Source organism: Pristis pectinata, chromosome 3 (assembly GCF_009764475.1).
Source record: "Pristis pectinata isolate sPriPec2 chromosome 3, sPriPec2.1.pri, whole genome shotgun sequence".
In the NCBI taxonomy this organism is placed as follows: Eukaryota; Metazoa; Chordata; class Chondrichthyes; order Rhinopristiformes; family Pristidae; genus Pristis; species Pristis pectinata.
The window spans coordinates 18898622-19023268 of NC_067407.1; the positions used below are offsets into that span (position 1 = coordinate 18898622).

At 40.2% G+C, this 124647-nt stretch overlaps 3 protein-coding genes across 3 annotated transcripts; all 3 read left to right on the plus strand.

The window, feature by feature from the left end:
* The first annotated feature begins 534 nt into the window (after positions 1-534).
* Positions 535-38662, plus strand: zgc:163022 (putative ferric-chelate reductase 1). Its single transcript, XM_052013071.1, has 16 exons — positions 535-828; positions 6644-6842; positions 10174-10328; positions 13010-13098; positions 13623-13767; positions 14330-14515; positions 15067-15168; positions 18081-18222; positions 19643-19756; positions 21175-21290; positions 23478-23564; positions 25838-25935; positions 28770-28829; positions 29288-29425; positions 29539-29564; positions 30797-38662. The coding sequence occupies exons 1-14, from the start codon at positions 826-828 to the stop codon at positions 29334-29336; spliced, it is 1545 nt and encodes a 514-aa protein (XP_051869031.1). The 5' UTR covers positions 535-825; the 3' UTR covers positions 29337-29425; positions 29539-29564; positions 30797-38662.
* A 5830-nt stretch (positions 38663-44492) lies between these two features.
* cfap57 (cilia and flagella associated protein 57) lies at positions 44493-99091 on the plus strand. The gene is made up of 22 exons (XM_052011106.1): positions 44493-45210; positions 46900-47213; positions 48367-48608; positions 49642-49810; positions 54124-54276; positions 54559-54698; positions 55854-56019; positions 57251-57364; positions 62474-62686; positions 64926-65099; positions 67210-67371; positions 69365-69520; positions 71687-71780; positions 72609-72799; positions 72961-73134; positions 73487-73645; positions 75619-75762; positions 81168-81284; positions 83530-83664; positions 90814-90957; positions 92922-93057; positions 97072-99091. Exons 1-22 carry the CDS (start codon positions 45054-45056, stop codon positions 97236-97238), a joined length of 3621 nt encoding a protein of 1206 aa, XP_051867066.1. The 5' UTR covers positions 44493-45053; the 3' UTR covers positions 97239-99091.
* Positions 99092-119785: 20694 nt separating this feature from the next.
* Positions 119786-122814, plus strand: LOC127567916 (transmembrane protein 125). Its single transcript, XM_052011123.1, has one exon. It carries the CDS (start codon positions 121375-121377, stop codon positions 122035-122037), a length of 663 nt encoding a protein of 220 aa, XP_051867083.1. The 5' UTR covers positions 119786-121374; the 3' UTR covers positions 122038-122814.
* Positions 122815-124647: the final 1833 nt, after the last annotated feature.

Genomic DNA, 124647 nt, shown 5'->3' on the forward strand with positions numbered 1-124647 from the left:
AATATTAAAAAAACGATGTAAAAGTCTTTAACAATAAATGGTAACAGCACACTACAGGTACTTGAAATCTGAAATACACCAGAACATGTTGCAAATAATCAGCAGATTAGGGATCATCTGCGGAGAGAAAACCAAAGCGAATATCTATATTTCGATTATATTTTGTTCGACCCCTACCCTTAATTTTATCGCCATAGATGCTGCCTGAATAGCCCAGTCTTTGCACCCAAGTTTTGTCTTTATTAGAAAACATCCTAACTACGTACAAAACAAGCAAAAAAAAAATCACCCTACGTTGGACGTAGAAACAGCTCACGGTAAATCACAGGTGGACTTCATTCAATTTTAAATTTAAAATGAATTGACTTAAAAATGAATTTAAAATTGAACGCTGCACCCTCATGTTATTAGATGTATTCCAGCAGAGACTTTATGGGATTTGTCACCATCATTTCAGGGTTACGACCCGGAACATTAACTCTGTTTCTCTCCCCTAGGATTCTCCCTGAATATTCCTGTTTTACTTTGGATTAAGTGGCATGACACGCAATGGGACATAAAGGCACCATTCTGGGGAATTACCACGGACTCACGTACAGTTGCTCAACTAATTGTGCCGAGACGCAAGGAATGGTTGCGTTAACCCATCAAGAATCAGACAATTGCATTTTGTTCTTATCGCCGATTGCCAAATAGACGGGGTTACAATCGTGAGAAGAGTATTTGTTTATCAAAACATCTCTTTCATCAGCGGTGGGCGGGAGCTGGCGTTGCATAAATCTCACACACTTTGTAGTGTCGCTTTACACGGCACTTTTCATTGACATGGTAAGTATGGTGTTGGAAGGAAACTTGTAAAGTAGGGGACTTAACTACACTACGGGTGCGTTTCTTTCCAGGTCGCTACTTTCCCATTGTTAATCGTGTAACGACATTTTAATGTGAATTGACTTTCGGTAACGTTATCAGCTTTCCCAGCTACACGGTTCGTATTATTTATACTGTAGGTGAAATGGGACTTAAGGACTGGAGACGTTTGCGAGACTTTCTGTAGATTGTGTCGAGAGATTGTGTCGTTGTTTCCCATAGAGGGGCTTCTGTCCTGGTTATTCGTATAAAAACCTCGCCAACAACACCCCCTCCTGGCCCTTGCGGAAGTGAGTGCACTTCCAGTTTCCTCGCACCACCCACTCGGCAGAAAGGGTGGCTGGGTCTGTGATTGGTTACTGCAGTGTGCCTTACCATTTATTGTTAAATACTTTTACATCGTTTTATTTATATATAAATATATATCCTGCCAGTCTGGAAGGGTGCTTGTGGAGATAAGAGAGGGAAGGTAACTGTGGATGAATTGAAAGGGGGAAGCTTGGGGAAAGGTAAATCAGAATGAATGGGAGTTGAGATGAGGAATGAAAATTGGGATTTTTTTTTGAAATGGGATCTTTGGGAACAGAAGAAGGAAGTTCTTGGGGATTGGTCCTGGTAGGGAGGTTAAATGGGAGTCTTGGGATGATTCGCTGTGGATGGTAGTTTTCATGTGCAAAATCTAAGCACAGTTGACAGACTGAGGATCCCAATGGATGATAATCACCTTGACGTCTGATGTCAGAGCTGATCATCTGACACTTGGTGCTTGGCAGGGTTTTGCTGAGTTCCTGCTTTAGCTACCGGTGGAATTGGAAGTTTCTGATCTCTGTGGCCCCTCTCAAAACTCAACAACCCCTTCTGTTTTTGCTGTCTTTTCTTTGCTTGTTCTTGTTTCTTTGAACTTCAAGCACAGGTACTCCATTATAGAGTCTTAACGTTTCTAAGGTAGATCCAAAAATTCTTTTCAGCATTGCACAGAGGGAATGTACTGTGATCAAACTTCCAGTCAAATTAGAGCTGACATTTCTGGTTTCACAAGAAAGGCTGCAGGAAGTGGGGCTACAAATTAGAGGAACAACTCTTCCTCATGGGCAGTTGCCAACCTGATGACATAAGCATTGAATTCTCAAACTTCCAGTAACTTTCCCCTCTGGTTTCCTCCCCCGCCCTTTATCTTTTTTTCTCTCTTTCTGATTCAACTAACTCCCATCACCCCATTTTCCCTCTTCCTGCCCATCTCCCACACAGTCCTCCCACTGCTTTCCCCTCCCCACCTCTCTCCCTTTATTCTATGCACCACCATCCTCTCCTATCAGATTCCATCTTCTTCAGCCCTTTGTCACTTCCACCTATCACCTCCCAGCTTCTGCCATCATTTGCACTCTCCCCCCTCCCTCGCTCCTCTGCCTGTCACGCCCACCTCGTCTGGATCTGCCTATCACCTGCCAGCTCTTGCTCCCCTTCCCAAAACCTTTTTATACCAGCTATCTCCCCACTTTCTTTCCAGTCCTGATGAAGGGTCACGACCTGAAACATCAACTGTCCAGTTCCCTCCATAGATGCTGCCTGACCTGCTGAGTTCCTCCAGTGTTCTGTGTTGCTGCTGACAATTCTGGTTAGCATCAGTGGCCAAGACAGAAAATTCATTGGCGAAGCTCATTGTTGTCAACAATTTACAGACAACCTTTAAAGATCATCTTGTGAACAACAACTAAAAGTAATGGTAAATTGATAGCCATCCTACTGTTTTATAATTTAAGATGTAATTGTAATGGAAAGCTTTTGTGAAAAATGGGTGTGACCTTTTTAAAGCATTGAAATTATTGTAATTCAAGAGATCATTAGAGTGATAAGAATTCTGTCAGTCTTTTGTATGTTACACTCATAAACTGTAATTTATTTTGATGCAAGAAGCCTGATGGGTAAGGCAGAGGAGCTTGGAGCATATGGCATTGTGATTCTATTGCTATTATAGAAATGTGGATGAGAGATGGGCAGGACTGGCAGCTCAATGCTCCAGGGTACAGATGCTACAGGCATGATAGATGTAGAGGTGAAAGAGAAATGAGAGTTGCATTTTTGATTATTGGTTTATTATTGTCACTTGCACCGAGGTACAGTGAAAACTTGTCTTACAAACCGATCTTACAAGTCAATTCATTACATAGTGCAGTTACATCAAGTTAGTACAGAGTGCATTGATGTAGTACAGGTAAAAAAAAATAACGGTACAGAGTAAAATGTCACCGCTACAGAGAGTGCAATAAAGTGCAAGGTAACAACAAGGTAGATTGTGAGGTCATAGTCATATCTCATTGTATAAGGGAACTGTTCAATAGTCTTATCACAGTGGGGTAGAAGCTGTCCTGGTGGTACGTGCCCTCAGGCTCCTGTATCTTCTACCTGATGGAAGAGGAGAGAAGAGAGAATGTCCCAGGTGGGTGGGGTCTTTGATTATGCTGTCTGCTTCACCAAGACAACGAGAGACAGAGACAGTGTCCAAGGACGGGAGACTGGTGTCCGTAATGAGCTGGGCTGTGTCCACAACTCTCTGCAGCTTCTTGCGATCTTGGGCAGAGCAGTTGCCATACCAAGCAGTGATACATCCTGATAGGATGCTTTCTATGGTGCATCGGTAGAAGTTGGTGAGAGTCAAAGGGGATAAACCAAAGTTCTTTAGCCTCCTGAGGAACTAGAGGTGCTGGTGAGCTTTCTTGGCCATGGCATCATAACAGAGAACATATGGCAGTACTTGGAGCGGATATTGCTGGGGGAATATCCAGTGAGGCTATGTGGATAGAAGTAAGGAATAAAAGGGGGTCATCACTTTGATGGAATTGTACTATAGACCCCCCAGTAGATAGCAGGAATTAGAAGAGCAGATAAGATGCAGCTTTTGCGTAGTGTTCTGGGGGCAGCCCACAAGTGTCGCCATGCTTCTGGTGCCAACATAGCATGCCCACAACTTCCTAACCCGTACGTCTTTGGAATGTGGGAGGAAACCAGAGCACCTGGAGGAAACCCGCGCAGACACTGTGAGAACGTACAGACTCCTTACGGACAGTAGCCAGAATTGAACCTGGGTTGCTGGCGCTGTAATAGTGTTATGCTAACCACTACAGTACCATGCCTGCCCTACATAGGGAGATTGCAGATAGCAGATAGCTATCGGAATAATAGTGGGTGATCTTTAACTTCCTTAATATTGACTGGTACTGCACAGTGCTAAGGGATTAGATGGGACAGAATTTGTTAGGTTTGTCCAGGAAAGTTTTCTCAAGCAGTATGTAGAGGTACTAGAGAGGGGGCAACACTTGACCTCCTCTTGGGAAATGAGGCAGGACAAATAACTGAAGTGTCGGTGAGGAGCACTTTGGGATCAGTGATCATAATTCTATTGGTTTTAAAATAGTTTTGGAAACAGATAGGACTGATCCACAAGCTTAAAGTCCTAAATTGGGGCTTAGCTAATGTTGATGGCATCAGACAGGAACTTGCAAATGAACTGCCAGAGGCAGTGGGTATAATTACCAAATTTACAAGACATTTGTACAGGTACGTGGATAGTATTTGTTTAGAGGAATACAGACCAAACTCGGGCAAATGGGACGGGTTGGGCTGAAGGGCCTGTTTCCATGCTGTATAACTCTGACTCCTTTTAGTGCTGGGTACTCTATTAAAAATGGATGACTGCACAATGCCACAGAATTTCCTGGTGTTTCAATTATTATTCTTTTAAACTCTGAAAGACCCAGATCAAAGCTGTTCTGGGAGATTTCTCCTATTGTTTGCAATTGCATGACTATCTAAAACTCCTGTTTGATATCTGCACACCTTCTGTCCTTTCGTGTCTCGAATGTTAAACTTTATTAACATTGTGCTGACAATTTCCCACCCAGTACTGCCATTTGCAATCCACTCTCAGCTACATTAATCTGGGGCAGGTGCAAAGGGCCTGTCTCGCTGGCCCTTCACAGCCCAGAGACCAGCAATGTGATTGGGATTTTGCTGGGTTCTTGCCTCTCAAACTCTGACAACTGGCAAAGTTGGTAGTGGGGATTTGATAGTCATGAAGTTATAATTGATCTTAATCTGACATTGAGACCTTGATCTTTTAAAAAAAACATTTAGTTTTCAAATTTATTTTTCTGCTTTTAATTAACTTCAAAGAATTAAAAGTTGCTGGTTTTCCCTTTGCCATACAATCACCATTTGAAGTCAGTGGGTCTCAGAATCAGTTGTACATCATTGACACGGGTGCTTCAACCCAACTTGTCCATTCTGACCAGGGTGCCTACTGGAGCTAGTCCCATTTGCCTGCATGTGGCCCATATCCTTCTAAACCTTCTCAATCTATGTACCTGTCAAAATGTCTTCTAAATGTAATTGTACCCACCTCTACCACTCCCTCTTACAGCTCATTCCATATACCCACTGCACTCTGTGGGGAGGAAAAACTTGCCCCTCAGATCCCATTCAAATCTTTCCCCTCACCTTGAACCTATACCCTCTAGTTTTAGATTCCTCATACCTGGGGGGAAAGACTGTGACGTTTCACCTTGACTATGCCCCTCACAATTTTATAAATCTTTTAATAGGTCACACCTCAGCCTGCTGCACTTCGGGGGGTGGGGGTGGGGTGAGGGGTGGGGGTGGGGTGGGGGGTGGTTGTGGGGGGGTGAGGGGTGGGTGGGGTGAGGTGTGGATGGGGGGGTTGTTGTAAGGGGGTGAGGGGGGGGTGGTGTGAGGGGTGGGTGGTGGGGTGAGGGGTGTGTGGTGGTGGGGGGGTGAGGTGGGGTGGGGGAGGGAGTGGGTGGTGGTGGAAGGAAAAGTCCCAGTCTATCCAGTATCTCCATCTAACTCAAGCTGTCCATTCCCAGAAATGTCCTTGTGAATCTTTTTTGTACCCTCTATCTTAATGACATCCTTCCCTATAGCTAGGTGACCAGAACTGATTTGGTCATGATGCATTAGCATCATAGAAACCCAGGCAGTGTTTAACTCTGTTGTGAAACAACAGAACAGCTAATTAAATACAGAAAATCATCCTTTAGCCCATTACATCCTCGACTAACTCCCAAATTAATCTGGCTGTCCTAGTGTTTCCTGGTTCTGATACCTCCCAACTTTTAATGTTTATGCACTCTTCACTAAAATAAATTCTTTATCAAGTGGGAGCGCAGAATACATTTGCTATGGATCAATTGAAGAGGTGATCAAATTGTATGAAAATAATGGTTTTGCTTTTAGTTGCTATGTCACTTGTTGCATTTGATATGTAATGAACTGTTACCAGTTTTTGTGTAGTGTCAGCTCTTTATTTGGTGCCTTCTAAAAGAGGCAGTGGTTCTTCAAAACCTGTGGCCATTACTGCCTATTGGTTTGTTGTGCTGAAACTGCTGGTGGACATACTGCCAAAAAGACACAAGTAGACTGTCAAATGAAGTTGTGTGCATGCTATGTTGGCGCCGGAGGTGTGGCGACACTTGCGGGCTGCCCACAGAATGCTATGCAAAACGGTGTATTTCACTGTGTACATGTGACAAATAAAGATATTTTAGAAAGACTTCCAAACTGGGTTAAAGAGCTTTTGCAGCTTCTAATTTTGTCAAGTTTATTATTGGTCTCCTGAAGAAGTTTTTTGGTAGATAGTGTAAGGATTTCCATTGGCTACATTGCTGGACCCTATGATCCAATAATGGTTGAGGAAACAAACCTCTGGGCAGGTGTGTTCAACATTTCAGAATGGGCTAACTGGGTTTTGTTTTCTTTTCAGATGAGGGGCCATACTTGTTTCATGGTGGCCTTTATTACTTCCACTTTCCTGGTGGATGTTTCGGGATATTCAAGTGGACTAGTTGGTGATGCCTGTGAATCTATGGTTCCTAACCATGGGAAGAGTGCACAAACATCTGTTGCTCCATATGAAGTCACTGCAAACAGTGCCACCTTTAATCCAGGAGATACAATTCAAGGTACCCTATTCGTGAATGTATCCAAATCGCTGCCGAAACTTGTGCAATACACAGAATTTAATTGTAAATCTGATCACTTATACTATGATTGAATAAAATGGCAGTTTTTGCTGTCGTTGGGTATCAAAGGTTTCTCTTGGGACACTGTCACTTTTGATAAAGAGTACGGCCTGGAGGAATGTGTGGTAGAATTGTTTTTGATCCATCTGTAACCATGGGTAATAATCCTTCAGCCACATAGTCTCAAACAATAGTGCCTGACCCTCTTTTTGCTGATGACTACATATCCTCACCAAATGTTGGAGAGAAATAATAAATGCTGGAAACACTCAAGTCATGCAGCACCTGTAGAAAGAGGAACTTAACTTTTCAGGTCTCAGACCATCAGAACTGAGAAAAAGAGAAATGAGTTGGTCTAGATAGTAGGGAGGTTGGAGGAGGGCAATTAGTTAAACAAAGGGAACATCTTTGATAGGCTGAAATAATGTAGCAGTTAACACAGATAACTGCTCTTGTGTTTGACATCTGGCCTACTAAAATGTGCCCAGTAGGCCAGACAATACAAATGAAAGAAAATGAGTAAAGTGGGCAGGCAACAATGGCTGGTCCTGATGCAAACAGAAAGGAAGTGTTATTTAACATTGGAGGGTTCGATATTGAGTCTGGAAGGCTGCAACATGCCCAGGTGGAAGATGAGGTGTTCCCCAAGCTTGCATTGGGCCTTCTATCTGCATTGGAGACCACAGACAGAGGTCGGAATTGGAGTGGATGATGAATTAAAGTGGCAGCAACCCGAAGCTCGGTGTCAGCCTTGCAGACTATATGCAGATGCTCTGCAAAGCAGTTGCCAAATCTGTGTTTGGTTTTTCCAATGTAAAGGATGCCACATTGTGAACAGAGTGCAGGACACTAGACTATAAGAAGTGCAAGTGAATCGCTGCTTCAGATGGGGGGGGGGGGGGGGGGAGTGGTGCTGTTGGGGGAGTGGAAGGACTGTTTCCTTCCTTGGATAGTAGGAAAGGAAGTGGAAGCACAGGTATTGCAACTCCTGCAGCTGCATGGGAAAGTGCCATACAAAAGGACTAAAGTGGGAATGGAAGAGTGGATCAGGGAGCCACAAAAGTGTTCACTTTGTAGTGCTGAAAAGGAAGAGGAATGTATGGCTGGAGGTGGAATCTTGTTGGGAGCTGGCAGTAATTGCATAGGATGATCTGTTGATTGTGGAAGGTAAGGACCAGAGGAACTCTGCTCCTGCTGTCCAGGAGAAGGGGTGAAAGCTGAGATGCAGGCAATAAATGAGATGTGGAAAGATCTTTGTTCCTAGCTGCTTTCCCCCTACCTTCTTCCCCCCCCCCCCCCCCCAACTGTCCTTCTATTCTGAGGGGCTGTGCCCTCTGGTCCTAGACTCTCCCACTACTGGAAACATCCTCTCCACGTTCACTCTGTCCAGGCCTTTCAATATTTGGTAGGTTTCAATGAGATCACCTTTCATCCTTCTAAACTCCAGTGAGTACAGGCCCAGAACCATCAAATGCTCCTCATACATTAACCCTTTCATTCCAGGGGCCATTCTTGTAAACCTCCTGGGCCCTCTCCAGTGCCAGCACATCCTTCCTTGGATATGGGGCCCAAAACTGCTCACAATACTCCAAATGTGGTCTGACAAATGCCTTAAAAAGCACTCGCATTACATCCTTGCTTTTATATTCTAGTCCTCGAAATAAATGCTAACATTGCATTTGCCTTCCTTACTACCGACTCAACCTGCAAGTTAAACTTTAGGGAATCCTGCACTAGGATTCCCAAGTCCCTTTGCACCTCCAATTTCTGAATTCACTCCCTGTTTAGAAAATAGTCTATGCTTTTATTCCTTTTACCAAAGTGCATGATCATACACTTCCCTACACTGTATTCCATCTGCCACTTGTTTGCCCATTTTCCCAACCTGTTCAAGTCCTTCTGCAGACTCCCTGCTTCTTCAACCCTACCTGCCCCTCTATCTATCTTTGTGGCCAGGTTTGCAGATGATACAAAGCCATCAATTCCAGATCATTAACATATAACGTGAAAAGTAACAGACCCCTGCGGAACACCACTAGTCACTGGCAACCAACCAGAAAAGGCCCATTTATTCCCACTCTTTGCCTTCTGCCAGTGGGCCAATCTTCTATCCATGCTAGTACCTTTCCTGTGATACCATGGTCTCCTATCTTGTTTAGCAGCCTCGTGTGTGGCACCTTGTCAAAGGCCTTCTGAAAATCCAAGTAAACAACAGCCATTGACTCTCCTTTGTCTATCCTGCTTGTTACTTCCTCAAAGACTTCCAACAGATTTGTCAGGCAAGATCTCCCCTTAAGGAAACCATGCTGACTTTGGCTGATCATTTAGAGCACTGCCATTATATGAACTAAATGAAAAATGAGATCTTAACCCAAACTGAAACAATGGATCAATTCTATATTTGGATAAATGTGATTGAAACTAGATTTGTACTTCTGTTTGATCCATAAACTGTTATGCTTAGTACCTGATAGTGAATGTTGTCGGGTCTCTTCAAGGAGACTATATTCGTCCAGTGAAACCTGTAATTTAGTAGTGTCTTGATTAGCATTACCTGTCCACTTTCAGAAGGCCAATTTCAGATGCTAGAAATCCTGAAATGAAAAAGAATGCCCTCTCCAACCTATCACCATCCTTTTTGGTTTGCTTTCCTTTCTCCATGTTATAACTTATTTGCTTTCTTAGTTCTGAATGATGATTGACCTGAAACATTTTTTCCCCTCTCCACTGATGCTGCCTGACTTGAGTACTTCCAGAATAGTTTATATTCTGCCTATCTTTTTTGTTTTCAGCAAAGACTTATTTTGTAAAATGTCATTAAACTGCAGTAATTTTTTTTACCCAATATGTATGGTGGGACTGAAACTGCTCCATCTTTGTGATGGAACTGTGCAAGAATTCCATTCCAGAGAGAAGTGGAGTGGTTCTTGCTGTATGCATGTTTGATAAAGAATTTTCCTTTCCAGTGAAGCTGTTCCCTTGCTGGGGGTGTGTGTTGGGGGGGGGGGGGGGTGCAAGTGAAGGTGCTAGGGGATCTGCCACTGTGCACACAAGAATTTCAAGATTGAAAAGCTACAAGAGAAAGGCAGTGACTTTCAGATCACTGTACTTTGTTTCAGCCTTTTGTACATCTTATTTGGGACATTTTGCATATGTCAGTTGATACAGGTTTTGCTGTGCATAGCTTTTTCCATTGAAATCTAGTACCCCTCTTTAAATTGGTGCATATAACTTCAAATAATTAATGCTAAATTCTGCATATTTGTTTAAGTGACATTGAAAAACAAATCTAGTGACAACTTTGAAGGATTTTTGCTGGAAGCTCGAAATGCTGACTCCTCTTCCACAACACCACTTGGCAAATTCAGTACAACAAATCCTCAAGCTCAACTTCTTAACTGTAGTGTTGGTGGGATTCCCTACACTGTAAGTTATTGCAACTGTCATTCTCTGCTGACATATTCTGAATCCTTCTCCAACAGTAAATAAGTCTGATTTTTTTTCTCTTTGATGCATTACTGTGCCTAGGAATGTGAATTGTCCAGATAAAGCATAACCACACATTGTTGTCAATTGCTGTAATAGATGACACTTAAGTACATGTGGTCTATCTTGCATAATGCAGCTTGTTAAAATAATGAACTGAAGAATGTTGAATGCAAATTTAACTCCTTCATCTGCCATTGTGTCAGGTGCTGATTGACAGTGCTCACTGACCTAATCGCACTATTAGGCTCCTGGTCCAGTAGCAGTAGCAGCAATGCTTTAATGAATTCCACTTAGTACTGACCTCTGGGTGGAGGAGAAAATAAACTGCAAGGAAAAAAGTGACTCCTAATTACCCTCAATGTTTTTAATACCTCCCTTTTGGTATCCTTTAATCATTGTGTCATGTAATAAAGCCCTTCAGCTCACCAAGTCCATCAAGTATCTCTCTACTAATCCCATTTAACAGTACTTGGTCTGTAGCCTACTATGCCTTGGCAATTCAAGTGTTTATCTAGGTAATTAAATATTGTGAGAGTACCTGCCTCCTCCTCCACCACCCCCTTGGGCAGTGTGTTCCATATTCCAACCACTGAGAATGCTCTTCCTTGGGTCCTCTTAAACCTCTTGCCCCTTGCTTTTTAAAAAAAAATGATGATAGAGGTATCTGAAACTAGGTGCTGTGTGTCAACGTTTCCTACAATCTACTATGCATGGAGCTAGAGGGTGAGGGCAAGCTCTTAAATGAATATTTTTCATCTGCATACTTCAAGGAAAGTCATTTTGGTTGGGATAGTGAAATTCTGGAGTACATTAAGATTTAAAAAAGGAGGGTGTATTAGATGCCTTGGCAGGCATAAGGGTGGATAAACCTTTTGGGCCTGATGAGATGTATCCCAGGCTGCAGTGTGAGATTTCCTGGGTCCTGATGGAGATATTTAAATCTTCATCGGCTACAGGCGAGGTGCCAAGTGACTGGAATACTGCAACTATAGTGCCTTTTTGTTCAAGAAGGGCGGCAGGGATAAACCAGGTAATTACAGGCCAGTTAGACTAACAGGTGGTAGGGAAATTATTGGAAAATGTTCTAGGGGAGACAATTAATCTATACTTGGAAATCAAGGAATGATCAGCATGGATTTGTTAATGGGAGATCCCATCTGACTAGTTTTTGAAGAGTTAACTAAATATTTTGAGGGTAGAGCAGTTGATGTGGGTTTATATGGACTTCATTAAGACCTTTGACAAGGTCCCAAAGGGAAGGTTGATCCGGAAGGTTGATCCAAAAGGTTGGCCCCTATGAGATCCAAGGCAAATTGGATCCAAAATTGGCTTGGTAATAGGAGACAGAGGGTGATGGCAGAGGGTTGTTTTTGTGATTGGAAGCCTGTGTCCAGTAATATACCACTGGCTCTCTTGCTGTTTGTTGTGTACATTAATGACTTAAATGTGAATGCATGAGATGATTAGCAAGTTTGCAGATGATGTAAAAATTGGTGTTGATGATGAGGAAGATAGTTCTGGGCTACAAGGTGTTGATCAATTGGTAAATAGGGCAGAGCAATGGCAGATGAAATTTAATCCTCTGCAGTGTGAGGTGATGCATTTTGGAGCATCAAATAAGGGTAGGACATCATGAACAATAGGGTCTTTGAAATTATTGAGTAACAGATGGCCCTTGGTGTACAAGTCCAAAGATCTTTAAAGGTGACAGCACAGATTGGTAGGGTGGTATAGAAGGCATACAGGATGCTTTCTTTCATTAGCCAGGTCATAGAGAGCGGCAGGGAGGTCTTTATAAACATTAGTTAGACCACAGCTGGCAGATCTTGTGCACTTGTTTACCACACCATACGAAGAACATGAATGCACAGGAGAGGAAAACAGACTCAACCTACGCAGTCCCTCCTTGTAATTGAAATGCTACATCCCAAACAGCATCATAGTGAATGTCCTCTACAAATTCCAGTGCAAGTATCACCCTCCTATAGTGTGGTGATCAAAATAGTGCACAATATTCCTGATGCTAGGGTTTATTTTTGGGGGGGGGGGGGGGGGGTGGGATTGAAATGAGGATCTTGATTGGTCCCAGACCTCCGATTGTAGATCAATGTAAGATGGTCAGAGTGGTTTTGTTAAAGGGATGTGCTTATTCAGTCAATTTTGGATGACCTCCAGTTAATAGCAGTAGAATGATAAAAGCTACCTGGAGTTTCACTGGACTAGTTAAGTTTAGAGCCAAAAAAGGATACATGACCCAAGCTTGTGTAACACTGTAGCACAGGACATGTGAATGCAACACATGAAACTCACTCATGTGTTTCAGGACTTTTGCTACATCACGGTTGTAGGTGTTTGAGTCCAGCTGCTAAGTCAGTTTGTTGGTGATAAATTATGCGGCTCATCTAGAATTCTGCTTTAAAGTAGACCACCTCATCAATGTTTTGAAACTTTGAGTTGAAATGGATTCTTGTATTTTAATACTCATTTGAAAAATTCAAACCTTGAATTCTATTATCATTAAAGGTTATTTAATCAGACATAAACTAAGGTTTTCAGTATGTCATTATCGCTAATATTTTATTTGCATTTATGATTCACGAAAAAACTTCTTTCCAAAGGACTCTGCTGTTAGTCACACATCAAAAAGTCAAAAGTCTGAGATCATTGTCAACTGGACTGCACCAAATGCAAGCAACATTGTATTCAGGTAGTTTTATTTTGCAATTTTTTCATTTTGCTTACTTTCATTCTCTAAAGCTAATTTGGAAAGCTGGATTTCTTTTCCCAGCTTCCAACATGTTTTTCCCACTTTTGGATTTTTTTCCTATCCTCTTCTGATCTTTCTAATGAAAGACCATCTGAGGATTTGAGTTTTGGGGAAGGCTTAGATCTGTCTTTTTGCTAACATGGTTTGGTTGCATACCATGACTATCTTTTTACAAACTGTGTACAGGAAGAGTGTCTGCAAAATCAGCAATAGCAGATCTTGACAGTCCATGATATGTGGGTCTGTGAGCTGATCTCTTGGTGTTGAGCATCAGATTGACTCATACAGCCTTTATAAATGTTGGCTCTATGGAAGCCCAGCTATGGTTTCATTCTCCAAATGAGCAAAGATGCTGGCTATATTGATAGATTATTTATTTTCATGGTGAATATTTCTTTAACAAGCTATTTAAATATTTATAGCAGTTATAATATCAGTTTAACCATTTTTATTTGTCTATGTAGTGTTACTTTTGTGAAATCACAGCTAATATTCTGGACAGAAGTGAAATCCCCAGTCATTCAAAGATCTCTCTCTGGCTCCACTGTGCCTTCACAGCCCACCACCTCTCAGAATAAGGGGGGCACCACTGGTCCAATTTTGGATGCAGTAAGTTGACACCATTTTGCTACTCCATTTTGGTTGATCTTTGCAGGGTACATTGTTGAAATGACTTAATGACTCTCTAAAATGCGTAATAGCAAGACGATAAATGTTCTGTGCCGGTATTGACTCCTTGACCGTGATGTCTATTTCTGTGCCGTTTCCACATGCACTTTCACATGCTAGCTTTGTAAATCAAAACTTTATTTAAATAACCTTTGTTAGAATAGTAATTTATTCTATCAGTGCCTTGTGTTGGGGAACATATTTGAAGGATTTATTTTATTCTTGAGTCAGTCCCGAAGACACGCACTCTCCACCCTCTTGTTTTTTTACCACTGATTTTTGCTTGTTAATGAGACAATTAGCGTTATGTACCCTTTAAGACCTTGAAGAGATCACAAAACAGTTCCTGGCACTGCTTAAGAATATGAAACCCAAAAGCAGAATGAGCATCTAAATGCTAGTGCACTATAAATGGCTACTTTGAGATTGGGGAACAGAGAATGATGTACAAAGCTATTATAAGTACCAGAGTTTAGCCATTTTTCTTATTGTTTGGATCTAGCTCTCCAGTGATGGATGTGGGAATACTAAATTTTGCTTCAATAATCCTTCACAATGCAACCCAGCCACAGATGCAAACTGTTTCTTTATGTCATCCACGCCACTTAATAACCAAGGATTGCGATTTGAAATGAGTGGAAAGGCAAGCGGTTACATCTCGATTGGTTTCTCGGATGACAAAATAATGGTAAGAAAATGTATTGTAAAACTAGCAACTTCAGAAACTTGTCTAGTGTTACTCGTAATTCTTGAGCTGGCTCTTGCCAATGTACATTGCCGGGCATTACATTGCTAACTTACTGCATAGATAGTTCCCAGTGGTCATTCCAGATGGGGAAAATGTTGATTTAGGTGACATGGAAAGGAGACACTTTTTCATATCACACTTTTTGCATGATTAGCTACGTGTCATTCTGCTAATGGTCAAATGCAGAATAGCCTGTTTTCTGCAGTTACCAATGGAAGAACTAGTAATGTCCAACAAAGTTGGATTTTCTTCTGATACTTTAGGTGGAATTTTCATTTTTAACCTAATCTTCTATCCTGTAGAAAATTACATGGGTTTCAGCTTGAATGACCTATTTGCATAATTGTGCACTGCTTGGCTATTTTAAAGCAGCTTAAAATTCCCAGTGATTAGAAATACATTGGGTATGCTTGACTTAAATTGGTATAATTGACAACAAAATATTAAGTGTGAGGTATCCTATCAATGACTGTAGCACTACTTTTTTTTAGGGTGGTGATGATATATACATATGTGGTATGGATGCCTCTGGACAAATAAAAGTTCAACGTGCCTATTCCACAGGAAGATCGCCTCCTCGCATTGAGCAGCTGGTAACCAGTTTGTTTGTACATGAATAGTCACTATGAGAAGTACTACTGTAAAGTTATTGAAGCATTGTTAAATTGTTTAGCAATTGAACTTTTGTTCTAGGGTGAGAAGTCTGTAGATTTGATCTTCATTCCAGGAATATGCTCTCACTAAACTTGTACCATACAGTACTAAAATCTGGATTGATGTGCCAAATGGAGTGTAAATGCCAAAAGACTGTATTTTTCTCTTTTGCTGCATTGCTGTTCATGTCCTCTTGGAGTGTGTAGCAGCAGGTTTAAGATTCCCATCTTCAAAACCCTTCCTATATAATTTTTCCATTTTTTTTTTATTTATGGTCTTTTTGCAACATGTCTGTCCTGCAATAAGCTTTGGGCAGTTTTCATACAAGATCTGAAACTAAGGAGATGTTAGGGCAGATGACCAATGGCTGCATGACCTTTTGAGATGGAGGGAAGTTGGTGGGAAGGAGAAGTGACAGGTCACACCCTTAATTCTAATCAAAATCCTTTGGCAAATGGTCAGCTGAAAAACTTGCATTAGTAGTTCCAGTCATGTAGAATCATAGAATGATTACTGCATAGACAGAGACCATTTGGCCCATTATGTCCTTGCTAATTCTCTACCAGTGCAATTCTCCCTTTCTAGTCTTCTCCATAGCCTTGCAAATCTTTCACTATGTATTTATCCATGTATTTATCATGTAATAGCACTGGAGAGAGTGCAGAAGAGATTCACCAGAGTGTTGCCTGGGATGGAGTGTTTTGGTTATGAGGAGAGACTGGAGAGGCTAGCTTGGTTTTCCCCTGGGGTGGAGGAGGTTGAGGGAATCTGACTTGAGGTGTGTTACTTTAAAACAAAAAAAAAAGTGGAATAGTTTGGGTAGACTTTTCCCCTTGGGTGAGTAAAACTAGTGCGTAAGGGGCAAGAGATTTAGAAGGGATTTGAGGGGGACCTTACTCAGTGGTGAGTACTTGGGATGCGCTACCTCAGAGTGGAAGCAGAGTTGCTGATGGCATTTGAGAAGTGGCTAGACAATCACTTGAATTGAAGGCTATGGGCCAATTACTGGAAGAAGGGATTAATACAGAAGGGTGCCCACTGGTTGATGTGAACATAGTAGGCTGAATGGCCTGTTCCCATGCCGTATGACTCTATGATCCTCTTGAAAGCCACAATGGAACCTGCCTCCACCACAGCTGCCAGCAGTTCATTCCAAATTCTGATCACGTGCAGTGTTTAAAAATGCTTTTCCTCATGACACTCTTAAATTTTCTCCCCCTTCTTTGCCTACAACTTCTAGTACTGGACCCCTACTTCAAAAGGAACAGCTGCTCATTATCTGTTCTGTCCTAACCCCTCTCCCCTTGAGCCATCTCAACAGAAAACTGTCTTAACCCTCTGAGCTATCCTTGTAATTATAGTTCCTCATTGCAGGAAAGTTCGAAGTTATGATCAGAAAATGGAGGAGGGACTATGGGAGGGAATCCATACTTTATAGACCACCAACCCCTGGTGGACTAAAATTGATCAAGGTGACTTGGTGTGAAGCATCAAACAATGGTCTTAAGTTTGTGAATAGGAGTGATAGATGAGGGACCTCCAGAAGTCATTTGAAGGAAAGAACATTGAGGACCTACTAGGTGGTGTTTGCAATGGGATTGAAGATCATGCGGGATATGCAGAATTAGTTTTGGGGGTCAAGAGAAGCAAGACATTCTAGCAAAATTGGAGGTTCCTGTAAGACCCAGAAATGAGTTGGGTCTGAAGGACATGAAACTTGCTAGGAAGCAGAGAGATGATAAAATGGTGAATCCAGTAGAACCAGCAGAGCAGGAAGTGAGGGGGTAGAGTGGTGGACTGATGTTACTTAAAGTTGAGCAATTGGATAGCATTCTCTAAACCAGTCCAAAAATATTGATCATGAGCAGGTATGATAAGCAAGTGGGAGTAGAGCTTTAAAGCTGTTGGAATGAAAATACACCTGTAATTGCGACAGGGGGAAATTAAACCAATGGAAGGGAGGAGATTTTTGGAGGAAGGCTACTGGGTGAGATGATTTGGACGGGAAAGACATTAGCAAGCAGTAAGATAAGATTTTTTTTATTAGTCACATGTATATCAAAACACAGTGAAATGCATCTGCAGGCAGCCTGCAAGTGTCGCCATGCTTCCAGTGCCAACATAGCATGCCCAAAACCCTAATCTGTACATCTTTGGAATGTGGGAGGAAACCAGAAGAAACCCACACGGAGACGGGGAGAACGTACAAACTCCTTACAAACAGTGGCTGGAATTGAACCTGGGTCCCTGGCGCTGTAAGGCGTTACGCTAACTGCTACACTACCGTGCCTGCCCCAGTACAATGCATCTTTCAAAATCCTTACTTTTCTGCTGTCCACCCAAGTATCATGTAGTGCATATTCACATTAGTGTATTGGTTTATTATTGTCACATATACCAAGATGCAATGAAAAGCTTTTGTCTGTGTGCCATGCAGATGGATCATGCCACACATAATTACATCAAGGTAGTAAAAAGAAAACAATGTAGAATATAATGTTGCAGCTACAGAGAGTGTAATGTAGGTAAACAAAAAGTGCAAGGGCCACAACAAGGTAGATTGGGAGATCAAGAGTTCACCTTTAGCAGACGAGAGGTCTGTTCAGGAGTCTGATAACAGGGAGGTAGAAGCTGTCCTTGACTCTGGTTGTCCATGGTTTCAAGCCGTGTATCTTCTGCCTGATGGGATGGGGTAGAAGAAAAAGTGACTGTGATGGGAGGGATCCTTGATTATGTTGACCACCAATGGCATCTGTGCTTGAGGTTAATCCAACTATGGCCAAGGATGGAGCAGCTGAAACATAAACATTGTTGGTTCCATGTTGTGTAAAATACTGATTTTATTTTACAGGGTGAAGTAGATGGTATAGCTGTGGCTAATAAAAATGGAATCATTCAATGTTCATTTGTCACAAGAAACAACATTTCAACAGCTCAAAGAGCAGCCAATAATATGTACTACTTATTTTTTGCTTATGGGACTTCAGCTGGTGGTAAGTGCTGCAGTGACATTTGTAGTAAACTCTTGAGTTAGTGCATTGCCCAAATGCATTATATTCTGTATAAAGACATGAGAAATAGATTTAGTTGGAAACTCCTCTTCCAGCTTGGAAGCACGTGGCTATCTTGGGTGCACATAGTAAAATGTGTCTTGTGATGACGAGAAAATGAAACTTTTAATACTTCATTGATTTCTCTGCCCAGAAGTGTTTCTTTCTGTGTAAGATACAAGAAAATGTATTTGAAATTGTTGCATTGGAGGTTTGCTTGGGTATAAAATTTATAGCCCCAGTGCTTGTAATTTTCCGTTACTGACTGGCCATGCTTGTAACAATCTCAAACATGTTACTGCTCTGTTGGAAGATGATGCTCCAAATATTGAGAGCCCAAGGCATGTGTAACTACATTAAGTGGATCGTGCTGGAACCGGGCAGATTGTTTGTTGCTCCAGATTTTAGCATCTGCAGTCTCTTGTCTCCCTCTTGGTCTGAAGCTCAATAATTTTATCAGAAAATCCCACCAAGCTGAAAATGTGCAGTCAGAACTGGTTTTGCTCAGCTTGTATAGCCAGGCTCTGTTAATATGCATTATTTTAGTTGTGGGAAGTCAATTTTTCCTTTTGCAGAAGGATGAATTGAATGCACATTGAAATGTATTTTCAACCGAGTTTTAGAATTTGGTTTATAAGGAAGTTATCACTGGTACAAGATGAAAGTAGATTTCTCTACCGATGTACACAATGTGGCTCAGTTAGTAGCACAAACATTTAGATTAACTCAATTTATGCCACCCACAAGACCACTTTTGTACTTGGTGTTTTACAGTCCTATTATTTTTGAGCATCAACGATTAAAGACAATACAAATCAAAAGACTTCATATTTGACTGTAATATGCCTAAGGGCAATTATCACCATAATGTTATAGGAAACAACAGCTAATTTGTCCACAATAAAGATCCTTGCAGTATGTTGTTAATTACCTTTAATCTGAGCTGTTACAGAAGAATTTAGTAATAATGATGCTTAACAGAAGATTTTTGATTCATCCCCAGAATGATATTGAAGTTACCAGACAGCACCTGCAATGGGGGTACTGGGCAAATGGGATTTAACATGTAAACTTGCTTTTTGCTCATGGGCAATGCAAATGAGGGTAGAAACTGTTTTTGATTAACCAAAAACATCGGAGATTAGAGCCATTTGCATGGGAACAGAAAGGAATGAAATCAAGCCAATATAGTTACAAGATTGTGGGATGGAGGAAATGGAATAGTTCAGTACCTCAAATGGTGGAGAAATATTGTACTTGCAATGGCAAAACTGTTATTGATCATAAAAACTAATGCATACTTTAGGGTGTCATTATGTATTGTCTATTTCTACCATGCATTTAAACCTATTTCATATTTCAGGACAAATAAACAAGCATCAAGATCCTCCATTCATATCAACAGAGAAAGTAAATGTTGCAGTTGTACAGTTGGCCTCTGGGAACAATGACAAACCTGTCCTTATTAAGACTCATGGTAAGAGATGTGACAGCTACTCAGTTTCACCACTAAATATCAACACTTTACTAATCATTGTTTTCCCCAGATTGTCTAATGTTATATTCTTTTCAGTGCTACTTATGTTTTTTGCCATTTGGTATTTTGACATGCATCCAGTGTGGGTGAGAGGTGCAGTGGTTTAGTTACTGGACTAGCAGGTAGAGTTCTGCAACATTGAATTAGAGAAGCAAATTCAAACCCTAGTGTGGGATTTGGAGAATTTAAATCCAAATAACTTAATCTTTTAAATTTCTGGATTTTGTTTAAAAACTTCAGTGACATAGCCATGATACTTCTAGATTGTTGTAATATTCCATCTAATACTTCAGAGGAGAAAATCTGCTGTCCTTGCCTGGTCTGGCCTACATGTGACAACAGACCCAGTAATCTAGTTGACTGGGGACCCAATGGAGATGTACAATAAATGCTGGCCTTGCCAATAATGTTCACATCCTGTCAAGAAATAAATAAGGATTATTTATCTCTAATTCAGCATTTGTGTGGCTCTCTGAAAAGTAAATGTGCTACAGTTTACATTGCTTGATTCAGTTTATGGCCTGTACTGAAGCCCACTTGCTCCAGGCAGAAGATGCCTGTTCACCTTTGACTTAATGTGGTATTATTTTTGGTTGTGAAACCAGAGTGACAGTCTGTGGATCATCCTACTGGATACTAACCCTGGAGTAACATGTGAATTGGGGCACATGTGAATTTTGAGCTTCAGCTTTAAAAGCCTGAAGAACGTCGGATGAAGAATCCATTGCTGTCTGCCCAGAGCAAGATTTCACATCTGAAATGGATCCTAGCAGATGCTATATTTCTACTTGGTAGCAGCCCAGAGGTGTGTAGCCAATAGAGCTGCTGCCTGAAAACTCCTCCAACCCAGGTTCAATCCTGACCACCAGTGCTGTCTGTGTGGAGTTTGCTTGTTCTCCCTCTGACTGTATTGGTACTCCTGTTTCTTCCTGAATCCAAAAGATGTGTGGGTTGGTAAATTGCCCACTATTTAGTGTTGGATTGTGAATGGGTGCCTGGTTGTCTTCATGGACTTCATAGGGTGGAGGGCCTGCTTCCATGCTTTGATCCTATGAAGTTGTTGACATTGTTATTTTCAAGTTTATTTCACACTCAAGCCAAAAGTCAGAACAAATCACAAAATACTTTCAATCCTCTGCCAGAAGATCTAAATGATTACACTTTTGTAACTGACACCTGTCTTAGATGGTAACAACAGGAACTATTTTCTTGCCGCCATAATTTCTAGTCAAGGGAGCATACCAGCCTTCTCTCTTGGGTTGAATTGGGGAAACTGAACCCAGAAGTAGGAAGATCCAAAGTCTTGGTAATAAAATGAAAAGGCTTTCATTATCATTATATTCCATTTGTATTCAAAGGTGCACTGATGTTAATAGCCTGGATGACAACTGGAAGTATTGGTACAATGATTCCTCAATATTTTAAGTGTATTGGAAGTACAAGGAAGATTTTTGGCAAGGACTGTTGGTTTCAGGTATGATGTATAGGTTTTCTGACTTCAGAATAAAAGTATTATTTTACTCTGCTATATTTACCATGTTCCATTGCTAACATCTTTGCAATTAAGGCTTTTTAATAACTTCAGGATTTTTTTTTGAAAGGGTGCTTCTGTCTTTCTGAAGGATGGGTGTCTTTTTTTTGATTCTGAAATTGGTTGATCATTGATAGAGAAGTGGAATGCTGTGGATTCTGGACAAAAAATACAAAATGCTAGAAATGCGCAGCAAGTTGGACAGGATCTGTGGAAATTAATCTAAAGGTATACAGTAAAATGGAACATCTGTGCATAGTTCAAGAATGAAACAACCTGGAAATCTGCAATATTTGTGTACATATTAGATTTGGCACAAGGATGTACACTACACTGTTTTTCTCAAACCCCTGCAGAAAACCCTCCATAGCTCAGGGGGTCTAATTTTAAATTTTCCTCATTTGAAAATTGATTGATTTTTTTTTTGTTTTCCAGATCTATCTTTTTGAGGTACTAAATATCTTTTGTGCACCTGACCTAAGTACTTCAATCTACCTGAACCACAAAGAGAAACTAAATTTGTGTATGGAGTTCCAACTATGGTTTAAACCAGTTAGACAAATGTATCTGAGAGAAATAACCAGGTTTAGTGAGATACTAAAGAAATGTGTTGGATACTATTAGAGGCTGTTTACAATGAGCAAAGAATCATTTTATTGGTTGATTCTGGGGAACAGGAAAATCTTTCCTTAATCTACTATTGCCTAAAAGTTTGAAGACAAAACATGATTGCCCTGGCCTCTGCATGATCAGGGATTACTTCAACATTTGACAAGGGGCTAAATTGCACATTGGCTTCTAAACTCCCTTTAAATTTGACAAGTATGGAGACTCCATGTAACATTGGTTGGGGAATGGCAAAGGAAAAGATTGTAAACCTAATCTCAGGGATGAGTGTATAATGGCTCAAAGCAGCCATCAAGTCCCTTCATCTGGACTGAGAGTAGAGGAGTGATAGCCTGTATAAAGAGGTGAGGGGAAGTTGTGGGGCAAGAACTGGCAAGCGATTCATGTGATGCAAGCTGTTTTCCCCAATATACTGTCAGCATTCTTCAAATTACCAATCATTGCATGAAAGTAATTTTAGCACCATAAACAGTACAGACCATGAATAAAGATTTTCTTCCAAAGCTTCCTGGTCAACCTGTACAATATAAGTCTATTAACAGTGTGATAGACATCATGTTTTTCTGTTAAAGTTTAAAACTGCCACCATCTGATGTGCCATCACATAATCTTGAACAAAAAGAAGGAACTTCAATTATGTTACTTGGAATCTGGATCCACCATTCCTTTGCAATAGCACAAGATTATCAGTTCAAAAGTTACTGCAACAATGACTGGTAATGTTGTTTGGGGGTGGGGGGGGGGGCTGGTGGTGAAATGAATTATGCCCAGCTGATCTACCTTTTCAATTCAAAATGACTTCAGTTCTCTGTTCAACTTTGTTTCCTTATGAGCAAGGACAGTCATTAAAAGTTGCTGGCCTTAATCTCAAAGCTCAATTCCTCCCCCGCGTGCCCCCCCCCCCCCCCCCCCCCCCCATGGTACGTGTTGGTTGCTCTAGAGTAGGAGAAAATCTATATATATATTTTACACCAGATTCAAAAAGAAATGTACAGTATTTTCTGAAGCACTTCAACTTTGAAATCAAGTAAATTTGCATGTTGTGCATAGGTATATAAATACTTAGAACCATATTAAATGTAATTTTTTATACATTTATTTTCAGTGTGAATAATATAATTAGGGGGGTAAAATTCTGTTTAACTAAAGTTACTAATATTGTTTATCATGGAATAAGTTGGATTTTATTTCATTTGCATGGAGTGTTATAAAACCTGACTGCATGGAAATAATGCAAACATGATTGAGATCATAATAACCTGAGCAAGGCTGGGTATAGCAGTTAGTAATACATATTTTTAGTTGATTTGACTTTTGGTGCTGATGAAAGGTCAGCAACTTGATGTGTTTAACTTAGTTTCTCTCTGCAAATGCTTTCTGACCTGAGTTTCATTTTTTTAAAATTAGCAAATCAGTAATCTTGCATGCTTCTGTGAGATTTGGATTATAAGCATACCTTGCATGTAAAGGTAATGTAGCAATAAAGGTTTTCTTTTTAATTAGTTGCACTGGCCTCTGATGATGCTGACTGTTGTCCTGACAATAATTGGCTTTGTGCTGGCATTCGTCCAGGTGAAAGGTTGGAGTTATGTAAGTTTAAATCTTTTAAAAATGAGTGATCTAGTTGTTTCAAATGATTTAATCATTCTTGTGCATATAACATTCCCTCTTTGGGTAATTTTTCAGCCCTAAAATCAAATGTTCAGTTAAACTTTCAGAGTAATTTCCTCTAAATATTTTGCAATATGCACACTTCCTCAGTCATAATTTGTCTTATTTATTGTGACACAGTTCTTGAAATTTAATTTCAGCCTCATTTGTTATAATAAGGTCATAAGACATAAGAGCAGAATTAGGCCATTCTGCCCATCGAATTTGCTCTGCCATTCGATCATGTCTGATTTTTATTTTTCCCTCTCAACACCATTCTCTTGTCTTCACCCCATAACCTTTTGACATGCTTACTAATCAAGAACCTTCTCATTACTGGAAACATCCTCTCCATGTCCACACTATCCAGGCCTTTCAATATTCAGTAGGTCGCAATGAGAGACCCCCCCCCACCCCAAAAAAAACTATCCCTCTAAGCTCCCTTGGTCACAGGCCCCTAAGCCATCAAATGTTAAACCATACAGCACAAAACAGGCCCTTCGGTTCCTCATGTGTTAATCCTTTCATCCCAGGATGATTCTCATAAACTGGACCCTTCAAAGCCAGCACATCCATTCTTAGATATGGGGCCCAAAACTGCTCACGATACTCCAAATGTGGTCTGACCAATGCCTTGTAAATCCTTGGCATTATATCCTTGCTTTTATATTCTAGTCTTCTCTAAATGAATGCTAATATTGCATTTGCCTTCCTTAATACCAACTCCACCTGTAAGTTGACCTTTAGGGAATCTTGCACTAGGACTCCCAAGTCCTTTTGCAACTCCAATATCTGAATTCTCTCCCCATTTAGAAAATAGTCTACGCCTTTATTCCTTCTAACAAAGTGCATGACCATACACTTCCCTACGCTGTATTCCATCTGCCACTTTACCCATTCTTCCAACCTGTCCGAGTCCTCCTGCAGACTTCCTGCTTCCTCAGCACCACCTGCCCCTCCACCACCTCTTTGTCACCAGTTATGTATCTTGAATTGGCCATCTGTGTATTGTAATAGTTCAGTCCTCCCACAAGTGGTGGCCATTTCTGAGGAAATGGCTACAAAAGCTCAATGCATCAGGTGGCATCTGTAGAAACGGTTGATGTTTCAGGTCAAAGACATGTCATCCCCTGAAGGATCCATGACCTGAAATGTCAACTGTTTCTTTCCACGGATGCTGTTGATGCACAGAGTTTTGTTTTACAGCATTTTTATATCCTGGGATTGGGGTTTTTATTTTCCATTTCTAGTTCTGAGGAATTGGTTTACTGATTTTGTTTCCATTGGTCCCTTCCAATGCTTGCCACTTCTGTTTTGGAATATGGGTGTCAATAGCAGTACCAATATTTCTCCATGAGGGTGGTGGTGAACCACTGCCTTGAATCACTGTAACTCTTAGTAAAGGTATTCTCATTCTGCAATAGGAAGGGAGTTCCAGGATTTGGCCCCAGTGAACCAGGATGGTGTACATCAGGAAATTTTAAGTGATGTACACATTCTCCTGCTGCCCTTGACCTTGGCAGTAGAAGTTGCAAGTTTGGGTGCCATCAAAGTAAGCGAGATGAATAACTGCAGTGCCCAGTGTGATGGTGGAGCAATGAATGTTTAGGGTGGTGGACGGGGTGCTAGCCTAGTGGGCTGCATTGTCCTGAATGATGTCAGTGTTTTGTAACTGCATTCTTCAAGCAAGTGATAAGTATTCCATCATGTTTTTGCCTTATGACTTGTAAATGGCTGAATGGTGTTGGGGTGTTAGGATGCAAGTCTGCCTCTATAGTAATTTATTTCTGACTGGAGATGTGGCTCCATCTTGGTAATGGCCTTGTTCTTTTTAAGCCCTGCCTATTTATGTCTGGGACTCTCCTGGTGTTGATGTGTGGTGACCTCTGGAATGGCTTTAAAAGGGATCCACCTGGATTAACTGATGACCAGTGTTGAAGTACCTGGAGTTTGAGGTTGGGTAGCAGAATAGATAACAAACTAGTTACATACCAAAGGGGAGAAAGGATTGAGAGTAGTTAATCAGATAGGCAACTGACACTTCCAGCAAAATTCACTTCCATTTTGGTCTGTTTGGTAATAAGTGGAGAATATGGAACATGTTCTCATTTTTGAGCAATCAACTTAATCCTCCTTGGATTAAAATATCACCTTGCTTCATTAAATTTATTTTTCACTGCTTTTTTCTGCATGTTTTTTTTTCTCTTTTGTAGGGTGCTCAGTCTCACCCCATACTGGGATGTGTTGTAATGGGGCTTGCCCTGATCCAACCTACTGTTGCCATCTTTCGTCCTCCACCAGATCACAAGAGGTCAGTTCAACAGCATTTTTGGCAGCTCTTAATGTTGGGTGATGTTTTTGTTTGAATCCTGGGCTTGTTCTGACAATGATCATTCTCTAGGTATCTGTTAGGTATTTAAAGACCAGGCAGTCTAATTCTGGTAACATTTGAGAATCTTCAGTTGGTCTAAGAGGGTGTGCATTTCCACCAGTTTAAAAGGTGGTGCTCTGCATTGCATGGTCAGTAACCATAACATTAACTTGCTGAATTTCTGGAGGCCGTGAGCAGTATTTTGTTGATTTTACTATTTTAACTGCAGTTTCAGTATTTGGCCTCCAATTAGAGATATCAGTGTGGTTACTTTTCATGTTGATTTGACTCGTCTGATGCTTTGAGTTTTTGAAGGCCGAGAACCAATGCCTGAGCATCTGCTGTTTTTCTGAGCTTGTTGTGAGTCACCTCTGGGGTTACAATTCCCATTGGGGAAATGCGACAGTTCTGCTGATGCTCTTGGTTATAAACAGTCCTGTACTGAACAGGACTTCCCTTATTTTTAAGATATCTTTATAGTCACATGTACACAGAAAAACAGTGAAATGAGTCTTTGCGTGGAATGTTCTGGGGGCAGCCAGCAAGTGTCACCATACTTCCAGTGCCAACATAGCATGCCCACAACTTCCTAACCCGTACGTCTTTGGAATGTGGGAGGAAACCGGAGCACCCGGAGGAAACCCGTGCAGACACAGGGAGAACGTACAAACTCCTTGCAGACAGCGGCTGGAATCGAACCTGGGTCGCTGGCGCTGTAATAGCATCACACTAACCACTACCCCTATCATGATTTCAATGGGAAACCGGCCCTTCTTGCATAAGACCGGTCCAAGAAGTCTTAGTTCACAACCCAATCTGAGAACGAACCAATGTTCAGGTTCTTGCAGTCAGTGAAGAGCAGCACCATCCCTCTTAACTGTAAACAAAGTAGAAACGTGCCTCTTTCAGTCATTCTCCAAGTAGGGATTTCCAGATCCTGAATGGTGAGAGACAAGCACACCCTCTCTGTTGGCTATGACAAATAGCAAGCCCAGCCCTCAAGCTAGCCAGCTTTGATTGCTGTACAGATCAGAGCTGGGGTGAGAGATTTTATGGTGAACAGTTGCATGTTGGACTGATGCCCTTGCATTTAAAGGCAAATTGGCTGTCCATATATCATCAGTATTGCAGTCCATTTTCCAATATTTTTCCAGACCATTATGCTGATCTGTTTAAGGTTCTGACCTGGTGGGCCTTTTATCTGTCTCGGAACCACCTGACATGACAGCGGCTCAAGGTCTGGGAGTCCAAATCTAGCACTGCTGGCATGTCACTGACATCAGAAATTTAAATGTCTTGGAATGATGCTCTTGATACCTGTTTTTCTTTACCTCTGTATTCTAATGTTCAGGCACTAGCATTCTACCTCATCAAACTGTGTTGTGACACTTGGTCTCTTTGGGGGGGGGGGGGGGAAATTAAGAGTTTGAAGTCAACAAAAAATAACTTGATCCTCCAAATTCTGATATAACAGCTAAATGTGATTATGAACAAGAGCTAAGGCACATTATTGAGCACAATGATTACTTTCTTCTCTAGACTCTGAAGGAAGCAAAGGAGCTCTTCTAGTGTCCAATTTCAACTTCCCCTCTAATTTATATTGATGGTTCAAGATGCTGCTGTCCTGATTTAGTTTAAAACTAAATATTCATTTGTTTTTGCCTTATCATAACCTCTGGATATTTCCTGTAAATTGACCACAACTTTAACTACATTGCCATGAAGCCCAGCAACATGTGATAGATTAGGAATAAAAATCAATCATTTTCCAGTAGTTTGGCTAATTCTGAGCCCTGCCCAAATTTACTCCAAGTATTTGATTAAAATGCTCATCTATTGTCCTGACAATCAGTTAAGTTTTGAGGATCCCAGCACAGGCTGCAAGTGTTGGAGTCATTGAGAGAGGAGCATGGAAATGGGGCCTTCAGCCCACTGAAGCAACGCTGACCATTAACAACTTATTACACTAATCAGACATTCCCTTTTTTATTCTCCACATACTCTCATCAACTCCTACCCTCAGATTCTACCACTCCCTTGTACACTAGAGGCAATTTACAGTAGCCAATTAACCAACCAACTCCCATAATCTTTGAAATGAGAGGAAACCCACACAGTCAAGGGAGAATGTGCAAACTCCATGCAGACAGCACCCAAGGTCTGGATTGAAACTGGGTTTCTGGCACTGTGAGGCAGTAGTTCTATAATGTGTGCCATTGTGCTGCCCATAAATGATCTTTGAACATCTGAAAGGTTAGGGTTTTGAAAGAAAGATGTTTTCCCCAGCACCTTGAATACCATCCTGGTAACTTTCTTGGCTTCAGTTTGCCATGCCATAACCATAAAACTGGTGTACCTGGGGTACATTTCTAGATTTGGCTTTGAGCCCCAATGGAAACATGACATAAATGTAGGAATATCTGATTCCTTTGTAATGGAGATGCAGATGGCAGAAAAGAGCAACTGACCAAACAACTTTTCCTCAACTTATTGCAAGAGCAGAGAATGAGGAGGCTTGAATACCTTCTGTTTGTCAAATAGTGTGACTCAGTCATGGGCAGGAGAAATTGAATTTACCTTGTTGGACAATACCATTGGGGATAATGTGATGAGACAGATTCTTGAGGGGTTCTTCAGAAGTATTACATGAAATCAAAATGTATATGGAGTCCCTTTGAAGTAAAGATGCAGCTCTTTATTCCAGCTTTTTAATCCAAAAGTGTTCATCATGATGGAAGTAAGGTCAATCTCTAGTTTTCATTTTATTTTTACAGGCGATGGATTTTCAAATATTTTCACAGTGCATTGGCTTTTGCGATCAGGCCCGCTTGCAGGTATGTAACTGCTTAACATGTAAAATATGAGTAGTTGTAAATTTTAAGGATTGAAATGAGTATCTCTGTGTCTTCAAACTCTCAGCCTTTTAATTTTATCAGAGTTCTGTATGAATTCATGTTTAGACATGGTTGTGATAAATGGATTTGTGCTGCCTTTAACAGTATTTTTTGATGCCAGTGATTTAGTGCAAGAGGGAATATAACTCTCCCAATTGGCTACAATAATTCAGCAGAAGATTGGGTGGGGGGGAAAAGCTTGGATGAGTAGCAATGTTAAACTAGATTTCTGCTGGTGTTTTGTCAATGGATGGAGAAAAATCCTAGAAATTTTTTGTTCTGTCAAGGTTTAAATACCTAAGTTCAAGTGGGGTTTACTAAAATTTTAGCAATTGTTGTTGAAAAAGCTCAACTTCCATGAAATAGCAACAATCTAGTGTTTTTGTTCCTCCTTTTAGTGGCAACACTATTCCTAGGCCTTTACTAATAAATTGTAGCACCCAATAAGTGGCCAGTAAAGGTCTTAGGTGGATTTATTGGATGGGAAATGCTTGTCCATTTGCTGTTTATCCTGACTTGCTGTTTTAAAAGAGAAGGTAAGGAATAGTTTAGGATTTGTTTCTTTTTTCCTCAAATTATTAAATCTGATAATTGAATGCAGAGAAAATGTGATGCAAACTAACTTTGAATTTTTGTCTCTTGTTTTTAGCTATGTGCAATACCAAGAAGAAAGTGGTAATTTTTTTAACTACTTCTTACCTATATTTCATTAGGAATATTTCATTAGGAATTAAAATTCAAAACTGGCAATATGTAGGTTAGCAATCTTCACAGAAGAGATGCTTGGTTTTGGAGACCATAAACAAATTAAAACCTGCCCAAGGCCAATTTGCAGGTTGTAAAACATTTTGTGCAAAATATCCCGAAAAATGCTTTAGATAGAAGAGTTTTCTTGATTTGAACAGTTATCCAAACAATTGTTGATTTTTCTCAAATATTCAAGCACACTCTTTATGCATATTTTGGTAAGAATGAGTGGAAGCAACATAAACTAGAGGACACAATTAAAAAATGTTCACATCAGTATGTATACACTTGAAGGTATTATTCTTAAAGCATTTGGGATCTTGAGTTTCATAAAATATAAATGCATGGAAAAGTATCAAATCATTAGTGTAACCATTACTGGATTATTGTGTCCAATTCAGTGCACCACACTAGGAAAGAGTAAAGGTTTTGGAGAGGGTATAGATGAGATTTTTCAAAGATTCTTGAGGATGAGGGACTTGTGGATTAAACTGGGGTTGTTTATACTTGGAATACAAGAGGTTGAGGAGATATGAAGAGTTTTTTGTTTCCACTGTCAGTGGTCATGGAAGATTCATCTGTAACATTCAGCAGTGGAGTTGGTTCAGTATCTGAAAGAAATAACCTGTAGGAGTTTAGGAAAGGGAATGGAACCAGCTTGATTCCCTCTTCTGTGGAGCCCGTACATAACTGAACTTCCTCCTGTGCTGTAACCAGTCTCTGATTCTGCATCTTAAAATACATTGTTTTTTCTGATTTTAAAGGGGCTGGGAAGAAGAAAAGTTATTTAACAATGTGCATCACACAGGAGCTGAATCTGGCCATTTTCACAAATGTACACTTTCTGGGGTGTGGGGGGGGGGGTTGAACCTCTTTCTCCAGTTTTGCCCCCTTCCAGTCCAGAACTGCTGAGGCCAGTTGGTTGATATAATATTTGTCTAAATTGAGATTGGCCAACTCCATTGATAGCTTTGAATGTGGGGTTTTCCTGGCTGCATAACTGACTAATTTACCAGATGAGTGAGTAATTGGAAGTCTTTTGAAATTTAACATGGTAATTATTGAACCATAATTCCTGAGAATGCTCACCAATTCTTAATGTAAAAATACTGTTAACTATCTGCTTTTGGAAGAATTAATTTTTTTTTTGTTTTCAACAGGTGAACCCCATGTTGTTCATATTCATTATGTACCTGTGTGGAAACTTGGCATTTCTGATAGCTCTCCTTGTGGGGATTGGACAAACATAAGTCTCTATTGCAAATAATATGTTAGATCTGGATCAATCATTGGCTTGGTATCAAAGTATCACATGAAATAAGGACTTCATGAGTCGTGTCCCAACAAACAAAAACTTGAGCCAATTTAAAAACCTTATCCTTGTTTGCTTATGGATTGTTTATGGTTACAGAAAGATAACTAGCCTGCCAAGATTCTACAGTGAGCTGATGAATCCTGCCTTTTGAAGGTCAGGAAGGCATTTAGTTATCACCCATGATTTTGTATATCAGAATGTGCTGTAAAGAATTATAAGCAATTATTACATGTCCTTTTGATTTTAACTTTATGCTCAACTGATGGTAATGTCAGAGTTCCTGAAGCCAGGTTAAATAGCATGATCAGCTTAAATTGGCAGCTGTGAAGTAATGCCATAGCCCCTGGTGAAGTTATAGCTCTGTCCACTGAAGCTTAAACAATGAAGTGATTCAGAGTACTACTTTGCAATCTAAGTATTTACTGGTTTCTAATTGCTAATTTTCCTCCACCCTCTTCCCTAATTGCTTGCTGGAGAGTGACATTCCTTAGACCAACCCAATCAACGATTTGTACAGTGTATCTTGGCCTTGATTGCTAAGGTACTTGAACACTAGAGCAAGGCCCCGTCAAGTCTGTAGTTGAACATATCACTTTTTGCTCAGGGTAGATGGATTACAACAGACTGACAGCATGGCAGTTCATCTGCACTCTTGCATTTGATATTAATGATGGATACTCTTTATTATACACAATGTTGGCTTTCAGCAACACTTAACTGGATTGTGCACATTTTGGTCCAAAGTGACAGGGACTACTGTACCTGAAATTAAGTGATATATTAGATGCTATTTTTAAACTGTGTATATAAAACGTATCTAATGATTTTTTAAAAAATCATTTATAATTTTTAATATTCTCTTTACAGCTGGATGTCCCTTTCAGCTGTCTTCAACTTATGACTAGGTGACAGGCTGTACAGTAACAAGGATTAGATCAGAAAGCACTAAGAGGGAGATGTTTGAGAATGGAGATTGCATTGGCAAGGTGGAATAATCCAGGGGAGGGTGCTTCAGCAAAACAAAGGAAATAAGTGAGGGAGTTTGGAATAAATATGCCCATGAGAAATTCTGGTTTAACGGAGTTTATTTACAAAATAGTAATACAATAAATTGTCTGTCTCCTAAACAAAATTGGTATCCTCATGGACCAGCAAGTGTTTTTTAAATACTATTGCCTAGAAATTGAAGTTTGTGCTCTTTCAGTGCACATATGCAAGTTACATATGGTCCTAATATCCACTTATCTTCCTGAATTTGTGAAATTAGGTAAAATGCAATACAATGATATTTCACACAAAGAACAATGGTCTAAAACTGGCCCTTTACCATAACCTTGCACCTATTACTCAAGCTTGCAGTTGCCATATTGTTGTGGTTGGCTCTCCCTACAGCAGACATAAAACATGTCATTTGGCCTGTAATGTATGTGCTAACCATGATGCCAATCTGAATCACTCCCTTCTGCTTGCACATGGTCTAACTTCCTCCATTCCCTGTCTGTTCATGTACCTATCCAAATGCCTCAAATATTGCTATTGCATCTGCTTCCACCACTATCCCTGGTTGTGATTCCAGCCATTTACCACTTGTTAATTTTTTTAAAATGCCTCAAATCATCCTTTTGAGTATCTTTCTCCTCCCCCCCCCCACCCCCCCCCCTGCCTTTTTTTCCCCAATCTTAACACTATGCCATCTAGTATTTGAGACCATAAGACATATGAGCAGAATTAGGCTGTTTGGCCCATTGGGTCTGCTCTGCCAGTCAATCATGGCTGATTTATTTTTTTTTCCCCCCCTCAATGCCATTCTCCTGCTTTCTCCCTGTAACCTTCAGTGCCATTACTAATCTAGAACCTATCAACCTCCACAGCCATCTGTGGCAATGAATTCCAGAGATTCACCACCCTCCAGCTGAAGAAATTCCTCCTCATCTGTTGTAAACTTCTATGCTGAGTCTGTGCCTTCTGGTTCTAGACTCCCACTACTGGAAACATATCCAGGCCTTTCAATATTCAGTAGGTTCCAATGAGATCCCACTGCACCACCACCCCCCCCCCCCCCAAATTTCCAAAATCCATCTAAACTCCAGTGAGTGCAGGCCTGGAGCCATCAAATGCGCCTCATACATTAACCCTTTCATCCCAGGATCATCTGGTAAACAACCTTGGACCCTTTCCAATGCCAGCACATCCTTCCTGAGAGATGGGCCTAATACTGCTCACAATACTCCAAATGTGGTCTAACCAACATTATATAAAGCCTCAGCATTACATCCTTGCTTTTATATTCTGGTCCTCACAGAATGAATGTTAGCATTGCATTTGCCACCTTTGTTACTGACTCAACCTGCAAGTTCTCCTTTAGGGAATCCTGCACTAGGACTCCCAAGTCCCTTTGCACCTCCAATTTTTGAATTCACTCCCCGTTTAGAAAATAGTCTACATCGTTATTCCTTCTACCAAAGTGCATGACCGTACACTTCCCTATGCTGTATTCCATCTGCCACTTCTTTGCCCATTCTCCCAACCTGTCCAAGTCCTTCTGTAGACTCCCTGCTTCCTCAACACCACCTGCCCCTCCACCTATCTTTGTATCATCTGCAAACTTGGCCACAAAGCCATCAATTCCATCATCCAGATCATTAATGTATAACATGAAAAGTAGCGGACCCAACACAGACAGACCCCTGTGGAACACTACTAGTCATTGGCAGCCAACCAAAAAAAGGCCCCCTTTACTCCCACTCATTAATTTCTGCCAGTCAGCCAATCTTCTATCCATGCTAGTACCTTTCCTATAATACCATGGGCTCCTATCTTATTTAGCAGCCTCATGTGCAGCACCTCAAAGGCCATCTGAAAATCTAAGTGAACAACATCCACTGACTCTCCTTTGTCTATTCTGCCTGTTAGTTCCTCAAAGAATTCCAACAGATTTGTCAGGCAAGATTTCCCCTTAAGGAAACCATGCTGACTTTGGCCTATTTTATCATGTGCTTCCAAGTACCCCGAAACCTCATCCTTAATAATGGACTCTATATCTTACCAACCACTGAGGTCAGGCTAACTGGCCTATAATTTCCTGTATTTTGCCTCCCTACCTTCTTAAAGAGTGGAGTGAATGTGTGATTTTCCAGTCCTCTGGAACCATTCCTGAATCTAGTGATTCTTGAAAGATCATTAATGCCTCCGCAATCTCTTCAGCAACCTCTTTCAGAACCCTGGGGTAGAGTCCATCCAGTCCAGGTGACTTATCTACCTTCAGACCTTTCAGCTTCCCAAGCACCTCTCCTTAGTAATAGTCATGACACTCACTTCTGCCCCCTGACTCTCAAATTTCTGGCGTGTTGCTGGTATCTTCCACAGTGAAGTCTGACGCAAAATACTTATTCAGTTCATTCACCTGCTATTTCTTTCTTCCCCATTAATACCTCTCCAGGGTCATTTCCCAGCAGTCCAATATCCACTCTTTCCTCTCTTTTACTCTTTATATATCTGAAGAAACTTTTGGTATCCTCTTATATTATTGGCTAGCTTACCTTCATATTTCATCTTTTTCCCCTCTTATTGCTTTTTTTTAGCTGTCTTTTGTTGTTTTTTAAAAGCTTCCCAATCCTCTGGCTTCCCACTCATTTTTGCAATATTGGATGTCCCCTCTTTTGCTTTTATGCTGTCTTTGACTTCCCTTATCAGCCATGGTTGCCTCATCCATCTTTAGATACTGCTGCTTCTTTTGGGATGAACCGATCCTGCATCTTCCAAATTACTCCCAGAAACTCCTGTCATTGCTGCTCTACCATCATCCCTGCTCGGGTCCCCTCCCAATCAACTTTAGCCAGCTCCTCTCTCATGCCTCTAGTTACCTTTACTCAACTGTAATACAGATACATTCAATTTCAGCTTCTCCCTCTCAAGCTGCAGGGTGAATTCTATCATATTATGATCATTGCCTCCCAAGGGTTGCTTTACCTTAAGCTCCCTAATGAAATCTGGTTCATTGCACTAATACCAAATCCAGAATTGCCTTTTCCCTAGTGGGCTCAACCACAAGCTGCTCTCAAAAGCCATCTCGTAGACATTCTACAAATTCCTTCTCTAGGGATCCAGTACAACCTGATTTTCCCAATCTACTTGCATATTGAAATCCCCATGATCACCATAACATTGCCCCTTTTTACATGCCTTTCCTACCTCCTGTTGTAATTTGTACCCCACATCCTGGCTACTATTCAGAGGCTTGTATACAACTCCCATCAGGGTCTTTTTACCCTTGCAGTTTCTTAACTCTACCCACAAGGATTCTGCATCTTCTGATCCCATGTCACTTCTTGCTAAGGATTTAATTTCATTTTTTATCAACAGAGCCACCCCACCCCCTCTGCCCCCCTGCCTGTCTTTTCAATAGGATGTGTATCCTTGGATGTTTACCTCCCAGTTGTGATCTTCTTTCAACCACAGCTGATGCCCACACTGTCATACCTGCCAATTTCTAACTGCACTATAAGCTCATCTACCTTATTTTGTATACTGTGTGTATTCAAATATAACACCCTTGGTCCTGTATTCACCACCCTTCTTCTCAAATTTGTCTCCATGTTGCCTGAAGTTGAATTCTTGTCCCTTTTCTAAAATTTGTCTTATTCTTTATTCTGGAGACTTCAGTAACCTCTCCTGCACTCTCCTTCCCTTTTACTTTTATCCATAATTTTCCAATCTGTTGATCCCACCCCCCTACTATTTAGTTTAAAGCCCTATCTGCAGCCCAAGTTATGCGATTTGCCAGGACCCTGGTCCTAGCGTGGTTCAGGTGGAGCCGTCCCATTGGAACAGCTCCCTCCTTCCCAATACTGGTGCCAATGTGCCACAAATTCAAACCCACTTCTCCCACACTAGTCTTTGAGCCACGCATTTAACTCTCTGATGTTATTGACCCAGGGATTATTACCTTTTTGGTTCTGCTTTTTAATTTGGGCCCTAGCTGCTCAAATTCCCTCAGCAGAACCTCTTTCCTTGTTTTACTTACATCGTTGGTACCCACATGGACCACGACAACTGGATCTTTCCCCTCCCAGTCCAAATTCTTTTGCAGGTCAGATGAGATGTCCTGAACCCAGGCACCAGACAGGCAACACGGCCTTTGGGACTCTCAAGCCTTGAGACAGGGAATGTGTCTATTCCCCTGACTATACTATCCTGAATTACAACACTTCTCTTCCCCCCCCCCCCCCTTAAATGGCTCCCTGAACCACAGTGCCACGGTTCAGTTGCTCATCCTTTCTACAATGCCCACTCTCATCCCCACAGGGAGCAAGAATCTCAGACCTGTTGGACAAGCTCAAGGGTTGAGGCTCCTCCAGCACTACCTCTTCGATCCCCCTACACACCTCACTCACAGTCACACCTTCTTGTCCCTGACCACAGGCCAAATTTGAAGTAGTTAATCTAATGGGTGTGACTGCCTCCTGAAACACAGCGTCCAGGTAACTCTCCCTCTCCCTGATGCATCGCTGTGTTTGAAGCTCAGATTCCAGGTTGTCAGCTTTGAGCTTGAGTTCCTCAAGCAACCAACACTTGCTGCAGATGTGGTCACCAGGAACCACAGTTGGGTCCACCAACCCCACATCATGCAGCTACAACATGTCACCTGATCCTGCATCCCTACCTTAATTAGTCATAATTTGGTGTATTTTTATTTAACTACTATAAAAAAAACTTACCTGTTCTTACCTGCTACTCACCTGTGCCTCCTCATCAAAGCCTCAGATTCCCACTGGTCCACTCTCACAATGGCCTCTCCACTTACCCGACATTCCTTTTATTGGCTAAGTTGCTGTACACTTAGCCAATCACAACTTTAAATAAAATGCTGCTAGCTCCTCCCCTCTGCTGCTCTGGCTCCCGGCATTATTTGACACTTCCACCCTGGGGAAAAAGACTCTATATCCCTTGCCTATGCCTCTCATAATTTTATAGACTTCAGGTTGCCCCTCAGCCACCACTAACCAAAATTTTATACAGTTGCAACATGACTTGCTGATTTTTATACTCAACACCCTGACTGATGAAGTCAAGTACACTATATGTCTTCTTTACCAACCTATCTACTTGTGTTGCAACTTTCAGAGAGCTATGAACTTGCACCCCAAGATCTATCTGTACATAAGTGCTCTTAAGGGTCTTGCCATTTACTGTGTACTTTCCTCTTGCATTTGACCTCACAAAGTTCAACATCTCACACTTATCTGGATTAAACTTCATCCGCCATTCCTCCACCCACATTTATAACTGGTCTCTATCCAGCTGACTCCCTTAACAATGTTCTTCACTATCCAATCTTGTGTGTCATCTGCAAACTTATCAGCCCACCTACATTTTTATCCAAATCATTTATATATCACAAACAACAGAGGTCCCAGCACTGATCCTTGCGAGAACACTACAGGTCACAGACCTCCAATCAGAATAACATCCCTCCACCACTGCCTGGGGCCTTATCCATTTTAATAAGAGAACCAACACCTCCTCCTCCTTGGCATCAATGTCCCATATAATATAAGCATATTCCTCCCTGATCTCACTATCCTCCATGTCCTTGGTGAATACTGAAGCAAATTACTCACTTAATACCTCACTCACACTCTAGTTCCAGGTATAAATTCCCTCTGTTGTCCTTGGGTGGTCCTACCCTCTCCTTATTATCCTCTTGTTCTTAACATATATCTTAAAATGCCTTGGGATTCTCTTTAATCCTACTCATCAAAGAAATTTCATGACCCCTTTTGTGTCTCCTGATTTCCTTTTGTAAGTTTTCCTCCTTCCTTTATAATCCTCAAAGGCCCTGTCCAATTTCAACTTCCTCAACTTTACATATGCTTCCCTTCACATTTTGACTAAATTTGCAACATCTCTGTTTGTCCAAGGTTCCCAAACATTGCCATCCTTTTCTTTCCTCCTTACAGGAACATGTTGGTCCTGAATTTTGACCAGCTAGTCTTCAAACGATCCCACATGTTAGATGTGGCCTTAACCAATAATAGTTGCTCCCAGTCTATTCTCCCTAGCTCCTGCTTAGTGCTGTTGAAATGAGCCCTCCCTTGATTTAGCACTTTGCCCCAAGATCCAGTCTTATCCATAACTAGCTGAAAATTTATGGAGTTATCAATATTCCCAAAGTGCTGTATCATGAAGGTCTAGTATGGCTTGGTATGGCAACTGCTCTGCCCAGGACCGCAAGAAACCGCAGAGAGCTGTGGACACAGCCCAGCACATCATGGACACCAGCCTCCCCTCCTTGGACTCTGTCTTTACCTCTCGTTGTCTTGGTGAAGCAGCCATCATAATCAAAGACCCCACCCACCTGGGACATTCTCTCTTCTCCCCTCTTCCATCGGGTAGAAGATACAGCTGCCTGAGGGCACATACCACCAGACTTGACAGCTTCTGCCCCACTGTGATAAGACTATCTTTATACAATGAGATGGACTATGACTTCATGATCTACCTTGTTGTGACCTTGCACCTTATTGCACTGCACTTTCTCTGTAGCTGTGACACTTTATACTGTTATTGTTTTTACCCATACTACATCAATGCGCTTTGTACTAACTCAATGTAACTGCACGGTGTAATGAATTGACCTGTATGATCGGTTTGTAAGACAAGCTTTTCACTGTACCTCGGTAGAAGTGACAATAATAAACCAATACCAATACGCTTCCCTGGTTGGACTATCTACATACCGTGTCAAGAGACTGTCCTGGATGCACCTAACAAATTCTGCCCTATCTAAGCCTCTGGTACTAAGGGGTTCAAGTTCAAAAGAGCACAGAGAGTTTTCCATCAGGTCTGATTTTGCCCAGCAGTGATCACTATTGCAATCTAGCTCTGGTAAAACTAGTTTGAGTGGTTTGCGAGTTTTTCAAACTTTATTGGCCTTTCTCCAAATGGCCTTGAATCTATTTGATCTTGATAGCATTGGTGCTTGCGTCACAAGTTTAAAATAAAAGATCACAGGATGAAAATCAATAAGCCAGAATTGCCTGAGCCATGTTCATGCCTGTCAAACTCCTCCATGAACTTGTTGAATGAAGCAGGCTCTGATCTGAAAGGTCAGGCCCTAATCTGTGCAGGGTCTTCTGATTGTAAATCCCAAAAATATTCTGCCTGCAGCACAGATCATCATCCCATACCCCCCTCCCCAAATGCCTGGCTGAACTTATGGTCTATCTGAAAAATTTAACTTTATTACATATTACAATGGCTACAACAGAATATGAAAATTAAATATTTTTAATTTTATGAAATGTTAGCTGATGCCTGCTTCTGCCTTGCAGTTGTTGTTCTTCATTCAATTAGAGCTTTTGAGCTTGCATGTTTGGTCTATGTTCCATGGGAAAAATTGCTGGAAGTTGCTGGACTCCGTGAGCTCTATCTGAGTAACAATGGTGACCAACTATGAGGAAGTTTGGGATCTGTACTCAAATGCATGCTTCCAAAAGAATAATGAACCTGCAGGCAAGGAGGTAAATGGCTTATGACGTCCAGCAATGGAGCAGCAACTGTCTGCAATGTTGCCTGCTGAATATACGTATGCCAAGTTAGCTAGTTCAGTGATTTCATTTCAATGCAGAGCTGATAGACTTTTCTGGGAAATTTCAGGTCACAACTTGAAAATTGTTGCCGTCTATCACCTGAGGCTTAATGATATTTATCCATGTAATTATATTGTATTCAGTTCTTGGCACCATGCCTTTTAGAAAGAACATATTGCTTTTTGGAATGAATGCAGCACACACATACTCAAATGATACCTGGATTCAGAGGTTAAATTGCTACAAAGCAATGTATTTCCTGGAATTTAGAAGATACTCTGCGCGAATAAATCAGTTTTCAGTTTATTAAGAGAAACTTATGAGGAAATACAAACTGCAGTGGAAGTTTGGAACTCTTCTGCAAATTGTGGTTGATGCTGAGCCAACTGTTCATTTTAAAACTAAAATTTGATAGATTAATTAACGTCATTAAGGAATATGAAATAGTTATAAGTATATGGAGTTAAGCCACAAAGGGCTCGAAAGGCAAAATGGCACAGGGAAGGTTAAGAGATGATCTCATCTAAGTATTTACAGTAATGAGGGAAGTTAATAGAAATGATCATGAAAGATGTCTTAGGTAGCGCTTGAGGATGCATGTGGAGGTAGTTATAGAGTGATACAGGCCCTTCGGCCCAATGATGTGAGGTAGGAGACGAAATTTTGGGTACTGATGTGCATTTGAAAATGAAAGGTCTGAGGAAATAGTGAACAATCTGCCAAGAACACAACTCATCGATTATGGAAGTTGTGCAGAAAATTGCAGGTTTGTAAATGTACAATATGAGATATGAATCTGTAAGATATTAAATGAAAATTAAAACAAAGAAAACACAGCTCACCAACACACTAAAAGGGCACAACAGGCCCACACAGGGATAGAAAGCAGCAAAATAGGGGAAATGGAAAAAAAACCCTGCAGGACCATAAGTCTGAAAAAACTGTAAAATTAGAACACAGCGTCCCGTGAAGCCACTTCTCCATCCCTTACAGATCATTAACTTCCTTTACGAGACTGGTAATCTTGTTTGTCCCCTATGTCTTTTTTTTGTTCCTGATCTCACCAAATGACTCCTTATTGTTAATTTGCTATTTTGTTTTTGATGAAAGGTAAAACATTTCCTTTCTTCTTGCATTGCTTCTCCTCCTGCTGCCTCATGACAACTATCTACTCTTCCTTGGGTGTTTTCTCATTGTGTGTATTTTTTTTCTGTGCAACAAGCTAAACCTTAAATCTATATTCAGATGCAGACAGATTCATTTGATGACTACTAGGGAACTGTAATCCCTTCTTTTCTGAGGAGCTTCCACTGAGAGAGTGATGCTTCAGGAAACTTGCTTTCATTCCAAGGTTCCGAGAGCATAGGAAAAGGAGTAGAATTTTAGTTCCTTAAGCCTAGTCATTAATAGTACAGGCCATCCTGAGGTAACAAATGGGTTCCTTTTTATAGAAGTCCATAAGTCAATTTTGTCCATGAGTCAGAAAATACATAAAAATCACTTGATGTGGTAACTGTACCTCCACGGTATTGTAATGAATGGCATCAAAAGCAAATAAGACTGATAAGCAAGAACAATAAACCAGAAGTGGAGAGGGGAAACTAGTTCTGCCGTTTGTAGGAATGAACATATGTTGGACTTTTGAATTTAATAATATTATGGGAGCCTGTTTATATGCAGGGGTGACCATAAATCGGGATTCATAACCTAGGATCAGCCTGTAATTGGTAATATTTAAAATGCATACGCGAGCTAACCTTTCCTTACCTTGTCAGTCTTCCTGGATTTGGATGGAGTGTTAATAGATTCTTCATCATTCCCTAACCATCGCTCTTGTGTTCCTAGTGCTTATGTCTGTTGAGAAATTTTCTATTCTTGATTTAGTTATTGCTTTTGTAGCCATTTTGGTTCAGTGTTAAATTCTGCATTGTTTTTCTCAATGATTTTCTTGCACTGACTCCATCCACTCGCACCCCAATCATACAGTTTATAAAACAGCTACTGTAAACAAACTCGTGTCACAGAAAGGAATACACAGCTCGGTGGTGTTTCAGGTTACACAACTGCCTGCTCCTCTCCATGTCTAGATGTCCCTGGAGAAAGAGCACACGATGCCTGCTGGCTCTCTGGAGGCCTTCCAGCCCTGGTCGGTGCTGGAGGGACTGGTGTGAATCCCGGACAAGGATTGTTTTGTTTTAATTTAAATTTTGTACATATTCTGATGGAAATGTCCATATTGTAAATAGAGCTTTTTTGAAAAGAAATCTGCTTTTGATATTCCTGTCAGAAAGCAGCAGTACAAAATCAAAATATTCTTTTTGCCAGAAGCACCAAAAAAAAGTTGGACATATTCAGCAGGATTAGGAAGCATCTGAGGGGAGATGAAACATGTGGTAGTTCAAGTTTCAATGAGCTTTAATTGTTCTAGGTACTGGTCATGTTTCTAGAGCATTATTCCAGAGATTGGGACTGGTGATCTAGGAAAAGGGGTTCTAATCCCACCAGGGGTGATGGGGGTATTTAAATTCAGTTAATTCAATTAATTCAATAAATCTATTAGGAATTGCATTAACCAGGCTATCAATTTGGTTCTAACTTATTGGTTCATTAATGTCACTTAGGGAAGGATATCTGCTGTCCTTATCCAATATGCCAAATATATCACTTCAGACCCACTGCAATGTGGTTGACTCTGAATTAAGATGCAATTAATACAGATGGGTGCCCACTGGTGGACATGGATATGGTGGGATAATTGGTTTGTTTCAATATTGTATAACTCTATAACCTCAAACCACTTGGTTGAGCAGCAATATGGATGCAACATCAGGAAGTGAGTTATGCTCCACAGGACACCCAGCTTCTAACCTTCTCTTGTAACTATGTTCTTAATGTGGCTGTTGCAGTTGAGTTTCTGATCGATTATGACCTCAAGGATGTTAAAGGTAGGGAACTCAGCAGTGGTAATGCCATTCAATGTCAAGGGTAGGTGGTTAGACCCACATTTATACAAGGTGGTTATTGCCTGGCATTACCGTGTTACTGTGGCAGGTATAATATCTGCCATTTATCAGTCTGAGCTACTACAGTGCATTTTAGAGATGGGATGCTGTGTGGGTATGGTGCTCATACGGTGGAGGGTGTGAATGTTTAAGCTGGTGCTTGAGGTATCAGTAAAGAGTGCTGTTTCGTTCTAGATGGTGTCAAGTATTCTTGAAGTTTCACTCATCCAAGCAAATGGAAAGAATTCCATCACACCCTTGAATTGCGAGTGATGGATAAATTTTGGAGAGTCAGGGGGTGAGCGAGTCACTGCAGAATAGTTTGCCTCTAATGCACTTTTCTAATTACAATACTTATGTAATAAAAATAAAAAAATGTTGGAAATACTCAGTATATTAATGTCTGTGGAGAAAGAAACAGAATTGATATTACATGTTGACAACCTTTCACTGCAGTGAGAAAGATTGAGAAAAGTTTTGAGGGGATGACACAATTTTGCTTGACTTCGGTCTACATTGAGATTAGGTCTTGTTATGGACCATTGGTTAAGATCATGACTTGTATGCCATCATGTAGCTGATGAAGATGGAGATTAATTCCTGCAGACAGCCAAATTTGAGAAGAATTCACCACAGTCCCTCTTGATCTGCAGTCAATGTTTTTTTTAGGTGAAAACAGGCAACGTATAGTGGCTGTTGCTGTTCCCTGCATTTCTCTTGCAGGTGAAGGTTATGCCCATCGTGTATCTTGATGGATGGTACCCATCCTGCAATTCGGGGAATTAAATTCAAAAAATTGCAGATACTGGAAATCCCATGTAAACCGGAAATTGCTGGAAACAGTCAGCAGGTCATGCAACATCTGTGGAAAGAGAAACAGTTAACATGTCAGGTCCAGGATCCTTTGTCTGATCTGTGAAAGAGCAACTGTCATTCAGGGAGCAGCTCTTTGGCCCCTGGGTGGGGACAGTTGAGGAGGATCCAAGTGACAACTTTTCCTGTGGCAGGCAGCAGGGAGACCTTTCTGTAGTTATTGCAATTGGAGTTGTCTCCTTTCTTTAAGATTGTAGGATTATGGTGTTTCCGATGTCCTCTGGCATGCCCTTCTCTTGCCAGATATGGGAGATGAGATTATGAATTTCAGATTTAAATTACTCCTTGCTTTTGAACTTTAGCAGGGATCCAGTCTGCTTCAGAAGCATTTTTGTTTATCAGTTGGCATTTGGTCTTTCAGACTTCTCACCAGTCTGGAGCTGGCAGCAAGGCCTAACCTCTAACCAATACCATAAGAAGCAGCATGCAAACTGATGAAACTACAAGAGCTTTCCTGCCATCTGATGGTCACTAATGGAACAGTCAGCGCGTAGCAATGACTGGCTGAAATAAAAACGACGCGTCTTACACCATTGCACTTCCGCCACTTCGCAAACCATTCGCAAGCCGCAGCCTCAGACATCTGAATTACAATTCCCAGAGTTCCGGGCGAGCTGCGGCAGGCCGTTTCCGGTGGGGTTGCGACGGAGACAGGGCTTCCGGCCAGTGTCCATGGCAACGGCGTTATTTACAAGAGCAGGGAAGCAGCGTCCTATAGAAGGAAAGAGGGGGAACGGGGGAGTGTGGTAGAGAGATAGAGAGCTAAAGACAGATCGACAGTGACAGGTGGAGAGAGAGTGCCATAGAGGGAGAAAGTGAGTGTGATAGAAGTAGAGGAGAGTGAGACAGTCAGAGATATTGATGTAGAGAGAGATGTAGCAAAAAAAGCTTCATTGAGAGTGATAGTGTTAGAAATAGAAAGAGTGAAGGGACGAAGAGAGAGTAATAGCGATAAAGGAGTGGGAAAGTGTGATATAAGGATATTTAGAGAAAAGAGGTTGCTACATAAATAAAGCGAGAGGGAGGGCAAGAAGAAAGGTATTCAGAGAGGGAGAGAGAGGGGTGATAAAAAATATAACAGATTGGGATACAGGCAGGGGGTGTGATTGAATACAACAGGCAAGAAAGTAGCAAAGAAACAAGGAGAGTGTAAAAAAAACGACTGCTGGAGACGGGCAGAGGGAGTGTGATAGAATGCACTGAAGTTGCTGAGCACTAGAGATAAAGAGAGAGCGAGTTAGAGGGCATTGAGGGTGCACTCTTGTGGGCAAGGGTATTTGTGAGAGCACACTAAATTTTAGACATAGAGGTCATTAAAATGAGACAGATTTGCTAGAAAGAAGTGGAGATAATGTAGAGAGTTTATGACAGGTAGGAAATATATGAGAGGTTATGTGAAAAAGGAGTACAGCACAAGAGTGAATGATATTTGGTGAGGTAAAGAGTATGTAACTAAAAGTGACAGTTTATTGAGAAAGTTTGTGTAAAGAATGGAGGAAGCAAGAGTGTATGGCAGAGAGAAGAAGGACAAAGTGTGTTAGGGATGTGAATATGTAGTTTACTTGAATGATCAATGCCAAAAAGTATAACTAAAGAAAACAATATTTAAAGAGAAAGATCCATTTGACAGTCCACTATGACAACTCCACTGCTCCAGGCCCATCATATTTTTGGGTTTCAAGGCTCTGTTGTCAATAATGTTTTATATTTTGATGATCAAAGTATAATATTCCCTTCTGGGAGTGGCTGTGTGCGTTACAACATTGACCAAAAATGGCAGAAATTCATTACAGGTAAGAGGCATTTTTACAGTTGGGAACATTTGGATTTAGCTGACCCTGAAAAATTTAAAAACAAGTGTTCAATATTCAGCTACTTAAAGGAAAGCAGTGTTCAATCAAAAAGTCAGAATGTATTCATGTCTCACTTACCTTCAGTTAAAGATCATTTTGGTGAGTTCCAAAATGTATTCTAGTCTGTAATTTATTCTGAACCTCAGTGTAACATTCTGAATTTTTGGAAAAAGACTTTTGGTTTACAGTTCCCATGCACATAGTGAAAATTTCTATACATTAAACTGAACAGAACACTGTAGAAGTTAATGTTTGAGGAAAAATGCATGTTATTATCTAGAATATGTGTTTTCAGCATATTGTTTCAATTATCTTGAGGTAAACATCACCAGCCTAAAGACCCCAAAGGCCACCAGGTACCATATATATATGGTCAATAAGGTATGACATAGATGATATAGTTTGAACTTGCCACAGGAACAATTGTTGCCATTGAGTAAGAGCCACTGTTAAAAGTTGTAGCTGCAATAGCCATCTCTAGTTCAAAGGCAGTTGAAAAAAAATCCCTGTAACATGTTCAGTTAAAACAAAGAAAACAGAAAACACTGAAAAAACTCAGTAAGTCATGCAGCATCTGTGGTAAGGGAAACAGTTAACATCTTGAGTCTGTGCTCCTTGGTTAGAACTGGCGTGAGTTCTGACAAAGGGTCGCAGACCTGAATTGCTGACAGTTTCTTTTCCCACAGATGCTGCTTCACTTGTTGAGATTTTCCAGCATTTTCCATTTTTGTTTCAGATTTCCAGAAACTGCATTATTATTTTGATTTTCATGGCCAATTAAATCCTGGTTAATTGATCCTACATTTGACATTAATATACTTAATTCATTAATTGATATTGCAAACTAGATAGGAGTTTTACTGTATTTGCATAGATACTGTATGACTAGGGTTGCTTAATGTTGGCATTCATTAATATAGAATTACTAGCATTGGCAGAAATAACATCCAAAAATGACAGTGACACATTTTATGTAGAGCTTTGTAAGTTAAAAAAAATTATTAGGTATTTTTTTTCCTTTTCAGCTGTTTATCATGTTCATGTGAACTCCCAGTTGTAACTTGACTCTGTGCGTTTAAAACATGGGGTCAGGTGAAAGAATGTTATTTAAGGAAATTTTCTTCCTTTTTGTTTGTTCCTGCAGTTCCCTTAAGAGTGAATCTGTCACTTTGCTTCTGAACTCAGGGAGTCAACCATAGCAGCTGAGATGGCTCACTTTTACATTGGAAGAAGCTTACTTCAGTATATCCGAGTTTGGAATAAAAACGGAAAATGCATCTGACAAAAGGACCTTGGCCTGAAATGTTAACTCTTTTTCTCTTTCCACAGATGCTGCCTGATCTGTTGAGTGTTTCCAGCATTTATTGTTTTTGTTTCAGATTTCTAGCATCTGTATATTTTTTAATGTTCATTATCTAGGATGGATCTGGTGGGATTACATGCAACAATCTACATTTTGTTATCTAGCACACTCCTGTGCTTTCTGGCTTTTAGTTCTCCATCAACATATCTAATTTTCCTCCTTCAAGAAAGAAAATGTAAAATTTTACTTATGACATGGCCACATCATATTACAATTTTACAATGTGTCAAAGCACTAACCAATAATCTCTACTGCATTGAATACAGGTTCTGAGAAAAGCCGAGGGATGTTGGCTCTTGCCTTAAGTCCCAATCGGCGATATCTGGCCATTTCTGAAAAAGGTGAAAAGGCCACTGTGAGCATTTATGATGTACAGCATGATCAAAGTAGAAAGAGAAAGTCACTAAGTGTGAATGATCTTCAAGCCCAAGAGTTCATCAGTATTGCCTTCTCACCAGACTCCAAATACTTGATTGCACATTCTGGACAACCAGATTGGACACTGATCTACTGGTTATGGAAGAAGCAGAAAATCGTAGGTGTCATGAAAACTACTACCAATACAAACCCAATTTACCAGGTAACTTTTAGTAATTCCAAGCAGCAGCTTCAGCTACCATATTTTTATGAGGAACATTTTTTTGAGAAAGGTGACAATTAAGTTAAACCGAAATGTTTCTAACTTGCAAAGATACCCATCACAAAATAGAAGGGAAGGCAAAATATCACAATTATTAATATACTATAAATATGTGATACAAAATATTTATGATTATTTGGGTTTTTGTTAGATTTCCAACAATCTAAAACTTTCCATATTTGTACATCCTGAAGAATGCTCAAACTTCCAAACATGTATTTCTCTTTGAGGCATAGGTTAAACAAACAGTAAGAAATATGAATGTGGCCCAAGTGATTGAATTCTTTGATTTAATCAAACCTGGGAAAATTGGCCTAGGATTTCTGTTTGGTTGTTGCAATGTCATAATTGAGACAGCAGAATACATTTCATTTTTCCTGAGATATATCCCTCACCCAGACCCAGGACATGAGCTGGTCTGGGAAAAGAAGTGTGCAACTTGTAGTCCTGTAAGCAAAAAACAGAGAGGCTTTTCATTGATATTGCTTGCTAATAATGTTAGAAAAACAGAGTCTTCCATCTGCCATTGAGGGGCCATGTAGAGCCGTGCTCTAAGAATATTTGCACAGGCTACTCTTCTAACTAAACCTTGGTGCCTCTTCAATGGCAAATGCCCTAACAAGTGTGTCCAATGTTCTAACAGGGGCTGTGTTATCGCTATCAATGTGCTTCTGGGTGAGCACAGTTTGTAGTGTGCCAGCTGACCTGTGGTATGCAACTCGTAGGTGTGGCTGCAGCCCAGTTCCGTAGTTACTTTTCACGACTGTCTGACTTAGATCTGCTGAAAATTGAGCAGGGTGGTGATGTAAGGGTGCAACACTTTACTTTGTGGAGTATCGTATTACACTTTTTTGTACTGATTCCTATTCTGTTATTAGCACATATTCTTCATGTTTTGTCTTCAAGGATTGGATGTATTTCCATAAGAATTGAAAAGGCATAGTTGTGGTAGAAACCTGTAATTGGGTCTATTGCAGTGTTTTCCTTCTGTACCAACATTAAGTGTCATGCAGCCTATTAAATGTATTAAATTGTGATTCCAGTACTATACTGTACATTGTAAACATTAATTAGTACTTCTGTTTGGATTTAGGTCAGTTTTAACCCTCAAGATAATGCACAGATCTGTGTGGTTGGGGATGGTGTTTTAAAACTGTTGCGATTTGCTGATGGAAACCTCAAACAAACAAATTTCCAAAAGTTAGAGTTACAAAACTTTCTCACACATGCCTGGATGTCTGAAGACCGCATCATTGTTGGCACTGACAAGGGAAAACTTTATCTTTTTGAGTTGGCAGAACTGCGCTGGGAGTACAAAATCGTGCTAGAGCACAGGTACAGTTGGAATGGATAGCCCTCTAACTTGCTCTTTTTATTTTCTCAGTAATATTCTATATTGTTGATCCCTCTTAAAATACTTAGAAGTTTCTGGAAACCTCCTGTTCTAACACTTAAGATACTTAATGAAAGGAATGCCATTTTTGTAGGAAATATTATTAAAAATATTAGCATCTTAAATAAATCAATAAAGATAGAAAAAATAAGAAATATGTGTTCCTGAGCATTCTTGAACCAATACTCTGTAGTTTGCAAGCTTGCACTTTAAATTTAAGGGTTTAACCATGCTAATATCATCTTTGCTTTAAATACAATTCTATTTAAAGTCAATTAAGGTCAAATGAGTACATGCACCGTATTAATACTTGCCTGCTACTAACTATAGAAAATTGATCTTTCAGCAGAATGACAACTAGTTGGCATTTAGTATTGTCATTGAATACCGGGTGATAATGATTAGAAATTAGGTAGATGAGAACAAATAAAGCTAATATTGGGTGGAAATACTTCGTCCAACTTCAGATGCTGTTTTCGTTAGCCATCATTAGAAAATGTTACAGTTACTATTTTCCATTGAACATTAGACCCCATGGATGGAATTGACAGATACTGAGCTAAATCTAATATTTGCACACAGGTTATTAATTGTTGTAAAATGGTATTTTGTGCTCACAATAATCAAAGGAATAATGTATAATTAGAAATAGCAATTAATTCAATGTAGGTACAATGTGGCAGATGAGTTTGTAATTAAAATTAACTGAAGACTTACTGAGCTCTTGAAATTAACATGTGTTATGGATCATTTTCTTGTATCAAGAATTTTAAACAATTTGTGTCAAGCAACACATTTTTAACATTTCAGATTTTCTATAGTGTTTAGATTCTCTATAGGTTAAGGTATTGTTTGGAACTAGTATTGTGGAATAAAAAATGGCTTGAATGGTGGCGTAGGCTTGACGGGCCAGATGGCCTACTCCTGTTCTCATTTCTTATGTTCTTATGTACTAGTGTTCTTCATGCCCTGCAGACCATCTACCTCCATAAGCCAGATGCCTCTGCCTCCACCCGCTCTACCCAAGATTACAGCAATGACAATATATTCCAAAGGATTCATATGCTCTCCTGGACCTTCTGTAGTGTATATATTTGAAAAAGGAGAGGAGAAGGATACCTTCAAAAAAACTAGAGTGATTAGGGTAAGTTGTGACAGCAACAGATAAATAATGCATGCCACAAGTGAATAAAGCAGGAATTAACTCCGGTGCTGTATGCATTTTGAGGAAGTTAGAGCTGTTTATGCTAGTAGGGTCTCATTTTTGAAAGTCACAGTGTAACTTTGAAATGGAAATATAAGATGATGTTTTCAATAACCTTCATTCTTGCACCACAATCCTGCAGAAGTCTCAGACGTTAAAGGCACATTCCTTGTCATATACAGATAACAGCAACTCACATTATGTCCATAGGGAGGACAATGTGGCTTTCATGGTGAAGGTAGAGCTATCAGATTTATGCAATGGAACCCAAAGGTGCTCATGACAGTGATAGAGGCTTGGAGATAAGTTTTTAGTAGCAGGGGAGCAGATTAATTGCCACAGCCATTCCACAAGAAGCCTGGCAGGAGAAGACCTGGCCGAAGACTCACCTCCATGACTGAGAGTCCACAAACACTGGAGCAATGCCAGAAGAAATTACAAGACTCATTAGATTTGTCAAGGTGATGTCCTCATCCATTTCAATATTGCTCCTTGCACAAGCACTTCACTGATAGTCACACACTAAGTTATTCCATCTGTATCATACACACCTCTCCTTCCTACACCATTTTTCCATCTCACCTCACCATTTATACACTAACCCTCCATCATCCTTATATAACTTATCCTTCCAAAAAGCTCACAATAAAAACTGTACTAGTTTGGCAAAAGTAGTATGGAACAGACTTTCAAGTCCAGCTCCTCTTACACATGGAAATGACCACCTTAAGACTTAAGGGCTAAGGGACTTGTATGGTCACTAAAATAAGGAATCTGTCAGAAATGCTCACTAACAAGGTTTCTTTATGGTCATTATTCCACCTTGCATGTTATCAACTGCACTTACCCACATTATCATCTGTCTTGCTGCATCAACATAAAGCTGTTTCTACTACAGCTCAAAACAGCACCTACACTTGTTTTGTCTCTGCAGACCTGCTTACCTCTTCACTAAGGAGGATAAGGAAATGGAGCAGGAGGACTTTCATGGGATGCGTGAGAGAGGAGAGGGGCAAGAGGGGATACTGAAGGGAAGCAAATGGAAAGAAATGGCTACTAGAGAGAGGGCAGGAGGAGTGAAGAAAGAGATGTGTGATTATGCCTGTCACCCAACAGCATCATCTCAGTCAGCGTCATTATGGGGTTGTGTGGAATTTTGGTGCCGGTGACTCCACCAGTGGGTATAGGAGCTTCATGCATCCATATTGCCCCAGAGTACTTGGATGACGGCCATGACTAGGACTTTTTCATGACAACGCTGATGTGAACCCAGGATGCAAATGGAGCCTTCCAGACCAATTACAGGATATGACAGGGAACAAAGGGAATCCATCTCCATGTTCTTCCAGGAGCTTTTTCTCTGGAATCCATTAGCACTTCCTTGCAAAGGCTCAGCATCAATCCTATCCTTCAGTATATATTGGAAAAGTTGACAGCTACATGGAGGTACAGAGGGAGACTACTTGAAGTACGTAGATGTCTGATCTCTGTCACGTGTGCACAGTTTTGTACTGTAAGGGAATGCCAACTGCCATCAGGAAGCAACTTGATGTTCTTGTAGTGCAAAGGGATGCCATGCATAAGTTCTTCTTATTGAGGTTTTGTGAACACGTTGTTGCTGTCAGTGGACACAAGAATGACACCAATGAGCATCTCACTGTTCTCCAGTGGCAACAGGATTCTACAAGTCAGCAGTTTGCTCCTCGTCAATAAAAAGCAGATGCTGCACTATGGCAGATTTCTCTCACGATCGAGCAGAGGAATGCCGTATGAGAGCAGTTAGTTAATCTATAGTCACTAACCTGCAGCAGCTGATACCTGTCCCCCACCACAGCTTGCTTATTCCCCAACCCTTCAACTCACATACCTCTTCATTGTGAGTGGAGTCCCAAGGAATGATGACAGCATGGACTAGGATTCTGTATCATGGGGTTCACCAGCTGGCTCAGAAGAGGTTGAAACAATGGTGGAGTGGTCTGCGTGCCATTCAGTTGCACCAATGTCTACCAAGTCCTTGAGGGGTCACCTGGTGTGTATCTTCAGCACATTAATGACTACCTTCACACGGATATTTCATCATCTGCCAGTACTGCCTCTCAGGCACCACATTCACACGTCTCACAGCCAGCAATAAAGAACTACTCCTTCAGCCATCTCTGGCCAACATTGTGAAGCCAGCCCATCTAGAGCATGAACTTCTCACACAATATAAAGAACATTTGTTCAGGCTCAAAAGGAATGGGAGCAGTTGCCCTTCAGCCACACTGTGGCCACAGGGGAAGTGCTAGAACTTCTAAACCTAGACGAGTGAAACACAAGGTATACTGGGGTTTTTAACTTAAAAAAAATGTTACTTTCATTCATATTCAAAGTAACCTTGTAATGCTATAAAGCATTGTTATGATTCATTTTCATTCAAAGCACTCACTGATAGTCGCAGTGGATGGTAGAAGGTGTCTGAGTAGCTTGCAAATACTTTCAAAGTGCTCAGTCAGGTTTCCTCATGTCCGCAGGGCCCCCTAAATAGACATAAGTTTGATTAGAGCCATAGAACCATAGAACACTACAGCACAGAAAACAGGCCATTCGGCCCTTCTAGTCTGTGCAGAAACTTTATTCCGCTAGTCCCATTGACCTGCACTCGGTCCATAACCTTCCAGACCTCTCCCATCCATGTATCTATCCAACTTATTCTTAAAACTTAAGAGTGAGCCCTCACTTACCACGTCAGATGGCAGCTTGTTCCACACCCCCACCACTCTCTGAGTGAAGAAGTTCCCCCTGAGGTTCCCCCTAAACCTTTCCCCTTTCACCCTAAAGCCATGTCCTCTCGTACTTATCTCTCCTAATCTAGGTGGAAAGAGCCTGCTCGCATTTACTCTGTCTATACCCCTCATAATTTTGTAAACCTCTATCAAATCTCCCCTCATTCTTCTACGCTCCAAGGAATAAAGTCCTAACCTGTTCAATCTTTCCCTGTAACTCAACTCCTGAAGACCCGGCAACATTCTAGTAAATCTTCTCTGCACTCTTTCAATCTTATTGATATCCTTCCTATAGTTAGGTGACCAGAACTGCACACAATACTCCAAATTTGGCCTCACCAATGTCTTATACAACCTCACCATAACATCCCAACTCCTATACTCAATACTTTGATTTATGAATGCCAGGATGCCAAAAGCTTTCTTTACAACCCTGTCTACCTGTGACGCCACTTTCAGGGAATAATGTATCTGAACTCCCAGATCCCTTTGTTCCTCCACACTCCTCAGTGCCCTACCATTTACTGTGTATGTCCTACCTTGATTTGTCCTTCCAAAATGCAACACGCAATGTGCAGCTCGTACAATGTGCAGCTTGTTCAGCCGAGAATAAACCACAAAAGAGCTAAATTGTATGCAAAAGATCCTATTTATGCTGTTATTAGTATAAATGAGCATTGCATACATCGATGATATCATCCAGAATGTTAATCACATTGGGAAAATGATAGGTGTGTGAGAGTGAATCATGCCCGGAAATGCACGGTCCAATTTCCCAACCAATGGGCATTCAGAAGGAAATGCATGCAAACTCGTCAAAACGTGACCAAAATCATGCTATATATGTGATTTATGCATTTAAAAAATTACACTGTTTTGACCAATCCAATTTCTATGCTTTTATTTTGAAAACTAGTATTACTGAAAGTTGCCAGAAGTTGAGTATCAATCTTATAAAAGTAGTCATAGAATAACCAACCTTAATTAGGCATATCTTGGCAATCTAAGGTCTAATGACCCATGTGTGCAGTGAAATATTGCTGAAGTTTAACCAGTTAAATGTAGAATGTTTTCCAAGGTATTATGTTGTAAATTTCTGGCTACTTGTTCAGCTAGAACCAGGTTTTTGATTATGGCATTGGAGTGCAAGGTTTTTTTTGTAGTCAGATGTGGAGATACTCACTCACCAGAGGGGATCCACCATTCCAAATCCCATTAATGATATGGGTTAAATGGACAATCCTTATCCTTGCCATAGATCAGATTGGCAAGGGAGTTGCAGAACAATCCAGTTTTAATCATCCCTAGAATACGAAGGATGAAGATCCCTTTGCTGTTTACCTATGTCCCATGAGATACTTTTCTTATTAATATCTAATTATTAGTAAGAAAAGTATCTCATGGGACATAGGTAAACAGCGCCCCCCCACCCCCCATTCTTCAACAATGATGTCAACTTGTTGACTAAAATCTCTATATTTCTTTCAGATTCCACAGGATCCATTCAGCACAGATCCAACCCAGGCAGAACAACAGGAAATTTTAACTCTGTGTCTTAGCCCTTCAGAAGAGACTCTAATTGCCAGCACCAATAAGAATCAACTGTATAGTATCACATTATCTTCTGCAGAAATGAGTAAGGTAAGCTGCTCAGGAATAACAAGGTTGATTAGTTTAACGTGAGCACTCAGCAATCAGAAATACGCAGTACAGAATTAAGTTTAAATATAATATGAACAAGGTGCCAATAGTTTTGAAATAGTTCAGAATTGAAAAGTAGTAATTTAATGAAGTTATAAATTCTTGTCTGACAATGGTATTTTGCTGCAAAATTCACATCCTGTCCATTTGAAAGCTGTAGTGATGTTTCTGTATCCTACTTAACAGCATATTTTAAGATATATTTTGTGGCACTTTCAACAGGGAGAAGTGGCACAGTTTGAAATTCTCTCACAATCCTTCCACTCCAACATAATCACAGGTCTGGATATCTGCGTTCGAAAACCTTTCGTTGTCACCAGTTCTACAGATCGATCTATTCGCTTGTGGAACTATGAAACTAAGTATGAAGTTTAAAATATGAATATTTAGGGAATAATGCTATAGAACTTTAATTTTTTTCCAGGAATAGAATGGATATGGGTAAACTATTTGTGACAATCCTATGTTAAAATTTTTTTCTAGACCATTCAATTAAGTAAGTTAAGACTTTTCCTTTGAGCAGTTTATGGGCCACTCAACCCTCTGGTTTCTGTTTCTTTCAACCTTTCTGAAGATCTTCACACTAAACATGCATGGCATGTTTAGTGTGAAAGGCAAAACATACATGGATGATTTGCTTTGTGTGAGTTTTGATGTGCAATTGTTGAGAAAGTCAATTGGGTAACAGTTTGACAGAAAATTGTAGGTGTGGGGTGGTTTGACAAAGAAGCTTAGAGAGAAGACATCTACAAGGGGACGGAGAGTAGCACAAGAAGTAGAGAGAATCATAAGGGAAATGTTGGTCAGGGGAATGATTGGTATATGAAAAATGATTATTCTGGGGGTTTGGTCAAGCAGGTGATATTATAGGGAGTGCCTTTTAGGGAAATGATAAGGGTTACACAGAAGCCTTTTAGGTAATGTGGCATGCTGTGGGACTGAAAGCTGGGAAAAACACATAAAAAAGAACCTAGCAGGAAGAAGTTGGATGTCTCATACTCCCCTTCAATATTATGGGCTTCCCCTGGTTAGGGGCTGGTTTAGTGTGTGAGACCTGTGCCTGCATATGTCTCATTTTGTGCAAATGATATTGAGATTAAGAATTACTTGCTGTCTGACATCTCTTTGCATGACTAGCAGCATATATCTGACATTCACCTGGAAATTTCACATGGTAATTGCCGTTATAAAAACCTGCCTTTAAGCTATGAGCTGCACCTGCTCCTATTTCTTATGTGTTTATGCTAAAATATGGAACTAAAATCCATAAGTGTGGTATTGGAATACTAAGTACACCACTGCTTTTAGCATTTGGGTATTTGACAAAATTCTCTTTGGTAGTGTACAAAACCTTTGAGCTATGCAATAGAACTTCTAGACCTGGATTTGAATAAAACAATGCATCTGTTTAACATACTATCAAGTTAAATACTAATACCACTTGATTAGGTCTGGCTGAACTCCTTTCCAATTTTTTTTAAAGAGTTACTTTTATTGGTGATTCTTCTCTCTTCCAGTGTTTTGGAACTTTATAAGGAGTTCCAGGAAGAGGCATACAGTGTTGCTTTGCACCCATCTGGCCTATATATTCTTGTTGGATTCTTTGACAAACTACGGCTTATGAACCTTCTAATCGATGATATCCGATCTTTCAAAGAATTCACAATTCGAAGCTGTCGAGAGGTCTGTATCTTATTGATGATGTTGTTAGAATAAAGTATGATATTAAAGGTGAATTCTAACCAACTATCTGTTTCCAACTTGTCTCAAAGGGTCAATTCAATACAACAAATGAAATGGCTGAAAGATACTGATAAAGCTTTTTGCTTTTATGATAGGAGTTGAACTTCTTTGGCCTTTGTGAATAATAAAGTTAAAATTTGTGACCATTGTAATCTGCGTTTTTAATATATCATCATTTACTCCCCTCAAAAAGGCAACAATGCTAAGAACAATCTTTTCCTAAGTTCTAGAATCACAAAACTCAAACAATATACTGTCAACTAACTAACAAGAGAGATTTTAAGTAGCTTTTTATATTCTTATTGAATTTTAATTAAGACCAGAATTGTAACAACACTCTTAACTGCGTTCTAACCAATGTTTTGCATTGCTGCAACATGACATCCCAGTCAAATCAATTGCATTGATATTTCATTATTGAAGAACAGATTTATTTTAATTTTTTTTATTTTGAAACACAGACATTTGTTTGAATGATGTCTAGGTGTCTATTTTTTTCCAGTATTGTTGGCTTCCCATAAGTACAGGCTGACATTGACTGCACTTGTATACCCAAAGGGGATCCCCTTAAAAACCTGGACTCTTTAGTGGAAAGGAAACATTTCCACTTCCTCAATTTGCAGGTGGTTATGGATCATGTGAAGATTTCCGTCATGGTGAACATTACATTTCCAGGAAGTATATGTGACACCTTTGTTCTGAGAGAATTCACATTGCCAGACAATTTTAGTAGCCAGTACTAAAGTGATGGATTCCAGGAGTCCAGGGTTATTCACTGCTTCCCTGGATCCTCACATTAATTTGCTCTCTAATGACAGCAGTTGGACATCGAGTCAACAAGAACCTTCAAGGTAGCAGGATAGTAGTGGAAAAAGTCATTGGTCTCCTCACAATAATATCGTACTGCCTGAAGTGATTCAGGGCGCCCTACAGTGCACACGTAACAGATGCTGTGGTTCAGGATGACTGCTAACCAAATTCTTAAGGGCATTTAGTGATGGGTAGTAAATGCTGACCTTTTTTTGCAATTGCCAGGTCCTAACAAATAAATAAAATTAATAACTAGAACCATTTTATAATTTGCAATCTACTGTTATTGTCATATTGACAAATACAGATTTTCCCTCTGCAATAATGGTATGGCACTTAAATTTATCTGCATTTCTTTTAGTGTTCCTTCAGCCATGGTGGACATCTATTTGCTGTTGTGAATGGAAATGTTATTCATATTCACTCCACAATCACATTTGAAAACCAGATTAATCTTAAAGGCCACAATGGGAAGGTGAGAAATGGGGCAATTATAAAATCTAGTAGTTGTGTTTATCTATGATTTTCTTGCATCTTATCATTTGTCTGCTACCATGGTGATTTATGGACCTTTATAAACATAAATGGTACCATATCCCTCTAAACTTTTCCTATCCATACACCTGTCCAAATGTCTCTTAAATGTTGTAATTGTACTTGCCTCTACCACTTCCTCTGGCAGCTCATTCCACATACCTACCACCCTCTGTGTGAAAAAGTTCTCCCTCACCTTCCTTTTAAACTTCACTCCTCTCACCTTAAATCTATGCCTTCTAGTCTTAGACTATCTTACCCTGGGAAAAAGACTGTGACCATTCACCTTTTTTACTCCCCTCATGATTTTATAAACATCTATAAGGTCAACCCACAGCTTCCTAAAGTCCAGGGAAAAAAACAGCCTATCCAGTCTCTTTTTATAACTCATGGCCTTCAGACCCGGTGACATCCCTGTGAATCTTCTCTGCACCCTTTCCAGCTTAATGACATCCTTCCTAGAGTTAGGTGACCAGAAATGCAGACAACACTCTTCTATAGTTGTAACATGACATCCCAATTCTTATATTCAATGCCCTGATGTGCCAAGTGCCTTCTTCACCACCCTGTCTACCTGTGTTGCCACTTTCAGGGAACTATGTACTTTTACTCCTAGGTCCCTCTGTTCTACAGTGCTCTGCAGGACCCTGTCATTTACTAAGTCCTGCCAAGGTTTAACTTATCAAAATGCAGCACTTAGCACTGTCCAAGTTTAATTCCATCTGCCATTCCTTGCCCCACTTGACATCGCAGGGATTCCCTCTGTTCTCTCCACTTCTCTTCCTCTTTGCATCTTTTTTTCCCACTTTACCTGTTCTGAAGATTGGTCTTTGATCTGAAACGTTTACTCCATGCATGTTTGAATTCTCCCAGACCTGGGCTTCTGAAAATACTCTTATCAAAGTCAAAAATTACATCTTGTGTAACAATGGCTGTCTTGATTTATTGTTGCTCGTACATTTTGACCAACTTCTAGATACAGTTGGTGACACCATCTTTCTCCAATGTTGTCCACCTAGGTGGAACCACACTAGCCTGATTCCAATTATCAGTCCAGTCATAGAGAATTACCTGTGGTGACTTCTTTCTCCATTCCCTTTGCTATCTCTGGACTGCAGGAATTAATCCTTGCTAATGTCCCACTTATCATCTACATGAAGCTCCTCAGTAATATCATTCAAAAATACCATTTATATATGACAACATCCAGCTCCATCTCACCAATTCAGCAGCTCCACTATCTCTAAATTACCAGACTACTTGTTAAATATTCAGTACTGGAAAACAGAAATTTGCTGCAATTAAATATTATAGTGACAGCAGTTCTTGCCTTTGATTCCCACTAGAAACTCTATTCTCTTACCACTGATGCCATCATTTTCTCTGGCAACTGTTTGAGACTGAGGGGTCACTTTCATGTGATAATTAATTTTGATAGGAACTTACAACCATATATGCAGTCCACTTATTGTCCAATTCTGCCCCTGCCACATTTCATGTGCAATTATTATCCTCATCAATGCCTTTTTTACTTCTAGACTTGGCAATGCAATTCTGGCGGGTCTCCCATGTTCTACTCTCCATAAACTTAAGGTCATCCAAAATCTTGTAGCTTGTTCCTGTGCTTGCGGGACTGTGATGGCTTCACCTTATGGCTTCACCTGTAATGGCGGGATGCAGGGCTTGGATAAGTACGTGGGACTACGATATTGTGGCTATCGTGGCTGACATCAGGGCAGGAATGGATATTGAATATTCCTGGTTTTCAGTGTTTTAAAAGGGATAGGGAAGGGGGCAGAAGAGGAGGAGGGGTGGCAATACTGGTCAGGGACAATATTACAGCTGCAGAAAGGGTGGATAACGTAGAAGGATCCTCACTAGAGTCAATATGGGTGGAAGTTAGGAATGAGAAAGGAGCAGTTACTCTACTGGGAGTGTACTATAGGCCCCCCAGTAGCAGTAGGGATACTGAGGAGCAGGTTGGAAGGCAGATTTTGGAAAGATGCAAAAATAACAGGGTTATTATAGTGGGAGACTTCAACTTCCCAAATATTGATTGGCACCTGCTTAGTGGCAAAGGTTTAGACGGGACAGAGTTTGTTAAGTGTGTCCAGGATGGATTCCTGTCACAGTATGTTGACAGGCCAACTAGAGGGGATGCCATATTAGATCTAGTTTTAGGTAATGAGCCGGGTCAGGTGATAGATCTATTGGTGGGTGAGCATTTGGGGGACAGCGACCACTGCTCAATAACCTTTAGAATTGTCATGGACAGGGATAGGAGCAAAGAGGACGGGAAGATATTTAATTGGGGAAAGGCAAATTATGAGGCAATAAGGCGAGAACTTGAGTGTGTAAATTGGGATGACATTTTTGAAGGGAAATATACAATAGAGATATGGTCGATGGTCAGGGATCTCTTGCAGGATGTTAGGGATAAATTTGTCCTGGTGAGGCAGAGAAGGAATGGCAGGGTGAAGGAACCATGGGTGATAAGAGAGGTGGAAAAACTAGTTAGGAAGAAGAAGGCAGCATACATAAGGTGTAAACAGCAAGGATCAGACAGGGCTCGTGAGGAATATAGAGTAGCAAGGAGGGAACTTAAGAAAGTGCTGAGGAGTGTGAGAAGGTGATATGAAAAGGCTTTGGCAAGTAGGGTTAAGGAGAATCCCGAGGCTTTTTTACTCGTACGTGAAGAACAGAAGAATGGCTAGAGTAAAGGTAGGTCCAATTAAAGACAAAGGTGGGAAGCTGTGCCTGGAAGCTGTGGAAGTGGGTGAGGTTCTCAATGAATACTTCTCTTCAGTATTCACCAAGGAGAGGGGTCTTGATGACGCTGAGGACAGTGTTGGTAAGGGTAATGTTCTAGAGTATGTAGATATCAAGAGAGAGGATGTGTTGGAGCTGTTAGAAAATATTAGGACAGATAAGTCCCCGGGGTCTGACGGAATATTCCCCAGGCTGCTCCGTGAGGCGAGGGAGGAGATTGATGAACTGTTGGCTAGGATCTTTGAGTCCTTGTTGTCCACGGAGATGGTATCGGAAGATTGGAGGGTGGCACGTGTTGTCCCCTTATTCAAAAAAGGTAGTAGGGATAGTCCAGGAAATTACAGACCAGTGAGCCTTACGTCTGTGGTGGGTAAGCTGCTAGAAAGGATTCTAAGAGATAGGATCTATGAGCATTTAGAGAATCGTGGACTGATTAGGGACAGCCAGCATGGATTTGTGAAGGGAAGATCTTGCCTCACTAGCCTGATAGGGTTCTTTGAGGAGGTGACCAGGAAGATTGATGACAGTAGTGCAGTCGATGTGGTCTACATGGATTTTAGTAAGGCGTTTGACAAGGTTCCGCATGGTAGGCTTCTTCCGAAGGTCAGAGGCCAAGGGATCCAGGGAGGCTTAGCAGTGTGGATTCAGAATTGGCTTGCCTGTAGAAAGCAGAGGGTTGTGGTGGAGGGAGTGCATTCAGATTGGAGGGCTGTGACTAGTGGTGTCCCACAGGGATTGGTTCTGGGACCTCTACTTTTTGTGATATTTATTAATGACTTAGATGAGGGGGTGGAAGGGTGGGTTAGCAAGTTTGCAGATGACACAAAGATCGGTGGTGCTGTGGATAGTGTGGAGGGCTGTCGAAGCTTACAGAAGGATATTGATAGGATGCAGAGCTGGACTGACAAGTGGCAGATGGAGTTCAATCTGGAGACGTGTGAGGTGGTACACTTTGGAAGGACAAACTCCAAGGTGGAGTACAAGGTAAATGACAGGATTCTGGGCAGTGTAGAGGAGCAGAGGGATCTGGGGGTTCATATCTGGGGGTGGATAGGGTAGTTAAGAAAGCTTATGGGGTGTTAGCTTTCATAAGTCGTGGGATCAAGTTTAAGAGCCGCGAAGTAATGATGCAGCTTTACAAAACTCTGGTAAGACCACACTTAGAGTACTGTGTCCAGTTCTGGTCGCCTCATTATAGGAAGGATGTGGAGGCGTTGGAGAGGGTGCAGAGGAGATTTACCAGGATGCTGCCTGGATTAGGGAGTATGTATTATGAGGAGAGACTGAAGGAGCTAGGGCTTTACTTATTGGAGAGAAGGAAGATGAGGGGAGACATGATAGAGGTATACGAAATATTAAGAGGAATAGATAGAGTGGACAGCTAGCGCCTCTTTCCCAGGGCACCAATGCTCAATACAAGAGGGCATGGCTTTAAGGTAATGGGGGGAAGTTCAAGGGAGAAGTCGGAGGGAGGTTTTTCACCCAGAGAGTGGTTGGTGCATGGAATGCGCTGCCTGGGGTGGTGGTGGAGGCTGATATGTTGGTCAAGTTCAAGAGATTGTTAGATAAGCATATGGAGGAATTTAAGATAGAGGGATATGTGGGAGGAAGGGGTTAGATAGTCTTAGGAGTGGTTTGAAGGTCGGCACAACATGGTGGGCCGAAGAGCCTGTATTGTGCTGTATTGTTCTATGGTTCTATGGTTCTGGTTTAGTAACAACTTAATTTAAAAATTCTCATTCTTGTTTTTAAATTCATTTCACTGTATTTTCTCCATCTCTATATTCCTGTCCAACATAATAGCTTTCAGATATCTGAAGTCCTGTGTTCCTTAAAATCTACTCTCTGACCCTCCTTTTGGTCATCTATCCTAAGGAACACAGTTTCAATTTTCCTCTTATTATGCTCATGTGGAGTAGATTGAATCATTCTGTTACGTTAATAGTGCTATGTACATACAAATTGCTGTTGTATTAGTAGTACAGTGGGCCTTACACCAATCTGAGGTGAGACTTCTGTCTCTGAGCCAAGTTTGAAAGTCATAATAATTGAATTAGGTTCACCACAGGAGGGAATTACAGAATGCTTTTCCTGTTCATTTGTATCTAGAAAGCTGTGGCTCCGGTGTTGCTCTTTAAGTCTGTATCTGTCCAATGTAAATAGTGAAACATTGTATCTGATTTATAGTAAAATGCAGTGGAACATTGCATTGTGAAGTAATTGATAATGTAAGCAGTTGAGAGATTACACAGTGATGCTCTTCATTTTCATCATCCTACAGGTTCGTGCTATTGCCTGGAATATGGACGATAGTAAATTGGTTTCCTGTGGTATGGATGGCGCAGTGTATGAATGGAATACACTGACTGGAAAGCGAGAATCTGAGTGTGTACTGAAGACCTGCAGTTACACTGGCATTAGTATCTCGCCAGATGGGAAATGCATATTTGCAGTAGGATCTGATCGAACTTTGAAAGAAATTACTGACTCCCAGGTGTGTAGAGTGAAGTGAAAGGGAACTGGTGTTACATCCATTGGCAAATTGGCATTGAGAGACTGCTCTGCTCATAAATTAGACCCAAATTCTCAGGAACATTACTTAATACTTCTGAGATTAACTGAATATAATTCTTACTCATTTCTACTCATTTATTTGTAGCCGGATAAAACATATGGAAGCACTAAATTCTCCTCGCACTACTTTTGGTGTGGAAGTATGAATGGAGTAGTGAATAGGGCAATAATTGAATGCAATAATGTAAATTGATGCAGTATAATATTGTCCATCGAGATTAATAAAAGGAAATATGAATTGGATGTTTCTGAGTGCATGGATTGATCACAGAATTTTAGATAAATGATAGTCAAACTGGAAAAATGGTTATGAGGCTAATTATATTACTCTTTCATCTTCGCAATCAGCTTACTAGCTGTTAGTCCTCTCACTGTTCAAAAACAGTTTTCTTTTTGGAGAATACTAGTGCTATTATAAAGTGCTATTACAAATGTAGTAACAAAGTGAGAGGGAGAAAATGGCGATTAGTGCTTGTGTTCCTCTAGAATAATTTAAATATTTTAACATAACGTATCATGTTTGGAAAAGAAAGTAGTTGGAGTGCAATATAGATAGTAACAAATCTTAGGGGTACAAGAGCATGGTTGTTATCTTACTGTACTAGTAATCCAGAGGTTTAGACTAATGATCTGGAGATGCAAATTTAAATCCCACCATGTAGTACAGGAAATTTAAATTCAATTTATTAAGTTAATTTGGAATGATGCCTTTGAAATTGTCATGAAAACCTATCTGCTTCACCAAAGTATTTTTAGGGAGAAAAATCTGCCTTCCTCTCAAGTTTAGCTTAATATGATTCTGTCTCTCAGTTCAGTAAATGCTGACCTTGAGAGAGAATAATTTATAATGATCAGTGTGTCAGATAGTCAAAGAAGAAAGCAGATGAGCAAAGTCATTGTTCTGAAAGAACAACAGCATTTCTTTTACTTTTACACTGAAACAACTAGAATTTACTAAGGGTCACCTAATCATGTAAAGCCTTTGAGCTATGCATAAGGTCTTGCATCTGTTTTAGCCTTTGGACCTGCAACTACCTAAAACTGAAACTGGAAGTTTGAAGTCTTAATATCATATTTGAGACCAAGAGTAGCTGCAGGCCACATTTCCACACAATCACTAAGTTTGGCTATTTCTACTTTTGTGACATTATCCAGCTATGCCATCCCATCAACTCATCTGTTGCTGAAATACTCATCCATACCTTTTTATCCCAAGATTTGACTATTCCAAAGCATTCATGGCCAACCTTCTTTGTCTAACCTCTACATACTTGAAGGCATCAAAATTTCTGCTGCTGAAATTTTAGCAGCAGCAGGTTTTGTTCACCCACCACCTCTGTACATGACTTACTTTGACTCCTGGTTAATCAATCAAATTCTCCCTGATTTCAAATCCGTGAATGGTTTTGGCTCTCCCTATGTCAGTAATTTCCTCTGGGTTATCTGTGCTCCTCTGATTTTGGACTCTTGATCATTGACAGCCATGCCTTCACCTTCCTAAGCCCTAAGTTCTAGAATTCTCTCCTAACAACTCTATCCTGCTCTAAGTTGCTCCTTAAAGCATTCTTCTTTGGTCATGAGGCTTAATATTATTATTCAAAACAGGATGTGATTCTAGATCTTAATGATACTTTTTTCTGTAACTAGAACATTTTGAAACATGCTACCAAATAATTTACAAAACCAAGATATGAAACTGGAAGTCCTGAAAACATAAAATGATCTTTCATGATGGAAACCGTTACTTGGGTGATAATAATATCTAAGATCTGAAGAGCGAGCAGATTTTTCTGCTCTGTTATTCATGTATCTGCAATCTAATTTGAGCAACAAATTCAAGAAACAATATTTAAAATTTGATTCTGAGAAGGAAAGTACATTAGGTTCAATGAAAGAAATAATATTAAAAGCAGTATATTAATTTCACATGTCAGTAAGATCATATATTTTACTCTTCTATGTGAAGTGTTGGTGAATTATGGAGTATTCCTAAATGGTATAATTCCACAGCAACACCAATATTAGCGATTCCCAAATTGTTAAATAACTGAAAGTAGAGTTTTATTTTCAGGTTGAAACCTCATTCTTAATAGATTAGCATTGTTTCTATTTCTGGAACTCCCTTGATCATTGTCTTTTTTTTGCTCCTGCCTACCCAGATTATTCGTGAAGTTCCGTCAAATGATGTTGCATATACCTCCATTGTTTTATCACGTTCTGGGCGAATGCTGTTTGTTGGCACTGCGAATGGAACAGTACGAAGTATGAAAGTCCCACTGCCTGTAAAGCAGGAATGGAACGAATATGAGGCACACAATGGACCAATCACTAAGGTATAGTGATTGTATGTATAAGGTATAATACATACCAGTAATCTGGATATTAGACTCTTAGAAGAATGTGGAAGTAGGATTGAAGACAGATAGCTCAATGCTAGTCTTACTGTCATAACAATACTTCCTATCAGAAAGAAACTAATTAATGGCCTTAGGAAAAAAGCTAATAACATAGCATTATATTCATCTAAAAACAAATCTCTCTTAGAAATATTGTTGTTTATGTGAAGAACTACATGATCATTTCTTACTTATGATCAAATAACATTATTACAGTTGTTAACAAAACAATTTATAAGCAAAAGCAGATTCTGAATAATCCAAGCACAGATCTGCTATATTTTTCTGTGTTCTTTATAACAGTAACATTAATAATATTTAATATCCTCTAAATGTTTGAAAGGATAAGAATGTTTTTAAATATGATACAATGTTTTGCAGTTTAAAACCATCACCCAAATCTGGGGTGTAAGATGAGAGGTGTGCTGATGAAACCACCAGCTGCCTGTTTCTCATCTGAAGATTGGACAACCAGTAGAAGAAAATTCGATGAGGACCTGAAAAACCCATTTGTCTGACTGATTTCTCAAGGAAGTCTTTTAATATGAATCATAATTCCTAATTGGAATAAAGATCACAACACATAACTATTTAAAACTCATCTCTAATAGAGACAAAATAGTGAGAATTTTAAAGGGCACCACATGTTGATTATATTTGTGAACCATAATGTTGTAGAATGAGATTTTGTTCTGAAGTTAAGGTTAAAGCAACACACAAAACAGTGGGTTAGACAGCATCTATGCAGGGTAATGGACAGTCGAGACCCTTCATTTTGACTGAAAGTGGAGAGATAGCCAGTATAAAAAGGTGAAGGGAAGGTGTGGAGCAAGGGCTGGCCTGCAATAGATGGATCCAGGTGAGTGGGGGGGGGGGGGGGGGGTGATAGGCTGATGGAGGAGAGGAGAGTGGTTATAGTGTCAGAAGCTGGGAGGTGTTAGGGTTAAAGCATATTTTTATGACAAAAGAAGCTTTACTTCCAACTAGTCCGATATCAGAAGTCACAGAGTCATAGGTTTATACAACATGGAAACAGGCCCTTCGGCCCAACTCATCCATGTTGACCAAGGTGTTTTACTGAGCTAATCCCATTTGCCTGCATTTGGCCAATATTCATCTAAACCTTTCCTATCCACGTATCTGTCCAAATATCTTTTAAACATTGCAATTGTACCTGTCTCTACCACTTCCTCTGACAACTTGTTCCAGAGGGTAGTCCACCACCCTCTGTGTGAAGATCTTGCCTCTCTGGTTCCCTTTAAATCTTTCCCCCTCACCCATCTAGAGATTGAAACACTTTCCCTTGTCTGTCTTCCATAATTCCACAGTGTAGTGTCTATGTAGGATAGACTGAGTGTAACTTGTTCCCATGAATGTTAAATTCCATGTTATGTCCTGAACTTTTCTTCATGTAGCAAGTGCCTTATAAGAACAGTTTTTTGCAAAGTTACACAATAATGTAAATGCAAATATAGAAATAACAATGAGTTGCAAGTGATTAAAGTGACCTGGTTCAATTTACAATCAGATGACATTGTCCTTGTCTTTGATTGGGCTTTTAATAACATTTTTCACTGATTTTCAGAAAAACCTTTAATACGCATTCTTCAAAATGCTTATGTTTTATGTGTGTGCATTTGTTATGATATATTTCCTGATTTTAAGTCTGTTACCTTATCCCCTGTTGCATTAAAATCCATCCATCATTTATTACTTGCCTATTCAATTTTTTTCCTTCATTGAACAGTATTAATTGCCAGCAACAAACAGCATTCCAGCATCTGCAGTCTCTTGTGTTTTCAGTGTTCTCAGTATTAGTTGCAATGTCATCAACCAGCAACATAATTTCAAAACATCTACCCTCACATGATATCGGGTTATTAAGCACACATTGGCTGAAATACAATGAAACCCATGGATTCTCCATTTTTAAAATATTAACATTCTTTTTCTCAGCAAAGTGTGAAAAAAGAATTAGTACATACTTTTCAAAATCCTTGGAAGACAGCTTCTACGTTGTTATGGCCAGTCCTTCTTCTCCCCACAGATGGCCATTACGAATGATGACCAATACTTGCTGACGGTTTCAGAAGATTCATGTCTTGTGATCTGGAAGATTATTGATAAAGAGGGAAGGGTACTGAAACAAGACAAAGAACTTGGTCATGCAGAAGAAATCCTGATCACAAAGTCGGATTTGCAAGAAAAGGTGATATATTGACTATAAATTTTGACAAGGACTGTGAATGCCAAAGCTATAAAGAGTTTTGCAAGATGAATTTAATGTTTAGATCTCATTTCCATGGCTTGCCACACAGTGTTAAAAGACTTAAGACAGGAAAAAGGTAATGTTGTATTCAAATAGAAATACATGCATGCTAACCTTATCATGACCCCAACCCTCCAGCAAATAGCCAAACTTGACTCATCCTGAAACCCTAACCTCAAGATTTCTATCATACCCTGACTGATGTCTCAACCGTCTGCCACTGAACACCAGCTCCTCAGCCCCATGGTTCTCTCCATAGAACGTCCCTGTGACCTGAACCCAAAACCCATCCCTTTTCCCTTCTAGGTTTTGGAGTGGTAGAACATATTTCAGAAAGCCTTTGAGCATATTAATTATGCAAAGTCATGTGCTTCATAAATTTGAAACTGCTCAATGCAATCATTCCTTAGTCCTCCAGGCACAGTCAATTTAATGTATTTTCAGGCATTGGAATACTTTTAGATCTATATAAAAAAAAGGTTCTTGACATATTTACATCTTGGATACTAAGTTTATTATCCTGAGGATTGTTAATTATATATTTTAGTTCAAATTTTGCAGCTGAATTTCAGGGTCAATTGTAGTATTATTTTTGATTGTTCATTCAAATTATTAATGATACTATACCAAAAATCTTTAAGACATCCAGCAAAGTGTTTTGTCTTCCCTATCATATACCTCTTTGGATAATGTTTATAATATAATAAAAAACATAATTGTGCTGTTAGTTGAATTTTTCCCAAATCATCCTTTAAAAATTCATTCTCTCTGGCTCCTCACCTACGCTGCTTCATTAAAAGTTTTGAGCCTAAACGTACTGCCTGTGCTAGTGGACTGCATCCAATTCATTCATATCCCTCCACTCATTCCTCCAGTAACACAAAAAATTATGATAAAGCATTCATGCTCCAGAATATGGCTTTTGAGAGCATGGCACCTTTGCTTAATAGTCAGTTAAAGCAACAACATAAAGATTGCACTTTAGCTAAAAGTAGCTCATTTATTGGGCTTGTTCTCCTCTCTATACAAAAAAAAACTGGATGAGAGCAACAGAGAAATAGTGCCATCAATGTAAGGAAGAAATAGAGTGTATAAAGTAAAAATTGAAGGGAAATGATGAGAAAGAATAAAAATGGGAGGGAAAAGAGATGGAAATCAGGAAAGAGTAATGTAGCAAGGATAAAGAAAAAAGGAAATGATAGTCAATGAGTGAGGAAAGTAGTAAACATTTTAAAGCAAAGGCTTTCTATCTACCAGTGAATGCATCTCCCCATCTTGTCTTACCTTCTTTGTGCTATTTTGTATGTGTCCTTGCTATCCTATTTTATTCATTCTGCCAATATTTGAGTATCATGTGAGTTAACTGCATTCAATTTCATTCACATTCAGTCTTCATATACAATGGAATTGCCTATAATGCCATGAGGAAAAACACAACACTGTTGGCTGGCTTCTCATCCTCCACCCTCAATGAACATCAGTTCATCTAAAAATTTTGCTATCTATATCTAGTCCTGCTTTAACCCCTATTTATGTCTATTCTCACTGAACTACAATGTCTCCAGATACCCCAACACTTAAATGTTAAAAATCTCATGTTTAAATTCCTTGATGGCCCTCACCTTACCCCAACCCCTCCAACTTCACAATCTCTACTCTCTCTGATTTGCTTTGAAATTACCTTTCAAAGGAGCCACACACATGCACCTATGGTTGAAAAGCCATCAGTGGAACTGATAATTCAGTTTATAAATTTATATCACCAGCCAAAGACACTCCAGGTTCAATCCCAGGTCTCTTGCTAGCAGGAGACGAGGTGTAGGGAGAGAAAATTTGGGGAAAGTTTTTATTTGTGCTTTGGGTTGGTGTCACTGGTAGAATTTGTGATCAGGATTAATTTAACAGCAGAAAATTACTTAATCTGTTTTAACAGAATCAATTAACATTGGAGTTAAAAACCCGTGTTGAGGAACTGAAGATGGAGAATGAATACCAGCTCAGACTGAAAGACATGAATTACAATGATAAAATCAAAGAATTAACTGAGAAATTTATTCAGGAAATGGAAGCTCTGAAAACAAAAAACCAGGTAGGTAGCAGAGCAGGGCACTAATAATATTACTAAATTTCCTCAGTGGTTAGAGAACCTCTGAAGAATCTTTGTTGCATTAATTCTTCTTCTCTCTTCACAGAGCATTTCGAGAAATCTACATGTTAATTTTGTTTTTTTAGCACCTACAGTTTGTTTTTGCTTTTATGTTGGTATAATTGACCCAAGGTTGTAGCTATAAGCCAATTAAAACTAACAGGAAAACTCTTGATTCTGCTGAGCAGATTGCCTAAGGAGGTTGCCTAAGAACAGTAGGCTTTACCCAGAGAGGAGATGGGCACCACAAGGTTCTCAGGCTAAGAATCATCTGTGCTTCAAAACTTGTAGCAACGTCCAATGTACCCCAGTTTTTGCACAGGTCTTAGGACTAACTGATTATGAGTACAATGTTTTTTAACACATATCTCCCCAGCTTTGGCCCAGGACACCTTTTTGGATGAATAGTATGTATCTCGGTACCGAAGAAAAGCAAGGTAACATGCCTCAATGACTACCAACCAGTGGCTCTGACATCCACCATCATGAAGTGCTTTGAGATGTTGGTCATGGCACACATCAACTCCAGCCTCCCAGACAGCCTGGACCCACTGCAATTTGCCTATTACTGAAACAGGTCTACAGCGGATGCCATCTCCCTGGCCCTACGCTCAGCTCTGGAGCATCTGGACAGTAAAGACACCTACGTTAGACTATTGTTTATTGACTACAGCTCTGCCTTCAATACAATAATCCCAAGCAAGCTTGTCACAAAACTCCGAGACCTAGGACTCAACACCTCCCTCTGTAACTGGATCCTTGACTTTCTAACAAACAGACCGCAATCAGTGAGGATAGGCAGCAATACCACCGACACGATTATTCTCAACACTGGTGCCCCACAAGGCTGCGTCCTCAGCCCTCTACTCTACTCCCTATACACTCATGACTGTGTGGCCAGATTCTGCTCTAACTCCATCTACAAGTCTGCAGATGATACCACCATTGTAGGCCATATCTCAAACAAAGATGAATCGGAGTACAGGAAGGAGATAGAGAGCTTAGTGGAATGGTGTCATGACAACAACCTTTCCCTCAATGTCAACAAAACAAAAGGGCTGGTCATTGACTTCAGGAAAGGAGGTGGTGTACATGCACCTGTCTACATCAATGGTGCTGAGGTCGAGAGGGTTGAGAGCTTCAAGTTCCTGGGAGTGAACATCACCAACAGCCTGTCCTGGTCAAATCACTTAGATGCCACAGCCAAGAAAGCTCACCAGCGCCTCTATTTCCTCAGGAGGCTAAAGAAATTTGGTTTGTCCCTTATGACCCTCATCAACTTTTACAGATGCACCATAGAAAGCATCCTATCTGGATGTATCACAGCTTGGTACGGCAACTGCTCTGCCCAGGACCGCAGGAAACTGCAGGGAGTTGTGGACGCAGCCCAGTGCATCACAGACACCAGCCTCCCCTCCTTGGACTCTGTCTTTACCTCTCATTGTCTTAGTGAAGCAGCCAGCATAATCAAAGACCCCAGGCACCCGGGTCATTCTCTCTTCTCTGCTCTTCCATCGGTTAGAAGATACAGGAGCCTGAGGGCACGTACCACCAGACTTAAGGACAGCTTCTACCCCACTGTGATAAGACTATTCAACGGTTCCCTTATACAATGAGATGGACAATGACCTCACGATGTACCTTGTTGTGACCTTGCACCTTATTGCACTGCACTTTCTCTGTAGCTGTGACACTTTACTCTGTACTGTTATTGTTTTTAACCTGTAGTACATCAATGCACTCTGTACTAACTCAATGTAACTGCACTGTGTAATGAATTGACCTGTACGATCGGTATGCAAGACAAGTTTTTCACTATACCTCGCTACGTGACAATAATAAACCAATACCAATACCAATATGAATGTGGAAGGATTAATGTAGAATATCCACCTTGGTTGATTAAGCCTAATATAGGAAGCAGAGCATGAAACACAGCAGGCTGTCTATTGCACATTTAATGCAAGTGACCAAGGTCACATTTCTATCCCACTGATTCTTCAGCAAAGTACATTAGAGAAGTTATATATTACAAGAGACCTGAGATACATGAACTGGTGCTTATTGAATCCAAACCTCAAAATAATGAAATATTGTGATTTGTTATAGGTTTTGAAGACTGACAAAGAAAAAGTTGAGATAAAACATAAGGAGGATACAGTAATGATCCTGGATAAACATTCCAAAGAAATTGAGGATTTAGGTAAATTGCCTGGTGCATTCTTTTTTCACGTAGTCTTTAAAGCCAAATAGAGTGCTAATTAATCAACCAGAAAATGACAAATATTTAGGTTGTAATAACAAGTTGTCTCCATAAGTCAATGAAATTAATTATTTGAAGTACTTTCTAGAAACTAATCCATACTCAATAACAGTGGCACAAAGGCAGTGTTAGAACAGTGTTCTAATTTCTCCTCTTCTTCATGTATTATTATGTTCTTTATTGTTCTTTATGTATTAAGTTCACAGCTTTACTGCCACTTCTTGCCAGCAGAGGGCATTTACAGCCTCCCACTTTCACCTATCAGTCCTGGAACGATTTCTGACAGGTAGACATACATTCACAGGTCGGACTGCAAACATCTTATACTGATCAGTTCTCTAACTTCCCCTTATTATTGCTCTTGGAGGTTGTTCAGACTGAGAGCAATTTTCAAAACTTTGGGACCCTCTGCTTACTGGTAGACATTTCAGTTTTGGTTGTCATGATATATGTGCTCAGATGGCAAAAGAAAACATATAAAAAATTGTGAAAAGTAGGCAGCAGTCTCATCAGAACCTGTAAAGAGAAATCATAGGTTAAAATCTTGATCAGAAACTCTATCAAACAAATCATATTCAGGCAATAAATAAATAGGCGTATTCATCATTCATGGTGATGACCACTCCAGTCGCCCTGTCCTGTCTCGCTGGGTTCCTTATGGTAATGCACATATTGAAGACGCTACAACACATTGCAGGCTGGAATCAAGTTATCTGTTGCATACATTCTTTTAGATAAATGTACTTCCATATATACCTCTAATTTTAGAAACAATGAACAATCAGAAATTAATGTTGGAATATGAAAAATACCAAGAGCTGCAAATCAAATCGCAGCGGATGCAGGAAGATTATGAAAGACAGTTGATTGAAATGGATGAGAGTAAGACCCAAGCATTAGAGGAGCTGACCGAGTACTATGAAACCAAACTACAGGAAAAGGCTACACTTATTACACAGGTAAGACAGAGCACATAAAATAGGAATTAATGAGATTCTGAGAAGTTAAACACAGCCTTTCAAAGCTAGCAATACTTATTAAGTTTAACAATATTTCACGCTTTCTCTTTGTCTTATTCAGTTGACAGTGGTACTAATGATTCCTCTTTTAATTATCTCAGTTGCAGGAAGATTCCAGGCAGCAGATTAAAGAGTCTGATGAAACAAAGAAACAAATAGAGGAGGACTGTGATCGTGAAATTCAGGACATTAAAATTAAATATGAACGGAATCTGAGAGATGAGAAGGAGGCAAATCTCCGTCTGAAAGGAGAAACGGGAATCATGAGAAAAAAGGTATGAAATGGTCATTTTTTAAAAAATCTGGGTTAAAGGGTTGTCACTATAGGGATGCCACAGTAGCTGGCACTTCCACCTTTTCCTTAGACAGGTGGAGGAAGAACATTTTGACCTGAGTCTCAGCAAGTAACCTGAAAATGGTGAGCATCGTGTCTTTTTCTCGACTAACGTATCATGGATCCTTACTGCCTTATCTGGCACAATGATAGTTCTCCATAAAGATGCAAATCCCCCTTTGAAATTTGTTTTGTGATATTAGCGTGATTGTTCTTTCCTTCCTATTGAATGTGAAAATCTGATGGTTTTGGTCCATCCTCTCATCTCTTTCCAACATTTCTCCTTTTTACAGTTTACCAGTTTGCAGAAAGAAATTGAAGACAGACAGGGAGAGATTGAGAAACTGAAGACAGAACATCAGAAGTTACATGGAGTCATCAGATCTCTAGAGAAAGACATCCAAGGATTGAAGAAGGAAATCTTAGAAAGGGATGAGACTATACAGGACAAGGTGAGGCAGCTGGGAAATAGCAAGGAAGAGAAAATGAATTTGCCTAGGTGGTAGAGAAGCCAGTGGTAATTACAGACAGAGAACAGAGTTCAAACCAATGAAATGTAGAATTATGGAAAAATGCACAGTAGTGTATTATCATGTTAAAAAAATTAGTGATGTTAAACTGGTAGTGCAATTTTTGAATCTAAACATTCCTTGATAATAAGCTTTTCTTAATGGGAAGAAATAAAATCAACCATGTCATTGAAAGCATTTGTTTTAAAAATTCCAAAGAAGTATGCACATTATCATAGAATTTAAGCCATAAAATGAAATGTGAGATGAAAAATATCACTGACAATCCTACCTATAATAAAAAGCACAATTCAACCATTAAACAATTGCCCATTACAATTTGTTATCTTGTTACTCTTGGTGACAAAATTTGAAGACATGGGGCAAATTCTACATGCACACTAGCAACATCCAGTTCAACCTATCTTCCATCATCCCAGTCCTAGATAAGTTATGATTTACTTCAGTAAAGCACAGACCAACGTCACTGACCTTAACCATTTTTGTCCAGGTCTGAGAACCTGTAGTCGAAAAGCACCAAAAGATTCTACTTGACCTACTGAATACTTTAACCATTTTCTGGTTTTATTTCCCAATTCCAGTATCTACATTTTTTTTGCTTTTTGGTTACTGTTTGATTCATTGCCACATCTCTCACAGGACAGCATAGATCTCTGTTTGTATATACAAAATGTTGGAAACACTCAGCAGGTCAGGGAACATCTATGGAAAGAGAAACAGAGTTAACATCTCAGGTCAAAGATGCTTCATCAGATTTCTGTTAGTCTCTTCTATTTTTGTTCACTCTCAATAGTTTCAACTTAAAATAAGTTTGATTTTGAATTTTTCCAAGTGCGCTACGAAAATGTTAAATCTGTATCTTTCTCCACAGATGCTGTCTGATCTGCTGAGTATTTCCAGCATTTTCTATTTTTATTTACTTTCCCCTGTCATTGTCTCATGTTGACCCAACCTGTTTCTAACTCCAAAGTTTTATTTGAACCATTGTCCAGGCATTTGTCATTACCAAAATTAAATAATATAATGTTCTGTACTTCATCTTCCATAAACTTCAGTTCCTTTATCAAAGTCAAAGTCAGTCCTGAGAACACTGTTACTGTTGGGGCACCTTAGAAGCAACATCATTATGGGTAATTCTCAGGCAGAATAACATAGTGAGATGCCTCTCTTCCCCATGTGAACCCAAGTGGTCTTCCATTCAAATATAATCATGCAGATCTCTGTTTAACTTCTGAGACCAAACATAACGGGGCGGCATGGTAGCGTAGCGGTTAGCGCGACGCTATTACAGTGCCAGCGATCGGGGTTCAATTCCTGTCGCTGTCTGTAAGGAGTTTGTACGTTCTCCTATGTCTGTGTGGGTTTCCTCTAGGTGCTCCGGTTTCTTCCCACATTACAAAGACGTACGGGTAGGTTAATTTGGGTTTAAAATGGGCAGCGTGGACTCATTGGGCCGGAAGGGCCTGTTACCACGCTGTAAATAAATGTTTTTTTAATTTAAAAATTTAAAATAATCAGACATTTCCAAACTAGCATCAAGAGGCAATATTATAATAATATTGCATTGGAAAGAAAATAAAAGTGGTATATTATGCTGTATGATGACAAAGATTTGAGGAACTCCAAATGATGTAATATCAATCAATGAATAGTATTAAATACCTCACAGAATATAACTCCAGCTATTTCAGCATAGGTTATTATAAACAGCACATTTTTATTCATAGCAAATCAACATAGTCCTAAGCATAGTCCCGCATGATGAATGTAAATCTTTTTGAAGTATGTTACTGTCAGCATCATTCCAGTAGAGGACAGAAGTTGCCTTCTAAATTCTACATTAGCAAAAAGTGACAACAACTCCGATGATTATCTAACATTCCAATCTTTTACAGGAAAAGCGCATCTATGATCTCAAGAAGAAGAATCAAGAACTGGAGAAATTTAAATTTGTTCTGGATTACAAAATTAAGGAGCTGAAACAGCAGATTGAGCCACGAGAAAATGACATAAAAGAAATGAAAGAGCAGATTCAGCAAGTAAGTCTTCAGGGAACAAATAAACAAGTGGGGAAAGGAATGAAATAACATGCATTGATATCATCCTTTGGTATTTTTTGAAGAATGTCGCTGCAAGAACATAAAAGAGGATTTGGCCACTCAGCCTCTCAAGCTTGCTGCCATTCAATGTGATCATGGCTGATCTGCTCCAGGCCTCATCTCTTCTTTTGTGCCAGTTGCCCAGTGTGCTCAATTCCCTGATCCTTCAAGAAATTTATCCAATTCCTCTTTAAAAACCTCCAATGATCCAGTCTCCACAACTCTCTGGGGTAGAGAATTCCCAAAACTCCTCTGCATCTCAGTTTTAAATGACTGCAGCCCTTCCGCCCCCGCCCCCCGCACCTCCCCCACCTCCAAATCTTGTAACTATATCTCAATCGAGATTCTCCCACTAGTGGAAATATTTCCAACATTTACTCACTTACCCTATCGTGCCCTCTATGATCTTTCAATAAGATCATTCTTCTAAACTCCAAAGAATCTGGATCTAATTCTTAAGACGTTGGGATAGGTCAGATGATTGTTGAAGTGTTTTACAGGCAGGTGGTATGGATATCTGTCTTTTGGTGATGTTGGTTGAAGGAGGAATGCTAATTGAGATAACTCCCTGCTCTTCTAATAGCACCTGTAGGACTTTTCTTATCATTCCCCTGAACAGGGTAGATAGCACCAAGATGTACCTTCCCATCTGAAAGGCAGCAGCTAGGCCTGTGTATCAGGCATTGAAGTCTCAGCTTAGGTTACATGCTCAGGTTTAGGATTGATGAGGGAATCCACAATCAGAGGTCAGAGGTAAGCTGATGCCCATCAAAAAAATCTTGTGTATTTCTTTCTGACATTGGAACATGATTAACAAGGTTAACTCTGAGAGAACAAAAATCATTAACTATTTGCTTAAGCACCGTGCCTGGTAAGGTGATTCCTACACTACATTGTTCACCACTAAAAGTATATTTTATTGAGTAATAAAATGCATATCAGAATTCATGCAAGCATGTTTTCACAGTCTAGTGAAAAGGCAAAATAGTTTTTGCTCCATTTAGTTTTGGTATGTACTAAGTTCAAATTGCACTAAATAAATTCTGTCGTCTCATGATACTGCTACTGCAATATTGATAAGTGAATGCTACTGCCTCAGGAGTCTAAATATATTAAGCCCAATCAAACTCTTTACTCCCACCATACATTTAGATCATGGCAAATCTCAACTACATTTATCCATCATATCACATTCTTTAATAAAAAAAAATCTATTGATCACTGTCTTCAGCATTTTAAGATTGTGTTCTTTTGCCCTGGATGTCTCGTACACGAGGAATGGCATTTCATAATCTACTCTGTTGAATTCTGTTATGACTCTAAAGACCTTGATTTGGTCAGTCACTCAACATTTTAAGCATATAGCTGGTTGTAGAACTTGTCCTTGTAGAATTATACAGAAGAGTTCCGCAGCTTTATTCCACTTTCCAGTCCATGGCTCATAGTTCTGCAGTTCATGACCCTTTATGTGCTTCTCCAAATACTGATTAAAAGTCATAGATTCATTCAACATGGAAGCAAGTCCTTCAGCCCAACTCGTCCATGCAGACTCTGTTGCCCAGCAAGCTACTCCCATCTGCCCATAGCATTCTAAACCTCTCCTATCCTTGTACTTATCTAGATGACTTTTAAATGTTGCTAATGTGCCTCCCTCAACCACTATTTCTGGTAGCTCATTTCAAATATGCAGCATCCTTTGCGTGAAGAAGCTGCCCCTGATATCCCTTTTAAATCTCTCACCTCTGATCTTAAACTTATGCCCTCTTGTTTTTAGCACCCTCTCCCTGGGAAGAAAACTATGGCTTTCACCCTGTCTATTGCCCGCATTGATCTTATATACCTCTATTAGGTCACCCCTCAATCTCCTACCTTCCAGGGAATTAAGTCCTACTCAGCGCAACCTCGCCATGTAACTCAGGCCCCCAAGTGCAGGCAACAGCCTCGTCAATCTTTACTGCACTCTTTCTAGTTTAATAACATCTTCCCTATAACAGGGTGAAATAAATTATACACAATCGTCCAAGTGCGGTCTCACCAACATCTTATATAACTGCAACATAACTTCCCAACTCCTGACTGATGAAGGCCAGCATGCCAACTACCTTCTTCACTACCCTATCTACCTGTGGCACCGCTTTCAGCAAACTATACACTTGCACTCTTAGGTATTTCGGTTTCATAACACTCCCAGGACCCTACCATTCACAGTATAAGTCCTACTCTGGATTGATCTCTGAAAATGCAATATCTGACACTTATCTGGATTGAAAGCCACCTGCCAATCCTCAGCCACATACCAGCTGATCAAGAGCCCCCTGTAATTTTTCATAACCTTCTACACTGTCTATAATACCACCTATTTTAGTATGATCTGCAAACTTACTAACCATGTCTTGTACATTCACTTCCAAATCATTTATATGAATTACAAACAACAAACATCCAAGCAACGACCCCTTGTGGCACACTACTAAACACAGGCCTCCCATCCGAGAAACAACCCTTGACCATCATCCTCTGCTTCTTACCACTGAGCCACTTATGAATCCAATCAGCTATCCCATGCAATCTAAATTTCAAGACTAACCTGCCATGAGGGACCTTGTCAAACGCCTTGATAAAGTCCATATACACCATCTACTACCCTACCCCCATCTACCCTCTTGGTTACCGCCTCATAGAACTCCAAGAGATTTGTCAGACACGACTTACCACCCACAAAGCCGTGCTAATGTCCCGAGTATCAGATGCTGTCTCTCCAAATGTCGGTAGATCCTGTCCCTCAGAATCCCCTCCAGCAATTTACCCACCACTGATGTCAGACTCACCGGCCTGTAGTTTCCTGGCTTGTTTTTGCTACCCTTTTAAAACAATGGTACCACATTAGCCACTCTCCAGTGCTCCAGAACCTCACTTGTTGAGGGTTTCTACCTCTACCTCTCTTTCAGGCAGTGAATTCCAGAACCCCACTATTCCCTAGTTGAAAATATCTATCCTTATCTCCTTTCAGATCCGTCCATGTTTTATTTTAAATTTGTGCACTGGTTTTTGATTCTTCTGCTTAGGGAAATGGGCCCTTCTCTTACCCTTTCTGGATCCTTCATAATGTTATAGTCACCAATTAAGCCAAAGGAAATAACCGTAAGTTATCCAATCTTTCCTCAAAGCTACAATTTCTTAGTCCTGGAAACACCTTTGTACATCTCCTCTGAACTATGTCCCATGTAATAACAGTTGTCCTGTAATGTAGTGACCAGAAGAGGACCAGCTCAGAAGCTGCAGCCTAGCTAGTGTACATAAGAGTTTGAGGACAATTTCCTTGATTTTATGGCTTATGCCTTAATTAATAAAAGAAAGCAGCTTATATTCCTTTGTAACTGCCTTATTGACCTGACCTGCTTCCAGGGGTGAGTGTAACTTAATTAAAAAACTGCAAGATGGGCACCAGCTGCAGAGAGAGAAAAACAGTTAACATTTCAGGCCAGTTACCTGAAACTAACTTAAATTTCTTACTGGTGTGATTGTATCACAACATAGTTTCAGTCATTTTCTTACTTCCACCTCTGCCTGTTACCTTTAAGGATCTGGGCATTCACACTCCAAAGTTCCTCTGTTCTTGAATTGTTTCACACTGCCAAATATATTATCTCACACTTCTCTGGATTAATTTCCATCTGCCAATTTTGCTTGACTTCCATACCATCTATATCTTTCCATGGCCCTGATATTGAGGAAAAAAATCATTTACATATAATATTGAAAGCAAAGGCAATATACTTAGCCTTGTGGAATCCCACTGAGTAACAGCCTTACAATATATGGTGACTTACTGTATGCACTTGGATAAATAGACCATTTTTCTCTCCCAGGTCCTGGTCTCTCACCATTAAGAAGATCAATAATCTTAAGAAACAACAAACATCTTCTAGGAGTCCAAACAAGAAACAAGCTTGGACCTGCCCGCCATGTTTGTTAACTTCAATTTAGTCTGATATGATCAACAATTCAGAATTCCATTCCTATTAGATTATTCAGTGTTCAATCCTGTTCCTGATGATGGATTCCAAAGACTTCCCTACAGCTGATGTTAAACTGTCAGATCTGTACTTTATTAGTTTCTCCCTGTCTCATTTTTTAAATAAGGAAGTGAGATTTGAAGTTCTGGATCCAATGACATAATTTTCTAATCTTTGGAAAATTATGAATAAAAGATCTTGTTCCTCAGCAGAAATCTAAATGCAAGGATTTAAAGTATCAGACTAACCACTGAAAAGAATGTTAGTTAACCATCTCTTGCAGTTAACAGGCAAGAAGACCTGATGAAAAACACTATGATGCTGGAGGAACTCAGCAGGCCAGGCAGCATCCGTGGAGAAAAGCAGACGGTCAACATTTTGGGTCAGGACCCTTCTTCAGAACTGAAGATAGGAAAGGGGGAAGCTCAGTATATAGGAGGGAAAAGCAGAACAGTGATAGGTGGACAAAAGAGGGGAGGCGGTGTGGGCACAAGGTGGTGATAGGTAGATGCAGGTAAGAGATAGTGACGGGCAGGTGTGGGGGAGGAGGGGAGAGCAGATCCACCAGAGGATGGGTCAAAGGTAAGGAGAGAGAAAAAAAGGGTAGGAAAAAAAGAGATAGGCTAGGAAAGGGAAGAAAAGTAGAGGCATGGTAAGGGGGATGTGTGTGGGGTGGAAGGGGTGTGGGAATTACTTAAAGTGGGTGAATTCAATGTTCATGTATTAGGCTGCAAGGTTTTTTTTCCCTCCGTACCCTTGACCCATCCCCTGATGGATCTACTTTCCCCTCCTCCCCCGCACCTGCCTGGCACTATTTCTTACCTGCATCTACCTATCACCACCCTCCCCTCTTTCGTCCACCTATCACTGCTCTGCTTTTCCCTGTTATATATTGGGCTTCCTATTTTCCTATCTTCAGTCCTAAAGAAGGGTCCTGACCCGAAACATTGACCGCCTGCTTTTCTCCATGGATGCTCCCTGGCCTGCTGAGTTCCTCCAGCATCGTAGTGTTTTCATCTAGATTCCAGGATCTGCAGTCCTTTGTTTCTCTCGGCAAGAAGACCTCTTGTACTTAAATATGGAACAAAGAACAGTGCAGCACAGGAACAGGCCCTTTGGCCCATGACATCTGTGCCAACCTTGATGCCAATCTAAGCTAATCCCAACTGCCTGCACAAGGTCCATATCCCTCTATTCCCTGCCTGTTCATGTCTAAATACTTCTTAAGAAAAGTAATGAATTGAATAGAAAACAAAGCTTCCTTGAGTAAATCATCAGTATCACCCTGAGATTTCTAACCATATTTTTTTCCTTCTGATATCTTTACAGATGGAAAATGAGTTAGAATTATTCCACAAGCATAATGCACAGCTGGAACTTAATATTGGAGAGCTCAAACAGAAACTGAAAGCAACAGAAGCAGAGATGCGTAAAGAAATGGAGAAGGTTTGAATAGATTTAACCATTTGTGCATTTACATGTTGACATAGGCACATAAGCTTTCTCTTTTCAGACTCTCTTTTACTGCATCAATATTGATTATTGTTGAGTTAACTATATCATCAAAATGACTTTTCCATAAACATTTTGATGCGTTATCCTCCAACTGCATACAAGAATTACTTAGGCTATAAAAAGCATTAACTATTTCAAATTTAAAATAAACTATGTTGTTCTGATATTGATGGTTTTTACACAAAAGAATATTATTTGAAAGGATAGTAGATAAAATGAAGTTTTAATTGCTCATACCAGCTACTTTTGTTGAGTTCATTGTGTCAAAGTCACTGTTTTAATTCCAATCCAAGCAAGTTTTAAGGAAAACTAACCTCAGCAGACCTTGCACCAATAGCATCACCACAATAGGAACAAGAGTCGGCCATTCCAGCCCTCAGCCTTGTTCTGCCATTCTGTTAGATCATACTGATATGTACCTTAACTGTTTAATGTTCATTGTCTATAACTATCTCCCCTGCAGTCCTTACCAGCACAAACACCAGCATCAGAACCTAGAAGCGGATGGCCATGAATTAGTGAAGTGCTCTTGCCTGAGTGAAATCATTGATGATTGAAATCCTACTCCAGAAGCTTATTCAGCATTTTCCATACCACAGTTCAATGTCATACCAATGAAGTCCTCCACTGTTGGAGGTGCCATTTTAGCAGGAGGAATTAAACAGAGGATCTATTTTCCATTTCAAGTGGACATAAATGATCCTGTGGCACTATTTTGAAGAACAGCAAGACCATTCTCTCTGATATGTTGGCCAATATTTATCTCTCAACTAATACCTAAAATAATCCTGTTCATAAATTGGCTGCCATATTTCTTACATGGCAATATGATTCTGCTTCAAAAAGTACCTAATTAATTGTAAAGCTTTCTTGGATATCTTGTGATCATGATAAGTTTCACACAAATGCAAGGCACACCTTTCTTTCATATCTTTCTCATCTTTTTGAAGGCAAATGGTTAAATTAAACAATAAGATATTAATGCTCAATGAAGACAGAGGAAATAATCCTTTATTTTATCAAACATACTTTAACAAGTAATTTTTACTGTAAAATATAATTCACATAAAGTACAAAGTTCTGTGCAATGTGAGTTACTAAACCTTATATTTGTAGACATCTATGTTGTTAGAAGTGGAATGGAATGAAAAATATATTAGGTAATGATGGAAGATATTCAAAGTAATCAATGTGAATAGATTGAACTCCAGTGCTCTTGTTCTTTCATATATCAGAGCGAAATCTGCTCCTTGCTATCCATGTTCACATAGCAAATAGAGATGTAAACAGATAGAAGACAGAGAGAGAAGAGAGACTTGCATCATACTCAAAAATTGGATTAATTCCTGAGAAAACCAATGCTTAGAAAAAATTGTTTGCACATATTTTGAAGTTATTGTGCCTACTAATGCAAAATTCTTATGATTCACCTGAATAAATGTGTCATTTCCTTGCTGTAATTTGCATATGTAATAAGGTGACTGGAGCCATTGACCATGTACTGACGGAAATTGGATTATTTTTAACTCTCAGTAACACAAGGAGGAAATCACATTGAAATTAGTGGATAATGTGTGATTTAAAGTGTCTCCACTGGGCATGTTTTATATATGTTGTAAATTCATCCCACAGTAATTTTAATGTTTTAAAAACCCCATTGCTGCCGGCCCTGATTGCCAGATTGAAGCATCTGTGCATTGATATTTTGAGGTTATGAATGCTGCAATCTGAGGCCCCAGTGTTGCTGCTGTCCACTGCACAGGGTACAAAATGCCCAATTCATGTATCAGGGAGGTGACCAGAGACTCATCTGCTTTTACACCTTTCCCCGGTTTCCCTATGGATTTTTCTCATCTCCATTGCAGACATTGAGTCCACGTGCAAACAACGTCCGATTAATTGCACAGGTGAAATTTTAATACTTCTTAAAGGAGGGGTGGGCTCCACAAAAATAGGTCCTTAAAGTAAGCATGTCCCACCCAATTCATGACTTCTTGGTGAACCCCAATTTGATGGTTTGTGTTATCTGTAAAATATGGGGTTTGCACCAAATAAGCGGTAAATCAATTTATAACCATAAAACTTTTAAATAGCTGATTTTGTTCTTTTTAAAATTTTCCTTTTCTCCATCTTTGTGATATTCATTTCTAAAGGTTTCCCATTCTTTCACTTTCAGGTGCATAGAGTAGAATCTGTTGTTAAACGTTTTAAGACTGATGTATACAACTGTGTGGGGTTTATTCAAGATCCAAAAAAACTTAAAGAAAGTGTGCAGCAACTGTATGAGAAATATGTACCCCAGACAGATGTGGTAAGGCCATTTATATAATTGAAAAATTTACAGTGTGCATCACAGTGAAAGTTGTATCTTCTCTACTCTGTGCAATTGGATCGTACAGCTATCGAAGTGAGACAGCAATTTATCACACAGAACTGTGTCCATTGTGAGGCTTATTTCTCCTGTTAACTACATAAAAAGCACACAGGTTGTCACATTGGAAATAGACAAAGCTTTGAAATTTGTTAAACCTATTTCTTTCCGTTTATTTGTTGTCGTTTCACTTTCATGTTAATTCTTTGTATTTTCTTATGGCACAGAAGTAGGCCTTTTGGCCCATCTAGTTTACACTAAGTCCTGGAGCAGTTACCTGCAAGCAATTCTTTGTCACATTCTCAGCAATTCCATCCTGATTCTCTAGAACCACCATACCAAGTGCTTCATAGACCTCAGGCTCTAGGTCTACTCTTGCTCTGACACCCCCTGCTGTCTTCACTTTTCAATATTATGCAGCACATGAGGATGAAGTCTCTACATCTGTTTGGTTTGTCCTGCAAGGTGCTCTGGACAAACGCAGCAACAGACTTTCCTCTTGATGAGACCTATAGTGTTTTCCACTGCTATCTGGGTGCTTCATTGGCTCTTGCTTGGCTGATGTAACGAAGAGCACAGTGGTGTGAGCTACCATGGGAGTGAAAGGTAGAGGGGAGGAGAGAATGTATGAACATTAGGAGCAGGGTTAGGCCACATGGTCCCAAGCCTGCTCTTCCATTTAATAAGATCATGGTTGATCTGATTGTAGCTTCAACTGCTTGTTGCTGGCTCCACAGTAACCTTCCACCCCCTTGTTTATCAAGTATCTATGTAAAATATTTAATAATTATGCATTTTGTATTCGATCCCCCTAGCAAATGGCACTAACATCTGTTAGCTTTCCTAATTATTTGCAGTAGCCTTTTGTGAATTATGCAGAGTCATGGGAGCCCTTGTTCCCCAGGACCCCTCCCTCACAGTAATGTCAGATGCTGAGAATGTCTGGCAGTGGGAATTCCCTCAGACTGAAGGAGTCATCTGCTGGAAACATCACATTCATCATCAGGGAATTCTTCCTACTATTTACAATGACCTTCACTTTGAGGAAGTGGAAAGGTTTCCTGTTCCTAAAACTGCCCGTGTTTTTAATGGGCATGAGTGCAGCTGATGACTGCCTGCACTTTTAGGAAGCCCAGCATTGCTTAGTTCCTGGGAAAGAGGCTTTGAGAACATCTCCGAATCACTTCCTCTGCCCTTCTGGTAATCTTAATGATGGAGTTTGGAGCTGTTTGTCAGGCATGTTAATGACATGGCCAGCCCATCGGAACTGACTTAGCATAATTATAACCTCAATGCTGGGAGCATTGTCCTGGGAGAGGAGTCCAATGTTGTTTTGTTTATCCTGCCAGTGGATTTGAGAGATTAGGCAGAGACAGCTTGTTTCAATGCTTTGAGGTACTTGTTTAGGTAGTCCACATCTTAGAAGTATATTAGAAAGCAGGGATCACTGCTGCCCAGTAGACTTTAAGAATTGTGCCTGGTTTGAGGTTTTAACCTTCAAACACTCTTTTACTTAGACCAAGCTGTTGAATGCATGGGTGGCAAAGTTGAACCAAGAGGACTGGAACTTCTCCACTAGGTAGCACAAAGAATATTATTGCACCCCCGATCTCCCTCAATTTCCCTCACAGAAGACCTCACAATCTACCTCATTATGACCTTGCATTTTATTGTCTACCTGCACTGCATTTTTTTCTGTAGCTGTTACACTTTATTCTGCATTTTGTTAGTGTTTTACCTTGTACTACCTTAATGCACTGTGTAATGATTTGTATTAATGGTATGCAAGACAAGTTTTTCACTGTACCTCAGTACGTGTGACAATAACAAACCAATTCCATTTCCAAATCCAAAATCCTACTGAAAGCTGTTCCCTGAGACTTGCCTGTCAACAGGAGTGCCTCCCCTTGATGTAGCTGGTAGCGTCCAGCTTTTGCTGTTCTGGTCCTACATATGATCATCTGCCACTTTCCGCAAATTGGAAGATAATGTGCAAGGACCAGAAACTTATATCAACAAGTATCTTTTCATATATAACCTGACTCTGTCTGTGCTGACTCGTTGCTGGAATAATCAAAAACTATTCTAATGTCATTGCTGTTTCCTCATAGCATATTGTGCTTCAACTACTCCCTTGGCCAAGGTACTCCATATCCTGATTACACTCTCTGTGCAGAAACTTCCTTTCTCCTCTCTCCAGATAAAATCTAAGAACTTGTTTAAACTGATGATGCTTTGCCACTGCATTCATATTTGCACATAGAACATGGGATAAGAATAGGATGATATGGCAGACTAATGAGTGGCTAAAGAGTTGGTGCAGGGGGCAGGGGTTCAGATTTGTGGATCGTTGGGAACTCTTTTGGGGTAAGTATGACCTGTACAACAGGGACGGGTTACACCTGAACTGGAGAGGGACCAATGTCCTTGCGGGCAGGTTTGCTAGACCTGTTGGGGAGGGTTTAAACTAGGTTGGCAGGGGGATGGGAACCGGAGTGTTAGATTAGAAGATGGACCAGTTAGTGTAGAAATAGATGCAATGTGTACAGAGAAGGTGAGGAAGGATAGGCAGGGGACTGGGCATAAATGCAATCTGTTAGATGGGTTGAAATGTGTTTATCTTAATGTGAGAAGTGTTGAGAATAAGGGTGATGAACTTAGAGTGTGGATCAGTACATGGAATTACGATGCTAATCAGGGATAATACACAGCTGTAGGAAGGGAGGGCATTATAGAAGGACCGTCTATTGAGTCAGCGTGGGTGGAACTCAGAAACAGGAAGGGGACGATCACTCTATTGGGAGTATTCTATAGGCCCCCAAATAGCCATTGGGACAGGTAAGTAGGCAGATTTTGGAAAGGTGCAAAAATAACAGGGTTGTTATCATGGGTGACTTCAACTTCCCTAATATTGATTGGCATCTCCTTAGTGCAAAAGGTTTAGATGGGGCAGAATTAGTTCGATGTGTACAGGAAGGATTCCTGACACAGTGTGTAGACAGGCCGACTAGAGGAAAGGCCATGCTGGATCTGGTACTAGGCAATGAACCTGGTCAGGTGAAAGAGCTCTCAGTGAGCAAACATTTCAGGGATAGTGACCACAACTCCCTGACCTTTAACATAGCCATGGACAAAGGTAGGAGCAGACATATTGGGAAAATAATTAAATGGAGGGAAAATTATGATGTTATTAGGCAAGAACTTGGGAGCATAAACTAGGAACATGATATTCTCTGATAAATGCACCGCAGAAATGTGGAGGTTGTTTCAGGACCATTTACATGGGGTTCTAGATAGGTTTGTCCCACCGAGACAAGGTAAGGATGGTAGGGTGGAGGAACCATGGTTAACAAGAGAGGTGGAAGGTTTAGTCAAGAGAAAGAAAAAGGCATATTTAAGGTTTGGGAAGCAAAAATCAGACAGGGCTCTTGAGAGTTATAAGGTGGCCAGGAAGGAGCTTAAGAAGGGGCTTAGGAGAGCTAGAAGGGGACATGAGAAGGCAAGTAGGGTTAAGGAAAACCCTATAAGGTGCTCTACACGTATGTGAGGGACAAGAGGATAACTAGGCTGAGGGTAGGACTGCTCAGGGATAAGGGGGGAAACGTGTCTGGAGGCGAAGGAGGTAGGGGAGGTCCTAAATGAATATTTTGCTTCAGTGTTCACCAGGGAGAGAGACTTAGACAAATGTGAAGTTAGTGTAGAACAGGCAAATGTGTTGGAGCATGTTGAGGTTAAGAAAGAAGCAGTGTCGGAGCTACTAAAGAGCATTAGGATAGATGTGTGCCTGGGATCGGACAGGATATACCCCAGGTTACTATGGGAAGTGAGGGAAGAGATTGCTGGAGCATTAACGATGATCTTTGAGTCCTCCCTGGCCACAGGAGTGGGACCAGAGGATTGGAGGATGGCAAATGTTATTCCATTTTTCAAGAAAGGTAAAAAGGATAATCCTGGGAATTATAGTATATGTGGATTTTGGCAAGGCGTTTGACAAAGTTCCCCACAGTAGGCTCATTCAGAAAGTTATGAAGGATGGGATCCATGGAAAATTGGCTGTGTGGATTTGGAATTGGCTTGCCCACAGAAAGCAGAGGGTGGTTGTAGAAGGGGAGTATTCGACCTGGAGGTCGGTGAATAGTGGTGTTTCACAGGGATCTATTCTGGAACCCCTGTTCTTTGTGATTTTTATAAATGATTTGGATGAGGAAGTGGAAGGATGGGTTGATAAGTTTGCAGATCACACAAAGGTTGGTAGTATAGTAGATAGTGAAGATAGTCATAGTTTACAACGGGATTTAGACAGGATGCAGAGCTGGGCAGAGAAGTGGCAGGTGGAGTTCAATCTGGAGAAGAGTGAAGTGATACACTTTGGAAAAACAAACTTGAAGACATAGTAAATAGTTAATGGCAGGATTCTTAGCAGTGTGGAGGAACAGAGAGATCTTCTGGTCCAAGTACCTAGATCCCTCAAAGTTGCCACACAAGTGGATAGGGCAGTTAGGAAGGCATATGGTGTGCTGGCCTTCATTAGCCAGGGGATTGAGTTCAAGAACCAAGAGGTAATGTTGCAGCTCTTTAAGACTCTGGCTAGACCACACTTGGAATATTGTGTTCAATTCTGTTCACCACATTATAGGAAGGATGTGGAAGCTTTAGAGAGGGTGCAGAGGAGATTTACCAGGATGCTGCCTGGATTGGAGAGCATGTCTTATGAGGATAGGTTGAGCGAGCTAGGGCTTTTCTCTTTGGAGTGACGGAGGATGAGAGGAGACTTGATAGAGGTATATAAGATTATGAGAGGCATAGACAGAGTGGACAGCCAGCATCTTTTCCCCAAAGTGGCAACAGCCAACACAAGATGTCAGCTGTTTAAGGTGCGTAGAGCAAAGTTCTGGGGAGATGTGAGAGGTAAGTTTTTTACACGGAGAGTGGTAGGTGCCTGGAATGCACTGCCGGGTGTGGTGGTAGGGGCTGATACTACAGGGTCATTTAAGAGACTATTAGATAGGCACATGGATGAAAGAAAAATAGAGGGTTATGGGAGGTGAAGTCACGAGGGGGATAGATTGAATGGGGATAAGGTTTATATAGGTTGGCACAACATCTTGGGCTGAAGGGCCTGTACTGTGCTGTACTGTTCTATGTTGTTCTATGTTCATAGAACAGTAGAGCACAGGAATATGCCCTTGACTAATCTCATATGCCTGCACATGGTCTGTATCCCTCTATTCGCTGCCTGTTCATGTGTCTTTCTAAATGCCTCTAAAACATTGCTATCATGTGTGCTTCTCCCATCTCCCCTGGCAATCTATTTCAGGCACCTTCAACTCTCTGTAAAGAAAACTTGACTTGCACATCTCCTTTAAACTTTCCCCTATCAACTTAAACCTATGCCCTCTTGTATTTGACATTTCCATCCTGGGAATAAAACTCATTATCTACCCTAGCTATGCCTTTTTTCATTTTATATACTTCTATCAGGTCTCAGCCTTCAATACTACAGAGCAAGCACTCCAAGTTTGTCCAACGTCTCCTTATAGCCAATAACCTCCAGTCCAGGCAACATCCTGGTGAACCTCTCCTACACCCTCTCCAAAGCTTCCACATCCTTCCTGAAAGAGGGAACAACCTCAGTTCATCATATCAAACAATTATAAAAAGTTTGATTAGATTATCTCAATCTTCTCTGCTCCAAGGGAAAGTTTGTTGACATCATGTCACGAACCAGCAACAAAAGAAACACACTGAACATGATTCAGTGTTAAAAACTATTTTATTATTCACTATTTATGATAATACGTAAAATAAAAGTAAAAATGTTAGTATGTTAGAATTCAAAAATGTTAAACCTCGAACGTTAACCCCAAAACTAAACTTGTCGTGTGTGTGTGTGACAAAGCCCCAAACTCCAAGTTCCGGAATGGTTCTTAAAGTTCAGTTCCGCAAGTCATAAGGTGAAACATGAGCAAGGGCTTCTTCAACAACCACTGTTGTCTGAAGATAAGACGTAGATGTAGAAAAACAGAGAGAGAGTACATACGAAATCCAAATGTTCCACGATGGAACCCAAACGACACTCCAGTGTTTACTCGGTAGTGACTTCCTCACCCCGAAAAGCATCCGAATCGTGGTCGTCCACACACAAATACCTGTTTCCCTCTACAGGTCAGCAACAAAGTGAACTCCACCGGATTACTTCCAACTTCCATACATGGATTTCAGTGGCAAACACAGTTATTGTTTCTCATCCATCGATAGAGAAAACAAGCAGGCTGGTGTCTCTCTCCCTTCTCTCTCTCTCTCTCTCTCCTTCTTCTTCTTCTTCTGACTTCTCCAACAACGTCATTACGTCCTTTATCTTCTATTGACGTAAGCACGCCCCACACACACAAACACACAGACTCTCTATCTTAAAGGGACTTTCACTGAGTCCGTAACAATCAGTTCTGATTAAATCCAATTTTTACTATTTATAACATATTAATATAACATCAAACAAAATATCTGTAAACTTGTCGAATGTTCAGGCAAAGTCATGTTGGATATGGAAGGATCAGAGACTCGTTTAAGTCTAAAGAAGTGTGTACATTTGGAGAACATAGGTTTTGTAGAAGTTTGAATCACATCAGTAACATTACTGCATATACATCAGGACTTATTTAAAAGGAACGATGCTTCCATGATTCTTTGCTTTGACCACCAGGCTGATCTTTAAAATACACATAAAGTACTTAATTCCGAGAATGAAGATCCCAGAGCTTATAAGATCTATTTTTAAAACGTTGTCAGTAATTATTAAAATGTAATATAACCTAAAAAATAATTTTATTGTATTAATTGCTATGCAAATAAAAATTAAGTCAAACACGCAGTTAAACTGATAAAAGTATAGGAAGGGATAAAATTAAATGAAGTTCAAGACTGTATGATTAAAAACTAGTTATCTTGCAAGGTACTTTTCTTTTGTCCCTTCCTATCATTAATGTTCCAGGATTTTTAACTCTAGTTAATCACTTGAAGAAATCTTATTTTCAATGTAATGGTTCAAATGAATTGGTTTATCAGGTTTAATTATTTTCTACTTGTTAGTTTGATATTGCAGCTATTGATTCAGATATTCAGCGAGAGTTTGGACGACAAAGAAACCACCTGGAAAAAAGCATTGCAACACTTCAGAAAAAACTACTGAAAGATGCGGAAATTCATCGCGCTGACAATGTCCGTATCATGCAGGTAAGAAATTCAAGCCTGAGCAACAAAATATTGCACCATTGTAGAAATAAATAGTTAATACTTTTAATTAACAGTTTAATAAGTTCTTTTGGACATGTCTGATTCCTTAGTTATTTCCATTAGACCATACATTTTACATCATGTGAACTCCATCAGCAGTTTTTTGATTCAGAATGGCTTAAGCTTAGCATTTTGGTAATGTTCATCTTGTTATTAATTTTCCCATGGAAAATTCAACATCATTATGTTGAAGTGTTCATTGAACAATACCATATAACTAGATCAGCAGCCCTCACATGAATTGCACACACTAATGTGTGTTTGAATTAATTTTAAGGTCCTTCACAATGAACAAATTTTCGTCTTTTGTGCTGGACATCAAATAATCACCTGGAGAAGCACCAAGGAAAATGTCATGGAAAGTGTTCTGGAGCTATCTGAGCAATCATCCACTTGAATTAATTGTTGGAAGATTAGTTAGAATCTATTATAGGCTGTACAATCACCCTCTAGTGCACATTGTCTAGGAAATTACATGTGAGCAAAAAAAGCTTTCAGCATCAGACGGTCACTTGAAGGAGGTATTTTCAGGAACCTGATCCATTTCAGTTTGAAGCCCTAATTGTGACATGGTCAGCCCAGCTGCCAGGGTGAAACATGCTCCCCCTCGGTCACCTGGCAGTTTGGAAAGTGGAGAAGTGGGTGTGGCAGTTGAATTGAAGCAGCACCTTCCTCAAGCATGATTTCAAGCATCAAAAATGGAAAATATATGGGTGAAGTAGACAGCATGCTAACAGTGTTGTACATCAGCAAATACTTTAAATTTGGATATCTTTAAGTCTCAAAATCAACAAGCAACTGGCATAAATATCCTCTGCTATCCATCCCCACCCCACCTCAGATCCTCCATCCACTGCCTCTTTCACACTGCAGCATCTGGTGATAAGTGAGCCACAGAAGCTATCATTCCAACAAGCCCCCTGTTATGTCTCCAGCTATTGTCTCAGGCTTAGCTAGTTTGCCTACAAGTTCAACAATTGACCTCATCAATGTTTTATTACAATGAATGCTTTCCTTGTAAATCATCCCTTTCCATCATAACATCTACAGCTGAAACCACACGTTTGTGCACCCAGCTTGATGATTCCCATGCATCCTTGACAAGGATCCCAAGTTTCCTCTTTTGGAAAGATTCAGTCATCTGAAAACCTATGGCATCTACTATATCCTGAACCAAATCCCACTTCAGTCTTTATCCTGGTTATGACTGACTTTGCTCCATAATGCCTCAAAGTCAAAATTTTCATTCTGCTATTAAAATGTTTTCATTGCCTTACTCTTTCTGTCTCTTTAAGCATCTTCAATCCTACAAATTCTTTTGCATAATCTCCACCATACTACCTCACCATTGGTCCACATATCTTGGCCATGTTTGATCTGGGATCTGCAATTCTCTTCCTAAATCAACCTGCATCTCTACCTTTATCTAGCCCTTCCTAAAACCCAGTTCTTTCTGATCATTCCTTAATATCTCCTTCTCTATCTTTGCATCTCGTTTGCACCTGATAATTCTCAATGAAGCACATTGGGGTAGTTAAATGTGCTACATGAATGCAAGTAGTTCTATAATGATGTTGACATTAGAATCTTCAGGTCGATTTTTTTAAAAAAAAGTAACTCATGTGATGTTAAAAAGATGAAAAATAATTTTAAATGACATGACTGTTTAACATTATTGCTCATCTATAATATGGCCCCAAATGACCTAATCAGGAATTACTGTGGGAAAGTTATGCTCCCATTTTAAACTTAAACTTGTTATTGCTGAACTGTTGTGCTCATTTTTCATGACGTTATAAATGTTTCCTTGCCTTTACAGACACACAGTATTGTAACCACTTGTGGTATTCACTCTGCTTTTAGTTAGGAACCAATTTCTAAACCAAGTTTTTTCCATTTCTCAGGAAAATGTTGCTTTAATTAAGGAAATAAATGATTTGCGGCAGGAGTTGAAGATTGCTCGAATCAAGGTACATGATTTGGAAGTAACTCTTGGAACCCTGAAGAAGACCAAGAAACCATGTGCCCATGACTTTAAAGGTAAAATATTTCAATCTCAGTAATTAACAGAGAAGCAACAATTGAAAATCTGGGAAGTTCAGTTAGTCTCGTACAGAATCTCATCCTGGTATATTTATTGATCAGAATTATGTGTATCAGAATTCTGTTCATTTGGCAAATTTGACTGGAAATGGATTAATTATATTTCAAAACTAAATCCATAGAACCATACTAAATTTCCAGTTATTGCATGTTGGGCTATTGGATCTCTTGGGCAAAGCAAATATAGAAAAGTCAAACCAAAATAAATTCACATCCTTAAGAAATAACAGAACAGTTTCTTTCTTATGGCTGAAAATTATCCAGACTCCTTTATGAGCATGGTCACCATACTTGACCAGAAAAGCCTACCTCTCAAGACTTTTTTTATAGAACATAGAACAGTACAGCAAAGTAAGGGCCCTTCTGCTCACGATGTTGTGCTGACTATATAAACCTACTCCATGATCAATGTAACCCTTCCCTCCTACAGAGCCCATAACCCTCCATTTTCCTTACGTCCATTTGCCTATCAGAGAGTCTCTTAAATGTCCCTATTGTATCAGCCCCTACCACCACCCCCAGCAGTGCATTCCAGGCGTCCACCAGTGTCTGTGTAAAAAAACCTACCTCTGACATCTGCCCAAAACTTTCCTCCACTCACCTTAAACGGATGTCCTCTGGTATTGGCCATTACCGCCCTGGGAAAAAGGTGCTGGCTGTCCACTCTGTCTATGCCTCTAATCTTATACACCTCTATCAAGTCTTTTATAGAGTTTTTTTATACAGTTATGAAATTATGGCTGAATTTTCGTGGAAGCTCTTCTGATGTTATTTTATAAGGTTTTTGCATTACACCAAAGTTATAAAAAATAATTAGAACTCCTGTGGAATTTCACTTCCATTGTCTCCTCCGGAGGCAGACTCTTGTTTTACTGCCATTTACCAGCCTCATTTTTATATTAAAAATGTACTCTGCATCATCTTAACTGTCCTCCATGTTTCACAATAGTGCAGGACATACCAAGTCGTGAGATAATTCTCTTTGAGGTTTTGTCGCTAACTGCCCTTGATCATTTATAAATTCAGTGGGTAAACTTTAACTGGCAATTGAATGGTAATATATGTTCCTAAATGTTAATCTTTAGCTTGATTCGTGCATTTTACAAAGCCAACAGCAATGGCTTGAATGCATGTCCATAGACTGGTTTTGTGAAAGAGTTCTTCTGTTTCCCTGGACAGAATGTTGTCAGTAAATGGCTACATATTGTATCTATATATTGTGTTAGCAATTCAATTGCCTTCCAAAATAGTTGGCCAAAGATGGGCAACTACTCTGTCAGAATTAAATGACAGGTGAAGAAGCTAGCAGAAAGATCATCTCTTTGGTAGTTCTTTGTGCCTTGAATTTAAGTATCCTCTGCTTATCAGTTTTCTTTCCTATCCTGGTTTGCTGCAATGGAGAGCCTCTGTTTGTCTGAAGCTGAAAGCAAATTATTGGTTGGGTGAGTCAACCAGGCAATAATAAAGAACGATAAATCAATTACATCTAAAAGTCTTAAGGGTCATTGCCTTTATTTTTTTTTATTGCCCCGCTGACTGATTGGATAACCAGGCTGCAGACTAGCAGAACAGGGAAGGTTCTTCAATTGTTAACTCAGCAGTAAAGAAACAGTCTTTTTTATATCTTTCTGCAAAGCATAGTCTATAAACATGAGCTTGTTGAAGAATGTATATGACATTATCTCGAAGCCAAATCAGTCCTATAATACAGCCATGCTTTTTAATGTTAAACTGTATGGAATGGAATTGACTAGTTTGATAGATTTGTCTAAATCGTCTACAGTCGATGCAATGTTATGAGCAGGAGAAACATTAACTCTCAAATCTTGTCACAAGCTAATGTAACTGACATTAAAGTAAGGACTTATCTGAACAATGGAATTCAGATTAGAGTAAGTAGATTTATAAAGCAATATTCTTTTGTGAACAATCCCATACCAGGCAAAAGGTGGTACGGTAGTGTAACAGTTAGCGTAATGCTATTACAATGCCAGTGACCCGGGTTCAATTCCCGTCGCTGTCTGTAAGGAGTTTGTATGTTGTTTTCATGTGTCTGTGTGGGTTTCCTCCAGATGCTCCGGTTTCCTCCCACATTTCAAAGATGTACAGGTTCGGAGCTGTGGGCATGCTATGTTGGCGCCAGAAGAGTGACGACACTTGCGGGCTGCCCCCAGCACATTCTCAGTCATGCAAAAAGACGCGTTTCACTGTGGGTTTCAATGTACGTGTGACTAATAAAGAAATATCTAGAAGAAGTTACTATTGTTTAATGAGAAAGGGTTAATTTATCATTGGCAGTTAAGGGGCCTTAAGGCAACAGTGATCATTATATGATAACATTTTATAAATAGATTGAAATTGAACATGGGATGCAGCTGGTAGAGCTCCTGTCTCACAGCTCCAGTAACCCTGTCCTGAAGAAGGGTCCTGACCCGAAACATTGACCACCTGCTTTTCTCCACGGATGCTGCCTGGCCTGCTGAGATCCTCCAGCATCATCATGTTTTTCATCTAGATTCCAGCATCTGCAGTCCTTTATTTCTTTAACCCAGTGAATTCCCCTAGTGTGTAGAATCTATGGGCTGTTGATGGGAAAGTGGGAGGATAAAGTGGATTAAAGTAGGATTAGTGTAAAAATCAGAATTTGGTGGTCAGCGTGGACTTAGTGGGGCAAAGGGTCTGTTTCCATGCTGCATCTCTCTGCGACTCTCTATGAAACCAAGACCTTAAATCTGAATAAAGCAAACTACAAAATCATGAAGCTTGGGTTGACTATGGTACTGAGGAGACTGCATTCGAAGGTATAATGGTAAGCAAGCAATGGCTGGCTGTTAAAAAAAATACAATAAGTGTAACTTTTGAGTCAAAGAAAAAAAAACAACAGGAAACAGGAGAACCTGAAAAAGACACGAAGTTGCCAATAAAGATATGAATAGGTTAATTAAATGGCCAAGGATGTGGTGTATGAAATATATTATGGAAAAATGTGAGGTTATTCTCTTTCGTGGAAAAAAGTAAAAAGGCTACATAATTTTTAAATGGAAAGAGATGAAAGATGTTGATGTTCTGAGGGATATGAATGTCCTCGTTTGTGAAAAACTAAAAGTTAGCATATTGGCACTGCACCAATTATGAAAACATGTGTTGGCCTTTATTGCAAGAGGATTTGACTGCAAGAGTAGGGAACATCTTATTGCTATTACATAGGCCCGCGGTGAGAGTGCATCAAATATTGTGTGCATCTGGTCTCCCCAATAAAATGCATTTTTATGATGGAGAGAGTGTGCAAAATGTTCACCTGAATGATTATTGGGATGGGGGCAAGGGGTTATCCTATGAAAAGAGATTCAGCAGGCTAGGCTTATACTTTCTAGAATTTAGAAGAATGAGAAGTGATCTCAATGAAACAAAAAAAATCTTAAGGGGCTTGACAGGGTAGATGCAGAGTTGATGTGTTTTTTTCCTGGCTGGAGTAGAATTTTCTACCCAAGACATCAGTGCACTGAGTTTAATTAAGACAGAGATCAAGGGATATGGGGGTTAGTGCAGGAAAGTGGCACTGAGATGAATGGTCAGCCATAATCATATTGAATGACAGAGCAGGCATAAGGGATTGAATGGCCAATTCCTGCTTCAGTTTCTTTTGTTTCTTAGAAAGCAACATCAAGGCAAGTTATGTCCCCTATGTGGCATTGTGAGTTATAATGGTGGTGGGGGTGGGCTCTTTAGAGTCATACAGCATGGAAACAGGCCAATCAGCCCACCATGTCCACGCCAAACAGTGGGAACCCACCCGTAATTAATTTGTGACAGCGACTTTCATCGGACAGCCTTTGATTGAGTACATCAACACAAGGGACAAATACATGTACTTTTTTTTTGTATTTAAGAACACTTTCATGTCAGAATATTAGATAAAAGAACAGATGCATCTGCTTTGCTTTTTTCCAGACAATTGTTCACGAAGTGGTACAGTTGCACGTCTTAATTTCGACCAGGAATCAGAACGGATCATTGAAATGCAGCGACTGGAAATTAAACAACTTCGGGAAAAAATTCAGACATTAGAGGAACGTCAACAGACTGTATCAGTGTTACCTGCACTCACTGTCTTATGAATGTTTGAGACACTGTTGCGGCATTTTCTTTTGTGGGTAAACTGGCCATACAACTTCCAATGCACAATGCTTAATATTAAACCTGACAATTTATCTCCCCTTTTGAAAGCTGTTTAAATCCCATCTGTTTTAGAGCAATGAAGTAATCTGTGCTTTAAGGGTGCACTATTAACTTTTTCATTATATGTGGTTCATTAAGCAGAATTGTTTCCTGAACAGTGAGATGCTTCACATTTATTCAACTTGTCTTTTAACCAAATCAGTTTTGCCTTTTTAACGTACAGTCAAAGAGTTTCAGTGTTTGTGATGAGAAGATAGAAAAATTTGATTATTACTTGGAGCAATCACAACAACAGCTGGGTATAGCACAAATTATAACTCGAAAAGTTAAAGGTCATTTGATGTCAATAAATTAAAGGAACCATTAGCTTCATGTTTTCATGCTTTTGTCTATTCATGCTGACCCCTGTTCATTGGAACCACCAACGGAACTGTACACTTAGCTCCTCCTAATTTTTATATACTAATTTCATTGGGAGAAAACTTCCTCTTCGATTGCTGGCACTGAATGCATAGGAAAAAAATTCAAACACAGGCTGTACTTTCCTCCTCAGCTGATGAAACCAAACACAGGTAAATTTAACTGGTAGCTGATACTCACACTTTTAAGTGCTAGTGACCAAAGTTAAGTTTCTCCCTGATGATCTTTCAGCTGAAACTCTAAACATTTGCTGGTTTAGTCCATTGACACTAAGGTGTAGGAGGTGTCACCTTTTAAATAAGATATTAAACCAAGACCTTGTCTACTTCTTGGCACTTGCTGGAAATTCTCTCAATATGCTGCCTGACGTTTATGCCTCAACCAATATCACTAAAATAGATTTATAACAGTAACATTTATATAACAACACTAACATAGAACAGTGGAGCTGTGGGTGCATAGTGGACCTGTGATGGTTCTCCTAGGGCCCAGGAAGTGTTTTCATATGTGCACATCTTACAAGATGTTTGTAATATACGTGAATGTCTTGGATGTGGATGTAGGAGGCATGATCAGTAAGTCAGCACACGACACCAAGAGTGATGGAGTTGTTGACAGTGTGGATGGTAGTTTAGGCTGCAGATGGATATCAATGTGTTGGTGAAATGGGCTGAAAAATGGCGGGTGGAGTTTAATCCAGACAAATGAGAGAATTATGAGGCTAGGACATACATCATGAATGGTAGGATTGTAGGGAGTATCAAGGAACAGAGGGAGCTTGGAGTACAAGTCAATTGATCCTTGAAGGTGGCAACAGGTAGATATTGTGGTTTGGAAGTCATATGGGATACAGGCTTTCATTAGTTGGGGAACTGAATACAGAAGTAGGGAGGTTATGCCCCAACTTTATAAAACATTAGTCAGACTTCAGCTACAGGAATTAAACAAATACTTTTTGTCTGTCTTCACAGGAGACTAAAAACATCTGAGTGCAAATGAGGAAGTAAATTAGAATTAGTGAAAAACCCCAGAGAAGCTAATGAGCCAGAAAATTAATGAATCAGTAAAGTTTTGCCTGAGTGATACTGGAATTCCAAACGCTAAATTACAAGGAGCGCTCATATAAATTGACTTCCCTGAAATGTATTAACTGGTGATTTGTTTTCAGACGTTGAGATGAACTGACAGGATAGATGGAACAAGGCTCTTTCTACTGGTCGAAGAGCCTCAGACCGTGGCCTTCATTTAAAATTCAGCACTGTTTTTCAGGAATGAAGTTTGGATACAGAGGTGATAAAAATTTGGAATTCTGGAAATGACAATTGATTCTAGATTACTTGTTAATTTTAAGTCTGTGATTGATACATGTTTGTCAACCAAAGCTAATAAAGGATATTGGGAAAAGACTGGAATGTTGTCTCAGCTCACTCATGAACTCACCAACTTTCAGAGTAGACTCAAGGAGCTAAGTAGTTTAATTTTATTCATGAAAGTTTCAGTTGAGAACTTAGCTTAAGTTACAGATGTGCATATCTACTCTTGAGCTTTGATAAGAAATATACCTATACATTACTTTCACCTATCCTTGCATGGAGATTTTTTCTCTACTGTTTTTGTCAGGAAGTAGCTGAATTCATTTAGTTTCTCACTCAATCTCAGCAGGATAAACCCATGACAAATTTAACTGCTGGGACTTTATTGCAAGTCTGGGAAGGGAAACTTCCAGTCCTTAACATTTCCTGTTGCTCTTGGTCATCCACAGCTGCTCATGTGCTTGTGTGGAAGAAATTTCTGGAGGGTGGGAAGAAAACATTATTGTAAGGGAAGAAGTCCTGGCTAGGGAAGGTCTAAGTCTTTCTCATGGGTACAAAATAAGGACACAAGAATCGAGTAGGAGAAGGCCAGTAGGCCTTTCAAACCTGCTCTGCCATGCATTCAAATCATGGCTGATAAAATCTTGCCTTCAACCCCTCTTTCCCACTCTGTTCCCATACCCTTTTGTACTTCAAAGTCTGTCAATTTCTACCTTGATATGTTCATTACCCTTTCAAAATTAAAGACATCCTACTCTGGGCCAATGATCAGGAGCTCCACCACACAAAATTTAAAACCAAGCCACAGAAGAAGCTCTTGAAAATGAAGGAGAGGATTTTTAAATCCAGGTAGAGTCACCAGAATGGAAGTCTTTGAGATATTGTAACAGAGTTCGGTTTGTTAGTGGAACAGCTCACCATTATAATCATCCTTTCCTTTCCTTAAATGGAATATGTACCTCGGTATTATCTAAAATTAAAGAACGCAATGCAGATTGGAATTAAACACGAGATATTCATGTCTCCCTTTTCTATATTCCTGCTTCAATTACAGTGCAAAGAAGTTCATTATCAGTAGGCTGCTTTGAGACATAATGAATTATGAAGCTATATAAAAGCAAGTAGTTCTTTATTTTTATCCTGTTATCTGAGTTTCTGGAAAATTAATACAAACTTTACAAGTTATCAGTGGGATTTCGGGTCTTTGGATAGCACCAACTTAACATCTTATATCATTCAACCTGAGTTCTTCTTCCCATGATTCAAAATCCCTACTGATTTATAAAATAAAATGCACTAGTGGATAGAAGCTGGTTTAATAAAATCTCAGCTCACAGAAATCAGACCTGCTATTCCGGCTCACTTGCGCAAGCAGCCCTTCCCTTCAGAGATCTGCTTGTGCATTCCACATTAAACCTGCTCCGGAGCAGAAGTAGGTGGAGTCAGAATGTAATCACACTGTATCCAACAGAAACAGAAGCGTGACACGAAGAAACTCCTAAGTGGCCTGGGAAAAGTCTTAAAGACAATCTAAAGACCATGGTCTCCTTCAATGGCGAAATGCATTGACATTGGAAGCGGTGGTGACTTGAACATAATATTCCCGGGTTAAGGAGACTGAAAGAATTCACCTGTGTGGGACCAGGAAATGAAAAAAAGGCCATGTTTGAGAAGCCGGACCGAATCAAGGAAATAAAGAAAAATACCCAATGCATTGAAGGCTGGAGGAATCAGAAAAAAATAATAAGGCTTCGTGATTCTATATTTTTTATTGATTCTGTTGAAAAGGGTCAAAAGCACCTGGAAGGAAGTACGTCGAACTCTGAGTGGGATCCACAAACACAGCAGCGCAACAGGTTGTACCAGTTGGATGTGCAGCTGAGCCTGAGGAACTGCAGTGCTCTTCCACGGTAAACCTGTATGTAGTCGGACCCCGATATTTTAATCGAAATTAAGGACTAATCCTGAACAAGGAAACTCATCTGACCATTGTGTAAAACACAAGATGTCAAAAGTACAGCAAACAAGCGATTAAGTACTGAAAGTGAGATGGAACCCTTGAGGGAAACTCCAATCTGTAGCAAGTTTAAACAGTTTTGGTGTATTTAGTTTGATTCTATATGGCAGTGTTTCTCTGATGGCAGTGTACTTAGCTATCCCATCTGATGCTTGTTTTCTGCATGGAATAAAACTAACGAGAATTTGGAGGTTTAATGAAGTGCAGATTAAAACATGGGAAACGAACAAAGTCGTTACTGAAAAAAGGCAAGAGATAAAGAAGTAAAATGTGCTTCTAGATACAGGGTTGTTGCATACTTGCAAAATTTAGAATCTCTTCTAGGTGAACTTCTACAGCCACCAAAAGCACAGAATTTCCGAGGAATGTCATTGCATCCCGGAATTTGGGATTATGCTAAAATGCGATTTCGGTTACGTTAAGGAGTTCTTGGTGATAGCAAGTTAACTCGTATTTTCATATTTTCCATATAATTTATATTAACACTGTTGTAACGTATCTACAGAAAATAGAAATGAAGAACTTGCCTTATAAATCACGCTTCTAACTCCAGATGGCACCAGACATATTGACATCCTGATAAGTTTTGTGATCTGTGACTTACAAGTACTACTTTTAAGAGTCTTGGTCATCAGGAAGACTTGCATTATCACTGTCAGCTTCCAAAACTCTTTGAAATTTATCATTTGCTAATTTGATGTCTGGTGTTTTGAAGACTTGCCTTAAAATTTTTCATTTTAGATACTGAGAGACAATTTCTCCAGATGTCTGAGCTTTCCGAGATCACATCTGGCCGTTTCCCAGCAAATCGTTCCCGGATCCAGCAGAGCATCTTGGAGGATCAGATGGAATTATGGTGGTTCCAAGATATGAAAAGAGTGATCTTGTGTTACTCCGTGGCATTGTTCTTGATTTTAGGGACTGGAGTAGGAGGAATTGTTATAGTATCTACAGCTACCAGTAAATCTGGTGAATGGAGACTGGGCATAGGAATTCTCTTGTGCCTATTGTCTTTAGTTATTCTGTTTAAACAACTGCTGACTTCTGCTCTCCAGGACATGAACTGTGTGAGGAACAGGGCTCGAATTGACAAGTTAAGGAGTGGTGGATTAATTGACTATCTGGTTATTTCATTCACTGGATTCATAGTACTTACCTGTGGTTATATCCTGATAATTGTGGCAAATTCTGAGCACTATCCTTTGGCTAGAACCTGGAATGATAAGTTAATTGCAGGAGTGATTGTAACAGTGGCTGGCTCCATTATTCTGCTTGCACTATTTTTCTATGTTTTAGTTTTCAATATCTATCCCTATATTGTAACCAGATTCACAAACAGAAGGGAACAAAATGTTTTTACCATTTCAGGAAGCAACATGGTGGAGAGACAAACAGAAATCTCTACTAGTACCTCCAACCTATTATAAAATAGGCGATGCCTGAGTTCATTGCAAGACAATGAATTGCTCAGACATTGAGAACACTGTACAGAGTAGGTTAGCTCATCTCAACTTCCTAATCAATGGTTAAATAAATGCAAAAGAAAATCCAAGGTCAAACACTGAATTTTATTAATGGGGCACATAATGGTGCAGCTAGCAGAACTGCTGCCTCATGGCTCCAGTGACCTGGGTTCAGTACTGACCTTGGATGCTGTCTGTGTGGGCTACGCAGATTCTCCCTCTCGCACCTCTCCCAAAGATGTGAGGATTGATAGGTTATTTGACCACTGTAAATTGTCCCTGCTGCGTAGGTGAGTGATAGGTTTTGAGGGAGTTAATGGCAATGCGGGAAGAATAAAGTGAGATTGAAGTAGATCAGTGTAAGTGGGTGCTTGATAGTCGGCATGGACTCAATGGGCTGAATGAACTGTTTCTGTGCTGTATGACTATATAACTTTAATAATGAGAGCTGTAATGATACGCTCTAAACTTCATTACTTACTTATTATAAGACATTGGGTCCATGTTGGCTTCCAGCAGAACAACCCCATTAGTCCCATCTTCCCTTCCTTTATTTCTCTGTAGCCCTGCAACTTGTTGCCTCTCACATACCCATCAACTTCATTTCGAATCTTTTGCCACTTATAATCATTAGGAGTAATTTAGGGTAGCTAATTAACTTTCCAGCACATCTCTGGGATTTTGGAACACCTGATGGTCACTATGATGCTGTACAAATTCCACAAAGACAGCACCTGAGGGCAGGATTGAACCCAATTTGTTGCCACTGTGAGCCAGCTGTGAACTTTGCTATGTCATTTTGAACAATTTCCAAACACTGGAACCACATGCTATAGAGTAAAATGTGAACAAATTATATCATATTTAGATTTTTACTAATCAAAGCTCATTGCAGACTTATATGAATTCTTTACTATAGTTGTCATTTGTATTAGTTCAAAGATTTGAAATAAATGCATATATAAAATTCAATTAAGGTAAAGTAAATTAGAAGTATAAATATAATTATGGTCTTTTCAGAAGTAAGTCAATAATCTAGACTTTTGTTTTAGATCCTTATCAACAGGGAATGTGAAGATGGTGTTGCCTCACCCCTATTGGTACACCAATAACAACAGCATAAAATTAATTATTTTGGAATTTAACCATGTCTAAACTGGCTATTTACTTTATACATGTTTAAATATTTAAGGATAGATCTCCACATGAGATCCGTGTACACATACACACAGCATGCACTTAGACAGCAGACCAAGAGTGTATGGAAAAATACGTGCTGGGGTGCTTAGCAGATGTAAGCAAAGAATTGTTTGGATTGAATGAATTCTCTTGTATTTACAGTAATGTAAATTATGCAAGTATTGACCTTTATAACTTGGTTAGTGAAACCTGTTTATAATAAATGATTTCCAAGGTCATTGTGGTATATTCAGACATTTTTCCTAGAGTGTCCAAGAGATATATCTGTTTCAAAGATTGAACCTCAGGTGATTTATTTTCTCTCTGAGCTTCCAACTTTTTTTTAGTGACTATTGATTTACAGGAGTCTTCTATGGACTGCATTTTCCCTTTATTAACATATTACATTTAAAATCCATTGGGCACTAGAAATTTGAAAAGGAGTGAGTGAATTTATGAAAGTGAAATTTTCTCCATCTATTGACTTGACTTCAAGTTAAACCTCTTGTAGAATTTCTTTTAAACTAGTGACCCCCCCCCCACAAAACATTAATGCAGTCTAACATAGCATGCAAATAAAAATTTTTAAAAACTGCAGATGCTGGAAATATGGAATAAATACAGTACATGCTGGAAGCACACAGACAACATCTGTGGAAAGTGAAACAGTGTTTCAGGTCAAACACTCTTCATAATGCAACTATGTGCTGTGAATAGCACTAATGCCTGAAAATGTGCGCAAAGTTGGGCAAAAGTATGTTTTAAACAGCGTGCTGTTTAGCATGCATACTTGTAGGCTAAAACAGGACTTCCTATTGGGAGCTGTCTGTAGAATTCACCGCTGCTGTGTCACTGCCATGGTGACTGCTGGTAAGGTGGTCTCTCTATGGCAGGCACAGACCAACTGCAGAAAAGGCTGCCTTTTGAAGTGAGAAAAATATAAGGGAGGAGGGGAAGCAACAATATCCAATGTGTATGGCCACCTCCACCACGATTCAGTGCCCTTATTGAACCTTCTGCTCCATTGGCCTACAGTTTCTGTGAGGTACAGGCTGTTCAGCCCGACAGATATTGTAACACCTAGGACTGAGGTGCATCATATAGCACTGCAGTGCACCATTGTGGGAACACACAATGGTGCTTCTTCACTGAGCAATTAAAAATGTATCTGGCAGATGCTAAGAATTAAACATCTTAAACCATTTAATTCCTGTGTCTTTGCCAAGATGCTGCTCAGTTTGCTTGTTATCTTTTGGTGTCTAATCTGCAAAGGTCATTTATAGCTTGCATCCTAATGCACTAACTTAGTTCAATAGTGGTGGAAATGGTCATAAATGAAATCATTGTCAGTGAGATTGATGCCAGGCAAATGTCTACATGCCAAGGGAAATGGTGCACAATTGTACTTGGAACAAGTTCCCAGTGGGTACGAATTCACCCAGAAGTGATCGCCAGCCCAATCTGACCTACAGAAAATCTTGATTTATGGGCTTCTTTGTCTACTTCTACCTGTGTGGCAAACCTGGTGGTTCAAATACAACCCAAGTATTTCATGTGTCTATCTTTGAAATGAACTCAGTGGATATTGCACAAGCAGTTAGTACAAAGGCAATTAAAGGGATGGACAGTATAGAGCAGGTAGAGAACGATCATCATTTCACAGGTACCACAATATAATTAATTCCGGTAGATTAGTGTTATGATTGTGACTTTTAAACTGATAGGTTTTGAAAAATCCCAAAAGGATAATAATCATCATTCATGATATTTTATTTCCTCCAAGTTCTGGCCATGAATTTGATAATGATGGTTGTGACTAAAGTTTATCATATTGTCATGTTACTGATGGGTTCAGACATCTATTGCTTTGTCTTGCTGTCAGCACATTATTAAACCAGGCTTTGTCTAGTTATGCAGCTATGGGTGAGCTGAACAAATCTAATTGTACCAGGGCCCTGAAACCTTACAGTGGGTACTGTGTTTCTCCAAGTAATGAATCACCCTTTGTTAACCAGAAATATGATAATGTGTGATCCAGTCACTAACCAAAGAGAGAACATGCACTTAGCTGAAAGGATTTATTCCAATAAAATAACAGAAGTTCAGAATGCAGGGCTTGTGAGTTGCAGTGCTGTTTGAATTTGGGACTCCTGTTTTGAATAGAAGCTCCTCATTTATGATAGGAAGTAGTAGCTGAAATTGACTTAGTAAAGTTGCTTTCAAAATGACCATGGCAACATGTATAATCAAAGAGGCAAAAGAGAAACTGCCGATGCTGGAATCTGGAGCAGAAAACAAACTGCTGGAGGAACTCAGAGGGTCGAGGGAGGCAAAGGGATGGCCGACGTTTTGGGTTGAGACTCTGCACTAGGACCGTATAATCAAAGTCATCACTTCCACTTCTTTATGTATATTATCTGAACTGCAATATTAGCATGCAGTTACAACAAATGAGCAGGTTAGCTTCTTTACCAAAATATACCACAGTGACTCACCCATTGACTCCACAAAGCACTTCCACCAATGCACTTACACGTACTTGTGCATATGACAATAAACTCGACCATGTACAAGGAGATAGAGTGGAATTTAGCGACATTTTCCCCACTTGTCAGGATTAGTGCATCTCCAACAAGACAGAAGAATCTTGCCACCATCCATGAGCCTACTTGACTGGTACCAATTCTCCACCTTAAAGATTCACTTCCCCCAGCACTGGCACACTAATTGCGGTGTGTGGAATCCACAATACTCACTGCAACAATTTGGAAATACCTCTTTAACAGGGCCTCCCAAACCTGCAAGCTCTACTCCCTCGAAGGATAAAACCATCAGTGGTATGGGAATGTTACCATCTCCAAATTCCTCTCCAAGGCATACTGAAGGCTCTCATGGAAACAAATGCAATTCTTCCACTGATTCAAAATCCTAGAATGCTTCTTTTAGTACACAATCACCGAACAGATTTCAGCCGTTCGAGATGACGATTCAACGCTTCTTCTTAAGATCAATTTGGGATGAGCATTAAAGGCTGGCCTTGCCAAAACAAAAAGACCTGAAGGATGATTGATAGAAAAGTGAGGGAACCAGTGCTGGTTTTCATCCACAACCAAGCACACATTAAGCCTGTAGCACCAGAAGGTAGGATCGTATCTAGTGAGAAGTGATGTTAAAGTGATGAGAAGTGATGTACTGCACTGTACTGCACCAGTACAGTGCAGTACAGGTCCTTCAGCCCACGATGTTGTGCCGACCTATATAAACACCTATTCCCTGATCAATCTAACCCTTCCCTCCTGCACAGTCCATAGCCCTCCATTTTACTTACTTCCATGTGCCTATCTTAGAGTCTATTAAATGTCCCTATTGTATCAGCCTCTATCACCGGCAGTGTATTCCAGGCACCCACCACTCTCTGTGTAAAAAACCTACCTCTGACATTCCCCCTAAACCCTCCTCCTCTGACAAACTGATGTCCTCTGGTATTGAGCATTGCTGGTCTGGGGAAAAGCTGCTGGCTGTCCACTCCACCTATGCCTCTCATAATCTTATATGCATTTATCAAGTTGCCTCTCATCTTGCGTTGCTCCAAAGAGAAAAGCCCCAGCTCACTCAACCTCTCCTCATAAAACATGTTCTCTAATCCAGGCAGCATCCTGTGGGGGCTGGACTGCGCAGGCGTGGCGCGGTGCGGGTAGCTTAAAAAAGGAGAGAGAAAAAAAATCTTCGGAGGACTCAAGGGCTTCAGTTCGGAGGACTTCGGAGCAGCTAAGTTTTTTCTGTTTATCACTTTTATTAGGGTTTTAAGTGTAAGGGTTAGTTTTTGTTAGGGTTTTAAGTATAAGGGTTAGATTTTTATAACTTTCCTTAGTAAGTGTTTTAAAAGTTTTTTCTAACTAGTCGAGTGGGGGCTGGACTGCGCAGGCGTGGCGCGGACAGCTTAAAAAAGCAAACAGCCTATAGATCAGGCAGCATCGGAGTGGGCAGCAGAGTGAGAGGGAGAAGAGTGTTCTGGCCTTTGGCTCAAGGGGCTTCGGCGTAAAGGAGCAAGGAGGGTAAGTAGCTGGTAAGTAGGTAAAGGTAAGGTTTACCTGTTGTCTATTATAGATTTGTAGGTGGGATTAACTAGGGGGAAAGAAAAACAAGGTAGTCAGATGGAGGACATGGTCATATGCTGCAGCTGTTTGATGTGGGAACTCGTGGACCTTGCTGCGGTCCACGATGGCCACATCTGCAGTAAGTGCTTGAGGCTGGACGAACTTCGGCTCAGAGTTGATGAGCTGGAGTCACAGCTACAAACACTGCGCAGCATAAGGGAGGGAGAGAGTTATGTAGACACAGTCCATCAGGAGGCAGTCACCCCCCTTAGAGCAGGTACATCTGAGGTTCAGGATGCAGATAGAATGGTGACTGTCAGGGGAGGGAAGAGGAAGAAGAAGTCAGGCAGGCAGACAGAGCAGGGAAACCTGGAGGCTGTTCCCCTCAGAACCAGGTTTTCCGCCTTGGAGGCTGTTGAGGGGGATGACCTGCAGGGGCATAGCTGCAGTAACCAGGTCTCTGGTACTGGGACTGGTACTGCTGCTCAGAAAGGAAGGGTGGGAAAGAGACATGCGGTAGTGATAGGGGATTCGATAGTCAGGGAAACAGATAGGAGGTTCTGTGGCAGTGAGAATGAATCCTGGATGGTATGTTGCCTCCCAGGTGCCAGGGTCCGGGATGTCACTGATTGGGTCCTCAGGATTCTTGAGCGGGAGGGAGAGCAGCCAGAAGTTGTGGTCCATGTTGGCACCTTCGACATAGGTAGGAAGGGGGATGAGGTCCTGAAGAGCGAGTTTAGGGAGCTAGGCAGAAGACTGAGGAACAGGACCTCAAGGGTAGCAATCTCGGGATTGCTGCCGGTGCCACGTGATAGTGAAGGCAGGAATAGGAGGAGGTGGCAGATAAATGCGTGGCTGAGAAGTTGGTGCAGGAGGGAGGGTTTTAGATTTCTGGATCATTGGGATCTCTTCTCGGGAAGGTGGGACCTGTACAGAGAGGACGGGTTACACCCGAACCAGAAGGGGGCCAATATCCTTGCGGCTAGGTTTGCTAGGGTGGTTCGGGAGGGTTTAAACTAGTTTGTGAGGGGGAAGGGAACTGGAGGAGTAGGTCAGAGGAAGAAGGGAATGGGGAAAAGTTAGATCAAACAGGTAGAGAGGCTTTGGGGAAGGAGAAGCAGAATACAGGCTATAAAAGTAGTAAGGTAAATGGACTGAAGTGTGTTTACTTAAATGCAAGAAGTGTCAGGAATAAGGGGGATGAACTGAGGGCTTGGATAAGTATGGGGGACCATGATATTGTGGCTATTAGTAAGACGTGGCTGACATCAGGGCAGGAGTGGATATTGAATATTCCTGGTTTTTGGTGTTTTAAGAGGGATAGGGAAGGGGGTAGAAGAGGAGGAGGGGTGGTGATACTGGTCAGGGACACTGTTACGGCTGTGGAAAGGATGGATGTTGTAGAAGGATCATCTCTAGAGTCTGTATGGGTGGAAGTAAAGAACAAGAAAGGAGCAGTTACTCTACTAGGAGTATTCTATAGGCCCCCCGGTAGCGGTAGAGATATAGAGGAGCAGATTGGCAGGCAGTGTTTGGAGCGAAGCAAAAATAACAGGGTTGTTATAATGGGAGACTTCAACTTCCCAAATATAGACTGGAATCTGCTTAGTGCCAAAGGTTTAGATGGGATGGAATTTGTTAAATGTGTCCAGGAGGGATTCCTAATGCAATATGTTGACAGGCCAACTAGAGGGAATGCCATGCTAGATCTAGTTTTAGGAAATCAACCGGGACAGGTGAAGGATCTATTGGTGGGTGAGCATTTGGGGGACAGTGACCATTGCTCCATAACCTTTAAAATTGTCATGGACAGGGACAGGTGCAGAGAGGACAAGAAGATATTTAATTGGGGAAGGGCAAACTATGAGGCTATAAGGAGAGAACTTGGGAGTGTAAAGTGGGATGTCCTTTTTGAAGGGAAATGTACCATGGAGATGTGGTCGATGTTCAGGGATCTTATGCAGGATGTTAGGGTAAATATGTCCCGGTGAGGCAGAGAAGGAATGGCAGGGTGAAGGAGCCGTGGGTGAAGAGAGAGGTTGAATGACTAGTTAGGGAGAAGAAGGTAGCATACATAAGGTATAAGCAGCAAAGTTCAGACAGGGCCCGTGAGGAATATAGAGTAGCGAGGAAGGAACTTAAGAAAGGGCTGAGGAGAGCTAGAAGGGGACATGAAAAGGCATTGGCTAGTAGGGTTAAGGAAAATCCCAAGGCCTTTTTCACCTACGTGAAGGGTAGGAGGATGGCTAGGGTAAAGGTAGGTCCAATTAAAGACAAAGGTGGGAGAATGTGCCTGGAGGCAGCAGAAGTGGGAGAAGTTCTCAATGAGTACTGCTCTTCGGTATTCACCAAGGAGAGGGGTCTTGATGACGCGGAAGGGAGTGCTGGTAGGGGTAATGTTCTCGAGGTTGTAGATATCAAGAGAGAAGATGTGTTGAAGTTGTTAAATAATATTAAGACAGATAAATCTCCGGGGCCTGATGGGATTTTCCCCAGGCTGCTTCGAGAGGCGAGGGAGGAGATTGTTGAACCGCTGGTAAGGATCTTCGAGTCCTCGTTGTCCACGGGGATGGTGCCGGAGGATAGGAGGGTGGCGAATGTTGTCCCCTTGTTCAAAAAAGGTAGTAGGGATAGTCCAGGGAATTACAGACCAGTGAGCCTTACGTCTGTGGTGGGTAAGCTGTTAGAAAGGATTCTAAGGGATAGGATCTATGAACACTTGGAGAATAATGGACTGATTAGGGACAGCCAGCATGGCTTTGTGAAGGGAAGATCTTGCCTCACAAGCCTGATAGAGTTCTTTGAGGAGGTGACGAGGAAGATTGATGAGGGTAGTGTGGTGGATGTGGTCTATATGGATTTTAGTAAGGCGTTTGATAAGGTACCTCATGGTAGGCTTCTTCAGAAGGTCAGAGGCCAAGGGATCCAGGGACACTTGGCTGTGTGGATTAGGAATTGGCTTGCCTGTAGAAAGCAGAGGGTTGTGGTGGAAGGAGTGCCCTCAGATTGGAAGGCAGTGACTAGTGGTGTCCCGCAGGGATCGGTTCTGGGACCTCTACTTTTTGTGATATTTATAGATGACTTAGATGAGGGGGTGGAAGGCTGGGTTAGTAAGTTTGCAGACGACACTAAGATCGGCGGTGTTGTGGATAGTGTGGAGGGCAGTCAGAACTTAAAGAGGGATATTGATAGGATGCAGAGCTGGGCTGACAAGTGGCAGATGGAGTTCAATCCAGAGAAGTGTGAGGTGGTACACTTTGGAAGGACAAACTCCAGGGCAGAGTACAGGGTAAATGGCAAGGTACTTGGCAGTGTAGAGGAGCAGAGGGATCTGGGGGTTCATATTCATAGTTCACTGAAAGTTGCCTCACAGATGGAAAGAGCAGTTAAGAAGGCCTATGGGATGTTAGCTTTCATAGGTCATGGGATTGAGTTTAAGAGCCGCGAAGTGATGATGCAGCTTTACAAAACTCTAGTTAGACCACACTTAGAGTACTGTGTTCAGTTTTGGTCGCTGCATTATAGGAAGGATGTGGAGGCGTTGGAGAGGGTGCAGAGGAGATTTACCAGGATGCTGCCTGGATTAGAGCATATGGAGTATGAGGAGAGGCTTAAGGTGCTAGGGCTTTATTCACTGGAAAGGAGGAAGATGAGGGGAGACATGATAGAGGTATATAAAGTATTGAGAGGAATAGATAGAGTAGACAGCCAGCGTCTCCTTCCCAGGGCACCAATGCTCAAGACGAGAGGGCATGGCTTTAAGGTTATGGGTGGGAAGTTCAGGGGAGATGTCAGGGGGAGGTTTTTCACCCAGAGAGTGGTTGGTGCATGGAATGCACTACCTGGAGTGGTGGTGGAGGCAGATACATTGGACAGGTTCAAGAGCTTGTTGGATAGGCACATGGAGGAATGTGAGATAGAGGGATATGCGGGAGGAAAGGTTTGATAGTGTGAGGGTGGTTTGATGGACGGCACAACATGGTGGGCCGGAGGGCCTGTTTTGTGCTGTATGGTTCTATGGTTCTATGGTAAATCTCCTCTGCACCCTTTCAAAAGCTTCCACATCCTTCTTGTAATGAGGCAACCAGAACTGAACACGTGTTGTTCCTTAAGTTTACATTGAGCTTCATTGGAATAGTATAGAAGGCCAAGAGCAGAGAAATAGTTATAGAGTATATGTGTTGTTCAACTACCAGTTACTTTACCCTCTCTGTAATGACCTACATTCTCCATGGTTCTCTGTGGTCTGTGAAAACCACAGAATATCAAGTGATGATAGAAGTATGTATCTGTGGGATGATATGGATAACTATGATATTAAGGAGTTATCCATTTGGAGTGATTGGGGGGAACTGAGAGAATGTACAGACAAGTGAGAGAGCATAGTGATGACAAGAAGTGTAGAATGAGGCTAACGACCAAGAATGTTACAGAAAGCAAAAAAAATAGTTGGGAGTTGCCCAAATCCATGGTTGCAATACAAGCATCTTGGAAGTGATCACATAATGGTAGTTGAATGTATTTCTCCTCTTTTGACATCCTATATCATTCTGGTACAGCTCAACATAAGCTTGAGGAACCACATCTCGTTTGAACAGAAACATTCCTACCTTCTGAGCTTTAATACTGAGTTCAAGAATTTCAGGTTATCGGCATTTCTGGCAGCTTTAAGAGTTCCAGCATTCTTTCCCCAGCCATGTGGTAATTTAGATAGTTATTATGCCTTTTCAATCTAGAATTTTATTATCTTGCACTATTACTCCTTTTATCATGTAACTTTTCCTACCTGGATGCTACCTTTTGATATTTTCACCCTTCCCTTCGCTTTCTGCATCTTAAAACCTACATGTCTCTGTTCTAAGGTAAAGTCATTGGCCTTGATCTGTTTTCCTCTCTGCAGATTTCGCTTGACCCGGTGGGTGTTTTCAGTATTTTCTGGCTTTATTTCAAACGATGCTGATTATTCTTTTGAATTCATTAGTGTTTTACACAACTGGGTTTACTAACTTCTCCATGAATTGGAGTTTATTTTTATGGACCGCTATTTTGTCATTTAACAAAAGCTATAAGAATAAAGCATGCAAACTGGATGGCAGTGGAAAAATCTCAATCTGTGCTTTTCCCAATCAACAGAGAGATTGAATCGATGATAAATGTTGTTGATATGAGGCAAATGGAAAAAAAATCAATAAACTTATTTATTTTAGATTACACAAACTTTTAAAGTAATACATTTTGAAAATTTGTGTTTGCCATTATGCTTTCATAACATTTATGAGAACTGAAATGAGAGGGTTAAAAGCAGATCCTATACTCAAAATGGAGTTGTCAGCCCACTGTCTCCACGATGAGCAGGTATGTTAATCAGGAAGATAAGTAAAACAAATATCTTGATTCATAGGGTCCTTGAGGCCTTGAAGCATGCAGATGTGAGACATTAAGGAAAGTGAAATGACAAGATAACTTGTTTTTTCTTGGAGACAAGCGAGACTGGTTGACAATGTAAAATTCATTAAGAAATAATTGATTTCAGAATCATAGCTGATTGAAATGCATAGATTAGAAAAGAAGCATGGGCTTTCTTGATTGTATAAGTGTGAGTAGTAAACAATTTCATATATATACTATTTCTTATCTCTTGTTATACTTTAAATAAATACCCTGTAGCAACCTTGAAGTGCTCTTTCTCCCTCATTGATCCGAATCCTTGAAATCTGCTTATTTCCCATTACAAGAACAAAGCATTTCTGTTAATGGTGTCGGAACATTTGGTGGTCAGTGTCTTCACTGAATCCAATGCAATGGAAAATAAATACATCCCTTCTGTGTTCTCTGATCATCTTTAACAACTGGACCTTCGAGGCATTGTCCAGTGATGCTAAAAACAAAACAGGAAGTGTCAGTGCAATATGCGTTACTCAACTGTCACATATCCTAATTTGCCAATGGTACAAAGATAGGTGGCATTGTGAAAATATTGATGGAACCATAAAATAAAAAGAGATTGAGTAAATGGGCAAAATTATGACTAATTTTATTTACATAGAACATAGAACAATACAGCATAGGAACAGACCCTTCGGCCCACAATGTCTGTGCTGACCATGATGCCAATTTAAACATCCCATCTGCCTCCACTTGGTCTATATACCCCTATCCCTATGTCCTCCTATTTAAAAAATAGAAATCTATTAAAATCTAATAGAGGGTCAAACTGAGTGCTTTCTAAACAGTGGAAAGCTAAAAGCAGTGGAGGTCTAAAGGGAGTTGGGGTCCGCACATGTATTTTAATAAAATGTCAAAAATAATCAAAAAAAAAAGCTCATGGAATGCTGATCTAGAGTAAAGGAGATACAGGTTATGCCATAGCTATGGATACTGTAGATCACACATGTAGTATGTGAGGCACTCTCAACAATGTCCCTGAGGAGGCTGCATTGACTTTGGAAATGGCACAGTGCAGACTTTTCAGAATGGTATCCAGACACCAATGCCTAGAAGTGAACTCAATGTGCCCGTGTTTCATGCATAAAAAGTTTTGAAGTGTTTGCACCTATTCCCTGTTGAAGTCAGGCCCATTGGAAAATTGGACTGGGTGCTTTGGGGTATGAAGCACCCTATTGGATATCATGTCCTCATTGTAGATCCCAAGTAATACCACCATCAATGTGTGCACCTCGTTTCAATTAATGGATGCCAGAAATTGAATCAACAGGTCACAACTCACGTCAAGTAAATCACAGTGACTCAAGGTTCACATAACACAGTGAGTAGTACACCATATGTGAATTAAAACGCCCGTCCCCTCTTCCACAGGACATTGTTTTTCTTATTTATATAAACACAAATCCTCCTCTGTAATATTCTTAAAAATCACTATTGGTAGCCTTCCACACAGACTGCAGGGTCTGTGACCTTGGAACTGCAGCTCATAGCCCCTTTCATCTTCAAACCTGACACTGCCAAAACACTGGTACCTGACCTCCAACACCCCTTCCTCCCCGCACCAACCACCCCACTGTTGTACAGTTCACCCTCATCTTCATGGCAAGTTGAGTTTATAATTCTTAAAGGGGAACAAAGCACAATAATGTTCTCTTAAAGCAGGGTATTCCAATTCTGTTGTTTGTTTTGTGACTCCTGAGTTTATGTTCGTATCATATTCTGCATCTAGAATGCCATTTTTTTGGTCTTGCATTAAATTACCAGAGAAATCTAAGATTGTAGTCTCTGGAATATAGAAAGTTAATGGGTGATTTCACTGAAGGGTTTAAGGGGAATTGATGGGAGCTAAAACATAAAGATATTATCTGGTCAAAAAATTTATAGCCAAATAACTAGTGAAGTACATACAGAACAGGGACAAAGTTTGGAATTTACTTCCCAATTGACAATGATGCAATTCTTAATTTTAAACCTGAAGTTGGTAGATTGTTGCTAAGGGAAATGGTGGTATGGAATTAGGCTACAGATTACTATGCCCTACTGGAGGTCATAGGTTTAAGGTGAGAAGGGAAAGATTTAATGGGAAAGATTTAATAGGAAACCAGGGGGCAACTTTTTTCACGCATATGTAAATAGAACGAGCTGCCAGAGTAAGTGGTTGAGGCAGGTACAATAAGAACATTTAAAAGACATTTGGGCAGGTAAGACAAGATAAGATTTCTTTATTAGACACATGTACATCGAAACACACAGTGAAATACATTATTTGCGTAGAGTGTTCTGGGGGCAGCCCGCAAGTGTTTCCATGCTGCATGACTCTATTTCATTTCATTCCATTTCAAGGTTTCATTTAAAACCAGAACACTCTCATGTTGAAAGGCTTACTGCTGCATCTGTGTTCATATGTTGCTATTTGATGTGTCTGGCACAGGTTTCACCTGGAGGGAAAAATGAATAAAACTTATACAAGGAGGTGAAAGGTTACTAGGAGTAGGCAAAGATGAGAAATTGGGATTAGAAACAGATCAACCATCATGATCTTGAATGGCAGACCAGGCTGGAAGGGTTGAGTGGCCCACTCCTGCTCCAAATTTGTGTGCTTGTATATAAGTTGAGAAGGTTAGAGGAACATGGTTTGAGCTTCATGTGGATTACAAATATTGAGGAAGATGTTCAGGGTAATGATCTGTTTCTGTGTTGCACATTTTATGTAAGTCTCTGTAATTGTGTCTGAGCTTGGAGGGAGGACGGTCATAGAGGAATCAATTGGATAAAGATAACAGCTCAATGGCTTGTCTGTGCTAATGCAGAGAACTCCATTGGTCCCTGAGCTCTGTAAACTTGCGTGAGTGAAAGTCATGGGCACTTTATCAATTTACAGTCAAAATCCTGAATCTGAAAGCAGAGGTTAGATCAGAGCCCCTTCCCAATTTGAATAAATAGAAAGAGTCCTAATATGTGGCATTCACGCCTTCTAATAAAGATCCACTCCTGTTGGTAGCCCAGTTGCAGTCCAAGGACAAATGAGCTGCCTGCAGGTGACTTCTGTTTTAACGTTCTCCTACCCTCGTGAGGTCTGTTGGTGCCTCTCCTCCACCGAACAGCAAAAGGGTATAACATGCTGGCCTCTAGATAATCCTCAGAATAATGGGCTGATTTGAAAAAGAATAAGCCTCTCAGTAGCTCCGTAAATAAAATTTAAAAGTGGTTCTCATACCAGAAAATGGTTCTTACTGTCTTTAATCATATCATTACAAATTCTGGGTTCACTCTTTCTGTTGCCTGGATTCATCTTCACTGGTCACAGTTATAAATGGATTACTTATCACCCACGATCTGGAATTTACCTTTGCTGCCCAGTATTTAGCTATAGAATAGTAAAAACAAGTTCTGAAAGAATAAAAGCCTGTGTGTGTTACGTGAACTGTATGTGATAAGTATGTGTTTCTCTCCAATCACCGAAGCAATGAGAGTTCCAATGGCAGGAAACGAAAGAGAAAGCAATCAAAAGATTATTTATTTTATGGAGTACACAAATCTAGAAAATAACAAATATCATCTAGTTCTTTGACACTCCCATAACATTTAAGTCAATTTGCACTGTCATTGTCGGTAGATTTGTATCATTTTCCGCCCAGAATTTTCATTGAATCCAACTTGCTGCATTGTAAATACGAGAAAGATCTTCAGCTCACTGCTCAGCCTTCTCCAGCTCACCTACATCATGTGTGGCTTATTTACTTTTACCGGATGTTAGCACTTTGACATCTGACTCCTTCCTGATCTGAGGGTTGCTCTGCATTGCTGATAATCAGACAGGCTACAAAGGCAGAGGGAAGGTTTCTGGCAAAGAGAGTGGGAATTGCAGGCTGTACTGACAGATAAAGTGGGCAGGGCAGAAGCTAGAATAGATTGATAATCAGCCTGCTGAGAAAGATGCCTGTTTTTGTATTGTAGTTGCTGTGGTAATTCTACATTATGCAGCAAAATGTCCCAAACATTTTCAGACCAAACTTGCTACAGAATCACTCAAAGGTATATTATGAATAGTCCTCAAATATTTGATTAAGGAAGTAAGCTTATATAAATGTCCTTAAGGAAGCACAGAGAGGTAGAGGTAAGGGCATATTTGTAATTTATTTATCAGATGAAGACATGATTTTGCAATCCAGAACCAAGCATTGGTTTTGAATTTTGTTGGTCCACGAATAAAATTGTAGTCTTCCACTGTGAAGTTGATACGTGCTTTTTCTTCTGTATGTAAATATAATTGATTGCATTTATTACTTGAGAAACAAAGGACTGCAGGTGCTGGAATCTAGATCTCCTCCAGCATCATCTTGAGTTTATTACTTACAACTCATTTAATTATTTAACTATCAAATCTATCATGGCCTACTTCACTATTAATGTAATATAGAGCCATTTAGCTACTAATCTAATTTTGGAACCAAGGGCTCGAACATCATCAGCAGTCAGTGTAATTAGACTGTATACTTGATTGCAAAAACAAACAGATGCAACATACAACTCATCATTCAACAAATCCTTGCATATTCTAAGCAGGAAGTACATCATCCATCCCGTACACTATTGCCTTAACACTTCATTTCTCTGTAGTTGAATATACCTGCTTTACTTGGGGACACTGAAGTCACATTAAATGCTGACACTGCTCATATATGTCAGTATTGTTAGTGGGACAAGTGTGGTAACTGTAGAAATGAAGCTTTCAAAACATTTGAAGTCTTCTCTTACACAGTTTCTCACATGAGCCCAGAGAGTCCCATCAATATTGGTAGCTACACACTTAACACACTGCTGTCATACTTCTCTCTGTTGTCTTTTGAGGAGATAATATAATTTAAATAGTACAATTTTATAGAGTATAAGAACAGAGACCCGGGGTATACATGCACATATCATTAAAGGAGGAAGGGCAATTTGGGTAGGCTAATTTTAAGAAAGCATGGATTTTTAAAGAGAGACACAAAGTAAAATTAATAAGAAAATTATAAGAATCTTTCTAAATGACTGGTTAGGCCCAAGGTGGAATACTGTGCCAATTCTCTCCATAGAATGCAGGAGAGATTTACCAGAGTGGTAGCAGGGATTAGGATCTCAGGGTTGTGCAGACACTGAAGTAACAGGGACCATTTCCTTAGACCAGAATTTTTTAAGGGGGGATTTTAAAGAGGTGTTCCAATTCATTAAAGCTTTTGATAGAATAAATTAAGAGGAGCTGTTTCCACTGTCATCAAAATGTAAATCAGATGTTAATACATTTAACAAAAGAGAGATCAACATTTATACAAGGACTTTCACATTTGTAAGTAAGTTGTAAGTCGAGTTTATTGTCATGTGCACAAATATATGTATGCACAAGTGCCATGAAAAACTTACCTGCCACAGCATCACAGGCACGTAGCATCAAATACACAACGTTCACAAGAAAAACATAAACTAAACATAAATTATAGATAATTTTTTACAAGAAATAACACAACTGGAACAAAAAAAAGTCCATTGTAGTGCAAAGTGGCCAAAGTGGTTATAGTGTTGCTATACTAAGGTAGTGATCAGGGTTGTGCAGGTTGCTTCAAGAACCAAATGGTTGAAGGGAAGTCTCAGGACATCCGAAAAAGAAAAGACTAAAGAATCAGATGGGGGTTAGTGAGACATAAAAAATGGTATTATGATCCGGAGTGATTTTCCTGAATGGTTACAAGAAGCAGATCCAATGGTAACTTTCAAAAGGGGACTTGATAAATGCTTGAAGGGGAGCAGTTTTTCAGGGCCAAGAAGATAGAACTGGCAATTAAATTAAAGTGGTTACCTCTTTTAAAGCACTGCCACTAACATGATGGGCTGAATGGTTTCCCTCTGTGTTCTCTGATTGTTTGATTCAATCCAACAACATTGTCTGTGGGAAGCAAGTAACAGATAAGTTATTGGTCTTCTGTATTCAGAAAATCTCCAACAATATCACTTACTATACTAGCAGTATTATACTGAACTCAGCACTGAATCATTACACCACGTGGTCAGGCATTCAGTTTAGGACAATTGTCATGCCCCAAAGGACTCCATTATTTATAATACAAGAGGACATGTTACCTATGGAGAATTGGTACCAGCTGACACTTCATCTCCACAGACCCGCCATTTGTAGCAACCTTTCTACCATTTCCAGCTGCACGATGACTACAGAAAGGGTCTGTTCATTGGACAAAGATCACACTCACTCACCAGTGGTCAGAAATAAAGTATAATGCATGAAGCAAGTGAAGCTAATGGCAGTATAAAAAAACAAAGGAAGCGTGTATGTGAACCAAAGGCTGGCCCAATACTCATGAGATATATTTAAGAAGAAATGCAAGATAGTGGGTTAGATCTTCACCTTAACATAAAACTGTTATGCTCTTTTTCTCCTTAAGGAAAACTAGAAAACTCCATCTGAGATTAAATTACAATTTTTAACATTAATGATTATTCATGGAATCTGGCATATTTACATGTAAAATGATAAGTTTTTTGGTTTTATGTTGACTATTCCAGGTTTAAAGTTGGTGTAAACTATGAAAACTGAAACTGGATTATAAATGCATCAAGGAGGTCTAAGTTCAGCAAAGCAGTTCGGGGTGGTCTGCTGTACAAGCAGTTCTGTTCCTCAAGTTGCCTGAGTAGCTGGATCATTTGAACATAGAGCAAAGCTTGTCAAAGGCATGGTCTGAAAATAATAGAACCTGATCCTTCTTGGGAGCAGAAGCGGAGGTGGAGTCAGAGCTCGCCCACAGGAGATTTACCTGAAACTGGAAAACAGCACAGACAGGCTCCACCCACGAGATTCTGGAAAAATCTGCCAAACTGCAGGATAAAAACTGACAATGGATTTACTTTATTCTCTGAGATGGTTGTCTGAAGCAGCAATTCACCGCCGTGAAAGCTGGACTGATTGGTTACCTGCTTTAAGACGGCAGTAATCGATCTGGTGGAGACCTGGAAATTAAAACACCTTGCCCTGTGAGAGGCTGGAAAAGATCAGGGTGATATAGTAGAAAGAACACCCAATCCGGAGTCTGTGTCATTGGAACGAGACAGTAAACTCATGCTGAAAAACAAAGCCTGGAGACTTTGCACCATTTGAAGGTTCAGCTGGTAAACTGCAAATACCCTTTGGAACTGCCATATTCCATCAAAATCTGTGTGCACGGAATACTTATGAACTGGAGTACTGCCTTGCATCAGGTTTGCACCTAATAGTTGCACCTACATTAGATATTAGCCTTATCTTGGGAAAACCATCCAATGTGAAATTGCACCATTGGCTGAAGCACATTATTAATAAGGAACAAAGTGTTGGAGAGATTTAACATAGGACAGCACAGAATTGAAGCAAGCATTAAGAAAAGCAGCTTCAGTCAATCGTCTGTGAACTTTATGTTATCCTGTCTTCTGTGGTAATTCCAGGCTCAGCAAATCGTAGAAAGTGAAACTTTCCCCAACACCATTCTGAAAGATGGGAAATACACAGCATCATTACTGAAATGAGTAAGGAAGAGAATTAGACAAGGAGGTGTGCTTGAAGACACCAGGTGATTTCATAGGATGGATTCACACTTGTGGATGGCTGGAATCATGTTGTCTATAATTCTACTGTGAACTCCTGCAGTCTTATTAAGGAGCATCCTTGGCACCCAAAACAAATAAAAAGCTGGGCATATATCCGAGGCTGCATTATCTGTGATACTAAGGATCTCGCGAGGAATGTGAATAAAAAAGGTGATACTGAAAGCATACAATGGAATTTAAAATTTCTACAGCAAATTCAAATGAAGAACTTGTTCCAAAATGAGGTGAATACTACTTTCTAATTTCTAAAGTTCCTGTTCTCTGATCTGGTGTGACGTACCTGTCTCTTGAGACCACAAGTCTCAAGACGACAAGTCTCTTGTCTGCATGTTCTAACCTTATGAATCTGGACAGCATTGAAGATTTCTGCCAAATAATTATTCAATTTCTAGGACTCTTTTTGGAATTGGAATTCAGTTTTGTTTTTTGCTTTTTCAAAATCTTGTATACTTCTGAGGCTTAGTTTCGTATCCATTTTCCTTTTGAATGACCGCAGGCAATTTCTCCAGATGCCTGAGCTTTCTGAGATCACATCTGGCCGCTCTCCAGCAAATCCTTCTCGGATTCAGCAGAGTATCCTGGAGGATCAAGTGGAATTGTGGTGGTTCCAAGATCTTAAACGTTCGATCTTATGTTACTCCGTGGCTGTGGTGCTGATCCTGGGGACTGGATTGGGAGGAATTGTTTTATTATCTACAGCGACTAGTAAATCGAGTGAATGGCGACTGGGAGTTGGAACTGTCCTGTGTCTCCTAGCTTTGGGCATCCTCTTAAAACAGTTGCTGAGCTCCGCTATCCAGGATATGAACTGCATGAGGAACCGGACCCAGATTAACAAGCTAAGGAGTGGAGGGTTAATTGATTATTTGCTTATTTTAATTGCTGGATCTGTAATACTTATCTGTGGTTATGTGCTGATAATTCTGGCAAATTCTGATCCTCATCTCTCAGTAAGATCCTGGAGTGACATGTTAATTGCAGGTGTCGCTATTACATTGTCTGGCTCCATTATTCTCCTCTTGCTCCTCGTCTACAGTTTAATCTTCAAGCTTTGTCCCCATGTAGTATCTGGGACTTCAGGCAGAGGAGGACTAAGCATTTATGTCATATCTGCAGGTGTTACAGAGGGGAGGCAAAGAGAAGTCTCTTCCAGTACAGCCAACCTAATATAAATTAGGCACTGACCTGCTCAAGCTAGGAACTGCTCGAACAGTGAAATGACTGGACTAGTTTTTCTCACTTTCATAGTGAACACAGAACACATAACAGCATGAATAAGCTTTTAACAAACTGAATAATGCAAGTTAATATCAATTTGTTTGAGTCTAATCTTAAATTTTAGTAGGCTGGTGAAAATTTGGCATAAAATAGAAGCAGAGTTTTGATATCCACTGATGAAAATATTAATCCATTACTGATCAATTAGTTGTCACAAATGGCACTCACAAAAAGCACTTTGGTTCTGGAACTTCAGAGGACAAAACAAAATTAATGTCAAACATAAACACACTTTGCTATGGCCAAGTCAGTAACAAAAGGTACTGTTTAGCTGCTTATAATAAATGCAAATAAATGTTAAATATTTAAGAGTGGGATTGCTTTCTATTCATCCGTCACTAGTGCACCTCTGTTATTTCATCTGCCTGATCCTTTAGCATCATATTCATTTAATGTCTCTTTTAACTGTTGCAGCATTTGCTGTTTGAAGAAGTGCACTTCTGTATATTTACTAGTAAAAATATGTTCCTAGGGTGTTACCTATTTTAATAATTTTGTCATTATGTTGTTGAGGTATTTATATTACTCATTCTCTGTTAACAAATTACTTTAGTTTAATGTTTACTGCTTTAATTCTTTCATTTGGCTAGTTTGAAGCAGCTGATTTATATCTAGTTTGAAGTTAATTAATCAGCTTAAAGTTCTTCAGAGATTTTATCTCAACAACGCCATAAAATTTGGGTAGAGTGCAGAAGTGTTGTTGTGTGGTTTGTTTGCCACAGTCATATCCTGTGGAACCCATTACACCCTCCTTTTACATCATGTGGTATGGCCATATCCAATTCACAGCCTTTCATATTCTTTACCAAAGGTCAAAACTCAATAGCTTCACTGTTGAGTAGGAAATAAGGCATTTGTTTCATCCCAGTGTTAGTGGTATCTTTCCAGTGCCTTGAGGTGCCTATTATAGGAAATCCAGGTCACTGAAGCATATGAATGGGGTAGAAACCATTGCTTACTGATAGATCATAAGTTTTGTGCCAGGTCTGAGGTCTTGTTCTTCAAATACCCCTTTCCTTAATTGACCAAAGGCTGTGCTGGCACACTGCATCATCAATGTCTGCCTTCACCAGTACTGAGGCTCTGATTATACTGTCAGTTACATAGGGCTGGCCATGTCATTCGCATGTCCAACACCAGACTCCTAAAATAGACACTCTCTTCTGAGTTCTGTGATGGCAAGATATTATCAGGGGGACAAAGGAAAAGATTTGAGCATGTACTTAAAGCCTTCTTGAAGAAATTCAATAGCCCCATTGATCCCTGGGAATCCCTGGCCCACAACCACTCAACATGGAGAAGGAGGATTTGGGATGGTATTGTGAACGTCAAGACCATGTTCTAGAAGCACAATGGAGTGTGCAGCTCGCTAAAGACCCACCTACTGCTCTGTCAGCTACCTTCAACCCCTTCTGTAGAAGAGGTGGCAGATCCCCCATTGGTCTTGTTAGCCATCTTAAAATCAGGAGCCCTTGTGGGAAGGCAGTAGGATAGGAGGGGTTAAATGTCAAAGTCCAAGTCAAGTTTATTTTCACATGCACAAGTACATGTACGCACAGGTGCAATGATAAACTTACCTGCAGCAGCATCACTGGCACCTAGCATCATATAAGCAGCATTCACAAGAAAAACATAAATTAAACAAATTATGCACAATTTTCCATTTTAGCGCAAGGTGATCAAAGAGATCATAGTGTTGCTTAACTCTAGTGATTAGGGTTGTGCAGGTTGGTTCAAGAACTGAATGGTTGAAAGGAAGTATCTGTTCTTGAACCTGGTGGTGTGGGACTTCAGGCTTCTGTACCTCCTACCCGATGGTAGCTGCAAAAAGATGGCATGGCCCAGATGGTGGGGATCTTTGATGATGAATGTTGCCTTCTTGAGGCAGCGCCTCCTGTAGATACTACCAGTGGTGGGGAGGGATGTGCCCGTGATGTATTGGGCTGAGTTGACTACTCTCTGCAGCTTCTTATGTTCCTGTACATTCGAATTGCCGTACCAGACCATGATGCAACCAGTCAGGATACTTTCAACAGTGTATCTATAGAAGTTTGTTAGTGTGTTCGGTGATAAGAAATGTCTGACCAACATGCCCTATTAGACATGTAGGCTTAAAATTGATTGAGATGTTTAAATGAGATCCAATCTGTCCAACTGAAGGAATGTTTATCCCAATGCAACATTTATCCCAGATTTTTACATTGCATTACTATTTGTGGGATCATGTAGTGTGGAAATTAGCTGCCTCATTTCACTGCATTACATCAGTGACAAATCATCAGAAGTAATCAATTAGCTATGAAACACACAGATATCATTAAATGTGCAATAGAAAAACATTTTTTTGATATCTGCTGGTATTTATATTACGTTTTAACTCTCCTAACCTCTCTTCATATATTCCTTCTACCTTCCACATGGTGCATTATTCCCCCCCCCCCACCCGACCATTTTATCATACACATTCATTTAAGTTTCAGTTTTGTCTTAATTGATTTATGATA

Bases quoted from the DNA above. Each gene is read 5' to 3' on its own strand.
- cfap57 (XM_052011106.1), top strand. From the start codon at position 45,054: ATGACAACTCCACTGCTCCAGGCCCATCATATTTTTGGGTTTCAAGGC. The intron at 45,211-46,899 runs GTAAGAGGCATT...CATTGAATACAG, and splicing joins ATGGCAGAAATTCATTACAG to GTTCTGAGAAAAGCCGAGGG. The intron at 62,687-64,925 runs GTGTGTAGAGTG...CTGCCTACCCAG, and splicing joins AAGAAATTACTGACTCCCAG to ATTATTCGTGAAGTTCCGTC.
- LOC127567916 (XM_052011123.1), top strand. From the start codon at position 121,375: ATGCCTGAGCTTTCTGAGATCACATCTGGCCGCTCTCCAGCAAATCCT.
- zgc:163022 (XM_052013071.1), top strand. The intron at 19,757-21,174 runs GTAAGAGATGTG...TTGTATTCAAAG, and splicing joins TGTCCTTATTAAGACTCATG to GTGCACTGATGTTAATAGCC. The intron at 25,936-28,769 runs GTCAGTTCAACA...TTATTTTTACAG, and splicing joins CCTCCACCAGATCACAAGAG to GCGATGGATTTTCAAATATT.